At 41.1% G+C, this 121,896-nt stretch overlaps 2 protein-coding genes across 4 annotated transcripts in view; both read left to right on the top strand.

The window, feature by feature from the left end:
• The window catches only part of USH1C (USH1 protein network component harmonin), a 75,789-nt gene extending 52,869 nt beyond the window's left edge, over positions 1-22,920 (top strand). For all 3 annotated transcript variants that reach the window (XM_048485341.1, XM_048485342.1, XM_048485343.1), the window contains 6 exons: positions 11,408-11,449; positions 11,666-11,719; positions 14,308-14,407; positions 20,333-20,442; positions 21,218-21,273; positions 22,489-22,920. In XM_048485341.1, the coding sequence (XP_048341298.1) occupies positions 11,408-11,449; positions 11,666-11,719; positions 14,308-14,407; positions 20,333-20,442; positions 21,218-21,273; positions 22,489-22,501 (375 nt within the window). In that variant the 3' untranslated portion in view covers positions 22,502-22,920. The remainder of the gene's footprint in view (positions 1-11,407; positions 11,450-11,665; positions 11,720-14,307; positions 14,408-20,332; positions 20,443-21,217; positions 21,274-22,488) is intronic.
• Positions 22,921-27,933: 5,013 nt separating this feature from the next.
• On the top strand, positions 27,934-121,253 carry ABCC8 (ATP binding cassette subfamily C member 8). The gene is given in 40 exon segments (XM_048485350.1): positions 27,934-28,329; positions 30,512-30,653; positions 34,708-34,829; positions 37,721-37,887; positions 39,614-39,856; positions 45,605-45,787; positions 50,238-50,402; positions 51,045-51,200; positions 53,908-53,985; positions 53,987-54,043; positions 56,117-56,279; positions 58,833-58,873; positions 60,578-60,723; positions 70,373-70,478; positions 70,724-70,834; positions 73,345-73,420; positions 73,691-73,796; positions 75,914-75,949; positions 78,542-78,577; positions 80,957-81,055; positions 84,476-84,560; positions 86,756-86,836; positions 91,308-91,445; positions 93,468-93,593; positions 95,221-95,314; positions 99,082-99,329; positions 101,477-101,637; positions 102,828-102,897; positions 103,674-103,831; positions 104,375-104,467; positions 109,539-109,641; positions 111,006-111,119; positions 111,491-111,611; positions 111,759-111,889; positions 113,472-113,550; positions 114,574-114,682; positions 116,604-116,707; positions 119,681-119,814; positions 119,957-120,019; positions 121,022-121,253. Coding segments are annotated over 40 exon segments (4,731 nt in total). The 5' UTR covers positions 27,934-28,181; the 3' UTR covers positions 121,160-121,253.
• Positions 121,254-121,896: the final 643 nt, after the last annotated feature.

The raw sequence follows: 121,896 nt of genomic DNA on the forward strand, positions 1-121,896 counted from the left end.
ATGCCCTATCAGATAACCTGCTGACAAGCAGTCCTTACCTTTCTGTTGGTATTCTGTCTCAAATGCACTTTGAGCGAATCAACTCTCTTGAGTGATCAAGTATGTTAAAATGTATGAAATAAGTCAGTATGCCTAACAACAGGGCATGAATATAAAAATGTTGATTAATGCCTCTGAAAATCACAGAAGCTGGAAGAATTGCGAAGGATTTCCAATAGTCAAAAGCAGGACTCCATTTCTCTGTATAGTTCCTTGCCCTTGGTAATCTCATGACTTCCAGAAGCAGAATAGATTACATATAAAAATACTTCATCCCTATAGATCTGGCCAAAAAGAATGAATGCTTCTGCTCAGGGACCTTTAATTATTGTCTGCTCCATCTGCATGTGTTATATGAACATTTAAAGCTATCTTTTAGTATAAGGTATTATTTTTATTGTCTCTTTCATATCTATGTATGGGCTAAGAATGTGCTTTTACATAGGCTGCACAGTCTTCTTCATTACATACCAGCTTGTTTCAACAACTGTCCATACACATGCCTTCTTCCTTGTGAAATGGTCTGCCTGAGGAGATCAGGAAGACTCCCACATCCCCAGCTTTCCACAAAGTATGCAAAATTGAATTATTCAAGAGGGCTTTTCTACACAGGCAGTAGAGTTGCACTGTATTGACTGATCCACAAAGTTACTTGGATAAATCATTAGGGTTTGTGTTCTATACTTCTGTGTTAACATGCTGAAACTATCCTAAGTTGCAATTTTGGCATGATTTAACGTGCCATGTAAATACTTACCCTTTGCTTCAGTTCTGTTTTTAGGTTTCTAATATGTTCTACAACCTAATCCTATTATTTTGTTTATTGCCTGTCCCTTCCTGTTGATTGAATCAATTCACTCTGCGTGGTTGATGTGGCTAAATTTTTCTTTGCTGTTGTTTTTAATTTTTAAAGGCCCTTTTTGGTGCATGGCTTAGTAGTAGAAGTTGCTGATCATTAAAAATTACATATCACTAAGCTTCAGTGATCCTCATTTGTAAAATGTTAGTATGAATTAGTTATGTGTCCAGATCTGTAAAACTCTGCTGGACATTGGGGAACCCATTTTAGAATCTCTGGCCCTTTCCACACAGTAGCACCCCCTTGGGACCGTTCGCATTGACTGTCCCGGGAGGGCAGCAGGTGGCGGCACAGCCTTCACACAGGCTGCGCCGTTGCTGAATGCCTACCTTGTCTCCTGGCTTCCGGCTCATCGCAGAGGCCAGGGGACATGCCCCCACAGGCTGGAGCGATGGCTCTGGAGTCGCAGGCCAGGGGGGCATGTCCCCTGGCCTCTGCGATGAGCCGGAAGCCAAGAGACAAGGTAGGTGTTCGGGGACGGTGCGGGGGAAATGGTGCCTTCCAGCCGCTGCTGTTTGCACGGCAGCGTTTGGAAGACGCTGCTTCCAAAAAACCTCGCTCAGGGAGCGAGGTTCAGAACCAACGTCTTCGTGCCACTCGGGGGTTGCGAGGCCAGCTCTGGGCAATTCAGCCGCGGCCGTGCGAAAAAAACCCCAGGGACACTGTTTTTAGCGTCCCTGGGGCACTCTTTACTGCCTGTGCGGAAAGGGCCTCTGTTTTTAGATGTCAATGTATGTTTTTGTATGTATGCCATACTAGTATATGACTCATGAGGCACAGCCAGTAACTGGCACCATTCTTAAGTCCACTCTTTGGGGTTTTTTGTTCCAGTTTATAGATCTCATACTTCTAGAAACGAAGTAAGTCATGTAGCTCTGTGCTCTGTGATATACCTATATCTTTCACTGCTGAGTACTTTTTTTTAGTTCTGCCCTTCTGTCATTTGTAGCATTTGTTATAAAATTCCGTGTCAACAAAATGTAACACTTTATCCATATAACAAAATGAGCTCTGCTTTATGAAACTTTGTGAGATAATACATTAGATAGTCTTTAAGATGCCACAAGTCTCATTGTTTTGGCTGCCGCAATGCTCCCTTTGGAATTCATCAAGATAGACATTAATGTAAACCTGTTTATCAGACAGCTGTTTCTGCAATTAAATTATAGCCCTTGGATGTTGCTTTCTGACTGAGTTCATTAAATTATAATGAAGAGCAGATCTAAGTAATCTGAAATACCTCAGGAGTGAGCAGCATATTATCCTGAGTTCAGCGTATTTTGCACAGCTACGGTTTGTAGTTTCTGTGGTCGAGAGTCAGTTTGCTTAGACGTGAAATATTACACAGATTGCAGCAGACTAGTTACAATAAATTGTGAAGAATTGAAAAGAGAACTCCCTCCATTTGGGAGCTTCTTGTGCTGTAGAAGTGCACATCTGCCCAGTCTGTTGTGTTGTGCCCGATATATCAGTCTCTTCTATTCCCAACCTGATTTTTTAATGTTCACTAAGATCTTATCACAAGGCAAGAGCATATTTTTTCTCATCTAATAAATTAATATACCAGTAGCCACACATTTTGACACCCTATGTCAATCAAAGAGTTCTCATTTTTTAAATATTTTATGTATTTAGGGGTATAATAGAATGGAAGTAAATTTCAGATTAAGAAAAAGCTAAAACAAGGAAAATCAGGGTTGCTAGAAATTTAATTCCTTTTTACAAAGATAGTGTTTATATTAATAATGTGTGCAGTAACCCAAAAATATGACTGAGATATATCACAAGGAAAATGGCATAACAGAATTGCTCTGTGAAGCCTTTTCTATATCAAACTGTAACATGAGAATCAGCTCTAAATTTTTTATATCTCTGTGTGTATAAAGTTACTTTAGAATCTCTTAGATACTACCAGCAGTATGCCTTGCCTATTATATATAATAGGAATTCCTGTGCACAAAATGCTGGTGTGTGGATGTGTTTTAATTTTTATCGCACTTTTCTGTACTTTATCGTTCTTATCTGCTAAAGATTTTTTACACTTTAGCATTAGACCATGCTCACCACAATGGTAGATGTTGTTCAAAGTTATTTTCCATTACTAGGAGAGTTATGAAAATCCATGCTGTGGAATTACCAGTGGATCTTTGCTTTTTAGCACCATGTTGAATATACTTTTAGTTACATTACAGTCATAATAATCCTGTGATATATATCTCTGCTAGTAGAAAAATTATGCCAAAGTATCATTATCAACTTCAGCCAAGTTTGGAGCTCATGTGGTGGGTCTATTATGAAAGGCTGCCCTACCCTAACCATTTGAACTTCCTCTGTGGCTCAGACCATTAACTCATGTCAATCAAAATGTTGAAGCCTTTCCTCATGAGGGAATTACATGCAAAGTATGCAGGAAATAATTTAAACAAAACCAGGAATTTAAAACACAGATGAAACAACATTTCAATGCCATTGTGCAGCTTGTACACTGACAAATCATTGAGTCTTACTTGTCACAGTTTTGTCATCATGTACATTCAAAATGGAATAGTCACAGTGGCATAACTAGGCAAACTGGAGCCCTGGGCAAAACCTGAGTTTGATGCCCCCCCAGGCATGTGCCCAGTGCAACAAGCACTGCCCCCGGCCCCCTTGTAGCTATGCCCAGTGGTGTATCCAGGCAAACTGTAGTTTGGCCCCCCATGGGCGGCCGCCCTTCCCCACCATGACCAAGCAATGATTTTTTACACCAGGTCATTTCAAAGTGACCATTAAATTATAGAACATGCCCCAGCTCAGAAATCTGAACACAGCAATGGGCCATGCCACACAGCAGAAATAATTTTTTTGAAAACATTTTCAAAATGCTTTCAAAATGTTTCATGACTGTTATAAAAACATTTAATGGTGTTGTATCTAGTCCCCCCAGTTGGGGGAAACAGCATCACTTTCAATGTTATTTAAACTGGGGACCCCAGATTCTCCCTTTAAGGTGGATTTAAAAGGAGAATCTGGGCTCCCTAGTTTAAACAAGTGATGCTGGAATCCACCCCCAAACAGCATCATTTTCAATGGTGTTTAAACTAGAGAGCTGATTCTCCTTTTAAATCCACCTTGAATGGAGAATCTGGGGTTCCCAGTTTAAACAACATTGAAAGTGATGCTATTTGGGGGTTGATTCTCCCCCACCCTGAAACAGCATCACTTTCAATGTTTAAACTGGAGACCTCAGATTCTCCCTTTAAATCCATGCCAAATTTGGGGGTGCCTGCTGTCAGGGGTGCAATTATTAAGCTAGCAGCACATAAATATCAGGGCATCTTTATGAGACTCTCCTAATGATACCACCAAGGTTTGGTGAAGTTTGGTTCAGGGGGTCCAAAGTTATGGACCCTCAAAGGTGTAGCCCCCATCTCCTATTTGCTCCCATTGGAAACAATGGGGGATGGGGCACCCCCTTTGGGAGTCCATAATTTTGGACTCCCTGACCAAACCTCACCAAACCTGGGTGATAGCATCAGGAGAGTCTCCCGAAACATCCCTGAAATTTTGGTGCTTCTAGCCTAAGAACTGCGCCCCTTGCAGGCCAAAAATGGAAAACCCACTAAAATACCAAAAAAACCCCAAACACACACTGTATTTTTGGCGCCCATCACAAGGGGGCGCCCTGGGCAACTGCCCACTTTGCCCAATGGGCATTACGCCCCTGAATAGTCAAACTAGATGATATGGGGTATGCTTGAAGTTCCTAGGCAGTTATTCTTTATAAAGTGCAGGCCTTGTGGGGGATTAGACTGCAGCACAAAAGAAGGTTAACCCTTTTCTTCACTCCAATTTCCCAGCCTGAAATGGCTTCCTATTTGTTCCTCTGAGATAAAGATACAGGCACCATACTTCCTGAATTTATATATTTAGCCCAATGAAGCAAGTAACAGTATCATGGAATCATTTCAAGGCAGGAAAATAGCATCTAGGAAAAAAATTCAACTCTGTTGTGCCATGATTCCTATTCAGACTGGTCTATTTTTTAGGTTTAAAAAAAGTCCACCAGAATGCTAGAGAGATCCAAATACAAAACTCCCATAAACTCAACTAGTTTGATTTCTGAATGGCAGTGATGGCCACTAGTTTATTTCTTAAGCTATCTATTATTCTATGTTGTGAGGTGGTTTATTTTGATACTAGACAATATCAGAGCATTTAAAAACAGTAATTCCTAAGAGCCTCTCCCTTCCCCCAGAAAGTTCTTGCTGTCAACATGCACTACACAGTCATTACATTTTTTGGGGGTAGAATTTTGATGTTGTCCTTTCATTGCAGCATACAGTTATTTGGGCATGTTACAAGCATGACTAAAATTCTAATTGGGTTGACATAATAATTTTGATTTCACAGAATACCCCCGTAAAAGGTAATTGTAGGCTAGGGTATTTGCCATGACAACTTTAGATACGTATAGGATAACTTCATGAAATGCAGTAGTCTCCCAAAGCATCTTTGGTAGTCTGTGCCAGAAACTATCAGAACCTTGATAAAATGGCAAGGATTATTTCCTATGACTCCAATTAACTTTGTATTTATAAACAGTATGCATAAAGTTGAAGGTCATTCGTTTGTATGTTTAAAGAAACAATTAATTGCTGGTTTGGCAATTTGTCTCTTTTTTTTCCAGCCTCAAGAGATGTTTAAAAGAATGGTGGTTTACAATTCGTCATTTAAAACTAACAAAAAACAAGTAAAATAACATTTTCTTCTTTGTGTGGTCCTTCTGAGTTTCAGTTATGCTTTGATGCCAAAATTTTATTTCTTCCTTTATTTTCTTTCTTCACATCAACCAACAAATTTGACAATATAGGAATGCCCATTCAAGATTAAACAAATAACAATCTGTTCAGATGTACCCAATTTGTTATTCTTAAGAAGATTATTAGCCTGGCTGAAATTACCTTTGATTTTTCCATCCAAACTGATGAGGCCAAATCTGGCTGTTTTTCTGGTGGTGTCTCAATGTCTATCTGCACTCTGCTTTCATTTTCCAATACTATCTTTACATTTTCATTTCAATGACTAGGAGGGGACAATCAGCATATGGAAAATGTAGCTAAGCAGATATGTATCTGAAAAACACACTGATCAGAACATTTAGCCTATGTTCACATTGAACAGTGTCGTTCCTGATTAGCATTTTTGTGTACAGTGTTTTCTCAAATGACATAGAATATAAAACAGGGGCCCATTCTCCTCCCTTATACATACTGTTTATAAATGTGGTTTAGTGAGAAAGTGACCCTTGGATAACGGCTGCAATACCAGAGAATAGCCCTTTATGCACAAATCACCTAGAACATTTCCAGAATGTTTTCAACCCCACCCCTCTTGTACCATGATTTTTGTCTGCATTCATCTCCTCCAAATGTTTCATGGTCACCATGAGGGGTGTTTTTTTGTGTGGAGGGGGGTTATTTGTAGAAATGATATTTCATTGATTCTTGGCTCTGTAGCATCATTTAATTAATACTTTGTAGATGAAAGAGTGAAGTCAGGGATGCACAAACATGGTGCTGAGGGGAAAGTTGGATGACGGCACAGAGGCATGGAAAAAGGCAATGGGAAAAATAAAATATTATAAATATGACCACATAGAAAAGGAAGATGACTTGGAAATATTTCCAGGTATATTCTGATGTTCCACTTGCCTTACAAATGTAATTGATATGCATTTTCATAGAATCTGAATTTCTTATTAATTCTAGCTGATACTGAACGAAAATCATGGAAGCCTCTGCATGGCTAAGTGAATTAGTTGTGATGTGGAAGGTCACTTGCTGGATTGAATCTCATTTTAGCCACAAACTCAGTAGGTGGCCTTTTGCAAGCCACATTCTGTTTTTTCAATATACAGATGAAGCTACTTGGCTTCCCTCATATGTCTAGTGTATTACTGATGTGGTATGTGAAGTTAGTTGAACACTGAAGATTCTATGTAAGTGTACTAATCTGGAATTTCCTTGTGATGTATAGCTGTTTAGAACACAGAGAACAGTTTGGTGATATTTTCCTGAGAACATTGAATCCATTTCAATGTTTGTTCCAGAGTGGCAATTATTTGCATGTTAGATTCAGAATTTTTTTGTCGAAAGGGATTATATTTATTCTCAATGCATAATTTCCCAGTGAACTATTTTTCAGGAACAACATTTGTTTGTTATGAAGATTTTAAAGCAAAAGAAGATCATCCTTAAATCTTATGACAGATCAGTAGGTCTGTTCAGATTATGACTACATATTTTAGAACATTTACTCAAAAACTGTGGGATGCCTAGATCATTTTCCCATTTTGATATGATGTGTTTGGTTCATTTTCATGTTAGTGTTTTTTACAAAATATAACCATGTATCTACACTCCACAGAACAATCTTTGAAGCCTTCCTGTAGCTTAGGAAAATTTCCTCCAGCAGAAGTGGCTTCTTAGGATGGAGAAAGGCTTTAACTTTTGCTGAGTGGAGTGGAAGACTTTATTATATACCAAGGCATCTTCTAGCTCTCACCTGGCTCAATTATTTAAGTTAATGACAGTGACAGCCCCGACAGAGAGACCCCAAATTATTAGAAATTCAGAACTTCGCTAAGAGGTATTTGCAAGCTTTTTTTTACAGACATCTTGTCACTCCACCAGAACCTCCCTGTCAAGTAGATGAGGTTACTAAACTAGAGACCCCTTGACTGTCTTCAGGTCCTACATTTTGGACCATTCAGCCACCTTTCCCAAGACGATGATGACAGAGTCCTGAGAGCTGTGAAGCCTATCATATATCCCTCAAATTCATGCACATCTTGGATGGTGCAAGTGTGCCTGCCCCCCCCCCCGGGAATATGATCAATTTGTTTATGAGTTCAGGGACCTTCCATGGGTGGTTGAAAAAGGTAAGATCATTCTTGAAAAAAGCAGTTTTGGATTTAGCGGATCTTTTCAACTCCCCTCAGGGAATATGATCAATCTGTCCATTAGTTCAGGGCAGTGACGTATCTGCCTATGGACAAGGGAGGGCACTTGCCCTCAGGCACCCCCTTGTGGCGGGCACCAAAAATGCAGGTTCGTTTGTGGGGTTTTGGTATTTTTAGTGGTTTTTTGTTTTTGGCCTGCAGGGGGCGCAGTTTTTAGGCTAGCAGCACCAAAATTTCTGAGATTTTTCGGGAAACCCTCCTGATGATATCACCTAGGCTTGGTGAGGTTTGGTTTAGGGAGTCCAAAGTTATGGACTCCCAAAGGGAGTGCTCCATCCCCCATTGTTTCCAACGGGAACTAATAGGAGATGGGGGCTACACCTTTGAGGGTCCATAACTTTGGACCCCCTGAACAAAGCTTCACCAAACCTGGGTGGTATCATCAGGAGAGTCTCTTAAAGATACCCTGAAATGTTGGTGCTGCGAGCTTAATAATTGCACCCCTGACAGCAGGCACCCCCTAATTTTTCCCAGATTCTCCTTTTAAATCCACCCCCTTCCTGCCAATGCTTGTTTTCTTTCTTTCTTTTATTCTCTCAATGCCTAATAAAGGTTATCATTATTATTAAATCCGCCTCCTTAGGCATGGATTTGAAGGGAGAATGTGAAGTCTCCAGTTTAAACATTGAAAGTGATGCTGTTTCAGGGTGAGGGATAATCCACCCCAAAACAGCATCACTTTCAATGTTGTTTTAACTGGGGACCCCAGATTCTCCCTTTAAGGTGGATTTAAAAGGAGAATCTGGGCTCCCTAGTTTAAACACTATTGAAAGTGATGCTGTTTGGGGGTGGATTCCACTGGAGGTTTTTGTGAGAGATTATGCTGACATTTGTATGGTAAATGTTTTGCAGGGGGTGATTTGTGAGAGATTTACATGCTTAATACCCACTTGCACTAGCTTGGAGCTGTTTCTCAGGCTAACAACCTACCTCATAGGGTTGGTGTGAGTACAAAATTAGGAAAGAGAGTTGGTGAGGAGAAAGCCATGTATGTTTTGCTGGGGGTGGGAGGTGTTTTGTGAGCTGGTGCAAAAAATCATTGTTTGGTCATGGTGGGGGAGGGTTTGTGTGTTTGGCCCATGGGTGGGGGGCACCAAACTCAGGTTTTGTCCCTGGGCTCCAGTTTGCCTAGATACACCTCTGGCTCCAAGTGGAGTGCTGAATCAGGTTCAAGGTCCTGGTACTTACTTTCAAAGCCCTAAATCCATGGTGGCGAACCTTTGGCACTCCAGATGTTATGGACTACAATTCCCATCAGCCCCTGCCAGCAGGCCAATTGGCCATGCTGGCAGGGGCTGATGGGAATTGTAGTCCATAACATCTGGAGTGCCAAAGGTTCGCCATCACTGCCCTAAATGGTCTGGGGCCATCATATATGCAAAATTTCCTCTCCTGCTATGCACCCCAAAGAGCATTGTGCTCAGCTAATAACAACTTGCTGACAATCTTTAGCCCAAAGACTGTCTGGCTGACCTCAATGACAGCTAGAACATTCTCAGCCCTGTCCCAGCCTTGTGGAACACTCTATCAGATTAAAACTTGGTTCTGCACAATCTGAAACAATTTTACAGGGCCTGTATGACAGAGCTGTTCCATCAGGGCTATGGCTGAAGAAGCAACAAGTTTATATTAAGTGGACCTCTCTTTTCCTTTCTTCCTCTGTTCCCTCCCTTTTGTTTTGTTTTTCCTTATGTTGGCATGAATGAGGTGCATAGGGAAATATGTTTTAACTTGACAGATATTCACTCCATCTAGATCAGGGGTAGGGAACCTGCGGCTCGAGAGCCGCATGCGGCTCTTCTGCCCTTGCACTGTGGCTCCACAAGCCAAGCCGCCGGCCCCATCCTTGCCCACCCTGCAGGCAGCAGGGCGGGCGCACCAACTGCCCACGGTTGACTGGGCCACGCCGTGGGCTTCCCCTCTCGCCCACCCCGTTGGAGCGGGGCAGGCGCTTTCCCAGCGGCCAGCGAGGCCGAGCCGCCGGCTTCATCCTTGCCCGCCCTGCAGGCAGCAGGGCGGGCGCATCCATGCGTTTCTCAGAATGAGTGGAGTAAAAGGTTAAAAAAACCCTATATATATAATGTTATCTTTATTTTAAATGTCAAAAATTATTTGCGGCTCCAAGTGTTTTCTTTTCCCGTGGAAAACGGGTCCAAATGGCTCTTTGAGTGTTAAAGGTTCCCTACCCCTGATCTAGATGAAGTTGTATTAGAGTATCATAGGCTTATATTGAGATAATGTATTGATTTTGTTGTTATTTTTGTTGGAAGCTGCCCTGAGCCTATAGAGTTAATTAAAATAAATAAATATTATGCAACAATATTAATTATGCCGTTTGGAAGCAACTTGTTTTGTGCTCTGAAATCTAGAATCCTTGCAAAATCAGAACCTTACTTTTTTAAAAAATGGGTAAAAGGTAAATAAATAGCTGATATTCCTAAACTACAGCCCTAGCCTAAAAGTGTTCACTTATTTGCTAGTATATGCTTAGGATAAGTGTAGTATCAGCCCTATCGTACATATGGAACAATTAGTTTATAATCAGATTATATATCTATCCAACCAGGGGTTTCCCAGATGAAATGTCACTAGACCATACTGTCTCTCCTTCTGTGTACCCCTGGTTGTGTCATTTCTGTGGAACACTGAAGGCCTAAAATAAAGCCAGACTTTTGGAAGAGTTTTAAAAATACACACATGGGACAACTGGATTTTGCTATGTGCCAGTGGGAGCAAATGGAATTTAGAAGGATTATTTTCTTGGCTGCATGTGCATCAGTTACATCTTAGCTATGCCTCCTACATTGCTACACCATCAGAAAAAAACCCGTGTTGGCCAGGCTTAGGGCTGAACTAGATGATACTGGCATCCCTTATAGTTTCAGCCCCCAGGTGAGAACTAGCATACTCCTGAAGCTACAACTGATCTCCAGACAATTGAGATCCCCTGGAGAAGAGGGAAGGATGAGAGGGCATGTTCTCTGACATTGAGGACTCTGGCTTCCCCATGCTCCAGCCCCAAATTTGTTAAGAATTTTCCAACCCAGAGCTGGCAACCCTGGTCTTGGGGACGCCCTGCCATTTTGAGGCAGTTCCAGCTAGGAAACTTCCATTATTAGCAACTCAGGGCTCAATTTTGGTTTGGACCACCATGGTGTGGGGAATGTTGCCTTTGAATATCATCTAGTTTAGCCCTTAATTACACTACTGAGGTTCAGTGTTGCCATATGGGTTCACTTGCTGTGGTTCTTACTATTGCTAAACAAATTAAATCAATAGAACTTAGTTCTGAGCATTCTCACTAAATTAATAGGTCTCTCAATATTGTTCAATTGTGTATTGAACTATAAACACAATTTCACTTTTTAAGGTCTTCTGACTGTCAGGAGGAACACTGGCAGCTGTATGTTTCTTTATCTCCAGTTCTTTTGTAGATTAGCTTGCTTAAGAGACTGGTTTTATTTATAATCGCATTCACATCTTTGATTGTCTTTTTTTATTTCCAGGGCTTCCAGAAGTATGTGGAAGACTTCGATCCCTATACAATGGTAAGGAGGATCTGAAATATAAGCAATGTTTTACCTTTTAGTTTTGTTCTCTGAAGTTACTTCTGATATTTTCAGTTTACTGAGCTAAGATAGGAAATTGTTCTGCAAAGACTAGATCTGGAAGGACTCGTATGTCACTTTAAGTTTAGTAGTCACATTATATATTTGCATTTGAAAAATAGGTATGGTTTACTGATGTTTCTTTTCTTGTTCCAGTTTTCACCTGATCAAATTATGGGAAAAGATGTGCGACTTCTTCATATTAAGAAGGTAATGTACGTGATAAAAGATTTGGTAGAGAATCTGGTTCCCTCAACCTGTTTGATTCTGGATCTGGAATTTAGCAGAGTGCACAGAGCTGCTGTCCACAGCAAAGCCCATCTAATCTCTGTGTGTGCCAGGAACAAAATTACTCAGAGCCTTTTTATCTGTTCAATCTGATATACTTCATTTGTTGTAGAAATTCCATTTCTGGATAGGACAGAGTAAATATAGTTTCCTAATCTGGTCTAACTAGAGGGATATACAGGACCTACATCCTGTCCTCATAGCTGCAAGACAGAGAAGTGATGTGGAAAAAAGGTATAAAAAGGCAAAAGGAAAGAAGTTTCTCCTGACAGCTGCAATCTATACATCAACTGGTTAGTGTCAGAACAGTAGAGAAAGGATGCCCAGTGCCCTGACCTTTCTATCTCTCTTATTCTCTAGCCAAGCCCCACTCTAAAGTCTGAGGTTAAGAGGCAGTGCAGAATCCTTCACATTCAACAAAAAGGATAGCTGTTAACATTTTAGGAGGCCTTTTCTTTGTCTGAATATAGCACTGGCATTCAACTTCTAAAATAATAAGTGCTGGGGCTCAAATTCACATTGGGTTGAATCCAAATGATCACAAACAACCTTTTCCTGTCTCTTGTGCTTTCCTGTAACATCCAAAATGCTGATCCTAAGAAGATAGCTGAACTGGGAAATCCAAAAAAATTGCAGGCCTCCCTTGCACAAGTAAAGCTTGTTCCTGAATGAGCATGTTTATGTCCAGTCCATTAAATGGACTAGAATTTTCTCTGCATGATCTCACATGTGACAGGTGTATACATCAATGTGCTTGGGTTTGTCTCAAGGCCACACCTCCATTTTGTAGACTCCTGAAACAGTTTCTAAGAGTGCCATGGGAGGGAGGGGTATGATTCTGGACAGGACCACAATGGTATGAGAGGTCAGGCTTCTGCTTCCCTATGCCATTTTTCGGGCCCAAAATGGAGCCAGGGACATTATTTACCAAGATGTCGGGTCAACTTAGGGACAGCATCTCATCCAATTTGTTCCTGTGTGCTCAAAAAATGTTTTCTGTAGTCACATATTCCAGTGCTGAACCTTGGCACTGAACACAAGCTTTAAGACTTGTTTAAAAAATTAGTGTGGTGACCTGGTATCCCTGAGTTGTGGGATTCCTGGTCTGGAAACATTGTCCTCTACAGGGAGGTAATTTTGACTCAGAGGCTAGGTAAGTGGTTCCTGGCAACAAGGCAAGGAGAGGTTCAACTCCGGGGCGGGGGGGGCGGGGAAGCTGAGGGTTTTTCCTCCTGAGGGAGCAAATAATTTCTATAGAAGAAGTTCCATAAAACCTTTTCTGTGCCCTTTGTTTTTCCCCACATTTAAATAAAAGCCTTTTGTTATTGGCTTCATTTACAGCCTGTCTTTCTCACTGAGACTCAAGATAGATTACAAAGTATGAAATTATCCTGTTCCTTAGGTCTATTGGGCAGCACACTGGAGGGGGGTAGTTGTACCATGGTTTGGTATGGCACAGCCACACAACTGTGCCACCTCCAGAGGCTTGCTGCGCCACAGAGACCAAGCTGAAAATTATGCTGCCCTTTCCCCCATGAAAGTGGCCTATGCAGCTCAATGGGCTGCACCACTGATTTTGTTGGCATAAATCTGCGGAAGCAAATGTGGCATTCCCTAGTCAAAAGAGCTTATAAAGCTGATTAATACCAGCCCTGCCTCTGGAAATTCCCCCTTGGCACTAGTGTGGGCTCCTGCATCAGCATAAGTGCCTCTGTGCTGGCATGAATGCCTGAGCAAGTCACAGTGCCTTCTGAACATCCCTCCCTCCTCAGGATTGCACTGTAAGAATTCTAAGGTAAGAGTCTTTGGTGGCAGCACAAATAAGTAGGAAACACTAAAGAAGGTGAGGAGGCATCATACATCACTTCAGATGTTTTTACAAGTGTTACACATAAGGAAGCTCAAAAAACAGCAAAAAATTTACAAAAATATTTTTTCTTGTAAGCTTCATTCATAGCTTGCCTTTCTCATCGAGATGAGCATAGTCCTTAGGCAATTTTAAAATAATTCACAATGTACAGTCTAATTTTAGCAAATTTTAATATAGAGTAGAATGAAAACATTATAGATAAAACAGCTATTATAGATCAAATACCCCTCTCTTTTTCTTCTGTTCTTTCTATAAAGATGCTATGTAGTATAATATACACAGTAAGTACAATAAAAACTGAAATTGCAAAAAAAGGGTAAATGTTGTGCTTTTATACAATTTTTATCCTGCCACACAATGTACCTAGTCTGCAGGTCCACAGATTTGTCGCAGCATGTATTGCAAGTGGTCAGGAACAGGCATGACACCATCAGATGTACATTTGTAAACCACAGACCGTGGCCACCCTAAGTGACAATTTATGGTTGTTCAATTCCAACTCTACCTTGCCAATAGCAAAAAAAAAGGGGGGGGGGGGATGACTGATATCAAATGTGCAATTTTACATCCTAGAAACGATTCAAGACTGGTATTATGTTTAGTTTCTTTAATTTTTAATGAACAACTTTTTCTTTTATAGGAAGGGTCATTAAATCTCGCAGTTGAAGGAGGAGTCGATTCTCCAATTGGAAAAATAGTGGTGTCTGGTGTGTACGAAAGGGGTGCTGCAGACAAGCATGGTAGGTACTGTAACAAAATAAGGACTTCAGTTAAATAACAGGAGTAAGGAACTTCTAGTTGATAGAGTGAGTTTAAAAGACACATGGGAACAGAAAGGGGATTGATCACTGCTTGGTTTACCTGTGATTGGCCATACTGGCAAGGTTGGTGTCTGATTGGTAGAAGTTTAAACATTATAAGGTTAGTGAGTGTCAGGGTCAACTGGGAAAACGGGAGTTAAAGTGAAGATAGTGAATGAAATGCTGTTTAAAAAAACAGCTTATAGAAGCCTTGGTTCCCAGAGCATTTAAATACAAATGAAATAGAAAGGTTACTAATTTAAAGAGGGAAAATTCAGAGATAGTAGTTAGATTTAGTGTGTTGTTTTTCCTATTGTTGTTGCTGTCATCAGAGGTGTATCTAGGGAAAATAGAGCCTGGGGACAAAATCTGAGTTTTGCGGGGCCCCACCATGACAAACAATGATTTTTTACACCAGTTTGTAAGTCACCATCACATTATAGAACATGCCCCAACTCACAAATCTGAACACGGCAATGGGCCATGCCACACAGCAGAAATAAAAAAAATTGAAGACATTTTCAAAATGCTTTCAAAATGTTTTATTACTGCTGTGAAAACATTTTATGGTGTTGTATCCAATCCCCCCAATTGGGGGAAACAGCATCACTTTCAACGTTATTTAAACTGGGAACCCCAGATTCTCACTTTAAGGTGGGTTAAAAGGAGAATCTGGGCTCCCTAGTTTAAACAAGCGATGCTGGAATCCACCCCAAACTGCATCACTTTCAATGGTGTTTAAACTAGGGAGCCCAGATTCTCCTTTAAATCCATCTTAAAGGGAGAATCTGTTTAAACAAAATGGAAAGTGATGCTGTTTTGGGGTGGATTATCCCCCACCCTGAAACAGCATCACTTTTAATGTTTAAACTGGGGACCTCAGATTCTCCCTTTGAATCCATGCTAAAGGGGGTGGATTTAAAAGGAGAATCTGGGGGAATTTGGGGGGTGCCTGCTGTCAGGAGTGCAGTTATTAAGATTGCAGCACCAAAATTTCAGAGTATCTTCAGGAGACCCTTCTGATGATCCCAACCAGGTTTGGTGAAGTTTGGTTCAGGGGGTCCAAAGTAATGGACCCTCAAAAGTGTAGCCCCCATCTCCTATTAGCTCCCATTGGAAACAATGGGGGATGGGGCACCCCCTTTGGGGGTCCATAAATTTGGACCCCTGAACCAAATCTCACCAAACCTGGGTGATATCATCAGGAGGGTCTCCCGAAAACTCCCTGAAATTGTGGTGCTGCTAGTCTAACACTTGCGCCCCCTGCAGGCCAAACACAGAAAAAAACACTGAAAATACAAAAAAGCCACAAACGGACCTGCATTTCTTGCACCCCCCCTCACAAGGAGGCACCCGGGGACATTTGACTCCCCATGTCTCCATTGCAGATACTCTGCTGGTTATCATCATCCACTTGTGTAATTTATTTATGTTGGCTTACTATACTTCAAGTTAATTTTTTTCTGTTATTTTAAGCTTAATAAATGTTGAATTAATCCTTGTGTTTAATGCTCAACTATGTTTGTCTGTCTGTCTGTCTGTCTGTCTGTCTGTCTGTCTGTCTGTCTGTCTGTCTGTCTGTCTGTCAGTCAGTCAGTCAGTTAGATTTTTATACTGCCCCATCCCCGAAGGGCTCCGGGCAGTGCACAACATGAAATCTCGACACAATTATAAATATGTATTGTCGAAGGCTTTCATGGCCGGAATCACTTGGGTGCTGTGTGGTTTCCGGGCTGTATGGCCGTGTTCTAGCAGCATTCTCTCCTGACGTTTCGCCTGCATCTGTGGCTGGCATCTTCAGAGGATCCTGACGAAACGTCAGGAGAGAATGCTGCTAGAACACGGCCATACAGCCCGGAAACCACACAGCACCCAAATTATAAATATCATTTCTAAAACCTTTACAGCAGTAAAAATAATAATAAGCAGAGGCATCCGCCCATTTTTAAAAAATCCTTCCCAGGAGGGAGAGACGGCGAATCCCATTAGATGGAAGGGCTCAGATGTAGAGAGCCAAAGTGGGGGGGGGCACCTTCAGTGGCTGGTCCCTCCAAAGGCCTGGCGGAACAGCTCCGTCTTCCAGGCCCTGTGGAACTCGCTAAGATCCCGCAGGGCCCGGACAACTGGAGGAAGAGTGTTCCACCAGGCCGGGGCCAGAGCCATTAAGGCCCTGGCCTGCGTGGAGGCCAGCCGCATCATTGAGGGGCCAGGGACCACCAGTAAATTGGCCTCAGCCGAACGGAGAGGCCGTATAGGGACATATGGGGTGATGCGGTCTCGAAGATACGAGGGTCCCAGGCCACATAAGGCCTAAAGGTCAACACTAGCACCTTGAAGATGATTCGGAACTCCACCGGAAGCCAATGCAGCTGGCGCAACGCAGGCAGGATGTGATCCTGGATGGCGCTGCCTGTGAGCAAATGTGCCGCTGCATGTTGGACCAGTTTCAGTCTCCGCATCAAACGCAAGGGAAGGCCCGCGTAGAGCGAGTTACAATAGTCTAATCTGGAGGTGACCGTTGCATGGATCACAGTGGCTAGGTCTGCTTGGGAGAGGAAGGGAGCCAGCTGCCGGGCCTGACGAAGATGGAAGAAAGCAACCTGGGTTGTATGGGCCACCTGGGTCTCCATTGAGAGAGACAAATCCAGGTGGACCCCCAGGCTGCGAACGGAGGGGGCTGGTGCCAATGTGACCCCCTCCCACACCGGTGGCCGGAAAATCCCACCCCCCTTGCGACCAAGCCAGAGGACCTCCGTCTTTGATGGATTCAGTTTTAACCTGCTCTGTCGCAACCAACCAGCAACTGCCTCCAAACAATGCTGTAGAGCCGCAGGGGCGGTGACCGCTCCCCCCTCCATCAACAGAATGAGCTGTGTGTCATCCGCATACTGATGACAAATCAGCCCAAAACTCCGTACCAGCTGAGCAAGGGGTCGCATATAGATATTAAATAATAGTGGGGATAATAACGCTCCCTGAGGTACACTGCAATAAAGCGGGCACCTCCTGGAGGCCTGATCCCCGCACCTCACTTGCTGACTCCGACCCCGGAGGAACGAGACAATCCATTGAAGGACAGTGCCCCGTACTCCAGAGACGGCCAGGTTGTGGGTTAAAAGATTGTGGTCAACCACATCAAACGCTGCGGTAAGATCTAACAATACCAGCAGCGCCGATCCGCCTCGGTCAAGCTGCATACAGAGTGTATCTGTGACGGCGACAAGAACAGTCTCCGTCCCATGCCCAGCATGGAAGCCAGACTGGAAGGGGTCAAAAGCCGATGCATCATCCAGAAAACCTTGAAGCTGCTCCAGCACCACTCTCTCAATTACCTTCACCAGAAACGAAAGATTCGAAATGGGGCGGTAACTGGCCAGATGTCCTGGATCTAACGATGGTCTTTTTAAGAGTGGATGGACCACTGCCTCCTTCAACCCATCCAGGAAGACTCCTTGCTCAAGGGAGCCATTGATGATACTCAACAGATGGGGTCGTAACTCCGCCTGGCAAGTTTTTATAAGCCAGGAGGGGCACGGATCCAGAGGACAAGTAGTAGGTCTAACAGCAGCCAAAGTCCTGTCAAAAGAGCAGGGAAAACTGAGCCAAACATGGGCCTGAAGACGGAAAGGGAGCCTCCAGTTCACTAATTGTAGCCAACGTGGTGGGAAGATCCTGGCGGAGCGATGCGACTTTATCCGCAAAGAAGCTCATAAATGCCTCACAACTGAGACTTAATCGAGAATTTGAGGAACTCTCCAATAAGGAGGTTAAAGACCGAATTATACGAAATAATTGTGTCGGGCAGGAGCTCGTGGATGCGAGAGAGGAGGAGAAGAAAACCCTCTTCGCCTCCTTTGTCGCCACCTCATAGGCTTTCATAAATGTCCTATAAGATGCTCGTGCAGCCTCGTCATGAGATTTCCTCCACAAGCGCTCTAGACGTCTACGTGCCCGTTTGATGCGGCGCAGCTCCTCCGTGTACCAGGGAGCACGTCAAGAACGGGGGCGTAGAGGACGCCGGGGAGCAACAACATCGATGGCATCGGAGAGCCGGGAGTTCAAGTCCTCCACCTGCTCATTGAGTGTGCCAGCGGGTTCAGGGTCCCGCAGAGCATTCAGGAAACCTAGTGGATCCATAAGTCTCTGCCGGCGGGCATAAATCGGCCCGTTGCCTAGACAGGGGTGGCGTGGCAGGTCCATCCGGACCTTCAAGGCATAATGGTACATGTTAAGGCATAATGGTACATGTTAAGTACCATGCTATATCAGTATCCTCCAAAGTATACCTGAGGGTAGTTCTCAGATAGGGGAACTTCAAGTAGCTGAAAGAGCCCCACAAAGCAACTCTCTCCCAATAAATGTGTGCCCTGTTCCCTCTTTGAGGTGACGTATAAGGTTATGGGATGGCAATATCTACTGTTAATATCTTTAAGCTGTTTTATGCTGTTTATGTTTTAATGGCTGTTCTGTTTTTTTTATATATATAATTGCTGTTTACCACTCTAAGCCCTGTGGGAAAGGGCGGGTTATAATTAATTAAATAAATAAATAATAGATAGCAGTAACCTGCATAGCAGATGGGTCTCAGGTAGCACAAAAAATAAAAATAATATGTGTATCATATAATTCATTTGATCTAATTTTGCAAGTCTTCAGACATTATGAGGCTGTGCTTCAGGAATGGACTTCTTAAGAAAAAAAGATAAATTAAGGAATGTTATGGTTTGTCTGTTGGCCCTCTGAGATGCTCAAAAAAACAGGGCATATTTGCCTAGGAATGAGGGGTATCCTCTGTCCCCAGGCACCACTAATCTGGTCATGGGGGGGTGGAAAATCGGCCCACCACATGACCAGGAAGGCAGCAAGGCAGCAGGAAGTGTCCTTGTCATCTTTGGGTGCCATCATCAACATGGGCAGCTGCCACCCCCCCCCCACACTGCTGCTGCCCCCCCTTGTTCCCGGCTGGCCTCCCAGCCGGGAGCCGAGAGCTGGCAGTCCCTTCTGCCCTCCCCTCCAGGAAGGCCAGAAGCTACTGCCGTCCCCCACCTCTAAGACCTGCTCTTATAAGCACTGGTGCTGAGGGCAGGACCACACCCCCTTAGCCCCACCCACCCCACCCCCCAGCCTCAGTACTTATAAAAGCAGCTCTCGGAGGTTGAGGAATGGCAGTCGCTTCTGGTCTCCCCAGAAGGAAGGGCAGAAGAGTCTGCCGACTGAGAGCCGGGAGCAAGGGGGTGGCAGCAGGGAGGCAGAGCCCACCCAGCCCCAAGGCGCAGGGTGGTGCCCAGAGACAATTTGTCTCTGGGCGCCATTTCCCCCTATATGCCTCTGCTCAAAAATCATGGGATAGAGAAATGGATAGATATTCCACTGCAGTTTGTTTTTTTCAGACCCAGAACATAATAATCTTAAGCAGTCTATATCCCAGTAAACTATGTTGTCCTCAAGAAAGGTGTTTTTGCTTAACTTATTTTAATTGTTGAGCATATCCAGTGACCAACAGTGACTTCAGTAGGCTCAGTATGGCTAGGGTCCATATGCTACACATACCATGTTAACAAAAGATGTGTAACGTAATTTCTCATTGAGGTATTTTTATTACAGGCTACAAAGTAGCTCTACTGTTCAAAATCTCGTGTGTAGAGTTTAATTGTCCCATGCATGTTAACTAGCAGATTTTACCTTTCTGTGATTAGGCCTATAAAATAGTATCTATGTTGTCTAATTTCTGTTTTTAAACATCATGATACTTCTATTCCTACTATCCAGGATTTTTCCCTTCAGTAAACACTCCAAATTTTTCACAGTGCTGGGTACAAAATGGCTATGAAATTCAGAGAGACTCTCCTATGTTTCTTTTGTCAGGAGGAATTGTAAAGGGGGATGAAATAATGGCTGTGAATGGCAAGATTTTATTGGATGTTAAGCTGGAGGAAGCTCAAGCAACTCTTACCAAAGCCTGGAATATGGGTGGGGTAAGTAAACAACCATTTTCTTCTCTAGACTGTCCATTTCCAATATTTATATATCTCACTCTGCTTTTTAGAAGTGGCTGTACATTATTAAAGGATAAAAACAAGAAAATAAAAGATAAATCTTTTTTCTACAGAAGTAAAAGTGAAGGGGGCTTGGAATTCCATAGTTAAAACTACTGTTATATTTATCAATTAATTAAAAGAAGAATGTAATGCAAAGAAATACATGGATCCATTGGGTAAATATGAAGGTTATTAGCATCCACTTTGTTACATTAAAAGGAGTTCTTTTTATATACAGTCTTTTTATACTGGGCATATGAAACAAACCCTTAGTGTAGCTCTGATAATCTGGATAACCTTGGACCAATCACACATTCTCAGACTCAGCTGTGGGGATAAAATGCATCAAAACAAAATAATGCAAGTCACTTTGGGTAGCCACAGGGGAGAAAAGTTGAGCATAAATGAAGCAAATGACATAATGAAGCGACATAAATGCTGTTGTGCAAGTAAAACAAAGCATAAACTCCAACTTGTCACAAGGATCCCAATACCTTTGACATCTAGACCAGCTCTGACAACAGTCCATGCCATTTGATCTTCCAAATAACCATGTATAACATCTAATATACAGTAAGAGTGCTAGAAAAGTGTACGTTAAAATGCCATTCTCCCTATTGTATTCTGAGGAAAGAAAGCCTTTGAAGGTGTGCTTTTTAAAAATTCCCTGATTATTTAAATCTAATATTGATAATGCTTCTTTTTCCCACAGGATTGGATTGACTTGGTCATTGCAATATCTCCTCCCAAAGAATATGATGATGAAATGTAAGACCACTTCTGTTGCTTTATACTCATTCACAAAAATTAATTTGGACCTCTTTTATTTGGCCTCAGGCAGACTTGTCAGATTTAGGTCCAGTTTTAGGTATATTTTAGGTGAGATTTAGTCACACTGGAAAATTGTCAACAGAGAGGAACAAGATGTCAAACATATGAGGAAAATCTGAAGAAAAAGGGAGTTGGACAGAGAAGGTTAATCTGAAGAAAGACATGATGCCAGTTAGCAATGGGCTGCCACAAGAATAAGTTCAGTTATTTATCAGGGCCAATAAAACTGCCTATCAGGAGAAGTTTTATAAATGGTACAAAGACTGGACAATGTTGAAGGTGAATTAGAATTTCTTCCCCATAGTATCTTTAAAATAAATTATTTATGCCTGGCAGAATTGCAAATTAGACAATAGTGACCTTCAATAGGACTGAACTGCACATAGTTTATCAAATTCTGCTTATTCAGTCCAGTGCCTTTTGTAATTTTGACAGTTTGGTGCATGCACACAGTTGTCCTGCCTGCAATATATGGAGTATACACATTTTTATTGGTATTTTTTAGGTTTGGGTTTAATAGTCCCAGCAATATTTGAAAAATCTGAATCCCAATATTGGTTTTTTGGGGGGTTGCTTAAAAGTTTCAGGTCTATTAAATCCAAACTTTAAAAATTCCTGCTGTCTCCAAGCTTCATATGGAGCTGGGAGATAGCAATATTATCAGGGGTCCAAGCATGCTCACAAGGTCTCCTGGGAAGTATAGTTCCTCAGGCAGCTTTTAGCCTGAACTGTGAAGAGGCCGCTTTTTTCTGCCTGAAAAAGCACTAGAAAAAGAAAAGGAACTAAGGTAAGTGTGGGAAGGGGGGCAGGGAGGGGTGCTGCGGGGGGCCATGGGGGGCAGAAAAAACACACTGCGCACCAGGTGCAGTTTGGCCCAGCTATGCCTCTGCCTTCTAATAAACATAGTGAACATGGTAAATTGTAGCCCAACACATTGAAGAAAAAATAGTGGGAATGTAGAACCTGTATTGAAATCCAACAGGCCTTGAGTATGTTCTCTGGTTTCAGATAGATTTAAAATTACTGTGAAAAAAAGAATGGAGCTTTACTGCAAACACAAGTTTATACCATTGTTACTCAGTGTTACTATCTCGGCTCTTAACACAAATGGACAAAGATGGACTTTAACAAATGTTTTTTCCCCTATTGCAGGACATTTTTTTAATAGCATGGGAGAAACCAAATGAAGGAAACTACAGATGTATAGGTATCAAACTACTTTTGTCAAATCGCAAATGTCTTTCAATAGAGGAATGTTGCTTAAATGAGCATGTTATTCTGCAAACTATTCATTGGATACCTTGAATTTGAACTCAACATGTCATTAATTTCCTCCCATAAGTCATGACTGAAGTTTAGTCATAACTGTCCAGAGGTGAACAGCTGATTATAAATGATAAGTAGCTAATTTTGAAACAGTCTTAAGTGCACTACATGTAAAATGTCTTAAAAATTGTATTTCTCATAGGCATATTTTGGATTATAAATTCAAAAACCATTTTCCTCAAGGATGGGTAAAAAATGAACACTTTTCTATTCTGTAATTTTTAACAGACAACAAAATTCTTTGAAAATAAAATAATTGTTGCCAAACACTGAGAACTGCTGTGTGTTTTAATAGTGTTTTGATTGCAATTGATGAGAGAATTCTCAGATTATTGGTTTACTTCACAACTGAAAAGGAAAGAGTGAAAATGTTATTTAAAATCAATAGACAACATCTTGAAATTTATCTTTACTGACTTCTAGATAGTGTGCACTAGAGTCTTCATCTTTAGTGGAACTCAAAGCAACTTCAGTCTTATTCTGTATTCTTGTTGTTTCATACAGTAATTAGCTCCAAAGGAAGTTTCAGAGTGCAAATGTCACAGGATACCCAGTGGAGGAAATGCAGGACAGGATTAATCCTCATTCCTGAACATTTTGCCCTTCACCTGAAGGACATGCTTCTTACTTGCATGTAGCTGAAGTTCTATTCCTATAAGATATTTATGAAGCTTCCTCTGGCCTGTAGTGAAGACCATTATTGCACGCTCTGTCATGTGTCTACTTTAGCAAGGGGAATACTAGAGTTGGAAGGGGCTTAAAAATCATCCAGTCCAACCTCTTGAACCATGTAAGATAACCTGCAGCATCCCTGGCAAATAATCATCCAATCTACACTCAAGTACCTCCAAGGAGGCAGAATCTACAACATCCCTGAGCAACCAATTCAACCCCCTGCCCTTATTGTTAAAAAGTTTCCCCTATTTTGCTCAATATATCCCCATCTATAATTTAACCCCATTATAATGTGTCCTGCTCCACCACTGATAGAAATAGTGTCTCCTTTTCACCATTGAGTCACAGCCAACATTTATTTTTATTTATTCTATTGGGCCTATATGCTGCCCTTTCCTGTCCAAAGATAGGCTCAGGGAAGTTACCCCAAAAGGTTATTGTGACCTTATAAGGTTTACAAGGCAAGAAACAATCAGAAGTGGTTTGCCATTGGCTTTCTCTACATAGCAACCATGGTAGTCCTGGGTGATCCACTATTTATTTATTTATTTATTTATTTATTTATTTATTTATTTATTATATTATATTATATTTAAAACCGCCCATCCCCAAAGGGCTCTGGGCTGTGTACAGCAGGCCTGCAATAACAATAAATAATATTATTAAACACAGCAGGCTAAAAACAACATTGTACACATAAAAACAAAGGTAATTTGAAACAATTTACAAATTTATAACCATAAAACACAGCAGCAGCAATAATATATGGCTTCAAAAAGTAACCAGCGCCAACCCTGCTTAGTTTTCAAGATTTGACAAGATCAGTCTAATCTGGGCTATTCATGTCAAGGTGAAGTAGCACCCTACCCTCCTCTAAATGACAGTTCTTCCCACAACCTTTCTTGACGCTCTCCTCTGTACCGGTACTGAAGTTTCAATGGGCTTCCAATTAAAAACTTCCAGAACTGGACACAGTACTCAAAATGGGGTCTGACCAGTACAGTACTCAGTGCTGCTGCTGCTGCTGCTGCTGCTGCTGCTGCTGCTGCTGCTGCTGCTGCTGCTGCTGCTGCTGTTGTCAGAGATGTACCGGGGGTAAATGGCGCCTGGAGACAAATTTTCTCCAGGCGCCATTTACCCCTAGGAGCTGGGTTCTGCCCCCCTTGCTTCCGCCCCGCCCCCACACTTGGGGATGGGGCTCCACCCCTCACTGCTGCCCCACCCCCAAGCCTGGGGGTGGGGCAACAGTAATTTGGATATTAGCTGCAGAATTCTGTTCAAAATTGAGAATCACAATTTTATAGTACATTATCTTAGGCTGTTTGCTATATTCCTGTGTCATGACTGCTAGACTATATCACTGCTTAAAGCTAGTAACTTAGCCTGTCTTATGGCAAACAAACAAACGATTTGAAACTGATGCAGATGTCCCTATTATTGTTACAGCATTGTACAACATGACAAAAACTATACCAAATGAAAAGAATAAATAGTAACATTTAGTACATTTAAAACCAGTATCATAATATCTGATAAATCATTAAAGCCATAAAGGACTTTGTACAGAGGGTAATCTCTTTGAAAAAATTCTGAGATATATTTTCAAAAGAAGCCCTCACAATTAATAAATTAGCCCTAGCATCTTATACAATGGTCAGTAATCTAGCTGTTTGGTAAAAGTGCTTGATAAGGGCTGACATTCTTTGAGAACAGTTTCTCATTAACAGTACAGTTCAGCTCTCCTTCATGGCATAAATTATTTGATGCCACAGATTCATGAAAAAGTATTCTTGAAACAGAGTCCTCCTATGCTTCATTTGCTGTCTTGTGGAATGTTCCTGGAAGCCCAGCCTGTCCTTGAATTTTTTAGTGTCATGAGTTTAGAATTTACAAAAAGACTTTCTGTCCTTGCAGTGCCAAAACTGTAATGGCATTCTATCGAGGAGCACACAGACATCAGTTCTGTTTCTTGACAAGAAAATCATGCAACCACTTAGCACATACCATTTCAAAAGCTTCAAGCCGGCTTATCTGTACTACAGTGCCAGCTATTTGCCAAAATGAAAGCAGACTCTTGCCATATTTGATTCAGCATGATCCCTACTTTCTAGGGGTTATTGGGAATCATCTATGAAGGGGAAAAACTCATTTATTTGCTGCATTAGACACAGGATGAAAGCTGAGAATGTGAAGAACTGACCTCTGTGCTGAATTTTTACAAGATAAAAAGTAATATGAGCAGATGAATTTGCTGACATTCACAACATTTGATCTCAACCTGCTGAAGTCAGTGGTAATGCTCTTTGACTTTAATAGAGCATCAGCAGATCCTCATATTTCCTAACCTTGGAAAGTGTCCTAAAAGGGAAAGTTACCCACAAAGCCTGAGAAGCCCCAATCTATGATTAAGGGAATAAATGCTGTTATTCAGCTGGTACTGAATGTTGATTGTATACATGCGATATATATCTTACATCCCAGTCAGTGACTTGCAATCCATATATATCTTGACATCCCAGTGACTCTGGTCAGCAAGTCTCAATTCAGTTACAGTTGAATCTGGATATTCGAGTTTCCACAGCCGGTACATCCGTTTTTGGTAGCCACGCTTTTGGGGTTCCTATTTATGATAGCAGTTCATGACAGTTCGATTCTCTGACATTGAAAATTTCTGCCGCTTTTGTAGTTGTTTTGCTTCCAGTTGCCCTGCAGGCCCATGCCCTGGTTGCTCAGCAATGGGTCCTGTAGCCCACTTGTCGACGGATGCCCAGGTTCACCAGCACCCGCCGCGGTCCTTATTATCCTGGGCGACGACCGAGCCAGTATAGACTTCTTTTGAGTTTGTTTCATCATATTTTAATGGGTTGGGTGCACTTAGTCCTGCTCCTCAATTGAGACCACTCTGGCATGGTTGAACCTGCTGGTAGTTTGCACTACCGCCAGCACAGCTCTCAACATCACAGAAGCAGTTAAGCCCCCCCGCCAACGACAAGGCAGCACCCGGTGGGGGGTTGTTGTTGTTGTTGTTGTTGTTGTTGTTATTATTATTATTATTATTAGTAGTAGTAGTAGTAGTAGTAGTGGTAGTAGTAGTATTTCAGATTTCACAGCTGCCAGATCTTTAGCTGGTTGTTGGCTTTCATTACTATATTATTATTATTATTATTGTTGTTGTTGTTGTTGTTGTTATTGTTATATTGATACAAAAACAGTAATACACAGCAAACAAGATCAATATGCTATTATTAATTTATGTATTTATTGTACTGCCCACGCTTGGAAACACAGAGGTACAGGTACAGGTGGAAGTCTTGCTCACCAGTGGATCCCAAAGACAGGTTATAGCTAGCTAGTCATTTTGAGCACAGAGAACTCATATAAATAGGCACAGAATAAGTTTTTGTAGAGAAAAAAAGACGGGGGGGAGACATCTGCTTAATGTTCATGTCATGGTTGTAATTTCAAATGTACATTACCTTTTAAAGGGAAGAACATAAGACTGGCCATTACGTCTAGAGCTTAAGAGTCTGCACCACTAGAGGGAGAACAGTTTGAACTAAAAATGGACGAATCCATGCAAGAGAGCCCTTGTCGCATCGAGTAGCTCCATTCAGTTCTTACTGTTTGTATAAATGGAATCTCTTGAGGTTACAGATCAAAGAGAGGGCAGCGCTCCCCACTGAGGTGAACCTGCCAAAAGTTTCCCCAGCCCTATCACATTATTGCACTTGTTTCCTTGGCACTTATTCTCCCTAAAGGAGTAACTTCATGTCCCATATTCTATTCCAGTATTCTTGCCTCAATTAGGTGATACCGGCATGGTGTAGTTAAGAGCGAGTGGACTCTAATCTGGAGGTCAGGGTTTGACTCCCCACTCCTCCACATGAGCAGCAGAGTCTTATGTGGTGAAGATTTGTTTCACCACTCCTACAGTCCTGCTGGATGACCTTGGGCTAGTCACAATTCTTCAGAACTCTCTCAGCCCCACTTGCCTCACAAGGTGTCTGCTGTGGGGAGGGTAAGGGAAAGGAGTTTGTAAGTTGCCTTGAGTCTCCATACAGGAGAGAAAGTTGGGGTATAAATCAGGGGCAAGTGAGGAGGGAAACTGCAGCGTCCCCCCCCCCGCCCCAGAATGCCCCCTTGATGGCCTGTCCACGCCTCTGCAACTGCTCTGCCAGGGCCATCAACACCCCCCTTCCCCCGGGCGCTATGCCCCTGGTATAAATCCAAAGTCCTCTGCTCAAGGAAAGCTGCGATGTAGCAGCAGCTGAGCTCATGGCAAAAGTATGATGCAAAAAGGAATATTTCACTAGATAACCAGGCAAGAGTGGAGAGTCAGCTGGATTTTAAAAAACTGCATATCTAACCACCCTGTTTCTCATAAGCTTAGGCCCATAGAGCGAGCGATTCCTGCTTTCCCAAATGAGCAGAGTCAGCGGCTTTAAATAGTAGTAGCTGCAGCTTCTCCTCCTCAGCGGCCGCTTGAGAGGCAAGGGCGTTCTGCTGCTCAACCAGAGCGCGGGAGGCTTCTGCCAGCCGGTCCGGTCCCACAGCAGGTTCAGCGCATCTCTCCGCTGCCACTCGCTCCCCCACCCCCCACCCCGCGCTCTTTTCTCCCTTGGCGGGTCCAGCAAGCGCGCGCACATTTTAGAGAGGAGCATCAGGCCTGGCGCGCGCTTGGCGAGGGGGGGGGGCAGGGGCCTCCCCGGGCACGAAGCGCGAGCAGAGAGGCGTGCGAGAGCCACCGCAGGCGGGAAGGTCTCGCCTCGAAGCCCTCCCCTTCAACTATCCGCGTGCTTGTGCATGTCCGGACTTCCCTGGGCACTGCTCCCGGCGCCTTGACCATGCCCTTGGCTTTTTGTGGCAGCGAGAACAATTCGGCTGCCTACAAGGTGAACAATGGAGTGCTCAACAACGGCTGCTTCGTAGACGCGCTCAACGTGGTGCCTCACGTTTTCCTGCTGTTCATCACCTTCCCCATCCTGTTCATAGGTGAGTGTCTATCGGGGAAAGTGCCGGCTTCCTTAGCGCCAATCTCTTTCTGCCATCACCTTCTCTCCGTCTCTCGTTTTCTCTCTTGCTGTTGCGCGCGCGCGCGCGCACACACACACACACACACGAGCGCGGACACACACTTCCGAGGAGATTTCCGTTTCTTTATCCTTGTCTCTATTTCACGAACTGCCTTCCTATATGATGGGCATCATTCGCTTTGAGCAATTCCCACCTTTCGCGGATTGCAGGGTCTGAGCTTCATAAGCGTCCGTTCCATAAGTAGCAAAGATCTGCTGCTGCAGTCACCGCTGCTAAACGAAGATGACCCGATGCACCCACAAGGTCCCAAGGTTTCCCTAAGACGTTTACCAGCTAAGAATACAGAAAGGGGAGGGGGAGTTGAACCGTACACCAGCCTTCTGCCCTGCCCCCACCCTTAGAGTATTTGCTTGGAAGTATATATTTCATATATTTCATTTAACTGAATTGGATTTCCAAGTCAATCTTTCATGTTTTGAAATCAAGCACATATTAATCTAGAAGTAGCAGGGACATAGGTATAGATTTTTTTATGGGGTGGCTTCATGGGGAGGGGCCACATCCCCACCTGCCCCTGGGGGTGTGGCCACACCTCCCCAAGTCCTGCCCCCATCCTCAGAGTTTATAAAAGTAGGTCTCTGAGGTCAGGGATGGCAGACTCCTCTGCCCTGCCTGCCCTGCCCCACCGGCTGGGCTTCCAGCCGGCAGCCAGCAGTCCCTTCTGCCCTCCCCTCTGGACAGAGGCGTAGCTAAGAAAATGGAGCCTGGTTCAAAATCTGAGTTTTGAAGTCCACCCCATGAGTGGCTGCTATGATGCTGGAATCCACCCCCAACAGCATCATTTTCAATGGTGTTTAAACTAGGGAGCCCAGATTCTCCTTTTAAAACCACCTTTAAGGGAGAATCTGGGGTCCTCAGTTGAAACAACATTGAAAGTGATGCTGTTTGGGGGTGGATTCCAGCATCACAGCAGCCACTCATGGGGTGGACTTCAAAACTCAGATTTTGAACCAGGCTCCACCCTGAAACAGTATCACTTTCAATGTTTAAACTGGGGACCTCAGATTCTCCCTTTAAATCTATGCCAAAGGGGGTGGATGTAAAAGGAGAATCTGGGTAAATTTGGAGGGTGCCTACTGTCAGGGGTGCAATTGTTAAGCTAGCAACACCAAACTTTCAGGGTATCTTTAGGAGACTCTCCTGATGATACCACCCAGGTTTGGTGACGTTTGGTATCTCAAATGTGTTTCCCCCATTTCCTATTAGTTCCCATTAGAAACAATGGGGGATGAGGGCACCCTGTTTGAGAGTCCATAACATAATGTTTTTTAAACTTTCTGAAGAACTAAGGAAATGGTTCACAGATACAATACTTCCACATAAACAGTTAATCATGTGGGCATTCGTTTCTAAAATTGTTCTTATATCTTCTCCCACATTTGTTTATCATGTAAGGGGAAAATGCATTATTTGATTGTGTTTTTTAAAAAAGTTATTGAGACAAAGTACTTGGTCCACGGCACATTTACTGCTCTAGTATGAAATGTGAAATGTTGTTCAAATATTACATTAACCTGATGGATGTATTTGTGAAATAATTAGCTATAAGTGGTAACTTTTTCAGTTTGTTCATAAAGAATAGCTAGATTCAGGTCTTTCAGTACATTCAAGACCATCAAGAGACCATTTTCAGCATATAAGCTTTTCAGAGTCAAAGTTCCCTTCATCAGATCTTTATATTTGACTTTTGAAAGTTTATACCCTTGACTTTAACATGCTGCTGGACTCAAATCTATCTGTTCTACTACAGACCAACATGGCTGAAACAATCTTCAAAAAGAATCTTTATGAACCTATTAATCGTTTAGGAACTATGCAGTGATTTTTCTATACCTATAATTTAAAAACAAAAATACCAGTAAGCTTTCCATTTACACTTTGCATGAATTCCCTGCCATTTCATAAATCCCTATCTCCTTTATAACATATGTAACCACTTTGTCTTTTTAACTTTGTTAACATTTTACATTTAAAAGAAAAAAAATGCTGTTTCTGTTTCCATTTGACAATAATGTGTGTTTTTCAGTATGTGCTGAAACTCTTCTGATAATGCAAGTATAACTTGTTTTGTTATATTTAGGATGGGGAAGTCAGAGTTCCAAAGTTCATATCCATCACAGCACTTGGCTTCATTTTCCTGGTCATAATTTACGGTGGATTTTGACTTTCATCCTTTTGTTCGTGTTGGTATGTGAAATAGCTGAGGGCATAGTGTCAGATGGGTAAGTATTTAAACTATTTATTTACTGTCAATATAATTGTATATATCTTGCCCTAAATATTTTAATCCTGTCAATTCTGCTTCTTTAGAAATGTAATCTGTGTTCAGACCTTTGTGTCAGATGTTCCAAGAACCTTGCCAAGAATGTGCATGCATACAGACACATAAACATACGGTCTCAATTATTTTTAGTTAGCTAGCTGGTTCTGCCCTGTTTGCCTGATAAGCCCAGTTCTGTTGCAAAACTTTGAGCCATCTTTATATTGCTATAATTCCTATTGCTATAGAGTCCAATATCATGCCTGAAAAAAGTGACAGTGGCTCATTCCGCACATGCAGAATAATGCACTTTCAAACTGCTTTCAGTGCTCTTTGAAGCTGTGCGGAATAGCAAAATCCACTTGCAAACAGTTGTGAAAGTGGTTTGAAAACGCATTATTTTGTGTGTGCGGAAGGGGCCAGTAAGAGATCCAACATAACACTATACCTGGTCAAGTGGTAAGTGAAACTCAAATGGCCAAGAGCTATAGAAAAATCTCCTCTGCAAAATTAGAATATTAGCCGATAAGTAGCTATGACTGGAAACTGATGCTTCCATCACTGATGCCTCTGGTAATATCGAAAAAAACCCAAGTCACAGTGTAAAACAGAAATCTAAATCACAATGCGCTGTGATAAAATTTCTCTAACAATTATTTACTCCACAGACAATTAAACAAGTAACAAAGATGTAAAACATCTACAGGAATTACAAAATGTGCTCAAAATGTTAATTGCAAACCCAAAATATTGACAATAAATTATATACATTAATAGGAAAATAGCTGAAATAGTGGGAACAAGAATTCAAATGTAACCTTGTTTTGACAAGCTTCGTCGGCTAAAATTTGGTTTTTCATATATTGTAATACATTACAGTCAATTAAATGAATTATATTATAACAAAACACTTTAAACTTTTCTCTCAAAAAGTTTTAAAAAAAACTAACCTGAATGAAAATCCTAACAAGTAAGAAAGGAGCTCTACCAGTCAAACTGTTTATAAAGATTTGATAATAAGTAGGAACATCTAAAAACGTACATACCACAAATAATTAAATAATGCAACAATTACTAAACAATTTTCAGTTAAAATTAACTCATGCAAAAATACTCAAAAAGTTAGCAAACGCTAACATTGACTGTGCTGTCCTATAGCATTCACAATGAAAGCATAATTAAAAGAAGACCAATTACAATAACAATTCCATGTGATTGTGTGGTAAGAAATAGAGACATAAATCTAATTTAAAGATACATCCCTAGTACACTATTACAAAAAAAATACATAAGACTGCTGATGTTTATATAAAATAATATATGCTAAATATTATATTATAATACAACAAAAATGCTCATATGCTAATATAATCAAAATATGATATCTAGTACAAGATTGTAGATGTGTCCTTAATTATGATTCACAAATATAATTTTAAAAGATATCAGATAAAACAAATTAAATCTAGATTTATATTTAGCCCATATGGTATGTAACTTTTAAATCTACGGTATATATCTATGCTGCCTTTTGACATTGCATAGACTTATACAAATCTGCACAACTAAAGACATTTGATACTAATTTATAAATAACAAAAACCTGCAAATCATCACAGGTGTATCCTTTTGGACAAAATAAACCACAAGTGACGCTTCCATATTTTTCTTGCATATATAAGACCAATGTTCAACAATAGGAATTTTAATAGAATTCAAATTGATGCCCACATACAATTCACAAGGAAATATAGAGTCAGCTGTAGCATAATTATGGTTCCACTAGTCCACTCCTTGTAGAGTTGGTGCATGCCATGGCTGGTAGGAAATAAGTTTTGGTAGCTGGTTTTAAGTGGTTGCATGCATATCAGTGTACCCAGCAACCATTCCACAGTGTTCCTTGTAGGTGTTATGGTGAGGTGGCAGGGCTGTGACAGACAGGGCAAACAGAGCCAATTGGGGTCATCTGGCAGAGTGGGGCAAGCAGATGACCCAGGAGAATAAAGGTGCATTGCCAGGAATGCTGGCTCACTGTAAGCGGCACACTCCTCATTAATAGGTCAAAGTCCTGCCAGAAGTCCTAGAGCATCAGCCTTCTGAGACATGGGCTTCAGAACCCCCACACGCAACAATCCAACAGCTGACTACCTCCCCACACAGAGTAGCAGGTGCCCACAGCTAAAAAAGGGGGAAAAGGAGATGTCCTGGGCAATCTGGGTGGAGGTGGGTGCCCTTCACTCACCAGTAGCTGTGCCTTCCAGCAGGACACCCATGCAGTCCAGGGCAGCTCCATGCCAACCCACCCCCTGAACCACCTGTGCTAGCAATGAAAATGAGGGGACTGTCTCCACCCCTCATAGGGGGATTGTTGGAGGGTTCCTGGTTGGGGGGGGGGCAGGATGTGAGCTAAGCTTCCTTCCATTTACCACTGACATGCCTGTTCCCATACTGCACCCAAGAAAATTGCAGATGGTCACCAAATACTGGGAGAGCTGATTTGGAGACCCACCTATGTCAGTGTATCTCTGCTTGGCACCTGCACAGCCTGGGCACAGTCACTTCACTAAGGTCGTAAGGATGCAGCCGGTGCAGGGGCGCCCTTTCCACAGTGCGGAAAGGGCCATAGTTATTGCAGGCTTTAGCATCCAATAACTAACTGTAAAAAAGTAGTCAGTGAGATATATCATATGTAATAATTTTTTTTACCTCTCATTACTCCTTGTGAGATTGACAAAATATTCCACAATATGCTAAGTTACAACATCAGTATTTAAGGGTAAAAACATTTTTTTCTTCAAATGCAGTCAGTAAGGCTCCTTTGATAAAGAATATTGTGTGGGCAATCTTTAACTCTTTCTTCTGCTACTACTGTCTTATGGAAAAGCTACATATGTCCAAACTGCTTTTACTAACAACGGGGAAAAGTTATAGTCCCACCTACCCACCCCGCATCCATTTTTATAGCAGATGTACAAGTAAGATCAAGAGTGGCTTTTTCGTTAGGAAAATAGCAGAAAAGAGGGAAGAGTTAAAGGATGACTGTCTGTCTCTCCTCATGCAATTTTCTTTCAGAAAGTATCCTTGTCAGCTGTATTCGCACAATAAAAAAATATTTAAATAAATATGAAAAGAAAAAAATATTGTGCATCCTAAAAAATTCAAATTTCAGTATTCTTTTCTGTTGCTTTAGACCCCGATGATTGACATTTCTGGAAGTGTATACTGTAAATATTGATTATTTATGGCTATGCAGTCTAAGATGGGGGTGAATAACAGCTTATCCAAATCTATTGAAATGTTTTACCTGTTTCTGATTGGAGGTAGAACTCTTCTTTCTGCACATATATGTTTAAATGAGGGATAGTGGTTCATCCAGTAAATCATGACCATTCTGATGTCTTGAAATCAAAGTCCAAATAGAGCTCTGAAACCATGAAGATATATTTCCATAGTACTGTAGTATTTAGTAACTGACCCTTTCACTGATTAAATATTTTTGGGTATCCCATACTATGTTTTTAACAGCATGGAGAATAAATATGTTTTATTCACCTATGTCCTACAAAGTAATGTAGGTGGAAAAGTTTGAAGTTGTTGTGAAACTCACAAAGGCTCATTGTTGGATATACACCCCGATCTGCGGGGAGGAGGGGAATGACATATGGTGTTTGCCGACTTGCCAGTGTAAGTGGTACTATCGCCGGCAGTGAGGACAAACTGGGAGGCAGGCCAGTACCACAGACCTCAGTAGCGCCTAACCTGGAAAAGCCTATCACCCAAAGAGTTGCGTGACCTGTAGTTGGATGCTGGTGCAGCTGGGGGAGTACTAGGAGCATTCCCAAGGTGGAGCCAACTTTAGTCAGGAATGCCTCCAGTGTAGTCCTCAGACATGGCATATGTCAGTTTTAGGCAATGAAGGGCTTTCAAATACTATGACTTCCAAGGTGATGCCCAAATTTCCACATGGTGTTCTCTCCCCGGATATTTGTGATTAGTACATGTTCTGTTTTTCTTAGGGTTTCAGAATCCCATCACTTGCACCTGTATATGCCACCTGGCATGGCATTCTTAGCAGCTATCACATCAATTGTTTACTATCACAACATTGAAACATCAAATTTTCCAAAGTTGTTAATAGGTATGTACCACAATAAAGAAAGCTGTTAATACTTTCATCATAGGTGATTATATGTGTGTTTTACCAGTATTCTGCTGCATTGCATGTAGTATGTAGTTTGTTTTCTTACTAGAATGTTATATTTTGTTCATCATTTCCCATTATTAAATCTGATTTCAAAGATTGGTAATATTGTTATTAGACAAATGGAACATTCATGAAAATCTAGCAATTTGAAAACAGCAGTTTTAAACTGCACTATAGCTTTTAAAAATATTTTTTGTTTCCCATTCCCTTACTGTAAATTGTTGACTGTAAATTGTCATTATGAGCATTAAAACTCTAGCTTTATTAAACTGATATTCTTGATGTTATTGGCAACAATTTCACTGTTGTGTTTGTAGAACAAGTTTGCATGGGCACTGTCATGGGACAAATCTCATTTGTTGACAGGAAGATTATATAATATATAAATAGTCCCATAGTTATTTGACATGTATGCTTTCTCTAGAAGAAAGGGGGGGACCCTCTTTTTTCAGTCCACTTATGAAAGACTTTGGCTGTAATACTATATTACTTGGAAATAAGATCCTCTCAGACTTCCTCCTGGGTAAACATTAAATCAGGTTATGTATGTTGGAATCAATACTTTTTGTGTATGTTTATTCTTTAAACACTTTCTATATTCTGTTAAATGAGAAAAACCTAAATAAGTAAAATTCTGTATTTCTGTATTTGTTGAGCTTCCCTGTGTAAACAGCCTAGATATGCAAGAGTACTTATATAGGAGTATACATATAAGCACTGATCTGAACAAAATGACAAGTCACTCCAGGAGGTATTCTGTAGATAGTAAATTATTTCCAAAAATTAATTTCTAGGTTCCAGAAATGTATACAAATGGATTTCAAATATCATATACTTTTAGGAGAAGACATAGGTGTAAGATATCAGGCTGCAAGGCCTCTAAAAGTGCTTGCTGTTTCCTTAGACATTTTCTTATCTGCCTGGTATCGTTGAAATCTGTGTGTAGGAGATTGTTACTCCAGTATATCATTCCAAAGTAGGAACTCTGTTGGCGATAGATCTTCCTATGGTTTCCCATGACACAATTTGAATACAGAAGAATTAATAATTATGTATTAATTTTCTACACCCACACATAGAACTTACGTAAAACTGTTAAATGTGCATATTTTATGTATTTTCCCAATTATATAAAGCGCCCTTTTTCACCATGAGACACACAGTCATATATAATTAGTTTTAAGTATTGTAATTTTTTTTCCACGAAACAATTATAGTATGTGAGCTAAGCTTCCTTGGGCTATGTGAGAAGGTAGAAATTTTAAATAGCAAAATATGGCATATAAAAGCTGTAACAACATAAGTCTGTCAGAGGTATAGGTATGTGGATAAGCTATTTCAGCTATTATTTTAAGATAACCTTGCTCTCTATCTCAAAAATTTAATTTTATGACAATTAGATTGTATACACTGGAAAAAACTATAAGTGCTATAAATACTTCTGAAATTACAGTAACATGGAAATCAGTGTTATTCTAGTCTAAAAATCATCATTTTTCTGATTGAAAGTAATTTCAGGTCAAAGTTCACCAAAGGTGTAGTGGACCAATACTACAATCCAAGCAAAACCTCCTATACCACTCTACAGGCAGAACAACACACCAAAAAGTATAGAATTATTTATAAGGTGCTAAATAAGTGAATAAGTGAATAATAATAATATAGATATACAGAAACAAAGGTACAACAAGCCAATAACAACATATGACATACAACAACTAGAGAAAGACTACTATGTACAAAGTATAAATAACCTATTGTCTGTGCTGCCATACATTCAAATTGGAACCATATAATAGCAAAAGTCCTCTACATTGTTGAGCAGTCAAACAGGGAATGTATATGAAAAAAAATCCGATGGGAATTCTACATATTTAGCCATTTCATGGACCAAACGCTTTGTCAATAGACGTTTATTCAGCCTGCCCTTTTACTGGAAAGTGCATCTGCATAATTATGCAACTGTATAATAAGAAATAATAATATACATATAATAAATAGTTCAATAAGTTGTACAGTAAATAGCATATGAAAATCATACAGTAAATAGAATAAATAAGTATTTCAATAAATAGGACAATAAATAGCATATAAATACCATGTATAATTACATCTTTTAAAAGATAATAAATACAATAAATGTGAATAAATTGATCACAATAAATATGAAATAGCCTTACAGCATGCAGTGCTTGCATATTTTCTATTGTATCTTTCCATATATGGGCTGGCCTGTATTTCACTACATAGTTGCTTAGAGAATCAAACTGGCAAGTGCCTCATGTACAACCCTGCTGAAAGTTGAATGGGAGGAAGCTCTGTAATCAGTTTCAGCTGGTAGGTCAGGGGAGAAATATAATAGGAAATATACCAGTATTGCATGTTGTGAGGCTACTTCATATTTATTGAGATCTATTTATTCGCATTTATTGCGTTTATTATTATCTCCAACTCCAAATCTCCAGGAATTTTCCATCTCAGAGTTGGCAGCCCTCACTGCAAACTAGCCCTGGCCAGCTCCTTACAGCTGGCCCCACCTCAGCCCAATGGCCAGAACCCTGCAGTGTTTTTTTCAAAAAGTGGCATCAGATAAAGGTAGGTTGGATGGTGGGTGGGAAGGAAGGAAGGAAAACTGGAATGGGGGAGAAGCTATGAGGTATTCAGGGAAGGGAAAGAGAAAATAGAGAAAATAATAGGGAAATGATATATTCTCCACAAGTGCTTGCTCATCTCCTGCTTGTACTTTCAGAAGTCTTATTTCATTTTCTGTCATTTCTTCTGATGTTTATTTTTTAAAAAATAATTGCTGCTTTATCTTTATACAGCTTTGTTTTTCTACTGGACATTAGCTTTTATAACCAAAACCATCAAATTTGTAAAGTTTTATGATAATGGTGTTGGACCCCTCCAGCTTCGATTCTGCCTCACTGGGTTCTTAGTTATCCTTTATGGAATGCTGCTAGTTGTAGAAATTAATGTCATCAGGGTGAGGGTAAGTTGCAATTCAAGACAATTATTACATATTTCCTTTAAAACTTTAATGGTTTTTTGGCACTGAATATAAAAAAAATCCTTTGAATATGGGAGTGCTATCATATTAACTGTATATTGAGCAATCTAAAACTGCAAAATGTCTGCTCAGTTATTTCAAACCATTTACAGTACTATTCTAGTTAACACTTCTAATTTAATTGCAGTTAGTAGCATCAGAAGGGTGTAACATCTCTGCTGTCTACACCCTGATTGCAATGCAACTCTGCTCTGTTTGCAATGAGTACCCTCAGGCAGCACCTGGTCCCTGCGCAGCGCTCCCAAGAGCAGTAGATGTGAACACGGTAGGGTGCAGCACCCTGCTGATTGGCAACAATGTGTCCAGACTGCAAAAAGGGAAGGGCTGAGAGCGAGGCCACTGTTTTGGGTGTTCCCAGCCTTGTAGTACCCTCTCTCCAGGCCACTCATGGGGCTCCTTCTCTCCTGCCAGAACTTTACATAGGAGTGGCAGATGCCCAGGAGTATACCACCCTCTAGCCAGGGCAAACCTCAGCCTAGCAGTGGCTCCAACTCCTCACCTGGCTCCAGGGGGGAGAGAGGGGCAGCCAGATGAACACACCTCCCATGTGGCTTGCAGGAGTGGTGCCCAAAGTGTAGTTCCCCTGCCTCCATCACAATGTCTATGCTCCCATAAAAATAGATTTTTAAAAGAGCTTAACTGTGGTAAGATAGCACATGCTCACTTTAGAGTTTCATGATTTAAACTGTGTTTAGGAAAGATATTCAGCAGGAGTCACAGTATAATTCAACCAAATCTTTACAATTTGTCAGGCAACGGAACTATTTATTCCTTTTTGAATGTAAACTCTTGTTAATTGGATAAGAAAATGAGCTAACTGGATGTTATGAGGGGAAGGATAATTTTACAGAAAGACTTTAGTGTATATAGATAGGCTTTAACATTGTTGTTCAAACCTATTGTTATCTTCAGATAACCAACTCCAGCCTGAAAAATTCATAGAGATTTGGGGACTGTTCTTAGGGTGGGCAGAGTTTGGAAAGGAGAGGCAGTGATGTAATGCCATAGACTCCACCTTCATTGCTGACATTTCCTGCAGGGGAACTCTGTAATCTCCAAATTCTGTAGTTGGGAGATCAGTTGCAATCAGTGGTGTATCTGCCTGGGGACGGGGGTACCCCTTGTCCATGGGCACCACTAATCTGGTCATGTGGGGGCACAAAATTGACCCCCCATGTAACTAGGTCTGGTGCAAAAACAATGAGGCAGCAGGAAGTCCTGCTGCTTCATCGTCTTCAGCCTCCCTCAGCCCCGCCCATGTCATCATCAATGTGAGGATGCCCAAGGATGCCACCCCCACCCCTCCCCTGGGCTCCCAGGAGCCTGGCTTCTGCCCTCCCCTCTGGGACATCAGAAGAGATGGCGGGTGGGGAATGGGCAGGGGGAGTGGAGGGGAAGGAGGGAGGGAGGGGCAGAGCTCCACCCCCAGGCACAGTTGGGGGGGCACCCAGAGACAAATTGTCTCCAGGCTCCATTTCCCCCCAATATGCCTCTGGTTGCAATTGCAGAACTCTAGGACTCACCTGGAGGTTGGCAACCCTAAATCATCCTCACTAAAGGTCTAATTTATAGTACAGTATTTTGTTCATTTAATTTTTCCTTCTTTTGGGTTACTTGCCTCATAAACCTTTGACTTTGTGGATTTCAGAGATATGTTTTCTTCAAAAAAACGAAAGAAGTTAAGCCCCCTGAGGACCTTCAGGATCTTGGAGTCAGATTCCTGCAACCCTTTGTCAATCTGCTGTCCAAAGGAACATACTGGTGGATGAATACATTCATTAAAACTGCGCATAAGAAGCCAATTGATTTGAAAGCTATAGGCAAGCTGCCTATTGCCATGAGAGCTATGACAAATTATATGCGCCTTAACAAAGCCTTTGAAGCACAGAAAGTAAGACATGTTAGTTCTACACTTTAACAGTAATATATCTCTTTGGATTATATATTACTTTATTATTATTTTATAAATTTCTACACACACCCCTTACACAGATTTCTACCCCCACCTTATACAATTGGGTCACAATAAAATCAGAATAATAAAACATACCAATAAATACATCAGAGTAAAACAATAACAATAAAGCATGACAATAAAAGCATAGTAAAATTAAACCCAACAACCCCTTCCTCCCCACAGAACAACTGTTGTCCCTGGAGGCTTCCAGGGAGACTAGCCAGATGCCTGGGTGAAGAGGAAAGCCTTCATCATGCATCTAAACCTGTAAAGGGTAGGCGCCCGGTGAATCTCCAAGGGGAGACTATTACAAAGCCTGGGAGCAATCATGGATAAAGACCTCCCATGCATCCCTGCACCTTGATGGGGAAGGTACCACCAGAAGTGTCTCTCCCTGTGACCTCAGTCATACATATAACCACTGGAATGACTTCTGTTGGGAAATCTTTCTATTTGGAATAATGTATTTGTGTAATTTGCAGACTAGACCACTGGGTCGTTAAGGTCCTAATTAGATGAGGTGCTAGAAGATTCATGATTAAGTCTTCCCATTGTTTTTAAAACAATAATAACTGCATCAGGCCCTGATTTGCAAGGAGTTATGCAAGTGAGAGAACAGTCATCTTGGTATTGAGGTTAAGAGCTGCAGCCTCTAATCTGGAGAACTGGGTTTGATTCCCTACTCCTCCACATGAAGCCTGTTGGGTGACCTTCTCTCAGAACTCTCTCAGCCCATGCCGAGGTAGGTAGTGGCAAATCACCTCTGAATGTCTCTTACCTTGAAAACACTAAAGGGTTGCCATAAATCAGCTATAACTTGAGGACATACACATGCTTATGCAAGTATGAGAGTGGGGTTTGATGCTTCCACTTCTGCACAGTTCCATCTATTGAAATTGACTTGCTCATGCACATATGTGGACACACAGTTTCCTTGAGCAAAAAAAAAAGGCAAAAGATGAGCATCTATTTTTCCCCCTTCCAAGCCTAAAAACATTGGGGAAAATGGTTTTGATTAGGAAAACCATTCAGAATTAAGAGTTAAATCCTCTCTCTCTTCCCACTACATATAGTCTCAAAATGGAACATCGTATAAGTACTATTCTCATGGTTTTTTAAAAATAAAACAGAAATGATCTGATCATAAATTTCCAAGTCTCATTGAGCTAAACTCTAAGGTACATCAATCCTATCTCCCTCATTGGTCATGGATGTTGCCCCTTGATTTACATCCATTGAATGTAAGCTTCATGTCAACCATGTATACACTAACAAAGTGTGTGTATGCATGTGTGTATGTGCGCGTAAACTCCTGTCAACTCAAGAGACTATCAGATGGTTTGCGATTGCCTTCCTATGCATACCAACTCAATTATTCTTTGGTGGTCTCCCATCCAAATACTAACCAGAGCTGACCCTATTTAGCTTCCAAGATCTGATAAGACTGGGCTAGCCTGGGCCATGAGTCAGGGCGTACACCAATGTTACACAATATATTTGTTAAAGGTGTCTTATAGCTCCTTTTTCGTTGTGAATAATTGATGCTGGTAACCCATTTCTGAAAACAATTTTAGATACATTGAAATAATTCATGTAATCATTCCTGGGTTTAAAATAATGACCTCAAAACCAACACACCTTTCATATATCTAATACATAATCATACTGTAAAATGCACAATAAAGTATACTTTCTGTTAAAATGATTAACTGAGAATGTTTTTTCTCTCATCAGCATTGCTTTTTGTAGTGTGAAATGCTTATTAGGTAGAGAACATACTATATCCAAACATTGTTTATTATTTTACCTATTTACTTATTTAATTAATTGATGCCCCCCCCCCAGGCGCATGCTTGGTGCAACGCGCACCCCGGCCCCCTTGTAGCTACGCCCAGTGGCGTATCTAGGCAAACTGGAGTTTGCTGCCCCCCATGGGCAGCTGCCCTCCCCCACCGTGACCAAGCAATGATTTTTTACACCAGGTCATTTCAAGGTCACCATCACATTATAGAACATGCCCCAACTCACATATCTGAACACAGCAATAGGCCAAGCCACACAGCAGAAATAATTTTTTTTGAAAACATTTTCAAAATGCTTTCAAAATGTTTTACTACTGCTATGAAAACATTTTATGGTGTTGTATCCAGTCCCCCCAATTGGGGGAAACAGCATCACTTTCAATGTTATTTAAACTGGGGTCCCCAGATTCTCCCTTTAAGATGGATTTAAAATGAGAATCTGGGCTCCCTAGTTAAACAAATGATGCTGGAATCCACCCCCAAACAGCATCATTTTCAATGGTGTTTAAACTAGAGAGCCCAGATTGTCCTTTTAAATCCACCTTAAAGAAAGAAACTTGGTGTCCCCAGTTTAAACAACATTGAAAGTGATGTTATTTTGTGGTTGATTCTCCCCCACCCTGAAACAGCATCACTTTCAATGTTTAAACTGGGGACCTCAGATTCTTCCTTTAAATCCATGCCAAAGGGTGGGGGATTTAAAAGGAAAATCTGGGGAAATTTGGGGGGTGCCTGCTGTCAGGGGTGCAGAGGGGTGCTAGCAGCATCAAACTTTCAGGTTATCTTTAGGAGACTCTCCTAATGATACCACCCAGGTTTGGTGAGGTTTGGTTCAGGGGGTCCAAAGTTATGGACCCTCAAAGGTGTAGGCCCCATCTTCTATTAGCTCCCATTGGAAACAATGCGTGATGGGGGCACCCCTTTTGGGAGTCCATAGCTTTGCAACCCCTGGACCAAACTTCACAAAACCTGGCTGGTATCAGTAAGAGACTCTCCTGACGATACCTCCCAGGTTTGGTGAAGTTTGGTTCAGAGGGTCCAAAGTTATCGACCCTCAAAGGTGTAGCCCAATCTCCTATTTGCTCCCATTGGAAACAATAGGGGATGGGGCACCCCCTTTGGGAGTCCATAACTTTGGACTCCCTGAACCAAACCTGGGTGATAGCACCAGGAAAGTCTCCTGAAACATCATAAGAACATAAGAACAAGCCAGCTGGATCAGACCAAAGTCCATCTAGTCCAGCTCTCTGCTACTCGCAGTGGCCCACCAGGTGCCTTTGGGAGCTCACATGTAGGATGTGAACGCAATGGCCTTCTGCGGCTGTTGCTCCCGATCACCTGGTCTGTTAAGGCATGTGCAATCTCAGATCAAGGAGGATCAAGATTGGTAGCCATAAATCGACTTCTCCTCCATAAATCTGTCCAAGCCCCTTTTAAAGCTATCCAGGTTAGTGGCTATGACCACCTCCTGTGGCAGCATTTCAAGGTCATCCCTGAAACTTTGGTGCTGCTAGCCTAAAAACTGCATCCCCTTCAGGCCAAAAACAGAAAACCCACTAAAATACCAAAAAACACACAAACGAACCCTGTATTTTGGGCGCCAGCCCTGGGAAACTGCCCACTTTGCCCAATGCGCATTACACCCCTGTAGGAAACATGAATTAACAAATGTGGTTGTTGAAGCGTTATCTAGTTTGACTCTTATTCTTTCCAATATAGAAATCTATATATTCATTGATTTTTACATGGAGTACCCCATGCAGAGGCTTCCAGATTCCTGAGAGCATCTCTGCACATTTCTCTTTTTGTATGCAGGACATTCATCTTATTGAACTGAGTATGGTTACAGGAAATTCATATATCTCCCAGAAGTGCTCACATGTACAAGTAATTGCTGAGGCAATATACTGCAGCCCCATAGAGGAAACAGACTTACAGTACTATATTTGTGGTGTAAGTGAGGGTTGTACCAGACACATTCTCAGCATAAAAGCCCAGTTGAAGCTGACTAAAGTTGGCTCCACTCCCAGCAATGCCCCCAGCAATGCCCTACTGCTTTAGGTTGGTGCAGCTCTGTGATTACCACCTACCTCCCAGTGGCACTTGGGCTGGTAGGGTAGTCAAATGCACCATCACAGCTATGTGCCAGCTCCAAGAGCCAATTCAGCCCCCGGCTGTGGATTGGGCTGCCCAAGTCGTTCCAAAATAATCATTACAAGTAATCCTTACAAGTAATCATTACAAAGTAGTAGGTTTAAAACCTTTGTGTAGAAGAATTTTTCTTGCATTTTCCCAACATGTATTTCTTGTTGCTGATAAACCTTTATCATCACTTCTTAAAATTATTAAAAATATTCTTTCTCCAAAAAATATTTTCCTTTTGTTTGCTCCAAAGTGGCATATTGGGTCAAAGTTATAGCAGATCCTTGCTGAGTTCTCTTGGAATCATTTAACATTTAGGCTCATATAAGTTATATAAGTTATTATATAAATCATATGAATTATGTCACATTGTGTGTTTCTGTGAACCTGCTCCACACTGTTGGCTGCTGCTAGCTGGAGCAGAGAAAAGCAGAACAAAGTGCTGGTACAGTGTGGTTACGTTTGCTTGATTATCGAGGGGGATGGGGGGATTTCAGAAATATCCACTTTGAGCACAATGTGTCTTTCCACCTAGCTGATTATGTACAAATAACACCCTTGAATTTTCAGAAGAAAAAAACCCTACACATCTTTGGTAAAACATTATGCAAATCAGTAGGTGAAATAAAGATACAAACATTTAGGCGGGGCCTGTATTTCTCATAAAATTATAACTTCTTTTTAGACTACACAAATCTCTCCCCTGGAAGAAATGACAGGTTCAGAGGACAAACCCCATGGTATCACCCCACTTAATCCCTCCCCAGGTTCATGAGACAGTGTTCCACCAGGCAGGGGCTAGGGGAGAAAAAAACTGGCAATAGTCAAGGCCAGCCAGATCTATTTTGGGTCAGGGACCACCAGCAAGTTGTTGTTTGCTGAACATAACACCCACTGGGAGACATATGGGGAGAGGCAGTCCCATGGATATGATGGCCACAGACCGTTTAGGGCTTTAAACATAAGCACCAAAATCTTTAATTTGATTTGGTATTCCTCTTGCACCTGATGCAGCTGGCAAAGCACCTGTTGTATATGTGCTTACCATGAGGTCCTGTAAGGACCTGCACTGCTACATTTTGCACAAGTTAAGAGTTTCCAAAGCAGACCCTTCCTGCACAATCAGGAAGGCCATTGCCTGAATCCCTGTAGCTAGCTGGGATAGGTAGGCTCATCTGGCAAAGACTGTAAAAAGCCTGGGGAGCCATATTGGTGACTTGAATCTCCATGGTTAGGAGAGCATCAAGTATCACCTTGACAGCTTGTGCAGACGTTAGTTGCACGCCATCAAGAGTCAGTAATTGGCACCCTCCATCCAATTCCTGCTGACCTAGCTATGGGACCTCCATTTTAGATTGATTTAGTTTCAACCATTTCTATTTTAAAGATATCTTTATGGCCTCCAAACAATGGCCAGAACATTTGGGGTGGTTCCTGAATGACAGTCCACCACCATAAATAGCTGGGTATCATCAGTGTACTCATGGCACCCAAGCCCAAAACTTCAGATTACACAAGGGTGCATGTAGATGTTGAACAACAATGGGAAGAGAATTGCCCCTTAATTCCACACACCAATAAGTGGTATGCAGAGGATCTCTCTCCAGTTGCTACCCTCTGTCCCCAACTTTGGAGAAATTAGCATAGCTACTGTAAGGCTGCCCCACGAATGTTTTGTAATATGACAATTGCAAAATTTTCTTCTATTAATAGTTAATATTTTAATATTCTTGGGCAGAGCAAAACATATCAACAAGGATACAAATCAATCTGGTATGCCCTTTGTTGTGCCTTTGGAAGACCTCTAGTTCTAAGCAGCACTTTCCGTATCCTGGCAGATTTGCTTGCATTTGCTGGCCCACTCTGTATCTCTGGGATTGTGCACCATGTTGGGAAAGGGAACAACACTTTCCACCCTCAGGTATGTATATTATGTTTCCTAGGCTATAAATCTTGATAAATGTTTAGAATTAAATTTAAACGTATGACATATTATACTCATCAGAAATGTATTTAAGCATATGGTTAAGCATCAAGTATTTAACTGTATCCTCAGATGATTATTATTACTATTATTATTATGGATGTGCAGTTAAAATGAACTGTACCCAGCCATAAATATTATAAACGTTTTAAGTAGAAACAAGTATTTCTCACATTCAGGAGGATCTGGAAATATTTTGCACTATTTTAGTGTTTCACCATTGGTTTAATTTCCTGGAGAAAGAGGGGCAGAACAGAAAGCAAGAATATCAGGTAACTCAGAAGATATGTGACTGATACAAACATCTAACTAGAATAGTTAAAACTATTGTTCCTCCACACAGGATCATCCCAATTGTTGTTCCTGTTGTTACCTAGCTTAACAGGGGTTATGAACTTATTACGAGGGAATCTCCACCAGCTGCTAAGAGTGTAACAGCACACATATGTTTTAAAATAGCAAAGGGGAAAGAATACTCGACTTGGCAATGCGAGAGGAGGCTGGGGGGGATCTTTTAGACTGTGTATACGGGGAATGGATGGCAAGGAGCATTCCGCAGAGTAATGCAAGAGTCCAAATTGAATTTTAAAACGTTTATATAAATTTAGTTCCAAAAGCATACATACAGTAAGGCATAAGAGCACACACATACAAGTTCCTAATATATAAAAAGGTTGGAAAAGTAGGTGGGAGGATAGAGAGGGAGTTGGGGAAGTAGCAGGGTGATACGTTACCTAACGATCTTAAGGAGCACACGAAGTAGTAGAAGGCAGGGATTCCATGCCAGCACAGAAATCCGGTAGGAGACGATTTATCGTGTCTCACATCAACAGGACCAAGGGAGGTTCGAGTTAGTAATGAGCAAGGTATTGCAGGTGAACCAGGCTTTTATAGGGTAGATCATTCTCTTGGCGGGAAGAGGGACCAATTGCACTAAGTTTCACATCTGTGCTGGGTTTAGGGTGTAGAGCTAGTTAATCAGCTCATCTATTACTACGTCCGGGACAATAGGGCCAAATTGCTTTGTGAGGCTAAACAAGGAAACGCTGTAAGGCTTCCTGCAGATCAACTCTTTAAAGACACTGCCCAGGTTATTCAGAATTGGCTGAGACATTTGATTAGGACAGGGTGAGTGGTTTAGGAGAGTCATAACAATGGGTGGAGGAAATGCAGAGAAGCAACCATCTGTTGCTGACATGGTTTCTAGAAGAGATAGTGAAATGCAGCATCTGATACCAAGGTGGCTTTCCATATTCCTTTGTCTTATCAGCAAGGTGTGGTAATCAAGCATGCCCTCAGACAAAATGAGACCTCCAGGTTATGCAGGAGTAGCTCATTCCCTTGATTAGATTTTGTGAAGCAAACCTTTGACCTTTGGCTTGCTGCCAAGTGCACATGCTGCTACCTACCCAGAGAAGTGTATGGCAGCTGGCTTCTGCCAATATTATTTTTAAAAGAAAATATTATTGCCATAATATGTGGGGGGTGATCAGGGCCATAACACTGTGCATAGCATTTCCATTTTCTGTCAATTACTGCAGCATCTCATTGAATTTGGTAGTTCTTGCTACCAATCCAAGATAAATGGCAACTTCAGTGAGTGGAATCTATGCATTATATTAAAAACTGTAACTATTTCCATGAGCCCGCGATCTGCTCTGCGGCTATCTGATTGGCTATTGTGTTGGGGCAGGAATGCGACCCCGTGGCCCCTCATCTTCCTCATCTTGAGGAAGTTTTTTTAAATAACTTTCTGGCTGCGCAGCTTTGTAGGAACATAGGAAGTTCTATTTTTTTTGGCTGTGCAGCTTCATTGGCACACACATTCAGTACTAGCTCTCCTTCTCTTTGCTGGTTCATGGCTATGAAGCCACAACCAGCACAAAAACCCCCCCTTGCTCTGTGCCCAGCCCACTGCGCTCTGATTGGTGCGTGTCTCCTAGGGCGGGAAAAATAAACCGTGCTGGTTTTCTTCTGCCTCCCCACCGATGCGGCCTCAGCCTGCATTTTTAAAAAAGGTGTACAACAACAATAACAGTAGACCTTTAATAGGCATTAATAAAAACAAACAAAATTGAAAACAAGAATCAGCGCAGGGATCTGAAATACAGCATATCAACATATCAGGACCTCTCCCAAGAATTCTGCAACCATCTCCAGTATCATGGATGAGCTATTATTTAACAGAAAACAAGCCCAAAGATTAGGGGTGGAATGCCTTAGCAAAGGAGGGATAATGCAATGAAAAGTAGGTCTAAAATCAGCATATTTAGGACAGTCAAATAAAATGTGCAGCATCATCTTGGGAGTATTGGTGCAATGAGAGCAAACCTGGGCTTGTACAGCGGTCCTCGAAAAACACCCTTGCAGATCGGCTGAGGGGAAAGAGTTACACCTAAATCTAGTGAGGACCCACCTTCTTGCCGGTTTTTGAAAAATGCGGGCTGTGGAGGAGAGCGTATGCCAGAGCCGGGATGGAGCCGAGTTGGGCACTGAAGTCGTGGGGACGCCTCGCCCAAATTGAGACTTTTAGCGTGAATATCATGTGGGTTTTGGACCATGGGTAATCACCCATTGTTATACTCACAGAAGACTAATGTCTTTCAAGGAGCCTAAAAGTTCTTTATATGAGAGGATAATGTCCATAATGGAGCATTGCCTTTGCAATGGAGAAATGGAGCGCAAGCAGATAGAAGCTTTAAGATACATGTCATTGTTTGTATAAGGATCATTATCTAGACAATCTATATATATAAACGCGAAATACCACTCACTGACTGACACATCAACAGAAATCAAAAACCACCAAAGCCACACACATGAAATTTGGCACACCTGTTCCTTACGTACTCCAGGTGCTCACTAAGAAAGGATTTCCCAAAATATTCACTTTCACTCGATTTATTACCTATTTACTGTTTTCACTGCTCATCTCTGGCCATCTGCATGAACATTCTAAGGGCAAACCAACCGCTCAGTCCACAGACATGCCACACGAACATTCTAAGGGTGACAGTTACACACCAGCAGCTTCATGTCCTTCACCAACTGCACTCTACCACCGCCCTCCACAACGCATGTGAACCTATTTGAAAACAAACCCATCAGGCTGTGAGGAAATATGCTGCATGTCACCCCCAAAGTTCACAAACAGGCTGCAAAAAAGTATGCTGAATGTCACCCCGAAGTTAACAGATAGGCTGTGAAAAAGTACTCCTCCACCCACCCTCACGTTAACAACACCACTACAGCCAAATACTATCAAAACAGGTTACAAACCACACCATCACCTTGGACTACTAAACATTTGTCGGGTTTTGCATATGGACATCAGATTTATTACTGTGGAGACAAGTTTATTGCTCTCGGCCTCCAATCACCCTGTGCTTGGTGTCGTACTCTGAAGTGGCGGGATGAGTCCCCAGGAATGTGCTGCAGTGGTGGTACACTCCAGCTCCCTGCCCTTCAACCCTACCCTGAGCCTCTTCACAGCCTTCTCACTCATCAGCATCCAGTTGCAGAACACTTCATTTCTGCATCCTGAAAATACAACAGCTGCTTCCAAATGATGTCTTTTGGAGCCCACCAGGTGAAAGAGAGCAAATACACATTGCATTATAAAAAGACAACTACAGGAAGCTGCTGCAAAATATGCGAAACCCATCAGTACACAGACAGGCTGTGAGGAAATATGCTGCATGTCACCCCAAAGTTCACAAACAGGCTGTAAAGAAGTATGCTGAATGTCACCCTGAAATTCACAGAGGCTGTGAAAAAGTACTCCTCTACCCACCCTCATGTTAACAACACCACTACAGCCAAATACTATCAAAGCAGGTTACAAACCACACCACCGTAGTATGCGTAGTATGCGTAGCGAAGTGAAGTATGCGTAGCGAAGCACAGGTGCTCTGCTAGTCTAAAATATAAAGAGGCACAGTTGAAAAACAGGTTTATTCATCATCTGCTATCTTTCAGAATTGAGCTTTTGAACAGAATATGTCATTTGATTTTAATGATAAATGGTATGTCTATGTTTGTTTATTTAAATGGTTTTTATCCTTGGCTCCCCCAACTTCCAAAAAAGGAGCTCAAAGCTATTTGTTTTGGTGGTCTGGGTCTCAGACATTACTAACCATAGCACAGATTATTTCTTCTTCGTATTCAATTTGCAAAGTGTATTTATCATTTAAATGAAAATTATATCTGACATTTAAATTAAAACTATTTCCTAGACTAACCAAAACATTATTCTCAATTATTTTTGCGATTCCCAGTGTATTAAAACCATATTATATTTATGTTTATATTTAGCAATTATCAGAGGCAAAATAGATTATGGATTTTTCAGTTAAATGATATCTTCCTCTATCTTTCTTTCCTGCAGACAAAAATACTTGGTGTTTTCTTCATTTCATCTCCAGAATTTTTGGCCAATGCTTACGTTTTGGCAGTCCTTCTCTTCTTTTCTCTTTTATTGCAAAGAACATTTCTCCAGGCATCTTACTATGTTGCCATTGAAACAGGAATTAACCTGAGAGGAGCAATACAGGTATTTCATATATATGTCAGAAGAGGAACATTCTTAGCTAAAGAAGTGTGCGATCCATCTGTATATCAGATGTTTCATCAAAGGAAAATTGTAAAAACCAAAACAGCCTTATCTATTTTTCAGATACCAAAGCACCAGACAAGTAATGTAATTAACAATTAAAAAATGAAAAACCCTATATACTCAAAAATAGCCAGTACAATGCAAATTAAAATGCAGTGTCTTCCTCAAATGAAGCCCCTTTCTTTCAGAGCAGATTATATGGCCAGAAAGATGTTGTGTGTATAATTTATTTAATTTATAGATTCATTCAGTCATCACTCATTCACTCATTATAGCCTTAGTAGCTGCTACCAGCCTCTTTTTACTACCCAGACAGCTAGAAGTCAAGGCTTTTAACCTTCCTGAGACTTGCATTTTTTCATATACAAAAACAATAGTTCTATCAAACATGAAGATAGATTTTGCTTTTTATACTTTGTTCATCAAAGGTTAGGCTGAGTTTGAAGCATGTTTCCTCTTCAATTTTTTTCATTTTTAAGTATATTGGACTTGTTAGAAATAGTTTGTGAAAACCATTATGAGACAACAAAATGTTATTTTCAAGGTTCTTTTCCCTAACATTTCATGTTCTTGTTTTAGACAAAAATTTACAATAAGATTATGCAGCTCTCAACTTCCAATATATCCATGGGGGAAATGACTGCAGGTCAGATCTGTAACCTGGTTGCTATAGATACAAATCAACTGATGTGGTTTTTCTTCCTTTGCCCCAATCTTTGGGCTATGCCAGTACAGGTAAGGAAATTTAAGAGTAATATACTATTAATGAACTTGCATGTGAAAGCAGAGGTAGATTTGAATTGCATTTAGAGGAATATTTTAAAAGTATAAAAAGTGTCTTTTCTTTATTTCAGCAGCCTTGCTACAGGATCACTTGAGAAATAATAGATACGTAGTTGCTGCTCATTTGCTATGAAGGATGTAGCAATACTTCTCAGTGTAGTAAAGAGCAGTGAAATAGTTGGTGACATGATATAATTCCACTTGGCTATTCTCTGTGATATTGTGAAAATAATACCAGTGTCATGACTATAAAGGAGAGTTTTCTGTGTACAAGAAAAATTATACACCCTTGTACACTGCCATCATGACATGTATGAAAATCGTGTGTTTGTATCTGTTTTGTCATCATTATATATTCACAGCCTCATCAGTTTTGTAAGACAGAATACATGTTTTCCTATCCCAAAATATCACAGAAAATGTTACTGTGAAATTGTCTTTAGTCCCACTGATGAATGTACTTAAGAAGATCTATCTGGACAAATTAATACTCAAATAGCAAAACTCATATGCTAATGTCTACTACTACCAATCTATTTATGTAAGCCTTTGTTCTGTAATACTTTACCATCATAGCACAAAATGAAAGGCCGTTTCCTTGCGACGGCGTGACGGAAGAGCGCTTGGGAGGACACCGTCTGCACGGACCGGTCCCTGGGAAGAAGCCGGGACGCCGGCGCCCTTGAGGCGCCGGCGCCCGCTACCCCTGGCAAGGTCCCCTGGGCCTCTGGCGTGTCGCCGAGGCCTGGGGACCACGCTTCCCCCTGGCTCCCTGGGCGCTAGCCTTCATGCTTTTATGCCGATGTGAGGAGCGTCCAAGGATTATAAAGGAGTAATCATAAGCTAACTGTACTGTTCATTGACCAAAGGCAAGGAAAGTGTCTGTGCTCTTCTGAACAGGAGAGGTGCAACATAGCAAGAGAAGCAAATGTAGCTACTGTCATCATGATTGGTTAGTAGTATTCATATTGGATTCTGATGTCATGCCCATGCCCAGATAGTTGAAGGGAATTCTCATTTAGGTCAGCAAAGCACAGATATTAAAAAACCCTGGGGTGTGAGTCCACACATCACAGTTTTGGTAATTGCAACTGGCTCTTTTTTATAGCAGATTACTACTAGAAGTCAAGGGGCAAGCTTCCAACCTTCCTGAAATGAGAAGTTACTAAAATCACCCCTGCAAGGTACACAAATTCAGTTGCAATGTGTGTAGCTATGTAAAAGTACTGGAGATTAGACTGAAGCTACCTGGAAGATAAATTATCATAAAAGATATAATTAGAGAAATTTATTAAAATTATGCAAGAATATTTTAATAAGAACAATTTTAATAAGAACAGTAAGGACTTAAAATAACAAAGGCTAAAACCAAAAAGGATTAACTACACATTAAATAGCAATGGTTCAAAATACAGATGCTACCATTCCAATTGGATTCTTCCAGTATTCAAAAGGCCACTCTTTTCTGGGCATCAGCACTTCCAGGCAGCATGTCCCTAAGCAGCAAAGATATCACAAGGTTAAAATGAAGTGTCAAGGAGTTGTGGTAAAGGCATCCAAAAACTCACAAAACTAGGCTTAAAATCTTAGAATTTTATGGCCAGGGGCTCTGAGTTGGTCAAGGCCCAGTGGCCAATCAGATCGATTGGCTTGGTTATGTGTAAGTGGAAATCACGTAAGTTGAGATAATATGAGTGAGGATAATATGTATCCATAAAGCTAAACATGCTCATTTTCTCACAGATGACAAGGCATTAAAATAATCTGATGAATTAACTGGAACGATGGCTCTGCTGTTCTCAACTTTGGAGACCCTAGGGGAGTCATTACAGAACTATGTCTTCCTTTCCATATCTGATTCTTATCTCAGTTTCAAAGGTCAGGAGCTGTGGGAAATAATATCTTAAAGAGATCACACACAGCAAGTGAAAACTTTTTTTCAAAAATGTTTTTTTCAGAGTAAGAATCACTAGGAACATGATGCAAATAAGAATGTTTTGCAGCTGGAAATAAAATATTTTGGAGCTAAAATGTTACAGAACCCCATAGAGAAGCGTTTTATTTACTGCCTCAAAATGTTTTATTTGGATTGGCGCATAGAAAGAGTCTCCCTTGTTAGGGAATGTTAGTATTGTTAGTATTGTTTTTGATATAATAGGAATATAAATTGTAAGATTGCATTTGTATCTTGTTATCCAAATGGCCAGGGTTTTTACAGGGACCAAAAGACTTAGAAATCTGGGGATCTGAAGAGAACATGAGATGCTCCTGTCGCTTCAAAAAAAAACTAGTGGGAGATCAAGCTGAAATCCCATTATGGGATGCCTGGGTCTCATTTCCCAAGTGTTTTCCCAATGTGGAAAATTGGATTGATTTCAGCAAGAATGTAGCTAAATTCTGAGCCCTGAATTGATCATTAATAGTTTCACTCAGGTTGGATTTCTGACAATTCAGAAATCTACTACTTTTATTTATTTTTTAATTTAATTGCAATTTTAAATGCTTGAGCAGGGCTATTATATCCAAAAGAAGATTGTAGATTGTGGTATTGTGAGTCATATATAAGTCTTATAACCTGCACAACCATTTTTGTTTTATGAAAACCCTTGACTCCAGCAGTGGTTAAGAAAAACAATGTCACTTTGGTTTCTGTTATGAGATTGTTGTAGGAGTCATTCTACTCTACTACCTGCTTGGATTCAGTGCCTTAATTGGAGCAGTGGTAATCATAGTGCTCATTACCAGTTCAATACTTCGTAGCCACAAAACTTTCACAAGCTCAAAGAAGTACATTGGTGAGTATTTTTAGGCATACCATTCAATAAGCTTTTCATTTATTTAGTGATGTATTTATCTGCTACTTTTTGGCAGAAAATCCTCAAAATACCTCAGAGAGACAAAGGCCCATTTCAGTGCATCCAAATATCAGATCAATATTGATCTAACAAATAAAAATGTCAACATGATATACAACAAATAGAAACAGCAGTATATGCAAATTAGAAACAGATAGCCCAGATGCCAATAAAATTTAAATCAGAATCAGCAGAAACTATACAAATGAAAGACCATTCTGCACAAAAGAGACCTGATCTAGAAACCCTCCCAGGGGAGATTTTCCCAAGTAGAGGTACACCTGTTAAGAAGGTTCTGCCTCACATAACTATTTAAATCCCTAGTGACCAGTGAGCCCATAGCAGGTTGATATATGTAATGAGAAACACTTGCAGACCTTGAAGAACTCTGCTCCAAAACTTTTTAAATCTCTATAGGTCAAAACCAGCACTTAAATTACATCCAAAATCAATGAGGCATCATAGTCTCAAAACAGCTAACCTCACGAACAGCTTGGATAGCTGAATTTTAACCAGTTACAGCTTCCAAAAACTTTTCAAAAGCAGCCCCATTATAATATAATTATAATTATAAATTATAATAGTCCAATCTGAAAGTTATCAGAATGTAAGTATATCAGGCTTAAATGTATCCACTAATGATTGCAATATATATATAAGCTTAAGCAGGTAAAAGACATCCTTAGCTGTGGGTTGTTCCCTGAACATCTAGGAGCAATGTGAGATCAAAATGGATGGTCAGGCTGTGCAACCTTCAGGAAGGTGGTGCAAATTGTACAAACCATAGCCATATATTTGTTCTAGTGGGTTTTCCAGGCTGTGTGGCCGTGGTCTGATAGATCTTGTTCCTAACGTTTCGCCTGCATCTGTGGCTAGCATCTTCAGAGGTGTATCACAGAGGGAAGTCTGTTACACACTGTGTCCAGAGAAAAGGGAATGTTTGGGATATATATTGTCCATGTCCCAGGGTGAGGAACCAATCAGTAAGTGTTTGGGTGGAACTTGTTATGCAAAGATGTGGTTGATAGTACTGTATTATGGGTGGGGCTTATCAGTCCAGGGAGTGATTCACATTTTCATGCCCTGCAGCAGCAGCAGTATTGGTGAATGCAAATCCTGTGTTTGGGTGGAGTTCATTGTTCATGAAATTAGCATGCCCTTGGGGTTTGATTTGGTTTTTTTAAGTACTGGTAGCCAAGCTTTGTTAATTCTCAGAGTTTCTTCTTTCCTGTTGAAGTTGTCTTGGTGTTTGTGAATTTCAATGGCCTCCCTGTGCAGTCTGACAAAGTAACCTTCTGAACTGTCCAAAATTGCAGTGTTTTCAAATAAAATGTTATGTCCAGTTTTGTTTAAGACATGTTCTGCAACTGCAGATTTTTCAGGATGGTTAAGCCGACAGTGTCTTTCATGCTCCTTAATACGAGTCTGAATGTTGGGCCCCACAGTATACAGAAAACTGACACACAGAGACCGGTATTTACATAAAAACTCCAACCACCATCCACAACAGAAAAGGGGCATAATTAAAACTCTGACAGATCGTGCAAAACGAATGTGTGAACCTCATCTCCTCCCTGATGAAATCAGTCATCTAGACTGGGCTCTGCAGGCTAATGGCTACTCCAAACAGAAATCAGCATAGCTTTAAGACCAAGGGAAACCCAGAAGACTGAGGAGAAACAGCCCACCACAGGAAAAATATTTCTACCATACATCAAGGGAATCACTGATCCAATAGGGAAACTGACGAAAAAACATAACCTACAAACCATCTTCAAACCTACTAGGAAAAAACAGCAGATGCTACGCTCAGCAAAGGACAAGAGAAACCCCCTCACTTCTGCAGGAGTCTATTGCATACCCTGCAGCTGTGGAAAGGTCTACATAGGAACCACAAAATGCAGCATTCAGACTCGTATTAAGGAGTCAGTTTTAATCTGTAGTCAGTTTTAATTGGATCATTGGATAAATTACATACAATAACCCCTTAAATGTCTTGTACCAATTGTGTAGGAATATTCCAATGAAAGACTGAAAAAAACAAATGAAATGCTTCGTGGTATAAAACTCCTTAAGCTCTATGCCTGGGAAAACATCTTTCACAGCAGAGTGGAAGAAACTCGGCAAAAGGAGATGACCAGCCTGAAGGCATTTGCTCTCTATACCTCCATATCAAGCAAGTACTTCTCAATGCCAGTCTATGCAGAGTTATACTCTTCTAAGCCACTGTCGCTTTCCTTGATCAGTTTGTCAGTTCAACTACAAATGAATTTGCCAGTTCTTAGCGGGTAGAGGAATGACATATTTAGAGACCAGTGCCTTCATTGCCATTTACATAAGACACTGCAGTTTTGGAAAAGACAAAGTGCCTTCCCCCCCCCCCCTTAAGTGTAGATCTCTATAAAGAATGTAAAGTAAAAGTTGTCCCCTATGCAAGCACCAGATCATTACTGACCAGTCACATATTGATGCTTACTAACCAGACTATATGGCATGATTTGCCATTGGATTCTCCAGTGGTCTACATTTTACCCTCAAAAAGCTGAGTGCTCATTTTACTGACCTCAGAATGATGGAAGGCTGAGTCAGCCTTGACCAAGCTATCTGAAACCAGCTTCCAGTGGAATCAAGCTCAGGTCATGAGCAGAGCTTTGTCAGAACTCTGTTGCTAATTTTACTAGATTTTGAAATACTTCCTGATAATGGGGTGCTGTGTGGTTTCCGGGCTGTATGGCCGTGTTCTAGCAGCCGTGTTCTCTCCTAATTCTTAGGAGAAAATGCTGCTAGAACACAGCCATACAGCCCGGAAACCACACAGCACCCCAGTGATTCCGGCCATGAAAGCCTTCGACAATACATTAAACTTCCTGATATTTTTATCTATTGCAACAAAACAAGGGTGAAAAAATAATAAATCAAATGCAAGGACATTCAAGGTCAGCACCTAAATAACTACCAACTATTGATAAAAATTGAGCAACTTTTCATGGTTACTGGCTTGTTCAAATTCTTGGGAATTTTGGCAATGTTTATCAAGGGACAGTGGCGTAACTCGGCAAACTGGAGCCCTGGGCAAAACCTGAGTTTGATGGGCCCCCCCAGGCGCGTGCCCAATGCAATGTGCACCCCCTGTAGCTATGCCCAGTGGCGTATCTAGGCAAACTGGAGTTTGGCGCCCCCCGTGGGCAGCCACCCTCCCCCACTGTGACCAAGCAATGATTTTTTCAACCAGGTTGTTCCAAAGTCACCATCACATTATAGAACATGCCCCAACTCACAAATCTGAACACAGCAATAAGCCATGCCACACAGCAGAAATAATTTTTTGAAAACATTTTCAAAATGCTTTCAAAATGTTTTATTACTGCTATGAAAACATTTTATGGTGTTGTATCCAGTACCCCCAATTGGGGGAAACAGCATCACTTTCAATGTTTCAAAGGAGGATCTGGGCTCCTTAGTTTAAACAAGTGATGCTGGAATCCACCCCCAAACAGCATCATTTTCAATGGTGTTTAAACTAGGGAGCCCAGATTCTCCTTTTAAATCTACCTTAAAGGGAGAATCTGGGGTTCTCAGTTTAAACAACATTGGAAGTGATGCTATTTTGGGGTTGATTCTCCCCCACCCTGAAACATCATCACTTTCAATGTTTAAACTAGACCTCGGATTCTCCCTTTAAATCCATGTCAAAGGCATGGGGATTTAGTAAAAGGAAAATCTGGGGAAATTTGGGAGGTGCCTGCTGGCAGGGAAGTGCAAATTGTTAAGCTAGCAGCACCAAACTTTCAGGGATCTTTTTAGGAGACTTCTAATGATACCACCCAGGTTTGGTGAAGTTTGGTTCAGGGGGTCCAAAGTTATGGACCTCAAAGATGTAGCCCCCATCTTCTGTTAGCTCCCATTGGAAACAATGGATGATGGGGCACCCCCTTTGGGAGTCCATAGCTTTGGACCCCCTGGACCAAACTTCACAAAACCTGGCTGGTATCAGTAAGAGACTCTCCTGATGATACCTCTCAGGTTTGGTGAAGCTTGGTTCAGAGGGTCCAAAGTTATCGACCCTCAAAGGTGTAGCCTCATCTCCTATTAGCTCCCATTGGAAACAATGGGGGATGGGGCACCCCTTTTGGGAGTCCATAACTTTGGACTCCCTGAACCAAACCTCACCAAACCTGGGTAATAGCATCAGGAGAGTCTCCCAAAACATCCCTGAAATTTTGGTGCTGCTAGCCTAAAACCTGCGCCCTCTGCAGGCCAAAAATTGAAAAACACTGAAAATACAAAAAATCCCACAAACAAACCTGCGCCCCCCACAGGGCTGCGCCCAGGTCAACTGCCCACTTTGCCCAATGGGAGAAACGCCTCTGTCAAGGGATAATAAGTCATATTAAGGAGTATAATTTATATTGATGCTTAATTTAAAAGTGGACTCAAAGCAAAAAAAATCATTCCAGATCCAACTACTTGTGGTTATTAACTCCCAGTTAGTGGTTAGAAACAATTGGCAATCTATTACACCCAGGATGCAGGGAGGGTCATTGCTTCCAGGAAATTGCTACTTATTGATTGGTTTCAAGTACTGAAATAAGGTAAATATCAAAATAGACACAGTACATGATTAAAAAGGGAAGTAGTTTAGAAAGACATTTAAAAAATTCACCTTATAAATGGAAAAGGTAAGATATATGAAGTATATTTGAATAAGAAAAATATTTTTTCTTTATAGTTTTTATGAATGCAGCGATACCTATTGCAGCTGTTCTTATAGTAAGTATTTTTTATATAATTATAATTATATAATTATTCAGTATAATTATTCAACCTTCAATTGTAATTATTCGGTATAATTATTCAACCTTCAATTGTAATTTTCCTACAATAACAGTTGCATGACACTAATTTTAAATTAAGATACAAATATAAATGGAAAATATCCAAACAAACTTCATAAACTACTACTGTGAACATCTAAAAGTTGACAAAATCATGTTTAATAATTTTTGAAAAAATAATATATCTGAAGGTTAAGTTGCAATCAAGAAAGCTTTGTAATGTTGGATCTTAATTATATGTGTATGTTGCACTTTATTTTACTTTTAAAATAAGGGTACTTTTTGTTTAATGTATTGCTGCCCTGATCTTAAATATAGACATAGCTAGACATAGCTTTCATGAAATAATTAACAGCAAGAGTCACTTCTGTCTGAACAGCATTCTATGCAGGACAAATGGGCCAAGCTCCAGAGTTCCTTTTTGATACGATCTATTTGCATATTTAAAAATAGAATTCTAATGCCTTGTTGTATAAACAAAAAGCATGTTGTCTGAGGAAAAGCAGGCCAGTTACTACATATTATTTCAAAAGTTCTAGAAAGTCATCTCCATGTTACAAGGTCTGTAATTACATTGCTAATATGGGATTAATTCCTTCCTGCATTGCATTTAAGACTACCATAAAACCTAACAATTGTGATTAATCTAAGACATTTACATAAACAATCCTGCACAACTCCTTTGGTGCATGCCAGACTTTACCCAGCAAGGAGATCTATGATGGATAATTTGTCTCCACACATAGATTGTTTTTCCAGCATTGTAGCAAATACTTTTTGATATACTTCCCATCCTCTGTTCAGAAATGCTTCTTTGATGGAATCTCTATAATACCCCAAATTTCAGAAGTATTTTAGTACTATAGTTCACTATATGTTTCCTCGTTATTTAGCAATGTGAAGACTCTTATACAATTATTATATGTTCAGTTAGTTTCTAAAAGAGTTTTTCAGTGCTTAGCTGTGTTAAAGCGTTTGTTTTATTATGCACATTTTAAATATTTTACAGTGCAATCCATGGATGGGGAGGCTGAAAGAGTTGTGGAGGTGGTGTGAGAGTGCACCAAAGCAAGTGCCCCATACCCAGTGCAAGGGACAAATAAGCTGGAGGGAAAGGCGCTATTGCCAGAAACAGGGTGCCATTTGGCTCCACAGCACCTAAATATGGAAGCTGCCTCTGGGCCAGTGCACTTCTGCTACATGAGCCTGCACTAGTGCAAGTGGGGGTATTCTGGGAGGGGGGGCTTCCCGGACCTGGGGTGAAACCGATCTTAGCTTCTTGTGGCCTTTTGGCCCAGGAATGTCCCCTTTTGGCTGGCATAGACTTACACCAGCTAAAAGTTGGACTACACAGGAGGTTTTACAGCAGTCAGGGATTTCTGCAGTTTTTCATGCTTCCTGCACTTCCTGAAACTCTTTTGAACGTGATGCTGCAGCACCATGGCAGCATTGTCTCCAGCTACTGTGAAAGTGATTTCCTCCCATGGATTGCACAGCCTGCTGCCTTGGTATCCCAGATAAAAGCAGAAATACAGAAATTTTGTTTATTATAGTTTTGTAATAGTTGTTATTTAATTGCTTTTGCTCTTTTAAAAATAAGGATTAGCCAAAATAATTTATTTTGCTTTTTTTCCACAAGACATTTGTTGTTCATGCCCACCTATTTGAGAATGCTGACTTTTCTCCTTCAGTGGCCTTTGCTTCACTCTCCCTCTTCCACATCCTTGTCACACCTCTGTTCTTGCTCTCCAGTGTGGTCAGATCCACAGTCAAAGCTCTTGTAAGGTAAGCTTTTTTTGGCAAAGCAAAAGTCAAGAGTCTTAGATGTGCAGCTCATCAGTACAATAGTCAATAGTCAGGAACTGGTGTAGATATTATTGCCACCATAGGGACTGACAACTCTGTGAGGGCTTTCCTGCCATTGTCCTGTATTTTATTTATTTATTTATTTATTTTATTTCTTAAATTGAATATAGTGAGTCTCCTTGCCCCCACTTGCAGCTACAATTGACATGGGGCCATGGTGGTTCCAACATGTGAGTTGTACTGCACTATATGTTTGGAAGTGATGGGAAATTTACAATAGGAAGGGTGGTACTTTTTAAGTCTGCCGTATCCTCCTTAGTGAACTGGGCCATAGTTTAGGTTTACAGTGCTGGAATTTCATCTGCAGAGTTTCTATACTATCTGTGCACATGTTTTGTGATAGATTGCAGTACCTTGTTTAAAAGTGTTCTTACATCTATGTATCTGAGCTTCACATGCATTGTAGACAAACACTTGCATTGCAGTAAAATATTGCACTGCTTAACGGAAATCATCCATTAAGAAATTGTCTTTTCTTTTATTTCACAAATTATTATTGGTAATTCACAGAGCTCCCCATATTGTAATATAATTTTCTCCCTTACTAATAAGTAATAGCTGTAGTGCTGAGTGACAGTAACTCATAGTTGTCAAAGTTAATCTGGAACAGTTTCATCGGCATACTGTAGGTCAGACTATAAGTACATAGGTTCTGGAAATATCTTGCATTTCACATTCTGCATAGCTTTATTATAGTCTTGTGCATTCTGTCACCCAGTCTCCATCTTATGCATGTTTATTTTGGAGTAAATACTGATTAACACAATGAGATTTATTTCTGAGTAAAACTATCAGTGTGCAATAGGATTGTCAGGCCCCTCTCACCAGTTGTGAGGGCAGGGGGTAAGGTTACCAAATCCAGGTTGGAAACTCCTGGAGATTTGAGAATGGTGCCTGGGAAAGACAGGGACCTCAGTGGGGTATAATGTCAGAGAGTCCACCCTCCAAAGCAGCTATTTGCTCCAAAGGAACTGATCTATGTAGTCTGTAGATAAGCTGTAATTCCAGGGAATCCCCTGGTCCGCCCAGGAGACTGGCATCTCTAATATGCAAGGATTCAGCTTCATGTATAAAATGATGCTAGGAGTGTGCACTTGAATATTTCTGATCCAAAATAGTGCCCTGAATTCTCTTTTCAGTTTCAGTTTCAGAACAGAAAGACCCAATCTGAAATTCACAGATTGGGTCCTGTTTCAGATGGGAAAATCTGCATGTGTACCCCTAATTGATACACTGTTCTTATACTGTTTGCTTGTAATATATAGTTTCACTGTGTTATTCAGGTATAAATAAGATCAGTTATATTGGGTGGGTTTAAAAATTGAAAACAGTTTTAACATCTGACAAATCATGACATGAAATTTCCTCATCCTGAAGTAGCCTTCATATAATTCCTAATAAGAAGCAGCAGAATAATGTACAGTTTTATTATAGTTAGTGGCACTGCTATAAATAAGCAAATTGTAGTCGGAGAACTTGATGAGAATCTTTGATCTTGTAGCTGCTCCCGCTGATGTTGCAAAAAAAAAAAAATATCCAACTATATTCATAATCATTCCAGATAAGAAACAATCTGGGGAGAGACTATTGAATTTGAAACATGGCCTCCACTTCACGAGAAGTTGGATTTATTTATTTGCCTTTTTTCCAAAAATGAAACCCAAGACAGTATACATGGGTTTGCCCAAGGGTTCCTTTTCAGATCTGATTCGAAACATATCTTGTTAGTTTCAGTAAGGTTATTTTATCATGTTCCTTTCAAGAATACTATGGAAGTATCTCAATCTGTCTGAGAAATGACTATGATATTAATAATATCACTTATCTAAAATCAAAAGAAAGCTTTTAGGCCAACATTCTCCTCAAAGTGCAGAAAATAAATTCAAGGTCAACTACATAGCAAATATGTATGTATTATTTTATTAGCAAATGTGTCATTTTTTATTTTAAGATTAATATGAAAGTATTCAAGTAAACACTCTGCAGATAATTAGCCCGAACTTAAGCCTTCTGAAGGTTAAAAATAAAAGCTCCTGGGAGATAAACTTTTAGTTTTCTCTAGAGCCCATCTGGAAGGGGTGTTCTATAAATAGATGCAGAGAGTGGCAAATTGGGTTGGTGCTTGGGGGGGGGGGTTGACTCTTGTACCCTTTGCCATTCTAAATGTACATTTTGTCTACTTTTGAAGCTACTATATATATACCCATTTACTTTCCCTTTGGGGACCAATAGCAGATCCAGGGAGAGGGTAAGGGATGTAGGTATAGATTTTTAATGGGGTGGGTTCAGGGGCAGGCCCAAACCTCCCCAAGCCCCGCCCCAGCCTCAGTGCTTATAAAAGAAGCTCTTCGAGGCCAGGGACAGCAGACTCCCCTGCCCTGCCCTGCCCACCCCCACCCCCACCGTCTGGGCTCCTAACTGGCAGACCCTTCTGCCCTCCTGTCTGGGCAGAGGCGTAGCTAATAAAAATGGAGCCCAGTGCAAAATCTGAGTTTTGCATGCACACCCCTCCATGGGCGACTGCTGTGATGCTGGAATCCATCCCCAAACTGCATCATTTTCAATGGTCTTTGAACTAGGGAGCCCAGATTCTCCTTTTAAATCCACCTTAAAGGGAGAATCTGGGGTCCCCAGTTAAAACAACATTGAAAGTGATGCTGTTTTGGGGTGGATTCTCCCCCACCCTGAAACAGCATCACTTTCATTGTTGTTTTAACTGTGGACCTCAGATTCTCCTTTTAAATCCATGCTTAAGGGGGTGGATTTAAAAGGCGAATCTGGGGAAATTTTATGGTTAAGCTAGCAGCACCAGCCTTTCGGTGTATCTTTAGGAGAATATCCTGATGATATCACCCAGGTTTGGTGAAGTTTGGTTCAGGGGGTCCAAAGTTATGGACCCTCAAAGGATGGGGCACCCCCTTTGGGAGTCCATAGCTTTGGATCTCCTGAACAAAACCTCACCAAACCAGGGTGGTATTATCAGGAGAGTCGCCCAAAAAATCCCTGAAAATTTGGTGCTGCTGTCCTGTAGTCGACCCACGCGGTCAGCGTAAGAACGAGACGAGACGCGGAGATAACATCTGGTGGAGATCGCCAGCAGCGGGAGACCGGAGGTCCGTGTTCCTAGCGAGTCTCCCGTCTGCCGGTTCCTGGCACCTTTTATTGTTACTCTATCGGGGGCGTGTAGGAGGGAGGACTGGGGGGAGTTCCGGGAGAGCGGGAGGTCGGGAGATCATCATGTGATGTATGATCTCATCTGGCTAATGCGTGCGAGAGGAGGAGCCGTGACGCATTGCCTGAGCTCTAATTCCTCACCTGGGGGCAAGACCATTGTCCCTGCGCCCGGTGATTGAGCCAGACAGTTCATGACCTGTGACTCATGGGGGGATGAGGAGTGGGGGTGCGATGCGACCGGGTAAGTCGCCGCAGGTCCGCTGGATGCCCCCAGCTGCTCCTGACTACGGTACTGCCGGGTCGGCAGTGCACTACTACATCTCCTCCTTTTTTTACATTTTAGAAAAACGGGGCCGAATAAAAACGCTTAAGGGCTGCGCATTTAAAGGAACGCTTTGTCCTCCTCCGGGCTGTTTGGTCAAGTTGGCCAAGCTGCTTGTGCAACATTAGAACTTGGTTGCGGGGTAAGGGAAATGCGAGGGGTTTCTTACACACGCTACAGGCAATATTAGGACACGCATTGAACGTAAACAAGATCCCGGAGCATAACAAGGCATACAATTAAACCAATGCAGAGCTGTACAATAACAGCACTCAACCATCCTCCCCGCAGCCAGCTCCAGAGGGCTGACCACCAATGGGGCAAAACATCATACTTCAGATTAGATACAACTTCTTGCAGCTCACGCACTTTCATGTGGGATCAACTGGGAATTATCAGACAGATTAAAACAACACATATTATTGGTGTACATTCTCACAACCTTGGTGATGCAACAACAACAAATAATCAATAGCTGCACGCATTGTCTAGGGTCGCTTTGATCGGAAATTCCTGCTGCTCGGAGGCCAGGGCATCCAGAGCGGTGGAGGTAGAGTTGAATGGACTTCTCAAGAGGGCACAGGCCAGCCGGCCAATAGTTCTTCTTTTGCATTGTAGGAAGCGAGTCCGGGACCCCCACTAGGGAGGTTGCGAGGGAGACGAACTCCGCCGAGAGGGCGCACCGCGCCGCCCGACAGGAGGGGGTCGAAAGGCAGGGCGCAGAGCGGGCGGCAAGGGCGGGCGTCCGGGCTCCCGGGTGGAGCCTGGGTGGGGTAGGACAATGGGTGAGGCGACCGAGGCAGCAAAGAAAGTTCCGCAGGGAGTCGGGCGGGATGTAGTTAACGTCCTCTCCCGGGCAGGTCCGGCAGGAACCAGCCCCTTGGGGAGCAGGATGTTTCCGAACACGGGGAATGTCTCTCCATGTGTGTGCAGTTCCAACTGGCCGAGCCGACTTAATGGGCCCGGGTCGGTTCCTCGCTCGCTGCGCTCGTGATGTGGCGCGCAGGTGTTAGACTCGTGGTTAGCATACAGTCTTGGTGACAAGGGGAGAGGGCGCCCAGCCGGAGGGTTTGGATCGACGGGTCCTCCTAGTCGGCGCCATAGAGTATCTGATGGATGAGGCATTCATGAAGGGTTGCTCAGCCTGCAGACTCCGCTAGGAAGTCTCCTCGTGGGTGGCTTTGCAGACGGGGAGCAGGCAGGAGCTCAGCAGGCTCCCCACTCCCAGTGGTACTGGGCTCCAGGCAGAAGGGGATGAGACGCTGGCAGCGTGCAGCAAAACTGCTCCCAGATGCTGGTCTGGTGAAAGCTCGCCAGGGTGGCCGATCGCCATCGCGGCAGGAGGCAGCAGAGCAGGGCAAAGCGGGATGGTGGTTGCTGGAGTTGGTGGTGATGATCGGCAAAGAGAGCCGCACAGAGGTTCTCGGGTGTCTCGGGGTGGTCTTGGCTGACGCAGCAGCGCTTAGGGGTTCGGCTGGTGGTCAGCCTTTGGACGCCTCCCCCCCCAGGTCATTCGGGTCTTTGGGCTGCCATGCACGCATGCTCCTGCTGAGACCGGGCTGGGCGGGGTCCTCTAGAGAGATGCGCTCCATCTCCTCGGGATGGGGGTTGATTTTCTCCTGGCGCCATTCCATGGGTTGGCCTGTCATGGCATTAACTAATCGGAGTCCACGGAACCTGTAGGAGAGGGACTGAAAACACACCCCCCCTTTCCCAGGTTACGGGGCCGGGTCCCGCCCAGGCTCAGGGTCCCAGAGCCGCGATGGCGGGAGATGTTTTTGAATTTAATATAAGAAGGAAGAAGGCTTGTTTTGCAGCCTGTGAAGGTTGCTTTTAATGTCAATTCTCCTGGGGCAAAATACTTACCTCTCTCTTTTAGTTGTTTGACAGGGAGGGCAGGGAGGTAGGCGACCCTGGTGGGAATTCGCTGGGCTTCCAGCAGCGCCATCAGGGTGCGTCAAGGCGCATGGGTCCGAGCCTCAGGGGAGAGGGAACAGGCTAGTGTCCTGGGGGGGATTGTGGGTATGCATACTTAATCAGCAACACAAAGGGGGCTTTGGAAGCACCTTTTGGGGGGATGGGTGCATCCGGGGAATGAAGCAATCAGGGCGTTTATTAGAGGCAATTTCCCCTGCACACACAAAGCGAGAGAGAGAGGAAAGGGGGGTTTCTTTGCAAGGGAGCTGCAACTCCTTACCAAGGACCTTGGTGGGCTAATGCAGGAAGCTGATGGTGCTAAAATTTTGTGGATCGAATTATCTTGGGGAAATAGCCACCAACCGAAACCACTCCTTAAGGGGCGGTTTCGGCTAAGCGCCTGGCCTTTAATGTGGTACTGATAAAGTTGCCAGGCGCTGGCATAGCCATGCACCCAAATGGGTTTGGGTATTAGGCTTATAGTGGCGGCAGCCCCTTTTTAAACTGGGGCCTGTCCTGACAGTGCTACGGTATCAGGATCGGCCCAGATTTTAATCCAGGGAGGGCCAGTTTCAGTTAATTGGGTCTCTCCCGCCTTTACTGGTCGAAAAGACAGAAGGAAAAGAGGAGGGAGAGGGAAGGACAGTTTTCCTGGGGCGTGGAATTCAAGAAGCAACCTCGAAGGCACTCCATTGGAATCAATGACCCGTGACGGCAGTTTTACCCATCCCAGACCAGAGTCGCTTTTAACCTGACTCATGAGGTCTCTTCCCCAGAGATTGACATGCGGATATCTAGGACGATGGGGCGACTGTGAGCTGCCGCTCGAAGTCCTGGGCTGTTGACCGTGGAGCGGGCTGGATGCTCCGCCTCCCCGCGGTTTGTCTCCCCCACCCCCAGATGCTGGTAAAGCTCCTCGTCGGCCGACTGGTCGGGCTGCCACTCGGCTGCCTCCTGATGACGGTGACATCAGCTACCGTGTCCACCAGGCCCCTTGAACTTACATCTCCTTCTGATGGCGAAGCCTTCCAGATATGGACGGAGCTCCTCGATATGCGCCTCCACCGCTGCGACGGTGGTGTAGGCTGCCGCATGTTGGCTGCTGGGGCTCCAGTGAGCCTTTATTGGGTCGGCAGCGGGCAGCGTGATGGGGCAAGAGAGAATCAGCTGATGCGAGCTGGCTCCGGCGGGCAGCTCCTGTGGGATGTTTGTCCAGACCTGAAGGTGGATGGGTCCTTGCGCGTGGAGTCGATTACTCGGGATGATGAACAGTCCCTGTTCAGCGGCAGAGTTTTCGCAGCATCTCCACAGCTCCAATTGTCCCGTAGGGATGGGCTCTGCCATACTGGGTTGGGGCGACAAGAACCTCGTGGGGGAACCTTAAAGGAGATGGGCTGGGCGCATGCGATGCCAGATGCCACGAGAAGGGGGTGGCTTTGGCAGGGGCCTTGGCGTTTGGGTTTGCTCTAGTACTCTCCTCCTTGGTCCTGGGTTGGGGAGACTCGCGGCCGGGAGTTTCCCGATCGGGCAGTCAAGCTTTCTCCAATGGAAGCCCTTCGGCAACGTGGGCAACCGGGTTTTAGGTGGCCTTCTCATCCTGGGAGGACCCTCTCCATCGGGCGCTGTAGGCCCCCCCACCGGGTTGCCTACACTCCCTTCGAAGTGCCCGGTTCTGCCGCAGTTAAAGCAGTCATCCTGAGACTGTCTCCCCGCCGGGTGGAGAGTGCTGCGGCGAGGAGGCTAGCTTGCGGGCTGGAGGATCCATCGTCCTGGCAAGCCTTAAGCATGTCGTGCCAGTTCAGGATTTTTGCCTTAGGGCCTGTGATTGCCCTGCAAGGGCACTCCATGGAAGCTGCTGCCTCTCCTTTGCGTGGCGCATGAGGAGCCTCGCCGCTTTGGGCCTCCTCGCTTATCTACCTGCTCTCTTGAGTGCTTCCTTGAGCCTGTTCACAAATTCAGCATAGGGCTCTTGGAGTTTTTTTTGCCGGATGGAGGAGAAACTCTGGGTTGGCTGGCCGGGCATTGGGGACTTTGATAAATGCCTTTATAGGGCGCACTCAGAGGCGAATCCGTAAGGGTGGCCTCAGCGGCAGGACAATCTGATCGCTAGGGTTGGCAAAAGCATCGAAACCGTAGAGCTGAGCCGGGCGCGTGTAGGCGCCGCCAGAGGTGGTTGCTCTGCTGAAGCATTGCTGGCGAAACTCACTTCTCCTGCAGACCACAAATTGCGCGCTGGCTCAGGAGCATGCGAAAGGTGGTTTTCCAGTCATCATCTGGAACCATTAGGTGGTTCTTTGGCGATGGTTTCCAGCATGCCTCTCACGTAGGGGCTAGTGACTCCTACGCCCCGGCATTGCTTTGGCGGAGCTCGCCGGGCGATATTATAGCTCAGGGGGGCGTACTCGACAACTGGGCCGAACTATGCCATCCTCTTCACTCAGATCTGTGAAGTGGATGGGGCACAATGCAAGAATATCGCATCGCCTTCCTCCTCGTCAGGGTCTCCCTTCTTCTGCAGATCGCGGGCTAATACGCTCTGGCGCAGAGTTTGAAACCCGCCAGCCATTACGTGGCGCTGACGGAGGTGCAGTGGCTTCGGAAAATGAAGGCGGAGCAGGGGGAGGGTGGCGGCTGAGCCACGGGAGAGTTTGAAAAATGGGTGAAGGAGCCGAGGGGGGCAGAAGGAGGACAGGCGTCCAATTTAGTGCGGGATAGAGAAAATCTCGGCTGGAAATTGAAGGTGAAAGATCGAAAGGAGGGCTGCTCTACAGCAAGGGAGCCGTGAGGTTCTGCAGGCTGATGGCGACAAAACATTGTCTCCATCGCCAGTAGCAGCGACATCGGCGCGCGACGAGCTCTGTGCGAAGAGTGCAGCTCGATGTTTTCCCAGTCCTTAAGATTCAATGTCCCCCCCTCTGGGTACCATGGACACTGAGCTTCAATCTCTCAACCAATTCTGTTGGCGCATAGCTTCCCTTCTCTTTACGGGACTCCTGCCGCATTTCGCTAACGCCAGTCTCACAACGCAGGCTTTGTCATAAGCCCCTGCTTTTGCAAGCTTCTATACTTCACCGGTGTTCCGCCGGACGAGAGAGTGTCCTAGGACGCCAGAATGTCTCTGGATGCGCCTGATCCAGAGGACAGGCGAGCACCGAAACGGTGGTCCCTGGATGCGCCGATCCAGCGGACTTCGGGTATCGCCACTCTTCCCCAGGCTATCGTGTGAGCAGGGTGGAGGTTCGAGGATCTCCCGGTTTCGGCACCAGCTTGTAGGCTCGCACTCCACGCTGTCAGCCGTAAGAACGAGTCGAAACGCTGAGGTAACATATGGTGAAGATCGCCAGGAGAGGGAGACCGGTGGACCGTGTTCCTAGCGAAGTCTCCCGCTCTGCCGGTTCTCCTGGCACCTTTATTGTTACTCTATCAGGGGTATGTAGGTGGGAGGGAGGTGACTGGGGGGAGTTCCGAGAGCGGGAGGTCGGGAGATCATCATGTGATGTATGATCTCATCTGGCTACGTGCGGAGAGGAGCGTACGCGTCTGAGCCTAATCCTCACCTGGGGGCGAGACCATTGTCCCTGCGCCCGGTGATTGAGCCAGACAGTTCATGACCTGTGACTCATGGGGGGATGAGGAGTGGGGGTGCGATGCGACCGGCAAGGCCGCAGGTCCGCTGGCGTCCCAGCGTTCCACTACGGTACTGCCGGGTCGGCAGTGCACTACTACACTGTCCTAAAAAGTGCACTACCTGAATGCCAAACACTGAAAAAACACTTAAAATACAAAAAACCCACAAACAGGGGGGGGGCAGAGCTTCGGACATATAATGGGGGGTTTAAACCCGGGAACCCCCCCTTTCCCAAGCCCTTGGAGAGGGTGATTTGTGTAGGTAAAACACTGATAAAGAGTTACCTCTGTCTCAACACCCCATGCAATGCCAGTTTCTGCTGATTTCCTCATCTGCTGCAAATCACCACATTGTGCCCAATGCTGTTCCCAGGGGGTTCCCTGAACCCCAGAAGCAGCATTTGGGGAGATGTGATGGGGTACAGACAGAGAGGAGAGCTAGGATCTGTCCTGTGGGTCCTTGCTCTTTTTTAAAATGGAAACTGAATGCAATTTATTTAACTTACTACAGTTTTCCTCTTTTCATAGTGTTCAGAAGTTAAGTGAATTTCTGTCAAGTGAAGAAATAGAAGAAGAACATGACAAATGTTTAGAACCAAAATACAAAGACCGCATCAGCAAATACCAGGCTGTTGTAAGTGTTTATGTTGCTTTGCTTGCCAAAACGGGTAACCTATCTTTCTCCTATTGTTCAGTTCCTGTAAATCACTCCAGTAGCTTTGTCAGTAATTCCCTTGTGATTAATAGCTGTACTGGCAAACAATATTAACACTGTTGTCCATTTATTAAAGTCTATAACATTCTTGATTTATGCAGAAGACCCTTTCCCACTCCTTGTCACCACTCACTATGTATTTATGTCTTCTTGATCCTGCACAGCCCCTCAAAGTTGTTAATCGTAAGAGACCCACCAAAGAGGACTGGAAGAGTTACAGCTCTCCTGTAAGAAGACCTTTAAGCAACACAGACATAGATGATTATTGTGTGAAGGTGATAATAAAGTCACTCTAATTAATAATTAACTACTAACAATTAACTCTAATTATATGTTACTAAAAGATTAGAATTTTATACCCGCAATTCCAGAGAAATTTAAACATATGTATTAATTTTAAAAAATTATTTTTTCATCTCCAGAGGAAAGGGTGGCAAAGGTGTAATTATGCTTTGAAATATCATTGTATTTTACTGTATCTTGAAAAGAAGACTCTATTTAGTGACATAGTTATCATATTGTGAGATGGGCCTTTCTGAAGAGATGGTGCTGAAGGAAGCACAGATTCTTGGTCTAGTTTTCTGTCTCAACTGTGTGAGTCACCTGAGGCTGGGGAAAAACAAGTGACAAAGGCAAAGAGTCAGGGGCTGGCACCCTGGATGCCCTCTGTGGTACACCACAGCTGTGACATTATGGCAACTCACCACTATGACCACTGACCATGCCTGCTTCTAGCAGATACCCATGGTCATGAGTGCACACACAAGACTCCAAGCTGAACCAAGGTAGTTATTCCACCACTTCAGAGCAGACATATCTGTGCTGGCAGCATGGCCCAGGGTAGAGACTTATTCTGCCATCATATACCTGAAGCCGTAGTGTAGTGCCAGAGCTGCCCCCGATAATGGCACATTGGCATGCTCTACTACCAGCCCATTTATTTATTTGTTTATTAAAACGTTTATACTCAATCTTTCCCCTTGATTCAAGATGACTTCCAATAATAATTAAAACATCCCCAGCTAGATAAAATAAAAGATAAAGTAACAAGTCCCCAAATCCCTCCTCCCTTAAAAAGATGCTTGCTGTTCAGACTCCCTCAAACAGGTAGGTCTTGCAATGGATCCTGAAGATCTCCCAGGAAGGGACCCTTTTTATCACTTTTGGGAACCCATTCCACAGAGCCAGAACCATGATGGAAAAGGACTGGGCTCGGTTGATATAAGATGAGCCACCCTAAGTGGTGGATAACCAGCAGATGGCTGCCAGATTACTGTAGTGGGTGCAGCTTCTGCTCCTTGGTCCAGTTAGGCTGGCAGTAGGCACTGCCAATATGTCAACATTGGGTGAAAGTGCATGGTCAGGCAATGTGAGAACCACTGAGCTGCAAAATATAATCCCCACAATGGTTACAGGGTGAATGCACAGCAGGCCTCTGGAGCATGGACACCAATCCCTAGCAATGGTGAAATGTGGTAGGGTCTGGTCTGGGGAGGGGGTGCAACCAGGTCCCCAACACAATCCATGCCTAACTAACTTTGCCTGGCCATCTGACAGCCCACACCTGGATGGTTGTCCATTCTACCACCACAGCAAGGGATCAACTTTCTGCCTGTACAGTATATTTGGGTGACTCAGCAATGCCATGAGGTATCATACCAGGTACTACTATTAGTTCATCAGCACCCTGAACCTCCCTAAGAACTTCTGCCTTATGGTTCTGCCTGGGCAGAGCAGTTATCGAAGCATTCTGCAAGGAGAAAAGTCCCATGCTTTAGGATTAGGAAAACAAGGCCATTGCTGCCCTGCCTAAGATGCTCCTTTCTCTCCATCTACCTATTCCAAGCAGTCATAGCTGAGGTACTGGTTGTGTTCTGATCCTCAGTGTGTCACTGCTTCCAAAACTCCCTGGATACCATTGTGCTGCAGGAGCATGTGAACTTCCCATGGAGGAGGCAGAGCTGGGCCCTATCTGGGGTGGGTTTCCCATTCTTGGCCTTCTTGAGCATCACTCACCACCCCCAAGAGGACTCACAGATCTATTGCAGGTCTATTTCAGCTGACACCAGTTCTACAGCCTAAACATGCAGATCCACTGTGATCACTAGGCCATCTTCACAGACCTTGTGACCATGTTACTGGGCAGCATGCACAATCCATACATCTTCTCTGTGTCCAGTTTCATCTGCCTGCCGGCTGTTTGGCCAGAGAACAAAAGATTGTGTTTCCAGGCAGATTTGGTCCTAACATCTCTTTTTCTGAAGATTAAACACTTGTGTTCTCTAGCAAGGTTCGTTGAACCAAAATCAGACTAGAATTGCCATTTATTCTTGCAATCGTGTGGCTCTAATTACTAACCTCCATGAAAGCTCACTGGATGACCCTGGGCCAGTGACATTCCCAGCCTAACGTACCTCACTGGGTTGTTGTGACAACAGATTGGACAAGTAGAGAATGATGTAATCTGCTTTGGGTCTTCATTGTGGACAAAGGAGGGTATTCATATAGGAAATGGATAAATATAAATAAATAATAAACAAAAAATAAACATAGCTGAAGATGGCAGATAAAGGTTGGTTGGTTGGTGGGTAGGAAGGACAGAAGGAAGCAAGAAAAGGTGAGGATAAAAGAGCTGCCAGGAGGAGGGAAAGATGAAATAATGAGGGAGAAATGAGATGCCCCTCCCCCAAGTCCTTGCCAGGCTCCCACATGTATTTTAAAAAGAAAACATATATGAAAGTCTGCAACAACATGAATTATTTATCAGTTTGTTTTCTTGCCATAGATCACAAATGGATTTTTCACCTGGACCCCCAAAGGATCTCCAGCATTGTCCAACATTGACATACAAATCCCACAAGGTATTAAAGCAGAAATTACAACACACGCTTATAGCAAAAAGCCCTGATCCAGTACATACAGAAATAAGGCAGCTCTTAACTGTAGATGGTTCTATGTCCATATATATATGAAAACTATATAGACAGCTCCTCCCATTTGTTTTTAAACTGCAAGTAGGAATTCACATTCCTATCTGTTCTCTGAGTTTCTTTTGTTAGGTTATCCTTCACTGAGCACAAACTGGAGCCAATTTCTGTAATAAAAAAACAACATTCTATCTACTGTTACAGGTCAGTTAACAATGATTGTTGGTCAAGTGGGCTGTGGTAAGTCTTCCCTCCTACTAGGGATACTTGGGGAGATGCAGAAGGTATCTGGGAAAATAATTTGGAACAGGTAATTTTGTTTATAGTTTCTACATAATTATAAAAGTACAAAAATACCTGAAGAATAGAGTATGTGAATTAAATAAATGTTGTAGAATTAAATGAAAGTTGTAGATAAACCACATTTATACTGAATATTCATGTAAATATCTCAAGCACATAGCTCTACAAAGTTATCATCATAGTTATGTATTATTGTTACGTGCTCTACTCTGGCCTGCCTTAGGCCATGATCCGGAAACCTAAACTCGTACAGCATACAGCAGCCAGGCTCCTTTCAGGTGCTTCTAGCCAGGAACACATCACATCGGACCTCTGCCAATTTTACTGGCTGCCCATCGAGTTCCAGGTCATGTTGAAAGTGTTGGTTCTAACCTTTAAGGCTATTAGTGGCCTTGGACCTACAGACCTGAGAGACTGCATCACCCCTTATTGCCCCATCAGGTCCCTCTGCTCCTCAGAGGAGAACCTACTGGAAGTCCCTGGCCTGAAAGATATCTGGCTAACCTCAATGAGGGCCAGGGCTTTTACAGCCCTGGCCCCTATGTGCTGGAACAGGTTCCCTAAAGAGATCAGGGCCCTGCGGGACTTACAAAGTTTATGCTGGGCCTGTAAAACGATTATTTCTTATGTTTTATCAGTCAAAAGATCTATTATGTTTTGAATAGCTCAGTTATTCTGCATAAGGTTGAAAGTATTTACATAGCATTATAAAACAAAACTAATTGTTGTTCATATTTATATTTGTCCAGGAAACTGTATATCTAAGGAATTATTGCCTAATTGACAAACCAAGATTTTCCAAACCAATAATTCATAATTCCTTTCTTAGAAAAGAGATTACTTTGAAATAAATGAGATTTTTAGCCCAGTATTGGGCCTAGTTGAAATCCCTTTACTATTTTCCTTGTGCTGACAAGCTAAGGCTCAGTTTAACTATTTCAGCAGGCATTTAAAAAGGGCCAATGTGCAATTCTTTGTGGCTGATGTTATCATTATGAACAGTCTTTAAGTCATGTCACTGGAGCATTCACATGCAACATTTGCAAGTCAAAAATTCATTGTCTGGATGTGAGCTGTGCTAATATGCCAACACTGTACTCAGATACATGCAGTATTTTTTCTGGTTCAGTCCCTGGGTACGGTTGACAGAGTGTGGGAGCTTCATGCTTAGAATTCAGTTACAAGGCATGTAGAGTGCTGGTTCATATTGTGACCATGGTAAACATGAAGGGGAGCATTAAGCAGAGCTGTAGCATCCCGCCCCATAACACCCTCAAAACGCCCTTGCCACACTCCCACAGAAGTGCACACCCAGTGCGTCGCGCACCCCACTATCCCCTTGGAGCTACGCCCCATCCCGCCTCTGGCATTAAACCTCCAATGCAGTGCCAATTTCCACACCTAAAAAGACCCCAAAGAGCCTCCACTGGTCCTGTTGGGAAAAGTTATGTGTGGTATACAAATTAGTGTATCAGTACGCTTTAATTTTCCTTGACTTGGCAAACAGTGGCTACCTGGGACTGTTTCAGGTAGGGGACAACAGGAAGACATAACTATACTCTCTCTACATTTACTGACCTGAATTGAGTTTCCCAGCATCAGGAACTGAGCAGAGATCTTGTCTCTTGACCAGATTTGGGGAAAGATCCAACAAAAATATAACATGTACCATAGATGATGTAGTACAGTCCTCATAGTCCCTGTGAACTTGAATTAAAAGGGATGCCAGCTATGTGGAAACCCACACAGGATTTTTTTAAAAAAATAGCAGGCATCATATTTAAAACAGCTCTAATGAAGACAGATTTTGTGTTCATCCTTTCCTGTACCAGTACTTCAAAACCACAAGAAATTACCTTAACTCAACATTCATATCTGTGCTTAATGCAGTTCACATATAATCAAAAACTCAATAAAGTGATTTATTTGGTGTTAAATAAGACCATAATTGCAGAATGCTAATAAGAACATTTAGTATTAATTATGGTGGTTATGAAGGAGACTGAAATAGATCTGTGAAAAGTGTTTTATAATCATCATATATAATGAGTATAATTATTAATCCTGGGCCAAATTGCTCATATTTATGTACAATTCTTTTTCCAATTTTTATTGGTGATACAGCAGTATTCCTGACAGTGAGACGGGGGAAGATATAAGGTATGGTATAATGTCTTCTTGGTCTTCACTTACCGTATATACTCGCGTATAAGTCGACCCGCATATAAGTCGAGGCACCTAATTTTACCACAAAAAACTGGGAAAACTTATTGACTCGTGTATAAGTCGAGGGTGGGAAATGCAGCAGCTGCTGGTAAATTTCAAAAATAAAAATAGATGCCAATAAAATTACATCAATTGAGGCATCAGTAGGTTAAATGTTTTTGAATATTTATTTCAAAGAAAAACAGTAAACTGGCTCTGTAAGTGGAAAAGAGGGTCAACAAGAACAATATGGTATCAACAATAACTTTAAAAGTACAAAAACCTTAGCTCAACCAGCAACCAAGCTAAAACACAAGAGTTAAAATCCTCCAAAACTGGATTCCTCATCATCATCTGTATGTCCAAATGTAACCCAACTTAGATTTTAAGAGGGATATTATCAGAAATGGAAAATCTACTATTAGCTTCCATTGTAAACAATGGGGGATGGGGCACCCCTTTGGGGGTCAATAACTTTGGATCCCCTGACCCAAACTACACCAAACCTGGCTGGTATCATAAAGAGACTCTCCTGATGAGACCAGCCAGGTTTGGTGAAGTTTGGTTCAGAGGGTCCAAAGTTATGGACCCTCAAAAGGGTAGCCCCATCTACTAATAGCTCCCATTGAAAACAATGGGGAATGGGGGCACCTCATTTGGGGGTCCATAACTTTGGACCTCCTGAACCAAACTTTACCAAACTTGGCTGGTATCATCAGGAGTGCCTTCTGAGGGTACCCTGAAATTTTGGTGCCGCTAGCATACAAACTGCGCCCCCTGCTGGCCGGCAAAGTAAAAACACAAAAAAATTTAATAACCCGCATATAAGTCGAGGGGAGCTTTTTCAGCATTAAAAATGTGCTGAAAAAGTCGACTTATACATGAGTATATACGGTATTTCTTTTTTTTAATGTTGCTAGAAAGAAACAAAGGGGATTTCTGGGCTGTGTGGCCGTGGTCTGGTGGATCTTGTTACTAACGTTTTGCCTGAATCTGTGGCTGGCATCTTCAGAGGGAAGCCTGTTACACACTGTGATACACCTCTGAAGATGCCAGCCACAGATAAAGGCAAAACATTAGGAACAGAATCCACCAGACCACGGCCACACAGTCCTGAAAACCCACCAGAACCAGTTGAATCCGACCGTGAAAGCCTTCAACAAAACAAAGGGGAGTTCAGTTTTGTGAACTCTCTATAAAGTCATCTCACAATTGATTTCCTAAAAGTTTCTGTAGTCACAGCGGTACCAGAAAATGATCAGGGCATTTCAGTTAGTTGCATAAAGAGAATGGAATGACATGGGGGTCAATTAATCTTTGAGTTATCCTATAATATGTTTGATCACCAGAAATTCAATTATTCATGTCACATTTGGCAGCAAGAAACCTTGTAGAATTGGGTATAATTTGTGAGCCAAATAGCCAGGTGAATCTTTTCCCAGGCCGTTATATACTTCTGCTACAATGCCTCTGATTTTCAGATTGTTGTTGAACATTGGTTCCTGATCATGCAACAATCTTATGCAAACACAGATTTTGGTGGAAGCCACATCTGATTGCAGTGACTGAATACCCAGCAAACAAGGCATTCGTAAAATGTTTGCACATGGCTGTAGGCATAGATTTGTTTCCCATTATATTGCAGAGATAACAAATATTTATAATGAAAAAGTGATATGTGAAGTAGGCCAAAGGAGCTTACTTGTAGAGTGAGCGAATACTTTTAAGTATTGTGTGAATGCGCAACTGTTGGCTTGAAAAATCAGTTGGAGAATACTGAGACCACAATGCATAAATGTTCTGGTCAGCTCTGCATACATTGGTAGTTTTTCATCTTTTCCAGGAGATCAGCTTCCTCAGGAAGTGTTAAATATTGCTTACAGTGTAGTATGCAACACAGCATAGCATGGGAAGAGCTGCTTTCCAAAAAAGAGAAAAAAGTCCTCCCTAAAACACAAAGCTCACTTTGCTTCATAGTTGCAAGCTTTCAAAACGTTGGTCTGACTAACAGAATGTAAATGTAAAACCCAACAGGGAATTCATAAATTAGTATTAGGAGTTTTATTAATTATAGATTGCTTTCTGCTTGGTCTAGTCTCTTTAAAACTATCTGATTATAATACATGGAAGATCTGTCTCTGACTTCAATGTAATATGTATTATAATGCCTGTAGTTTGTTTATTTATTTACGCTATTTGCAGTCTGCCTTTCTCACTAGTACTCAAGGTGGATTACACAAAATGAGTTAATGCGATCAACAGGATGGGACATCCAGTAAGCAATGAAATGGGATTTGGGTTATAGAACCAACCAGAAATCTAAAAAACAAAACTGAAGCAAACTATAAATGTTAACATGCCATGTTAGATGATATGAAGTTGCATAGTAGAATCCAACTTACAACATACACAATAGATCAAATATACATCATTATCCATAAAATGTTATATATTACTCATCTGAGCTTTAGAATTTATGCGTTCATAAACTATTTGCTGAAAGTTCACTAAACCATTGATATTTTTTTTCATGTAACTGTTTGGCAGCCAAGAAAGGGAAACTGCTTTTGACACGGAAAACAGGTACTGCATTTTGAAAATGAACTACAAAAACTTTCAGAGGTTTCTATAAATGAAGTGTTCTCACATTGCCTTTCTAAGAATCAGACTTGTTTGTTTTTCTGAACAATACTGTACAGGAAATAAATCAATCCAATTAGGTATCACCTTCATCAGGATTTTATAGATGAATTCCAGTAGGGTAAATTTCAACCTGAGGATATGAACAGATTTGCTTCAGGAGGTACATCTCCGTACATGTATGTGTTCCCCTTGCTGATCCTGGGTTACTACAGCAAGCAAGAGGGAATTTCATGGGTAGGTCATAAGAATGCTTTATTGATAGAATAGTTCCATCTACCTTGAAGGAAGCAGTAATGAAGCCCATACTTAAGCCCTAAGGTACTGTTATTTGATGGGAAGGCAACCATTTGTTCTGTGTGTTCTGAATGGACACTGTGTGGGGGTACATTCTCGTCCTGAGCTGTGGATGAAGATGCAAATCTCCTCTGTAGTGTAGAGTAGTTTTTAAGTGGTCTCACCAGCTGTGGCACATTTTCACCAGCTGTGGCACATCCTTTAGAACCAAGATTTGTCCAGTTACCCATATTCTGATTATATCCTGGGTTAGCTACTACAGTCTTATGTATTTAATGGGGAGGGGTATTAAGATGCATAGAGTTTATTTATATATTTAATTGTATTTGTATGACTGAATTGTGAACCGCCCTGAGCCCTTCGGGGGAGAGCAGTATACAAGTTTAATTAATTAATTAATTAATTAATTAATTACAGTCTGCTCTTAAGATATACCTGAGTGAGAAATTGCCAATTTATCCTGGTTGCTGGGTGGCATCTTCAGAAGGCTTTGATCAGATGAGCATAGTTGTTTTGGTAGAACAGCCAGAGAGTTCTGCAGATTGAGGGTGGTTATAGGTAGAACCTTGAATTGAACCCAGTTACTGATAGGTAACCAGTGAACTGTCTGCAGAACGGGTGGGAATGCAGTAGGACACATAGTGCTCATTAGTGATGAAAACTTCTGTTGGAAATCAAAGGCTCTTAATTCAAGCTTTTAAGGGTTCAACACAAGCAAAGAACCTGCAAGCAGGTGTATGGTCCAGAAAAAGCAGAGTGTAGAATGATATTTCCAGTTGATTGAGGGATTTAAACTGCAGTTCCAAAGTGATAATTTTAGGCCTGTTAGTGAATACATGTTATGATATTTTATTTATTTATTTGTTTGTTGTTTGTTTGTTTATTAGTTCAATTTCTAACCTACCTTTTTCCAACCAGGTTAGGCTCACAGCAGCATACATACATGTTGCAAACATTAATTGCTTTATGCAGCACACATCAGAAAAAAGTATGGCCTCATATGCATTCTTTTTAGTTCAATGTGATGCATAGTTATTTTTTCCTTTAATAGAAAAAGAAGAGTTTGGATTTATATCCCCCCTTTCTGTCCTGTAGGAGACTCAAAGGGGCTTACAATCTCCTTGCCCTTCCCCCCTCACAACAAACACCCTGTGAGGTGGGTAGGGCTGAGAGAGCTCCGAAAAGCTGTGACTAGCCCAAGGTCACCCAGCTGGCGTGTGTGGGAGTGCACAGGCTAATCTGAATTTCCCAGATAAGCCTCCACAGCTCAGGCGGCAGAGCAGGGAATCAAACCTGGTTCATCCAGATTAGAATGCACCTACTCTTAACAATTACGCCACTGCTGCTCCAAACAATATACAAACGAAACTTGTATATTCGTTGGGGATCAATGAAACTGGAAGTTTTCATCTCTAAAAATGCTAAAAATTCAAAATTTTCTTTCTATAATATCTTATTCTGGTGAATCATCCCTATTTTATTGAATCATCTCTTTTAGTCATACAATGGTGCCAGCATGGAGTAGTGGTTAAGAGTGGTGGACTCTAATCTGGAGAACCAGATTTGATTCCCCACTCCTACACATCAGCAGCAAACTCTAATCTGAGTTTGCTTTCCAACTCCTGTACATGAAGCCTGCTGGGTGACCTTGGCCTAGTCACAGTTCTCTTTGAATTCTCTCTGCCCCACTTACCTCACTAGGTGTCTGTTGTGAAGATAGGAAGGAAAGGAGTTTGTAATCTGCTTTGAGACTCCTTGCAAGAGAGAAAGATGGTATTCATAGCAATATGGTGATATGATCTTAACCTGGATCCAGATACCTGGCCATTTCTGAATGAATATCAGTGTTACAATAACTTCCCAATGTTACAATAATTTGAGTGTAGCCTATGAGAAAATCACATGAAAAGAGTTATAATGCCAATGCATTTGTGGTGAGAAGTTATGTGAAACTCATGTCTTTAAAGAAAAACCAACTTACATAGTAAATAATAGTAATGACAGATAAGAACCTTTTCCTTTCAGGAAAAGAGGACCTGTGGCATATGCTTCCCAGAAACCATGGTTACTAAATGCTACTGTGGAAGAGAATATCACTTTTGAGAGTCCCTTCAGTAAACAAAGGTAATATATTTAACTGCCTTCTAAATGCTCTTAAATGCAGTCCATCTTATCAACCTCGAAGTGCACATTACATATTGATACCAGACTCTACTCCTTTCATAGATACATGTGGCAACTGCTGAATGGTTATGTCAGAGGCAACTGTCTCTGAATTAAATAATTTTCTGATGTACTGAATAATGTTAACCAGGTATCCCTCTATTCCTAGTAGGCCTGAGTTAGTTGAAGGTAAGATAGAGCTTTTTCACTGTGCAAACTCAAGAATTATGGCTCTGAGGCAACTGAAAAATATTCCATATGGTTGAAATATCACACACCAATGACTGTGCTCAGCTGCAGCACTGCTTTTGCCTCCACCTGCCTGGCTGTTATGGTGGATCCATCTCCCTGTCTGCCCACCTGCCTGCCTAGCTCAAGTGGCTGGGAGGGCCATGGCTCCTGATCCTTTTCTCCTGCCTGCCTTCAGTGCCACTGCCTCAGGGATTTTCTGCATGGTTTTTTTAAACTCTATCCCCATACAGCTTCAGTTTATTACCTGACTTTTTCATGCATCTTTATTTCTTTGAGTTTTTGTTTGTTTTCTTGTTCCCCCCCACACACACACACACACATTTTTTCCCCAGCTCTTTTGAGAACACTTTTACCCTGAGGTTTTTTTCTGGAAGCTGACTTTGAGTTGATTTTCTCCTAGTGCTTAATGTTTTATGTCCTACTACCTCCAGCCCAATTTTCAATGATTGGACTGTTGTCATTGTTTAACCACTCCTTTCCCCCTCCCCATCCAGATGAGTGATTTTAGTTTTTTTAAAGGCCCTAAAATAGTGCTATAATCCCCAGCTTTCATTTAAAAGAAAAAGAAAAAAAAAGTAAGTCCTTAGCCCTTTCCCTTGCAGAGATGTGCTTTTTCCATGAGGGAAAAGAATAGAGACCTACTAGTACTTTAAAAAATAAAGCTGGAAATTCAAAGAACCTGCTGAAACTATTACTGCAACACTGTAGCATTACAGTGGTGTTTTAAGGCCTTTTTAAAAAGGGGGTGGGGTGTTCTGACACCATCAATAACACCATTTATTACAGCACCCTCCTTTGAAAATTCTCATTATTTAAGCCACACGCAGAAGAAAGTAAACTGACTCCACAACTGTAAAAATACTCAGGGGACAGACATGCAGAAGAACCCTGCCCAAACCAGTTCAAATTCTTGTGGAGCGGGTCTCAAGAAAATCAAGTGTAACTCCCATGGGCAGAAAAGTTCTCTGTGGCAAAGAAGAGGTAGGGACATCTTAAAATAATATGATAAGAGTTCTGTTAGATAAGATCAGTAGTCCATTTAGTCTGGCATCCTGTCTCATGCAGTGACCAACCAGTTACTTTGGGGGGCCAATAACAAGGCACAGAGGCAAAGGAGACCTGTTGCCTCCTATCATTGGATTTTAAGAGGTTGACTACCTCTGAATATGGAGTTTCCCTTCAATCACCATAGCTAGAAGCCACTGATAGGCCTCTCCTCCATAATTATGTAAGAACATAAGAAAGAGCCTGCCGGATCAGACCAGAGTCCATCTAGTCCAGCACTCTGCTACTCGCAGTGGCCCACCAGGTGCCTTTGGGAGCTCACGTGCAGGAGGTGAAAGCAATGGCCTTCTGTTGCTGCTGCTCCCGTCTGCTAGGTCTGCTAGGGCATTTGCAATCTCAGATCAAGGAGGATTAAGATTGGTAGCCATAAATCGACTTCTCCTCCATAAATCTGTCCACACCCCTTTTAAAGCTATCCAGGTTAGTGGCTATTACCACCTCCTGTGGCAGCATATTCCAAACGTCAATTACACGTTGCGTGAAGAAATGTTTCCTTTTATTAGTCCTAATTCTTCCCCCCAGCATTTTCAATGTATGCCCCCTGGTTTTAGTATTGTGAGAAAGAGAGATAAATTTCTCTGTGTCAACATTTTCTACCCCATGCATAATTTTATAGACTTCAATCATATCCACCCTCAGACGTCTCCTCTCCAAACTAAAGAGTCCCAAACGCTGCAGCCTCTCCTCATAAGGAAGGTGCTCCAATCCCTCAATCATCCTCGTTGCCTTTCTCTGCACTTTTTCTATCTCTTCGATATCCTTTTTGAGATGTGCCGACCAGAACTGAACACAGTACTCTAAGTGCGGTTGCACCACGGCTTTATATAAGGGTATGACAATCTTTGCAGTTTTATTATCAATTCCTTTCCTAATTATCCCCAGCATAGAATTTGCCTTTTTCACAGCTGCCATGCATTGAGTTGACATTCCCATGGAACTATCAACTAAGATGCCCAAATTCCTTTCCTGGTCTGTGACTAATAGAGCTGACCCCTGTAACATGTATGTGAAGTTTGGATTTTTTGCCCCTATTTGCATCATTTTACATTTTGCTACATTGAACTGCATTTGCCATTTCTTAGCCCACTCACCTAATTTATCAAGGTCCGCTTGGAGCTGTTCGCAATCCTTTGTATAACCCCCTTTCAAAGCCTTTTATACAATCCTTTGTATAATCACCTTTTAAAGCCACCTATGTCTGTGAATATCACTGCATGCTAGGGCATTAAATTCCACATTTTAATCACTTCTTGTGCAAATAAACATTTTCTTTTGTCTGTCCAGAATCTACTACCCATCAATTTCATTGGATGTCCCTGAGATCTAATATTTTGGAACAGGGAAAAAAGAGTTCTCTCTATTCACTTTCTCTTCCCTGTGTATAATTTTCTAATATCTATCTTGTCCTTCCTTAGTCATCTCTTTTCTAAACGAAGACATCCCAGACTTTTCTCCTGTTGTTCTCCTAGTGTCAGTTCAGGCCCATTCATAAGCGCTAACTGCACAGTGTTTTCCCAGATGTTATTTTAGTGGGCTTTTAAATAAAATGTTCAAATAGTGCAGACAACTCCTGCATCTGGTTTCACTTGTGTATTGTACAGAGATCTCTTTCAGGCAATAAATATAAACACATAAATGCACTGATCCTAGCACACACCACATATATATGTCTGTAACTTCAAATTTCTATAAAATGCTGACAATGTTAAACTTGTGAGTAATGCTTTTCAGATCTCTTGAAGCTTGACCATCTTGAAAGTAGCCATAGGTAGTTTATAGAGGCAAATTCGCATTCTCAGTAATTCAGGATAAAACTCAGCAACAGAACCAGGAAATGCATCTATTTTTAACCTTTGAACATACTCAATAGTGCATAATTAACTTTAAAGATATTTGTTTGGTGAGAACAAAAAAGTTCCCATCAGAACAATTAGTGCTTAGCAAACATACATTTTCCAGCATGTGATTTGTCCAGCTGATTAACTGTGGCTCTTAAAAGCAAGTAAAATGCGCTTGTGAAGCAATCTCCATGTGTATTGAGAATTACTAGTTCTGTTTCCACAGGTACAAAGCAGTAATTGATGCTTGCTCTCTTCAGCCTGATATTGACATTCTTCCTCATGGAGACCAAACCCAGATTGGAGAAAGGGTTAGTGGCTATTTACAAAATGTTAATGTGTCATGTGGTGTTCTTAAATTATTTAATGAAACCAGCTCCTAAAGCAAATGCACTTTCAGATCATTAGTCTGAAATCTTTAAATTTAGTAAACATTATTGCAGATTTAACCAATACAATATCTTTCTAATTACACCCAGTACTCTTGATATTGATGAAATATATGGGTGTACACATACTGAATAAAAATAAGAATTTGTCCTTATCTAGAACTTCCATTTTAAATATATTGAAGCAATTGGCATTAGTAAATGATATGTTGGAATTTTCCAGTATAAATAGGAACGAGCAAATTACTTCTTATCTTAAATTATTTATTTTATTTTTTCACTTTATTTAAGACCTGCTTTTCTTGCTGAGATTCAGGGCAGTTCATACAATGTAAAGTAATGTAATCAGCATCAGCTACCCAGTAAATAATGTCAAAGGGACCAGGATTATGCATGTGTGTTCAGACTTTATTTGATCTAGAACATGCTTTTTGGTGATCCACAATATCTGTAAAACTCTCTTCCAACTCATTTCAAATAAATCAACTTTCTTCCTGTTAGCTTTCTTCATTGTCCAACTTTCACACCTGTACATTGTAGTGGAGAATACTATGGTATGAATTATTTTCATCTTAGTTGCCCATGAAACATCCTTACACTTAAGAATCTCTACTAGCTCTTTCATGGCTGCTGTTCTCAATCTTCATCTGCAGTATTCCTTTCAGTTGATGATGGAGGCAATGGAATAAAAAGTCTTGAACAGTTTCAATTTCAATGTCAACCTTAAAGTTCAGAGAGCAGTAAGCAAGCAGAGGAGTGCAGACTGTAAAAAAAATTGGCACCATAGAGCAGGCATTAGGAGGAGAGAAAGACACAAAGTCCCACCCCATATCTTCCATGACTGGAATACCTTACACATGTATGTAATTCTAATCACTACTGCAGTCAACCAACAAAGTCCAGAACTTGTATGTCCTAACAAGAAAAAAGTTTTCTACTTTGTAAAAGAGAAACCAATACAGCCAAGAGGCTACAATAACAAAAGAATCCAAAACAATATGATAGAAACAATAGAAAATCATGTTGGTTGGTTTGTTTTTGCATCATGAACCATTTATATGGGAAATTTGTTTGGTTTTCATATTAATTATGATAATTTTAAAACACCTAATTTCATAGCTCTCTTCCCCAAAACGGCTTCAGAATGTTTTCTCTCAACCCGAATTTTTCAAAAATCGCTAAACTAGTGGTCTCCGCCCTCTAACCTGGGTTGAAGATATTTCCTGCCTGCTAAGCAAACAAAATCAGGCATAAAACTCTTCATTTCTTTTGCTGGTTTTACGGTTTTTTTCTTTTTTACTGTTTGTACCCACCATTTTGTGTGCTGCAGCAGATTCTTCGTGAAGATTCCACATGGGTTTCCTCTGCTTGTAGCTCATCCACACACGATTTCTATATAAAAAGTAGATAAACAAAATTTGTTTTGCGTAATGTTTTGCTGCCCACGTGTCATTTTTTCTTTTTTTTTGTTTTGAGGGGTATGTCTGTGAAGCTATGATGTCATGATTTCAGAAGCTGCAATATGCACATATTTGTGTCATTGTAGCTTCTCAGACATACCCTTCAAAACAAAAAAGGGAAAACAACATATGCATGAGATCGCTAGGCAAAACAACTTTATTTGGCTGCTTTTTACATGGAAATCACATGAAAATGAGCTGCAAACAGAGGAAACCTGCATGGAAAACCTTCACCAAATGGCAGAGGCACGAAGAATCTGTCCAGCAGCACACAGAATGGTGGGCACTACTCTGAAATTGACCAGAGTTCCATTGGTTAGCATTTGGGGGAAAGATCCATTTTGGCTGGCAATTCTTGTGCTCTTCACACTGTGGGAACACAAGATGCCAAAATGGATCTTTTTAAAACATCTGCAGGATGTTTTTTTTTTCTGCTGTGTGGAAAGGATCTACCATGATCAGGAAAAAAAGAGAATGAAAAACAACCTTGAAAATAAAAATTAATGCCTGAATTTTTGGTACTTTTTGTCTCGTGGACCCATTGCTTTTGATTTTTGTACACCAGATGAAGGTTTATTAAAGCAGTATATGCTGTATAAGTTTTTTCAAAATTACATATTTTGTTTCTACAATTGAATTGTTCTGTATTTTATCTAGGGCATTAATCTTTCTGGAGGTCAGCGCCAGAGGATCAGTGTGGCAAGAGCCCTTTACCAACAAACAAATGTTGTGTTCCTGGTAAGTTGACCACACCTTAAGTCCGCACCCTGCCTGACCTGGAGGAGGAGGAGGAGAGTTTGGATTTATATCCCCCTTTCTCTCCTGTGGGAGACTCAAAGGGGCTTACAATCTCCTTGCCCTTCCCCCCTCACAACAAACACCCTGTGAGGCAGGTGGGGCTGAGAGAGCTCAGAAGAACTGTGATTAGCCCAAGGTCATCCAGCTGGTGTGTCTTAAAGTGTACAGGCTAATCTGAATTCCCCAGATAAGCCTCCACAGCTCAGGCGGCAGAGCAGGGAATCAAACCTGGTTCATCCAGATTAGAGTACACTTGCTCTTAACCACTACACCACTGCTGCTCCTCAGCCCAGGCTAGCCTGATCTTGTCAGTATTTGGGTAGTGAATCATAAAGGAAATCATAAAGGCTGTGATGCAGACGCACTTAATGGCAAACCTGTCCTTCTCTTGCTTTGAAAATCTTATGGGGCTTGTGAAATTCTGCTCTGCTGACACTATATAGCCATCCCCCAACACAGTTCTCATTTTATGTATCTTCACTTTCCAAAATCCACTGCTAGGCAAAGAACAAAAATCATTATAATTATTCCAAAAGTAATGATGGAGAAAGAGACATTAAATGATAGCAAGGAAACAAGAAGAAAAAAATGCTCAGGAATGATCAGCGAGTTTGAAAATAAATACTTTGATCTACAGTGCCAAATGACCTGTTTTACATGTGGATGTTTTTATTTTACTTGTGAGAACTGTTTCTTCTGTGTGTCCTTTCATAGCCAATTTCATTGAAACGAACCTGGTAGGGCAGCTTTGTGTACTTGCTGAACAACAAATTGTTGGATCAGATTGAAAATGTTTATTAATCTGTTCATAAAAATTCCAGGATTGTTAAAAGGAAACAGTCATTCTTCTTTATTCATTAATAAAACAGTGCAAGCAATCTAATTTCAAAACTTCATTGAGACATCTGCAAATCTGAATACAAATTCATTCTGCTTGCATGACTAATGCACACTGTTGTAATTAAGGCTTACAGCCTTCCTACAGCAGAATTTTCATAAGGTCCATATAAAGGTCTGTAGAAGAAGATATTTCACTGACACTTCTATGTTTGTGAAGGGATAAGGATCAATGTTGTAACATTTCATTTCCATAATGTACTAATAAAAATTAGAGTTGCCTTCAAACAGTTATTCAGAAGCTCTGAAAATAGCATTAATTTTTTAAAAAAATTAAAACTTCCAGGAAAATGTCAACATCCCTCAAACACACAATCACACACAGATTCACGTCCAGTAGCACCATAGAGAAGAACTTGATTAGAACTTGATTAGAACAGAGGGAAAATGTTTAGGGGCAGAATATTAGCATATGTCCTAAATAAGAATCCTGTGTCCCTACTTAGCCCTGGGATGTCCATTGTAAACTTGTAAATGAACTCAAGTTCAGCAATCTTACATCTTTGATCCATGTAAGTTAAAATGCTATGTATATTCAAGGCAACAAAGCAATAGAAGAATATATATTTTGTTTTATACAAGTAATGATATTTATTCATTAGAATATATTTTGCGCTTTACTATTGTTTTTTATTTTGAATTACATATACAGTATTTGGGGGTACCACAATCTTTTCAGCACTTCTCACCTCTAAAGGTCTTAATCTGGCCTTGGATCAGAACAGATGTGGCTGTGGTATAGAGATTGGCTGTAGTCAATGGATTATTTGGTGTATTTAGGATGATGGTTGGTAGTATGTAGATAAGTTTGGTTATCAATAACTTTCCAGTATAAAATAGTCCTTATGCTTCTATTAAAGGGGGCTTTTTGCTTCTATTATTGTGTACATTAGTGTCTAGAAAGTATATTTGTTGTGTGGATTGTTTCATGGTCAGGTTGATCATGGGACGGAGGCTGGTGAAATTTCACCAGTGCTTTTTTCCTATGTGTCCAAATGAGGAAAATGTCATCAGTAAATCTCAGGTACAAGATGGAAGCTAAGGGATGAGAGCTGAGGAAGTGCAGCTTCAGGTCATCCACATTTGGTCGTATTATGTTTGCTGTGTACTCAGAAACAATCCAGACATCATTTTTAAAGAAGCTGACTAAGGAGGAACAAGAATCAATCTGCAGGCATTATAACTACCACATTTAAAATTACCTTTCACTATCAGAATTGCTATTTTCCTAGGTCTGAAATCAGATCTAATCACCATATGTCCAATACTTTTTGAACATTTGAATTCTAACAAAGGTAAATCTTGACATCCAGGGATGTCTGCTAGAAATAGCATCTGAAAATAATAAGATTAATCTGCTGGCTTAAATGTGAAAATGAAAAGCCACAAGAAATTCTATTGGGAATTTGACATTCTTCTGTAATAAGGACATTCTTTCAGTAGAGTCAGCTCTCTCATATGCTTCCTTGATAATACGCTAAGAAAAATTCTTATTTAGTAATCTTACTTCCACAATTCAAGCATCTTTTTGTAATCTTTAGCTTGAGTACAGCTCCTTTTGGCTGTTAAAAATAAAACCAAGGGTAAATTACCTTTAAGGTGGTAAAGATGATGGGATTGGAAATGCAAATAGGAATTCCTATTAGTTTGTTTCCTATAATTGTTAACAAACAGTTTATTAGAGTCAATATTTATCAATGTGTCCCAAATAAAGAATTTTTGCAAGGCTGATTTTTCCCTAGAAGGGCTAATAGCAACTTGGTATTCTGATGCTTGGAGAAGCAGCATGGAAAGAGACTTCACCACCACCACACACAGATACACCAAAGTTTGGGCCCATACTAATTCCTTTTTATCTAATAAAGTGTGGTGTAGTGGTTAAGAGCTATGGACTCTAATCTGGAGTACTGGGTTTGATTCCATATTCCTGCATGAACTCTAGACTCTTATCTAGTGGACTTGATTTGTTTTCCCACTCCTACACATGAAGCCTGCTGGGTAACTTTGGACTAGTCCCAATTCTCTCAGAACACTCTCAGCCTGCTTACCTTACAGGGTGCCTGTTGTAGGCAGAGGAAGGGAAAGAGTTTGTTAGCCACTTTGGGGCTTCTTACAGGATAGAAAAGGAGGGTATAAATCCAAACTGCTATTCTACTTTTAAAGAAAATTAAATATGTCTGGTCTAGAAATCCAAATGCTGATCTCTCAAGTCCAAGGTAATAAAGGACAAAATTGTACCACAAGGCTATAGCTTAATGCTGACAAAATAAAGCCTCTAACTGGAGTGCAATAACAACAGACTTTTTACTTATATATTTAATTACAAACTTAAATGGAAATGTACACAAGTTTACAAGTATGTAACAAATCAGCCAGCCATACAAGAACAAAAGGCCGGAAATCTAGACTCAATGCCAAAGTAGTAATGAAACTTCAAGGCTCATCAAACTGAATGGTACTAAGAAACACAACTTGTCAGAATGAAGTGCAATAATCAAAAGGGACTGTGCTCTGCTAGCTTGACTCCTTCTCACAAAGTCCTTATTTTGTCAGCATTAAGCTGTAGCCTTGTGGTACAATTTTGTCCTTTACTACCTTGTGATTGTGTGCCACCTCTTTTGCTCATTATGGTGGGATCTCTCAAATCCAACACCTCTAGTCTTGAAGGTGCATTAAGATTTTGGAGTAGAGCTGACCGTGTGAGGAAGTCAACCACCATAACTCCATTACTGCTAGGGCATATTGAAGTAGCTCCCATGCCACAATGATAATGTGTGAGTCAGGTCCTTTGACATTATTCAGTAATAATAACAACGTTCAACAGGCCGGGTACAGTGGACAGGACATCAAGATACTCATGAGCGTTATTGTTTTACCAGTAAAACTCAACTTACTGCAAGCTATAAAATGTATAAATCAGTTAATCAAATCACAGGAGAATTTTAGGACAATAGTCAAGTAAATATGCAAAATTACATTTTTTGCATTTAATGTAAATATATAATTGCAGAATACGGGTGGGGTGTGTAAAATGGTGTCATCATAGCTAAGTTATGACAACCTATATCCCTGGTGGCGAACCTATGGCATGCATGTCAGAGGCAGCACTCAGCACTCAAGAGGCATTACCTCAGAGTTCGTGATGTGGTGAGGCGGAAAATCATTCATTTATCAAAGTCATTGCTATCTGCTCAAACATGCAGTGGTTCTCCAGAACCTCAGGCAGAGAGCTTTCACATCACCCTTTCAAATGGAGATATCAGGGATTGAAACTGGGGCCTTTTGAATATAAAGGAAATACTTTACCACTGAACCATGGCACCTTCTTTTTTCTTAATAAGAAAATCCAGGCTAATGCTAATAAAGATCATTAGGGAAAATAATTTTTAATAGAAAATGTTTCACTTCTTGATGACTTACTGCTATCTATGATACCCTGAAAATGGTATTTTCCTATTAACTTATGTCAACCCCCCCGTACAAATATATATCACACAACTTTCCCCTTGATTAGGATGATCCATTTTCTGCATTGGATATCCACCTGAGTGATCATCTCATGCAAGAAGGAATCCTGAACATGCTAAGAAATGACAAGAAAACTATTGTTTTGGTCACCCACAAGCTACAATATCTGCCACATGCTGACTGGGTAATTAACCTATTTTTATTTTAGTAAAGAAACAGAAAGCAGGTTGTTAATGTTCACATCATGCTTTTAAACATTTATATCTGTTTATGGGTATGATTCAATAAAAGGTAATCACATTGATTTTCACTGGGAGCAAATTAATCATCCCGAACTTGTACTGAAATCAGTAAGACTAAGGATATATTGTTCCTATCTGCCTGTGGTGCTAGCTTTACCATCTTGGCACATTTATTTTTGAGACTTTGTATTGTCATAGGCTTTAGTAACTACTTTGAAGACACTAGTATAATCTCAGCATGTTATATGCTTTACTCATTGAACCTGAGTTTTAAAAAAAAGATACTCAAGTTTAAAGAGCAAAATATACATGCCAGTCAAGGCTGCCAACCTTCAGGTGGGGAACTGATCTCCAGAATACAGTTACTTTGAAAGAAATTGCAGTTTTGGAGAGTAGACTCCATGGTATTTGGAGAGTAGTCTGGTCCATTTTGCACAGCAAAAATAAATTGTCCTGAACATGCAAAAAAAGGTGACTTGGGAAGGCGCTCTGCATAGCAGTTTTCCCAAGACGTCTTCAGGATGCCTTATTTAAAGTCAAAGCATCTATTTTGAAAACACTTCAAAGTATACATTTTTTCTTTAAGCCACCTGCAAGATACCTTCTGTCTGGCTGTGCAGAGCACAGGAACTCAGAAGCATTTTATTTTTCCTGCCTGACCATTTTGCTCTCTGGTTAGTTTCACCCTTTGCTTATGTCTGACATTTTGTGTGCTGCAGAAGGGATTCACCCTACCTCCATTTGGTGAAGGCTGCCCCAGAACATTTGCTCTGCTCCTGGGCACCTTTTCTGCCCAAAGAGTACATAGTTGTACTCAGCTCATCCTGCCAATTCCAGCAATATAGTTTTCCTTAAATTGTCAATGAGCTATCTTCATAGCTACACAGACATGTATCTAAAAATCTTAGCTGCTCAGAAGACTGGTCTTCCGTCCATTGAAAAGCATTGAGTAGACCTGCCCACTGTGGACTGATTTGAGTGGGAAACAGTCTCTTTTCCAGGGGTGTTGTGTGGTTTCCAGGCTCTTTTCTCCTATGATGTCTTTGCTGTCTGGAAAGCAGAAGCCATCTCTTTTTAAGACATCCCCCAAACATCTTATTTTTGGGTGTGTGGAGTAAAATTAAGAAGTCATCTCTTCTTAAGATGTCCCCCAGAAATCTTTTTTTGTGTTATGTGGGACGGACCTCTATGAACTTCTTCCCTTTCCCAAATTCTATTCTCCCCAGGCTCCACAATTGCTCCCCCCCCCCAATTTTTTTTTCCAATGTAGAGTTGACAACTTTAATTTGATAAAATAAATAAATAAATAATGTTGCTATCAAATGTAAATACCAACCCTCAGTTTTGTGCTCAGCTATTAGAAGAGGAAAGTAGAGGCTTACAGTACAATCAACAGGAGGGAAGATGAAAGAGTACTGGGAGGGGTAAAAGAGCGCAAAATCAGAAAGCAAGTAAGACTTTATGATTGATAGTGAAAGTACTATGCAAATACCATAAATAAATAAAATCCTATAAAGCAGTTTGAAGGTTTATTTTTGTAGATAATTGATAGCTGCCATAAATAGCAGGCTATAGATTTTGATGAATTACTTTTGAATAGAGATTTTTTTTTATTACTTTGTATGATCAACACAACCTATACAATAACTTATCCACAAAATTGCCTTGGCAGAACAGTAATAGGTTATGCTTCTGTGTTAATTTATATGTTATATAATTTATGTTTTAATTTATTCAAAGTCATGGAAATAAATTACTTATAAAGATGGTGAATTGTATTCTTTCAATTATTAGCCATTTTCTGTATAGCCCAGTTAGCTAGATCATGTTACTACCTATAAATAAAGTTCATCTGAAAGTTCTATTAAAATAAAAATGACCTTAGGGCCATAATAAAAATAGAATTAAACTATTAAAATAGAAGAACAGACTTTTTGACAACTTTTTAATTTAAAATGTTCCAGATTATTGCAATGAAGGATGGTACCATTCAAAGAGAGGGTACCCTCAAGGATATTCAGAAATCAGAATCTGAGCTATTTGAACATTGGAAAACGCTAATGAATCGACAGGACCAAGAACTAGAGAAGGTCTGTTTTGTTTTTCTTTCCTGGTGCCGTAAAATAGTGGTTTTATATGTGATGTGTCAATTACAGTTTAAAAATACTAAGGAGTACTATTTCATTCATAGGCCCTTTCCGCACGGGCCATTTACGGCGCCCTGAGGATGGCAAAAACGCCGTCCCCAGGGAGCCGTTCGCACAGGCGGCTCTGCTAAAACGCAGCAGTGCCGACCTGGCTCCCCTCCACCACCCCCAGGGCGGCATTAGCCCGCCTCCAAAAACCTCCCTCCTGGAGGGAGGTTTTTGGAAAACAGCGCGTTCCCGCCGGCACAGTGCGAACGGCACCGCCGGGAAGACGCTGTTTTCCCCGTCCCTCTCCCATTCACCTCATCACCTTCGTCGCTCTACTGGACTGCTGAGACCCTCCCTCGCTGTCCTCCGACCCCTGGAGGTCGGAGGGAAGCTTGGGCGGGTCTTAGGAGTCCCGCGCCGGCCTCTGAGGGGGCTGCTCGCACGCTCCCGTGCGAACGGCCCCCACCCCTCCACCGGCAGAATTCCTGCCGGTGCAGAGGCGCCCTTTCCGCAGTGCGGAAAGGGCCATATAGTAAGAAAATGTTTTATCCTGCGATGTAGAATTTAAATTTACTGTCCACAAAAAGTTCTTGCACAAAAATTATGGATTACATTTAGCAACTTTTTGCAGAAGAAATTGTCTATATCAATGGAAAGTTTTTTCTGTCAGTAGCTAAGTGGAGTTGTTAATACAACCTGATGAAAGTAAGCTATTCATAGTAAGAGTTTGTTGCATATGTACAGCTATTTTGGTTCTTCAGAACAGCATTGAAGGGAGACAGGAGCCTCTCAACCTCCCTCCCCTGCCCCTCCCCCACACACTGCAAACTCCAACAGGATTGGGGCTCATGGCATTTTTAATACTACAAAAGGGTCTAAAATGGTGCCATGTCCCCATGGTGAATTTGGGGACATGGTATCATCTAGTTTAGCTCTATGATACCATATCAATGAATCTCAATAAATTAAAGCATACAGAAAAAGATGGACTAGAAGCTTGCCTGTTGGGCCTTTAATCAGCCAGTCATTAGTTAGGAAAGTTTTAATTTGGTCTTACTTTTAAAAAGTATCCAATGTCTTTTACATTTAGGTATTGCAAATCTAATCATTAATGACTAATGTAGACAAAATGGTAGCTCTACTATTAATTTGGTTTTAAAGATGTAGTAGCCATAGAAACAAATTCCTTCTCAGACTATTCTCCTCCATGTGAGAATTCTCCAACTCCCTTTATAATATTTAGATGTTACATCTCTTGGTTCTTTTCAACATAAATGATACAAGACCAGTGATACGTCAAATCCACATACTGCTACCAATCCCTTAATCCCATGGTCTTGATGACATTATTTTGTACAAGTCTCCAGTGATGGCTTGATCTCATATTCCAAGAGCCATAGATGCATGCATAACTAGAAAATTCATAATTCTTGTCTGTTAAATGCAGTTGGATCACTTAGAAAGCAATCCTAGTCACATCTATTAACGGAGGTTTACTCCTTCATAGGATTGTTTCATCTCTGATAACAAATTAATCTGGGACAGAATTTTTTCATCAGCCATTTAATTGTCTTGCTTTTAGGAAACCTTAATTGAACAAAAAACTGTATTTGATAAGAATCTCCAAAGGACAATGCATTCTCAAGAGACTCTACTCCAAGATGATGAAGATGAAGGTGAACTGGTGCTCACAAAAAGTACTATTCTGATTCAATTCAATGCTTCAGAACCTCAACATTTTAGAGATCCCATGACAAAAAGTATGGCATAGCAGTCACGGAGTATGATTGCAAAATGATTCATATTATGGATGGGATTTAAATTATATGACTGATTTGCTTTTCTGATAACATCCTATTTTGCATGCGAGAATGTTGACTTTATACTTTGTTTATAACCTATTCTTCTTGTGGAGACCTCAGAATGAAGTGTATGAAATCCTTCAGTGGGTTTTCTGTCTAGGCACTAGCCAGGCTCACATCTGTTCCATCACTTGTAAGAGAAATTTTGCTACTTTTTCTAAGAGCATGACATCTGTATTATTTAACAGAAACCCCACAACAAAATTGTCAGAGTCTCTTACATATTTGTCTAGGGCCAGCCAAGGAGAGAGATTCTTGATACCCACATATCTCAGATAGTCGAGTATAATGTGAGCAAAAGTCTCCATTTGATTTTTGCAATGTGGACAACCCCAATCCTGGAGATGGATAGATAAATAGCGACCCTTCGTAATGGCAGATGGGAAAGTATTGCATCTGGCCCTTATAATAATCCATCTATATTGGGGTTCAGTTAATAGTTCAAGATATTTGGCTATGTGCCCCTGTTCAAGTATTATTCCAAGAGAATGATTTATTTGCTTGCCCCAATAAGAGATGGTATTCCTGCTTTATAAGTCTGCTTTTTGAGGTTCGGAATATCTCGTTTGGTGACAACATACAGAGATCTTAAAATAATAAACCTAGAGAGCAAATTTTTGATTTGAGTAGTTGATACCATTCAGATGCAAATAGGTCTGGGAGCGCAGTATGTATAAAGCTATGCTAATCAGTTGAAACATAAATTGATCCAATACTTGAATGTATTCAGCCATGTTCTACTTTCAAGTAGGTTCTGGCCAGTTTCTAAGCATAGTACAACATATGATGCAGAGTGTGGTAACCTGAGAATTTTATAGAGGAAGCCAGATTGTATTTGTTCAATGGCATTGTTCCATGCAACTATCCATAAAGGAACTCCATAGAGAAGTTACTGAACTACCTTAGAATTGAAAATCTTTAGAGTCGCTGGGATATATCCTCTTCCCTTAGTATGAATTTTTTTATCACCGCTGACACAGTGTGATAACTTCCTTTAATGGCAATGTCTCTATGCCTGGCCCAAGTGGCTTTATGATGAAAAGTTGGGCCTAAGTATTTAAAAGATTTGGAGTGGTCAACCTTAATCCCATTAATAAGCCATCTAGAAGTCTTAAATACATTGGGGAAAAAAACTTTGAGACCCATTTGAGACCTAGAGATCAGTATCACATCACCAGCATAAAGTAGAAGTGGTATGTTTGCAAGAACTGGTCTATGTGAGATGACATTTGGCAATACACATACCAAACCATTAATAAATACATTAAACAGGACTGGAGCCAATACACATCCCTGCTTAACACCTTTAACAACTGGTATCTTTCCCTGGGGAGGGCAGGAGCCAGCCTGGACAAAGGCCAGGGAACGGGGGACGGGGTTCAGCCAAGCGCTGCATGCACCTCCCCCCCCCCGCCTTCGTTCAGGCCACCTCCTGCCCTCCCCAGGGCCTGATAAGTGCAGGAGGCAGCCTAAACAAAGGCTGGGGGGATGGGGCCAAGTGCTGCAGTGGCAGGCCAGGCCAGGAGCTGGCCTGGTGCCGCAGCCTTCCCCCCTTGCGAATGGTGGGATTACAACTGGTTAGCTACCGGTTGTACTGAACTGGTTCGAACCTGCTGAATCCCACCACTGTAAATAATCCAAACTAATATGCTGATATATAGTACTTCTGGTTGCCACAATTACAGAGTGTACCAGAAGACATTAAACTCAAGCAACATGGAAACCTATTTTTATACTGTGTGTGTTAAGTTCCAAGCATTATTGTCTTTTTTAGTGACTCTTGTCTTACAATGAGACCAAAGCACAATAGCCTCAATTTAGTCATTTTAGCTTCTAGGGACAGTTCAGGCTTTGCTTGATCTAGAGCCCATTTATTTGTGGGCGGGAGGGGGGTGGCAGTCCACGTTATCCATAACACTTTCTTCCAGTACCACATTTTAAAGGAATCTACATTGTTCCTGTCAGCTTTGTTCACATCCATACATAGTAATAAAGAATACTATGGCAGGAATAAACTTGATCTGGTTGCCAGTGACATATTGGCACTCTTAAGAATCATTTTTAGTTCCTTCTTGAGTGTCCTTTCTAGTCTCAGTCTCCTTCTGATTTTTTGGTTGTATTCTCCCTTTTGGTTGATGATGCAGCCAAAAAACAGAAAGTCTTCCACAATTTCAATTGCCTGAGTAAAAACTGAGTAATCCTCCAGTAGTCATTACTTTTGTCTCCTTGATGTTCAGCTGTAGTCCTTTTTCCTTTAGCTTTCACCAGTAGTTGTTTCAAGTCTTTGCTGTATTCTGCCAGTAATTTAATATCACGGCATGTCTCAAATTCTTAATGTCCCCCCCACCCAATTTTCACTCCACCTTTATCTAAATCTAATCCAGATTTCCTTGTGATATGATCTGCACACAGGTTGAAGAGACAGGGAGATGAAATGCATCCTTGTCTGACACCTTTGCCAACTGGAAACCATTTGTTTCTCCATATTTACTGTCTTGTACAGAGTACAGGTTGCGCATCAAAACAATCCAATGCTGTGGCAACCCATTTCCTTTAAAACCAGCCATAGTTTTTCATGACCCATATAGTCAAAAGCTTCCCTGTACTATATGAAACACAACTGATTTTTTTCTGAAATTCTCTCATATGATCCAGTAACCAATGTAAATTGACAATATGATCTCTAGTGATTCTTCCTTTTCTGAATCTAGCTTGAACATCTGGCATTTCTTGTTCCATATATGGTAAAAAAACATTGACAATATTGACAAGGCAATATTGCTCAAACATTGACTTTAAGCAAGGCAATATTGCTCACTATATTTCACAGAGTTGTTTTATGATAAAATGAGACAGGTAAATGTGAACCATGCTAACCCCTTAGAAAATAGGTGGCATGCAAATATGATATACTGATGTAGCTGGACCAGGTATATGCAAGCTAACAGTATACTTTGCTCTCCAGAAGAAGCTTAACAGAAAGTATTTGTTTCAGAAAAAACTAATTTTAACTGCACCTTTGAAGGCGTAATTGAATTTACATGCTCGTGTAGGTATTTATTTCATAGAGAAAGACTATTAAAGTCTTGCATAGGTGACTTCTTTTAAACTGCAAATATTGGATTACTCAATGCATCTATAAATTATAGCTTCCTGAGAAAATCTGAGCATCTGTTGAATAATTAAACACTGTTTCAACATAAGAGACTGTGTATTAATAATGAGTGGCTAGTCTACAGGACTTGTACTATTTTGCTGAGAAAAATCTCTACAGAATTTATAATAAGAATTCTTGAGCCACTAAACTGGTAAATGTGGATTGTAAAACTTTTTGGACCTAGAACTATGTAGAAGTTAGATCCATTGAACTCACTGGGACATTTCCAAATCCATATCTTAAAATTAATTTCTTTAGATTGATACCAGGATTCCTTGTGATATCATCCATTCAGTCAATATTAACACATACTTGGAAACTTCTACATATAACAAGTAAAACAATATTAGCAGTACATAAAGATAAGTAAGAGCAAACTGAGAAATTTTGTACTATAAGTGGTATTTTTTCTGTTAATTTACAGATGAAACACCAGAAACTGATGAGGAAGACGACCACCTGTCTTCTGTCCTTCACCAAAGAGCAAAGATGCCTTGGCAAGCATGTGGGAAGTACCTTAGCTCTGCAGGGTTTCTCCTACTGCCTTTGCTGGCATTTTCACAGCTCCTGAAACACACAGTTATGGTATCTATTGACTTTTGGCTAGCACAGTGGACAGCTGATGCCATTTCCACCACAGCTGAAAAGAAACTGAATTGCTCTGTTTGTGAGGTATGTGAAAGTCTAAACAGAATTGGACTGAGACACAACATCTGGCCTCCCCTAACCTAAAATGAAGGAAGGAGAAAAGAGCATGTTGAAATGGGGGCCACCAGTCCTGCTCACCCACCTTGTGCAAAGAACAACCATTTTGGGACAACATGAAGAATACCTACTCCCACCTGCCTTGGGCAAAATGGGGGCTGTTGGCTTCTGCCTTCCTTGTATAAAGCAACAGCTGATAGTAGGTGCCGTTCTGGCATGCGGGGCCAACGTTTTCCTGCAGCCAAGATTCCAGTGTTCACCTGATTCTGAATCTTGAAAAGGCAATTTCTCTTGGTTTTAATATCAAACTAATATTTTCCTGCTAGTTTACATACGCCACAAAATATTCTTACCTGCCAGGTTAAAGGCTTCAGGAAATTGGTAGCTGAATTATATTGCTGTGTATTCCAGCTTCTTTGAAACTTTTATTAAGAATAGGTGGAATAGAAGCTTCCTTAGACAATGATTTTCTCACTTTAATGTTATAGAAAATGGGAGGCTCTCTTTTGTGTCTCATTTTCAAGTATCATTTAATGCAAAAAATAAAAAGCAGCATTCCATGCGCAAACAGTGTAGCTTCGGTTTTCGACGGTTTCGGGTTTTGCCAAGCATTACCGGATGGATGACTGGCGATAACCGAGGTTCCACTGTACTTTTTACAACACAGAAATTAATCTGTTTTTAAAAGTCTAGAATATCATAGCACCATATTCTAGGACCAATATTTTATACAATAATGAATACAAACAAATTATGAAACATAAAAATATATGCAGTTTCCAAACATTCCAAGTCTTCCTTCAATATATGCATAATATAGGCTTTTAACCAAGATTTTGGGATTCCCTCCTTACTTAATAGGGTGTTCATTATGTTTTGTAATATTGGTGCTATATTATCCATAGCCATGGCACAGCTGTGCCACCTCCAAAGGAAATTGTGGCACCACAGCCACCAAACAAAATGCGAAGTTCCCTTGGTCTCTCTGAAAAATTCCCATACAACTCAATGAGATGCACCTATCTTTTTGCTGGTGAAAGTCCTCATTGGCAAAAGGGGGCATTCCTGGGGCCAAAAGGGCTCAGGAAGCTGACAAAAGCTGGCTCTGCCCCTGGGAATACTCCTTTCAAGGCTGCTGCAGATTCCTGTGTCAGAGGAGCACTGGCACCATGTCATCATTGGTGCCTGAAGACTGTGCAGCCGTGCGGCTCCCTGGTGTTTATGTAAGGGCCTCTGCACTAGTGTAAATGCCCCTTGCACTGGCATAACTGGCATTTATGCTGGTGCAGGGATCACACTGCCTCCTTTGCTCCCTTCCCAGGACTGCACTGTTAATGTGATGAGTTATGCATAAACCTGATAGGACTGTGCCTCTTAGAAACACATATTTCAATTCTGGGCCAGCACAATATTCATGGGCTTCATGTATCAATGTGATAGAGCTTATATACAGAAAGTATAAATTAATCTATTTATCAAGTTCCATCATGACAGTGTTCCAACCTCATATTATTGCTGTGATCATCTTCCACTAATTTTTTTTAAAATGGCAAAATGAAAAATGAAAAAGTGCCAATTCAGATTTAAAAAGAAGTAAATTCTGTGATCATGTCTAGGGTAAAGGGCAGGGGACATAGTCTTGAACTACATAATCCTGTTCTTCTAGGTTATATAAAGTTAAAGCCATGACTGAACCAGCTCATAATCTTATCCAACTGAAGTTACTACTTCTGGACAGCTATTGAGTTATAATAATTGATAGTAATTCTGTTTTGAAAAATAAAAGCTGTACCTACTGATAGTTAGATAAATATGGGTATATCCCTTAAGGTAAAATTACTGAGATGGGAACAATAACCTCCAAATGGCTTGATTAACTGTAATTTCATATGTCAAGGTAAATCCACCAATGCCTCCTTCTTATCAACTAATCTTGGCTAATTTGGCAATATATATCTCAGTTTTTCAAAATCTTAATGAAAGAAAGGGTAAAATTGTATTATGACTACGTAAGAAGATAAATGAGGATTCCTCTCAGCATAATTAATTCTGTAGTTTTGAATCAGACAGGAATATTATGTGTTTTGGTTTCATTGTCCTTCTTTTTGTCTTAGGCTTTTAATCATTCCCCCTATTCAAGAGTATTCAGCATTCTCTCCTGCCTTGGAATTGTATTATGTTTTGTAACATCGATAGCAGTAGAGTGGACTGGTTTAAAAGTTGCCAAGAAACTACATTCTTATCTACTGAATAAAATTATTTTGGCCCCAATGAGGTATTCTACTATATCTAAATAATTTAAGAAAACACTGTGATGACAGTTGTGTAATTTCAGGAAAATGTTTCACATGCTGTTTTATCCTAATGACTGTGTAAAATGCAGTAATAGTGAGGAAAACCCTTTTCTTTTTATTTAATACATTTATTATATGTTCTGTTTTATGTACAATAAAGAAGTAGTAGACTTGATGGTTTGTGGGATAAAAGTATAGATTTTTATATGATAAAAGTAATAGGTTCTCCATAACCCTCATTTTCCTCTGGCAGAAGGGTGGTGATTTTCTTCAATTCTCCCCTCACTCTGCAGTTTCCCACATGATGCCCAGCACAGTTCCTGGACATGAATTCCAGGTTAACATTACAGGGGTCTTGGTAGACTGCAGCAGAAATGGGGCAATAAGATGTTTCTGTTCCATATAGGCAAAGACGAGTTTACTGCTCATCAGATTTTACCTAATGTTTTTAGGTTCACATTACTATCACTGAATTTTTATATAATGTTAGTAAGCTGTTAAACAGTTTGTTCAAATTACAAATATACAGGTGACAGGCTATTTTTTGAATGCCTTGCCATGTCATAAATTTCTTGCTATAGAAAACTAGCATGTAATGGGAAAAATTCTAGACTCTCTTTTTCCCAGATATGCTCCCTTTCTAGACCCTAGGAGTTTTTAATGGGAAACAAGATTCAAACACTTGATGCCCTCTCTCAACTTGAAGTAATACATTTGGAGGACAGTACTATGTTTCTGAGCATGTAACTTGTAGACTTAGCATCACAATTTCTGTTATTTTATGAAAAATACATATTGTGCTAAATTCATACTTCAATTTTTGTGTGTTTTATTTATTCATTTTATATCTATTTTTGTTAATTTTGATCTATTTGTGTTCATAAATAGGAAAAATATTAATTAGATTATTGCATTTGTTTTGTATAAGGAATGAGGAGAAATTCATGATTCACACTTTCAAAATACAATTATGTTTTTATAGTAACATAATTATCAAGAAATTCTAGAAAATATTTTGACATTATGTCCCTTATTACCCAGTATCAAACAGCAGAGCTTTATGACATTAAACAAGTACATAGTATAAAAGCTAGTATGTTGCTGATGAGGATATACAAAATTTTAAAAAATTCCTTCAGAAATCAATTGTCTTTCTGTATCACTATTTCAGGTTTTTTGAAACAACACCACTGGGAAGTATCTTGAACAGATTTTCAGCTGATTGTAACACTATTGACCAGGTAAATTGTAAACAAACATATTCTCTTCAAAATAACTCATTTATTTTGTCTTCTCAACAAAAAGTAATGTATAGATGTATATTCCTGTTATATTTGCTCAATATGAATGTTTTCATGAAATAATACAATAGTTCGTATATTTATGTAACAATTTGCTTTTTTGTTTTATATTGAACTGTCCTGGCCACAGCAGAGCAATGCTGGTGTCCACTCACATGCCAGTGGGGGGGGGGGCAGGCCTGAGTGTTCCCAAGGGGTGAACCTGACATTAGTCAGGTTCCACCCCAAGTTTGTGGCCAGTTGTACAACAGCCTGAGTCCCGGACTGAAGCCACCCATTGGCACATATGGAGGGTATTCCAGCAGCAGGGAGGTTCTTTGGATTTTTTTCCCCTCTCCCTATGCCACCAGAAAGCTCTCTGGAGGTGACAGGCAGCACAGCAGCAATGCCGTCTCCAGCCACCTCCAGGAATAAGTTTGCACTGCTGAAGTCTTAAGCCTAATCCTATACATTCATCATAGGATCAATCAGTTAACTATTTAAAATATCTGCAGATGTACAGAGTAGACACTTCCTGTCTAATTCATCCATACAGTTCAAGCTTCCCATGAATCCACCATATGTTTCAGTAAAAGATTTGAACATCCACACCACATAGGTCTTTGCTGGAAAAAAAGGAAACAAAACACAAGATGAACTTCTGATTTCATTTTAAGCTTGATTTACTTGCACTGTACTTAATATGCCCTGTACTTAATATGTGTTTATTTGCTTAGCATATTCCGGCCACCCTGGAGTGCTTGAGCCGTTCCACCATGCTCTGTTTATCAGCTCTTGCTGTGATCTCCTATGTTACACCTGTGTTTCTCATAGCTCTATTCCCTCTTGCTGTAATATGCTATTTCATCCAGAAATACTTCAGAGTAGCATCAAGGTAAGTGTTTGATAAATTCACTGCATTATATGAAAAATTGGTTTGTAATATAAAACCCCTGACCTGCATGGCCCTGGCTAGATCTCATCAGATCTCAGAAGCTAAGCAGAGTTGACCCTGGTTAGTATTTGGTTAAGAGACCACCAAGGAATACCAGTGTCATTATGCAGAGGAAGGCAATGATAAAACCACCTCTGCTCTTGCCTTGAAAACCCTACTAAATTGCCATAAGTCAACTGTGACTTAATGGCACTTTACACACACTTATGTATAAGACAGTGTAGAAAAGTAATGGGAAAGATGCTGCAGTTATTTTGCTTTGTATATTTTTGAACTAATGATTATCCTTTTGTTCTTCCTATAAGCACCTATTTTATTGTTACACTAGCAAGAGTACCTGACATTATCTAGTTGTTGTTCCTATGAATCTATACTTTATTAAGCTAGATATTTAACATATTTCTCCTTCAAAATACTTCATGATCTTTACAAATTTCAAATTTATCAGGAAAATATTGATTTAAAAATATTAACTATTTTCAGGGACCTGCAGCAGTTGGATGATAGCACTCAACTCCCACTACTTTCTCACTTTTCAGAGACTGTAGAAGGCCTAACCACTATTCGTGCATTCAGGTATTTTTCAGAGAAAAAAATTTGTACTTGTCAAAGAATGTGACTATCACGTATTAAATGATTAGTCTGACTGTTTCTATATTAAGGTTCTGATAAGCAAAGATACTGACAATTTAACTTACAAAGTTATATGAAGTCATCTGTTTATACAGCATCTGTTTAATACTACTCCAATATGAATACATAAAGTCCATTATATAAATGACTAAAATGTTTTGGAATAATCTCTCTACGACATATTCGATAAGTTCAAAGGTTAGTTTTAAAGGTTGAAAAGTCCACTGTACATCCAACCCATGTATTCCACATGCCCATGACATTGTCTCATACTATTTATAACCATATCTTTGTCCAGGTTAGATCAGGATCCAACTATTTCTCAACCTTCTACAGGTATCAGTAATTTTAAAAATCATCATAGAGGTCATTTTAAACCTATAAAAAGTGCACTCACTTTGAATCATGAAACTCAAGTACTGAAAGTGCTGGTCACGCTTGGGTCACTCTTGCCCTTCTAACACAACTGTTGCTCTATTCCTCCTTGTATCTCTATCAGTATTGTGTCCTCCAACCTACTTATTGGCCATTCTACTTATTGGCCATTTGTGTATGATTCCTGTGCACTGAAGCTGGGGTAATTTTCCCTTTATGTCAGGCCCCTTCCTCACAGGCCAATAAACCCAGGGTAACAATGGAATAAAACCCATTGGGGGGGAACTTTGCATGGTTCCCGTCCCCTAATGCGAGTCCTTTATTTCCCCAAAAAAACAGGTTATTTGAGAATAGCGCTATCCACGATTCTTGGTTATAATGAAGGTTGCAGTCGCTCATGAGCGAACGGCTGCCCCAAGAAGTGTGTTACTTGGCTGTGCTTCCCTCTTTTGTTTCCAGTTTTTCCCTCTCTGCTACACAGGGGCACGGGGTGGCAGCATGGTTGGGGAAGTCCATGCCTGCCTGGTTCCGTAGTTACACAGCGGAGGAAGGTGACTGGGAAAAAAACACTCCTCCATGCAAAGGGGTGATGGCAACCCGCATTGCCTCTGCAGGGTCCGTTCACTGACTGCAAACACTCAAAAGCAATGTGGGTTGCTTTACCCAGACTGCAATCCACTGAACTTTGCCTGTGCAGAAGAGACCTCTGTGCCACCAGTGCTTCCCCAATCCAGATACATTTGTTTTCTGACCTGTTCTTTGTTTAGAGGAAATCTTCAATATAGATTTCACAAGAAGAATTCAGGGATGTAGTAAAATATTTGGGATATTATGTTTTGGGATAATAACTAGGGGGGATGTCAGTCTGATGGCCCTGGCCCTATGAAGTTCTGGCACAGTTCAGTACATGCTTCCTGGAAAATTACTCCATTGTAAATTGAAGCAATAATGTTCTGTCAACTGGAAGCGCTCAGGTTGGATCAGACTTCTTATAGAAGCAGATTTATGATGTGGGACTGCAAGGGTGATATCCATTAGTAGAGTCAGAAAGGTAACTAAGTTATTGACAACTTGTTCAGTGAAGCCATACTAAGATCTTATATTGAAACAGGCTTCAAAAGTTCATGCCACACCCCAACCCTTATATGACCCATGCTTACATTCAGATTATTTCTTCCCTGTGGCACCTCCTGGTAGATCTTTGAAAAGAAAGACATGGTGATTGTGTTCTTAGAGAAAACTAGCGGGGCCCGGCCACACATTGCTGTGGCTTATTGTGGTGAAATTTGTGTCTGAAATTGTATGAGTATGATGTATTGTATGAAATTGTATGAGTATGATGTATGAGTCTGAAATTGTGTGCATCGAGGAATGCTGCTGTAAATTTTGTTGTGCGTGCACAATGACAATAAAAATGCTTATGCTTATGCTTATGAAATGGGAAAGGAACAGTAGCAGCAAATCAATTGCTGCTTTACCTGGCTCAGGTGTGTTGTCTGACAGCGGGAGGTATGCAAGAACACAGTCGGGGGAATGAGCAAGTGTCTATGAAATTTTCAGAGCGTTTGGGCCAGCAGGTGCGGGGTTATTCTCGAAGCAACAAATGCATGGTTCCATTTTTATATATAGATTGGAAGAACCTTCAGGAACTCTTTGAACATTTGAGGGCTCAGCCCCTTGATCTGGGATTCTAATCCAATGGTATTATTTCTTCCCCTCCCTCAGCTGTTTCTCTTTAGATATACTTTCTGATGCAACCATGCTTTCTAAGTCTTTCACAGCTATGTAATTCTCATTAATAACAGGTCCAGAGTTAAAGCTCTGCATTAGTGCCTGTGTCTGATTCACAGAGACAGTCTGTGGCAAATTAACACCATAGCAAATTACTGAAGGCCAGTCCTCAGACAAATAGCTTCATGAATGGAATTGTTCCACAAGACAACTTGTTGCCTGTCTAAGACCCTAATGGGCATGTTTGAAAGTATCATGATTACTAGGGAGAAAAGTGATTGGTATCCTTCTATGCATCCACTCTTCCCCCTCTGACTTGCTTAATGTAAGAATCCCAGTGAATGACACATGTCCCTTCATCTTTTTGGAAAACAGACTTAAGAAATTATAGTAGCTGGTTGGTGGAGTCTGACTCTTCTCTTCCCAAAACCTATCTTTAAGTTAGTTTCCCATTACTGTCCAAGGGTGGACCTATTTTGCACGAAACCCTTTACCAATAATACACACCACTCCATTGCTGGCGTAATAAATTGGCCATAGCCATTTTATTGAGCAGAAATGTGAGGCTAAGCATGGGTCTGGATCTGGTAATGCGGGTAATGTGTTAAAGCTCCGCAGGGCGGGTGCCCCATACCTGAGCTTCGCTCTACTGTGAGGCTCTGCCGGGCGGCCACTCCTAGCAAGAGGTGTTCCCCCTTGGCCCTGGTCAGCAGAGTGGTCACCTCTTGCCGTTGTCACCATTCCCAGGGGGAAGGCCTAGCTCCCTACCTCCCTTCCCCTTGCCCCTTCAGATCAATACCCATGCGCCAAACTGCCATGTATCTAGGCTATGACAAAATAAGCATGCATTAACACATAAGAAAATTAGGGAGAGGTGGGCAGGCAAATCATCAGCTGGCGAGCACATGGCCAGCACAAAGGAGGGCGAGGCTCATTTCGTCCCTCCTTTCTTCCATTGACGTTAGCCCTTGCCAGGCATGGCTCCCCTTTGCCTTCCACCCTCACTTGGGCTGCATCTGTTGGTTTCGCCTCCCCCCGCCCCGAGCAGCAACCGCGGCCCGGGGTAATTCCCAGCCATCTTTGCTATGGAATCAGTAAAGGGGGAGAGAGAACTTAAGAATTTATGTTACTAAAGTTCCAGTTTATACATCTTGCAGGTTTCTATTGACTTAGACTTGTGTTGACTGACATCATAGCCATCCAGCTATTTTTAGTTGTATAGAGCTTCCTAAGTTGATCCAAAGCAGCAAAGTTTGTCTGAATTCATGCATTAGTTGCCATTGTTATCACATTTTAAGTATTTAGAATCTTTTCCTGCTAACTGAAAGCAATTACATCTACTTTGTCTAGTGCCATATGAATCTGCTGCTCTTTTATAACTCCTGACATTATTTTTCACTTGTTTGCCTTTCCCATGTCAAAGAAAACAAAAATATCCTTGTAGTCATTAATGCAGAACTATACAGAATTCTGCTAAAATAGGTCATACCTCATGACATCTCACGTGTAATTTAATTAGTTCAGATATATCTTCCTAACATAGTCTGTGATCTACTGCCTAGTAGGGTAAGCTCAGAATTTTAGTAAGATGAATCCAATTTAACTAATAAACCTGTGATTCAAAATGAACTACATATTCATAAGTCTTTGCATTTCTTCCAAGTTTTTCTGGTTGGTTATTTTTAGAATTGTGCTTCTTTTCAGCTATCTTATGTATAGCAATTGGGACATTTGAAATTTGGATTCTAATCTCTAAGCACAGTACTCTTGAGTTTCCAAAATTAGCCTGATAACATATTAAAGAACTAGTTAGCAGGAACCAGCTAATGTTTGGGCCTTGTTAGGCTTGATCTTTATGCTAGCTTTCCTGAATCTGGTCTATATTAGCAAGAAAAGAATCTGATTTTACAGCTGCAACTACATCTATCTTATAAATCACCATCTCCCACTTCATGGTCTTCTTCATTCTCCTATCAGTTATAAAGAGCACACGAACATATTAATATGTGTATATACGTTCAGTAGCAGAGGATGAGAATGTTAGGTCAACAAGACATGAAAAGGTCCATAACAGATCTCCTTCATATTTTTTATTCCAGAATAGCCAGATGGTTACTTTGAACAAGTCCCTTAGGCCATAAGAAAGAAGTTAGCCCTTTTTTCCTGAACCATGTTCATACCTTCAAATAGTTCCCCAGAACAGCTGATTAACTCATTTGGGAAAAACACATGGACAGTACAGAAAAAACTGGAGAAATAATATAAGGGAAAACAGTTAAACCACACCACGCTGCATGCTATAGCCCTGAGCCACACCTAAGGCCTTCATAGTTGCCACTTATCAGTACAAGAATATTCTGGAGATATACTAATAACTTACAAGAGAGTCTTATAAGGGTTTGACCAGGGGATAATGAATCATAATCTGCTAAACCTCTGTGTGATATCTTGAGGAAAGGATTGGTATGAATATTTTTATACATTCTTAGAATTTTTTGGAACACCCCATTCCAGTATACTATAGCAAAAATGCATATATAAGGGTTGCTGTCATATGTCTTCATCCAGGTTTCTTTCCTCAGATGCTGTTAGTACCAGTTTCTTTCAAGGGTTTTTCTTTACCATAAGAAAGCTATAAAATCTGTTTCCTCTTCTGAGAAGCTTATTATGATAGATGTCAGAATTCTGAAAAGAAATTAGCAAAAATGTCAGCTGCTAACTCTAATTGTAAGTTATGAATTGTTAACTCTGATTCATCATGCAATATTACATACATTTATTTGTAAGTGCTTGATAATATTTTGAGTGGCTGCCCTAGCTCTTGGATGTCTTTTTTGTCAACATGTCTTTTATATATTAAACCTAAATTAATTTCATTCTATTGATCTGTCTTTTTTTTTAACAAAAGGTATGAAGTCCGGTTTAAACAGAAGCTTCTTGAATATACGGACTCTAACAACATCGCTTCCCTTTTCCTTACAGCTGCCAATCGCTGGCTGGAAGTTCGAATGGCAAGTACATTACCTTGCCTTGAGACAAGGCAGTAAATAATCCTTTGGCCTCGAGATTGTTAATTCTTATTACTTATCTGGGTTGATATCTGTTGCCGCTTATTGTCTAGCAAAAGTCCTTGGCTTTCACAGCTGTGAAACAATAGGCTCAGTAGGGCATAGCTTATGCCAGACCCATGTGTCAAACAGTGGCATGCTAGAATGTTTTGCTCAACCTACATCTGCTTGAGGTACAAGGACTAGGCCCAGGTTCTGGCAGTGTTGGTGAGGTTCAGCTTACACCCAGTGTGTTCTGGTCAAGTACAGCCTTCATCTTCCCCGGCCCCCACCATTTGTTTGCCACTACATCACATCTTCAAAAGTATATTATGGGATTGTTGACACTTTGGACCAAAAAGATTGCCTAGCCAGCTACAGGTGAAACATTTGTTTTATTTCTACATCTGCACAATTTAGTTTCACTTATTCAGTTTTTACCTGTCATTCACCTGTCAGGGAAAAAATTAATCTTGTTTTATTTAAAGTTTTGCAAACAGGGCCTATAAAACCTTACTCAAACTTACAGTGCTAGTATATTTTTATTATATTTTATTATCTGTCAGTAAACATCATGGATTATTAAGTTGCTATAACCTTTCTCAGGTCATTCATCCCAAACAGCTGAACAGGTTAAAAAATGCTTCTCTTTCTTCATTAGTTGACACCTACTTAATCAGGCCTGCTATAAGTTGAAAACTGACCAGAAGACCAATCTACTTAAAATACTTTTCACTATATGGAAATTCAACGTGTTGATGCACAATATATTTTCCTTAGCTGAAGGACATAGAAACCTCTAGAATACTAATATATATATAATGGGATGATTAAAGAACTTTGACCTGAATTTCAGCCTCAGCAATTCCAAACAGGGGTAGATTGAAAAGATAAAATGGACTTGGAAAAAGACACTGAAGTGCCAGAAGCCCTTTAGTCCTGACAGGTACACAGGTGCACCTATCTATCCATAGGCCAAGTACATCCCAGGTAGTTACCAGGATGAAGACTGGACAGCAGCTCCCTTTCCCTCCAGCTGGCTCTTTGGCTGATCAAGTGGGGGAAACAGAGCCCCAGCCCTATGAGGTGGGGGCAACAGAGCCCTTGCCACCAAACACTCTCTGGATGGAGAGGAAATGGAGTTGGGAGCGAGCGGGAATAACTCAGCATTCCCCTTGGAAGTTGCTTACAAATTTTCCCAGTAAGTTTAGTGCCAGTCTCCCCTAGTTCTAAAGACCTGTTATTTGACTTAGAAGTTATCAAAAACAGAGTGAATAGAGCTATCTTTCTGTGTATAGTGAAGTTTTACATTCTTATTATTTCTTCAGGAATATATTGGGGCATGCGTGGTACTCATTATAGCTGTTGCTTCAATTACAAATTCTCTATACAATCAACTTTCTTCTGGTCTCGTGGGCTTGGGACTAACTTATGCTTTGATGGTAAGTAAATTAATGAGGTGAAGCTGCACAGTGGTTGAAAGGGTCATCCTGCATTTCTGTTCCCAAAATTGTAGCATGTGATAGAAACTAAGACTCTCATGCAGTATTCCAGTTTAAATGTACATTGTGATCCAGACAAATATATTCTAGCCTAATACGTTTATTCATTTTAAAGAGTGCAGCCATATTGACAGAGGCCTGAATGCCCTGGAAGATCTACTAAGTACTTTCAACTATTTAGATTTCTGGATAACAGGACTTCTTTTTTTACTATTGACTTTGAATAATTTAAAGTAGGGAATACAAAATAGGTATTTGCTGTACTCTATACCAGCTATAGACAAAAAATCTTATTTAGCTATAAATTTTAGGTATCTAACTACCTGAACTGGATGGTTCGCAACCTGGCTGATATGGAATTGCAGCTTGGAGCAGTGAAAAGACTCAATGGCCTTATAAAAACTGAAGCTGAAAACTATGATGGGCTTCTCTGTGAGTATGACACTGTATATTCTACGCTTGTTGTTAAATGCTTAATTATTCCCAGTGAAGTGGAAGTGCCACAAATAATCTGAACATTTTGAAGACTGGATTTATCTCTAGTGACTGCTATTTGCTATTTTATTGCTTTGTGTACAGCTCCAGCACAGATTCCTCAGAACTGGCCTGACCAGGGTGAGATTCAAATACAGAATCTAAGTGTCCGCTATGACAGTACCCTGAAACCAGTCCTAAAACATGTCAATGCCCACATCTCTCCAGGTCAAAAGGTAATACAGCAGTGATCATCCAAGATAATGCCTCTTTGAATAATCCTTGAATTAAAGGGCAAAGTCATTTCTTACTTATTCCAGAAAAACTATTGCCTATTTGCCAAGGCAAGCAGATCTCATCAGAACTTGGAAGCTGAGCAGAGTTGACCCTACTCTTTATTTGGATGGGATTCCACCAATGAATACTAGGGTTGCTGGGAGGAATACCTGGGTCTCAGATACAGGCAGTTGCAAACCACCTCTTTTGCCTTGAAAACCCCATGGGGTCTCCATAAATCAGCTGAAACTTGATGGCACTTTCCACCACCATTGTAAGCAAGGGGAAATGATTTGATCTTCTCTAGATTTATTTTGGCGATTATTTATTCATCTCCAAAATATTGTTTTTATATAATAGCACATATACAGTGAGATCATTAGCAGGTTTACTCAAAAGTAAGTTCTACTGAATCCAAACAGACGTACTTCCTGTTAAGTATATAGACAGGATATGGAATGGTTTAGTATAATCTGATCTTGTCAGATCTGAGAAGCTAAGCAGGGTCAGTACTTGAATGGAAAAGTACCAAGGAAGACATTGCAGAGGAAGGCAATGGCAAATCACCTCTGCTTAATCACTTACCTTGAAAACCCTATGGGGTTGCCATGAATCGGTTATAACCTGATTACATTTTAAGCACACTTAGGCATACAGAAGGTTATAGCTTTAAAATTCCACTTTTACCACTTAGGTCCCCAGCATATATCTTAGATTTACACCCAAAATAACACACAGTTCAATTTCCCTTAATGTTTTTTCAGACACTCATGTCATCTCAATAGCCTCCAACTCCTAAGTGTAAATCAGATTATTCATATTTATTTGTCTTTTGGTTGTTAAACTTAGGGTTTTCTCTAGAGGCTCATTTCAGATCTTTTTCCCCACAGAAATAAGGGATAATAAAATCTCAAAAATTACAATTATCACTATCTTATCTAAATTAATCCTTGTCTATGATTTATTATTTGTTTAAAGCATTTAAATAGTATATTTCTGCCCAACAAAAGGCCTATCCAAAGAGTGACAATGAAGGGAACACAATTTTTTTGAGCAATGACAAATTAAATAATTGATGGAGGGGGGAGGGCTGACGCTGTGAAAAATGTTTACCCTGAGCTTTAGATGTTCCTGCTTCTTTAGTTCCTACTCTTAAAGGCACCATAATGCTGTGAGATGAAAAAGCCTCCATTCCCCATTGAAGAATGCTACTTAGCAACCATGGCCAGGAAGCAACTGATGTTTCTGTCTCTGTTTTTCCTTGTCTGGGCAGATGGAACATTCATGGCATCTGGTTCTTCCTGGCAGCAGTGGTAAAATAATTGGGGAGGGAGGTAATGATGAGAAATGAAAACTTCAGAAGCAAATTTCTCCCACAGATATACATCTTCAGAACCAATATATATTGCTTGTAACATGCTTGAACCCAGGTTTTCATAAAATATTTCTCTGCTTTCTTAAGAAAATCTAGCTAATTATAATTTCTACTTTCTACTAAATCAATATTCATTCTGCCATTCTTCTTTTATTTCTTGCCTTCAGATTGGAATATGTGGCCGAACAGGCAGTGGAAAATCATCTTTTTCTCTTGCCTTTTTTAGAATGGTTGACACTGTTGATGGTAAGGCTGTCTCTATGCATATTAGCCAGTTTTTACTATTAGGGAAGTATCTCCAATTACTGTTTGTGTGGCACATTTGAAATATCAGGTCAGTATGATTTAAGCAAGCATTATATCTGGCTTTGTTTCACATTAAGAGCCAGCTATCAGTTTTTTGCCACCTCCTGCCATGTTGATTTCCAAAACTGATTTAAAATGTTGTTTGATATTGGCAGTTTCTTTTTGAACACAATACAGCAAGTAATAAGCCTTTTTTCTTTTTAAACCCAATTGTAGAGTTTGATTTCCTCGTGGTAATTAATATTTTAGCATGTCATATGCTAGATTTTTTTCCCATGGAGGTATTAACAAGGTTATGTTGCATACTTACTGTTCCTGAATGTGGATTCATTGGGATGGGTCAGCTCATGAAGAGAATGAAGCTTTTCTCTCATCATAAAAAAACTTTGCTTTCAAGGCAGTTTACAGCTACAAATACTTTCTACATGTATCAGTGGCCTCTCTGCATAAATAACATAAACTGCTCTAAAGCTTCACTTTGCAGCACAATACTTAGAAAAAATATAAGTGGCATGATGCTGTATGCAATCTGTGTATATACAAAAGCTATTTAGATTCAGTGCATAGTAAATAATCTACCTTTTAAAAATCACATTTCTATCCATTTTCAGTGATCATTCTTGGAAAATTTTACTTCTTTATGAATGTTAGAAAATATATAGGGGCTGAAATGCAATCCAGTTAACATTAGGAGCTTAAACTTGTATTGATTTTCTCATTTAAATAAATGAAATTTGAAGATTTTCTATTGACTGACTTGCATTCTTAATTTATACTAGACTCTCACATTTATTTCACTGTTGCAAATACAGTGGAATCCTGGGTGAGGTAACTGAGGTTTATTCCTGTGATTGCAAGCTCATCATATGTGCTGCATGCACCTCCAGTGTAATGTAAAGTTACTAGGCTACATAATAGAAAATATAAACACCCTTCACTTTTTTTTGAAAAAAAAACCCACAGGAAGGATTATTATTGATGGCATAGACATTGCCAAACTTCCCTTACAAACACTGAGATCCAGACTGTCAATCATTCTCCAAGATCCTATCTTGTTCAGTGGCACAATTCGGTAAGTGTTCTGATGGAGTCATCAGGGACAATTATGCTTATTCCTGCACCATTATGTTTGTACTTTTGATAGAGATTTCTGTTGCAAAATCATTCTTGACCTGGTCCCAAACAGCATTTCTCTGGACACAGTACAAGCTGTTAACAAAATCCCCCACAATGTATATACGGATTATAGAATGACATTCCATGCATAGTTTCAGAGGGTAGCCCTATACTGGTCTGAAATACAACAGTTAGCTTTGAGTTTAGTGGCACTTAAGAACATAAGAACATAAGAACATAACACTTAGAGACCAACAAAAGTTTCAGGTGTAAGCTTTGGAGAGTTCCCCTCCTCGCACCATTTCATGCTTGGTTTTGCCTGTGACATTATTTCACAATCCCTAAATATTCAGAAAAGAATGTTATCTCTTTTGTATAAGAAATTGAGTCTGGAGACCATTCTAAAGCTTAAATACATTGTTAAGTTCTGGGGCCAGGATTTAATTAATTTTTTTTCTGGGTTAATATTCCTATAAAGATAGAGATACCATTATTCCCTGAGGGGTTTTTTTTTGCGGGGGGGGGGGGGTGGTAAATTACATAGATCTTACTTCTAAAGATGTTTGTGAATTTGACATCTGCAAGACTAATTTTTGGTCAGAACTGGAAGAACATAGCCCTAAAGAACAAGTAGAATGGTTTTCAGTGGTGACACTTCACCTATGGAATTGTCTTTCCCTTGAGGCTGACCTGGTGTTTTAAGGTTCCAGGCTAAAACATTTTTTATCCAGGGTTTTAATTATGGGAACGGTCTTTTAACATCATTTTTATACTGTCCTTCTAGTTTGAGAACTGTTTCAGGAAACACCGTTTAATCTGTTTAATGTTTTGTGGTGTTTTATGCACTGAGTGGGTTCTTAATGCTGGATTTTCTAAACCTTTAATGATTTTATGCTGCTGTTTTGTCATGTTTTACTCTGTAAGTCACCTTGGGCATGTTCCCTAGAGAGACAGAATAGAAAATTTCTAAATAAATGAAGAAGTAATTTATGCTGTATGCTTTTAAGTTCATAAAAGTTAATGAGCTTAGAAGAGTGTAACTCTGCTTAGGACTGCACTACGTATTTATTTTTCTTGTTTGTTTGCTCCAAATATGTTTATGTCATGTCGGTCCATGTTGAACTTACACAGCAAACAGTCTCATTTAAAAAAATTAACCACATATGTATTGCCAGACAGCTAGTCCTTTGAGTATTATATTTTAACAGTATTATGACACACAAAAGCAATTACTGTTCTTGCTCATTTCAAGTGAATCCTTGTGCACAGGAGGGAAAATATCCCACTTCGGGGAAGAAATTCACACATGTCTCTTCCCCAAAACAGGTTCATCCTGTTATATTTATTTCAACCTGGGTTTTATAAAAATCGCTAAACAAGCTATCTTTTTTACAAAATCCTGGGTTTCAAATGCTTCCTGCTTGCCTGTGCGATCTCCAATTTTCTCCCTTCCATCCACCATTTCATTGGATTCTCTAGAATCCACTCAAATGGAGGCCACCATGTTCAAATGGGGGAGATTCTCGGTTGTGGGGGTGGATCTCTTGGTGGCCACCATTCAAAGGTCCCAAGCACCCAGGGGGAGGATACTTTGTTTCCTTTTTTTCTGCTCTTGCCTGGGTACTATGTGGCCACAGAGGTCCCCTAGAGGCCTCCATAACTACAGATTCATCCTGGAAAGGGCAAAAAGTGTCTCTGTGTGAAGGAGCTGCAGTTTTGCTGCTGCTTCCTGAATGAGTAAGCTTCTCATATGTGAAGGGGGAGATTGAGAAGCGGGTTCATTTATAACAAATTACACTCACTACGAATGAACTGTGCAGAATGCACTTGGGAAGCAAGCACTGATATTGATTTGTCATTTTATTTTAAATTTACAGATTTAATTTGGATCCAGAAAAAAAATGCACAGACAGCATGCTGTGGGAAGCTTTGGAAATAGCACAACTGAAACATGTGGTGAAAGCTTTACCTGGGGGACTAGGTAATAATTCCCTTATGTGTGGAACTTGTGTAGTCAGAACACATGCAAGTAATTATCTGGAAGCTTTAATCTGAATAAAGGCATCTTAGCCTATTCATTCAGTCCTCAGGAAACAGGAAAATCTATATTGACATTAAATCCTAATAGTGTCATTGACTTAAATCTAAAAATAATTGTAGTATTGCAATAATAAATGTTGTGACCACAAAGTCATATTTATGCACTAAAAAGGATAAATCGCTTTCAGTATGTTCTTTGAAGTGTTATACTGTTGCATCCAAAACGCAATTTTTGATGTGAGACCTGTATTCTCCAATCCTCAGTTTTATGGATTTCAAACTTTTTCCTATATAAATCTTTGAACAGGGGTATAAGCATAAATACACTGATTTGTTAGTGTTGCAGTTGCTGAATTGGTTCAACCAATAAGTTAAGTCCAGAGTGAGCTGGCTGAACTCCTTAGGGACCAAAGCTAGTTTACATATTGAGCAGCCTGAGCACTTACAGTCCCCTAATGCCGGGAGTTCAACAGGTATGTTCAGCTGTGTATCAATGTGCACTAACATATCTTTGACGGACCAAGTCCTTGTCAAACCAAAAAGAGGATCCTCACTACAACCTGGGACATTTCTAAGTGTCAATCTCTGCATACGATTGTTTTAATGCCATAAATTAATGCGGATTATCTCAATAGACCTGTTGACTTTTTCTGTAAATCTGTTCTGGACATTTTGTCTGCTGTATCCCTGGCTGAGAGCCAGTGTGGTACAGTGGCTAAGAGCAAGTGGACTCTAATCTGGAGAAGCAGATATGTTTCCCCACTCTGCCACTTGAGCTGTGGAGGCTTTTCTGGTGAACTAGATTAGCTTGTGCACTCCAACACATGCCAGCTGGGTGACCTTGGGCTAGTCACAGTTCTTTGGAGCTCTCTCAGCCCCACCTACCTCACAGGGTATTTGTTGTGAGAAGGGAAGGGAGAGGAGTTTGTAAGCCCCTTTGAGTCTCCTTACATGAAAGGGGAAATATAAATCGAAATCTTCTTCTTATCAGGCTATCATCTATGTTTTAACTGTTTGTGGAGAGTTGATGCTGCAATTGTGTAATCTTATTTTAGACCAGCATTTCTTTTAATGCTTAGGAATGGGCCATAAGGCAAATTACTGTGTATGTGCCTTGGATGGTATAATTGTAATGTAGGAGAACATTCCTATCAGTGGATAAAGGGACGAATGTAAATTTTGTTCTATAACTACCTCCATGTCTAAGGACACTTTTACTTGATTAACATGTCCTATACATTTCAAGTGAATGTTCACTGAATTGATCCAAATCAAAAATTTGTTGGCATATTCCTCCAAGTCAGAAATAAAATAAATAAATAAATATAGCATTTGTAAATAATGTGTTCACAAATTCATTCACGGCAGAGGCATATCTAGGGAAAATGGAGCCCGGAGCATAATCTGAGCCGCCGCCCGCCGCTCCCTAGATACAGTGGAGGGAGGAGAGAAATCAAGCTGTCTGCCGATCTCACGGAGGAGCACCCAGGTCTACCACTGGGCAGGCAGGAAGGAGCCCAGGTCTACCACTTGGGCAGGCAGCAAGGGGCTCAGGTCTACCGCTTGGGAAGGCTGGAAGGGACCCAAGTCTACTGCTGGGCAGGCCAAAAGGGGTTGAATCAGCATGCTGGCACAGTCTCTGGCTCCGGAGGGTGAGCGCCCTTCCTTGACTTGTGGCACCCACCTTAAAGGGGTCCCTAGTTTAAACACCATTGAAAGTGATGCTGTTTGGGGATGGGGTACCCCCCCAAAGCAGCATCACTTTCAATGTTGTTTAAACTGGGGACTCCAGATTCTCCCTTTAAGATGGATTTAAAGGGAGAATCTGGGGTCCCCAGTTTAAACAACATTGAAAGTGATGCTGCTTTGGGGTGGATTCTCCCCCACCCTGAAACAGCATCACTTTCAATGTTAAAAAAAGCCTATTGTATATATAAAATGAGCTGACAAAGGGAAATGTCCCAGTTTCGGGATGTACTTTGCACAGGTCCCTTCCCCAAAACAGGACTGGCCTGTTATATTTCCCTCAACCGAGGTTTTTCAAAAATCGCTAAACTTGCGATCTTTTTACCTGAACCCAGGTTGAACCCACCCCAAATGCTTTATTTTTCACACCCATCACCAGTTTTCCTGCCATGTCATTTCAGTTTTGTTTCTGCTGAGCTGCTGGCCGGTGTGACTCATAGCCTGACATATTCCAAAATATCCCCCAAGCAAATTTTCTCCCCATTGCAGCAATTGTGAGCGCCATTTCACCCATATTTTTACAGGAAAGCATTCACAACTAATAAGGACATTGCGAACAATGGCCCTATTTCCTTTTTTGGGGAACACATAGCTACACAGATGCACACCTTTGAATGCAGATGGGTTCGTGTGAAGAGGCAGAATGAAAATGGATATTTCCTTCAACTTCAACTTGATTCCTTCACAGAAACCCAGCACCCATGCAAAGGGCAAAAACAGACCCAGAATCAAAAATAACAGCTGCAACTCATTATTATTATGCTGTGTGGAATCCTCCTGTCTGTAGACTGCTCCTACACAGCGATTTTTCCTGCACAGAAAGCAGAAAGTCTCACCATTAAAATACATCCATAAGAAGTAATGTCCAGTCCATGCATGACTTATGGTATTCCCAAGGCTTTTCCCTTTCATCTGAACACAGACAAACTTTTTTTAAAAGGCTACTGTCTGGGCCTTCCACCTATAGCCCCCACCTATCGGTCCTGACATCATTTCTGCCTGCTCCTACAGTGCTCGATGCTGCTACCATGCAGTAAGAAGCAGTGTTTGCTTAAAGGCAGAAATTGATGAATAATTACTGTTCTCTCTCTCTTAATGTGTGTGAACATAGCATAACAATAACACATATGTGAATTTGATTCTCCAGTTATAATTCTGTTTACTTCAGATGCTGTTGTCACAGATGGTGGAGAAAATTTCAGCCAAGGTCAAAGACAGCTCTTCTGCTTAGCCAGGGCATTTGTACGGAAGACAAGTATCTTCATCATGGATGAAGCCACTGCATCTATTGACATGGCAACTGTGAGTTCATTGTTAAGTCTTATTAACAAATAGCAGGGAGCAAAACTGGGTAGGCTTTTTAGTAGTAATTAGCTGATTAGTATTGATTCCATTTTATGTAAATGACTAAAGTAATAGAAACGCTTGTTACCTGTTTATATAGGAAAACATTCTTCAGAAGGTTGTAATGACTGCATTTGCTGATCGTACCGTAGTAACAATTGCAGTAAGTATGCACTATATTTTCCCACAGAGATTCTAAGTATCTGTATTTCTAGTCTTTGATTAGCCTGGTCTCTTGATTTGTTGGCTCTTGCTTGTAAAATAATCTGCCCAATTAAAAAAAATTCTTTTTCATTTTCAACAAATCATAAAATATTTCAGATCATTGCACAGTTTTACATATGAAAATGTGTAATAAGAAAATGTATAATAATTTTTGGACTATTCCTGGAATAAAACAAAAATGTAACATTCTTAATGATACATCTCTGCTTTTGTTTAAAAAATTAGTTGAATCAATTGCAACTGTATGTGAAAATCATTTTGCCCTACAGCAAGTTCGGGGATATTGCAAAAAAAAAAGTAGTTGTATTTTGAAAAATACCCAGAAGAAAGGTCATTTGGGATTTTCCACAAAGCTTTTCCCAGCAGCAGCTCCCCATGGCTTGTTTGTGATTTGTCTGTTTCGCACATAACATCAACAGGGACACCCAACTAGGGGAGAAAGCTATATTAGCAAGCATTTTTTTTTCATCAGTCTGTTTAATAAGGCTGAAATTCCAACAGCTAAGACATAAAGAACTAGAGTTGGTGAAGGTTTCAAGCAACTACTATTCTGCTGTGGGGAAGGGAGGAAGAGAACAAGGAAGTATTACATTTGACTTCTCAAAACTAATGAGCATCTCCTGTGACTTCTACCAGCAGAGAACAGCCAACCCAGGATGAGGTGAGGGCAGCCAATTCTGAGCCCAAAGATTTGAGAAGCAGTGACAGCCCCATGATATCAGGGTTTGTGAAAGACATGGTAGGAAAAAAAATGTTTAAATAAGGGTGCCAACTAGATCAGGGTTAAGTGATAGGCGACCCTCCAATGAGCAATGATACTTCAGCAGAATGAAATCATCAGACTTGTGTGTTGATAATTTCATTTTGCTGAATTATGCAGAAGTATTTCTATCTTTGGCAATTGAATTAATAATGTTCGTGATGTCTATTTCCTTTGCAGCACCGAGTAAACACTATCCTTAATGCGGATATGGTTATTGTAATGAAGAGAGGAGTTATTGTAGAATATGAAAAGCCAGAGATTCTATTGGAACAAGAAGGCAGCACATTTGCTTCTTTTGTCCAAGCAGACAAATAAATAAATCAAATCTTTGAAAGAGCTATTTTGGTATCTACTATCAGATCATGTAAATTACCTGTACATAAACATTACTTACCAATAAATTACTCTGGCCGTTTCCGCACGGCCAAAAGCAGCGATGCGATGACGTCGCAAATTGCGACGCATACGAAAAAAAGCGTTCACACAGACAGGCGGAGCTGCGGGCGTCCGCAGCCCCGCAGAAATGTGACGGTTCGCACTGAAGCGCTGCGGAAGCGGCGTCTCGCGATGTTGCGCCTGCGCACTTGCGCAGCCGTGCAGGCCCGACGTCATGCCCACGCAGCAGTGCGATGGACAACGTGACTGCCCTGATGTCCTGCCCGTCCCCCATCTGTCAGTGCCTCCCCTCCCAGCTACTGTCAGTCCCAGTGCATGGGTCTGGGAAAGGTGCTTGGCCATGCAGGGAAAGCACCAGGGACGAACGTGTGTGTGTGTGGGGGGAAAAGGTGACCCAGCTTGGCCGTCTGGCAGTCGCCATTTTGAAGACGGCTCCCTTGCGGCTGTTCGCACGAGTGCGGCGTCGATGCGTCACAGGGGGAAAAAGAGTGGTTTAAAGCGTTTTCTGAATACGGCGTCTTCGCGCCGGTTTAGCGTTTCCGCGACGGCGCGAATGCGCACCTCCGCCGCTGCGCGTGCGAACGCTCTCGCTATGGCGGTTCTTTTACCGTTTCCACGACGTCATATTTCGCCCGTGCGGAAACGGCCTCTGTCTC

Source organism: Sphaerodactylus townsendi, linkage group LG02, assembly GCF_021028975.2.
Source record: "Sphaerodactylus townsendi isolate TG3544 linkage group LG02, MPM_Stown_v2.3, whole genome shotgun sequence".
NCBI lineage: Eukaryota > Metazoa > Chordata > Lepidosauria > Squamata > Sphaerodactylidae > Sphaerodactylus > Sphaerodactylus townsendi.